This window comes from Ascaphus truei, unplaced genomic scaffold (genome assembly GCF_040206685.1).
Source record: "Ascaphus truei isolate aAscTru1 unplaced genomic scaffold, aAscTru1.hap1 HAP1_SCAFFOLD_676, whole genome shotgun sequence".
Classification (NCBI taxonomy): Eukaryota; Metazoa; Chordata; class Amphibia; order Anura; family Ascaphidae; genus Ascaphus; species Ascaphus truei.
This window is the reverse complement of record NW_027457009.1, coordinates 80,088-205,302: the sequence shown is the minus strand read 5'-3', so window position 1 is coordinate 205,302 and position 125,215 is coordinate 80,088. Positions and strand designations below refer to the sequence as shown.

The 125,215-nt window shown below is 49.9% G+C and overlaps 1 protein-coding gene across 1 annotated transcript; it reads left to right on the top strand.

The window, feature by feature from the left end:
• Positions 1-4,548: 4,548 nt before the first annotated feature.
• On the top strand, positions 4,549-63,581 carry LOC142485947 (reticulon-4 receptor-like 2). Its single transcript, XM_075584610.1, has 2 exons — positions 4,549-5,127; positions 62,853-63,581. Exons 1-2 carry the CDS (start codon positions 4,549-4,551, stop codon positions 63,579-63,581), a joined length of 1,308 nt encoding a protein of 435 aa, XP_075440725.1.
• Positions 63,582-125,215: the final 61,634 nt, after the last annotated feature.

Genomic DNA, 125,215 nt, shown 5'->3' with positions numbered 1-125,215 from the left:
AATCAATTACATAAATCACACCACTAGCCAAAAAATATATTTATACCTAAAAGCAGTAACCAACACAACAATTAATTAATTCAACCACTTGGCAACACTTTAATTAAAACCAGTAGCCACCACAATACATCATTAAATAAAATCGGTAACCAATCCGTAAAAATAAATAAATAAACAAGCCATCACAATTCAAATCAATTTAATCTAAACAGTGCACAGAAATAGAGAATATAACAGTCAGTAGAAGAAATGCATTTTGCCAAAAATTGGCTGCCACTGTATTCATCTGAACCCTAAACAGGCACAGATTAATACATTAGCAGTCAATGGGCAATGAAAAACATAAAAAAAGAAAAATCCAATCAAAAAACCTGTAAAAATAAAAGTACAGTCAATATTTATCTCACCTTTAGAAGCTTTGGCCTCCGAATCCTGGGAAATCAGCGAGCTCTCGTATAGTGACGTCACGAAACACAATCCAACGCCATCCACCGTGAAGATCAGGAACAGGTAACCAAATTCTTCTCTCTTTAATCTTCTCTCATCTTCTTCTTTCTTCATCTGTGATTATTTCTTGATTTTCTTTATCTTCTGTCTTTATCTTCATCTGTAAATCCATAACCCCATGTTAAATCCACGATGTTGACCCGTCGGCTTCTTGAGCTCAAATGAGACGTCACGGCCTTAAATATGTTCTGTGACGTCACATTTGGGCAGCAAATGGTTCACACGCCATCTGATTGGCTATGAAAGCCATGTGTCCTTTTTTTTTTTTTATGTGACGTCATGAAAGGGACTGGAGCCAGCCAATCAGAATGGCTGTGCTTCCTTTCCCTTTAACATGACGTCACCAAATCCAACATGGCGCCGTCACATGGTATTTTAGACAATCAGATTGTGAGAACTATATTTCCAATCTGATTGGTTGTAGTAGACCATGTGACTCCCTTTGGATGATGTCACATCACTTCCCAAGAATTACTCTGTCACATGGTCTACTACAACCAATCAGATTGGGGATATAGTCCTCACAATCTGATTGGCTAAAATACCATGTGACAGCAGCCAGGTTGGATTTGGTGATGTCATGTTAAAGGAAAAGGAAGCACATCCATTCTGATTGGCTGGCTTCAGTCCCTTTCATGACGTCACATATAAAAATAAAAAAAAATAAAAAAAAGGCACATGGTTTTCACAGCCAATCAGATGGCGTGGGAACTATTTGCTACCCAAATGTGACGTCACAGAACATATTTAAGGCCGTGACGTCTCATTTGAGCTCAAGAAGCCGACGGGTCAACATCGTGGATTTAACATGGGGTTATGGATTTACAGATTAAGATAAAGACAGAAGATAAAGAAAAACAAGAAATAATCACAGATGAAGAAAGAAGAAGATGAGAGAAGATTAAAGAGAGAAGAATTTGGTTACCTGTTCCTGATCTTCACGGTGGATGGCGTTGGATTGTGTTTCGTGACGTCACTATACGAGAGCTTGCTGATTCCCCAGGATTCGGAGGGCCAACGCTTCTAAAGGTGAGATAAACATTGACTGTACTTTTATTTTTACAGGTTTTTTGATTGGATTTTTCTTTTTTTATGTTTTTCATTGCCCATTGACTGCTAATGTATTTATCTGTGCCTGTTTGGGGTACAGATAAATACAGTGGCAGCCAATTTTTGACAAAATGAATTTCTTCTACTGACTGTTATATACTCTATTTCTGTGCACTGTTTAGATTCAATTGATTTGAATTATGATGGCTTGTTTATTTATTTATTTTACAGATTGGTTAGCGATTTTATTTAATGATGTATTTTGGTGGCTAATGGTTTTAATGAATGTGTTGCCTAGTGGTTGTATTACTTTATTGTTGTGTTGGTTACTGCTTTTAGGTATTAAATGTATTTTTTGGCTAGTGGTGTGATTTATGTAATTGATTGCATAGTGGTTTTAATTATTTTATTGAATGCCTAGGGGTTTTATTTCTTTAATTTATTGGCTAGTGGTTTTATTTAGGTAATTGGTTGGCTAGTGCTTTTAATGTTTATTTAGTGGTGTTTAGGTGCTTGTTGTATATGTTTGATTATTGTATATTTTGAACATTCATGCTTTTGTATTAGGGTGACCATTGACTGCTATAGTAGCTTATCATGCCCATATTATAGGTGTATGATGTACTACTATGCCACTCAATGGTTACAGGGTGGGTATAGTGGGTCTGGGTTGGGTGGTTATTAATCGCTAAGGTGATAAAGGGGTTAGGGGCCATTAGATGGGTGGGTAGTTAGGCCCCCTGGGAAGATAGTGGGGCAGGGTGGGTTAACCCCTTAATTACTATAGTAGTTATTAACCGCTAAGGTGATTAAGGGGTTAGGGGCCATTAGATTGTATTTTTTATGTATTCTTTCTGGCAATGGAGGACATGGCCCTGCAGTATGCTGACGAGGACGCCCTTCATAATGGCAGGGGGAAGTAGAACGTTTTTTTTTACTTTATTTATGCTGCCTGACTAATGTTTTGTTTAATAATGGGCAAATAATCTATTATCCATATCTGGATAATAGTTATTTTGCACATTACTGTACTGACTGTGTTTGGGGGACGGAGGTGTATTTATTGAAATGTAGGCCCCTGGACACTGACGGGGACCACCCGAGGTCCCCCAGACACCCATGGAAATCACCCAGGGTGCCCTGTCGGGCCCACAGACACCCGCGGGGACCACCCAGGGACCCCCGCCGGCCTGTGGTATTAATCCTTTGTATAAAAACATAAATAATGGTTTTGTGTGGGGGCACAGGGGGAGGGTTGTGTATTGGTGTTTATTACATATTGTAATGGTTATTGGGGGCCTAGGAGTTGCGTAGTAGGGCTGCGGTGTGTATTTTGGTTTATTGTGGGTAGCGGGGATGGTTGAAGGGGGTAGTAGCCCCAAGGATGTATGTTTAGGTAGGTGGTAGTGGGTGGGGTTAACCCCTTCATTACCTTAGTGGTTAAGTCCACCCGCAACCCCCCCGCAAGGCCTGAACACCCACCAAGGGCCAAATACCCCCTTCCCCCACCCCCACAATAAGCAGAGCACTGGTGGTTAACCCCTTCATTGCCTTAGCGGTTAGCTGCTAAGGTAATGAAGTTGCCTGTAAATGCATTTTTCATGCATCTGATTCATGCCGGGGTCTCTGGTGCTGGTATTAATGGGTATCCGCTCCGGAGTCTCCCGGCATCAATCCGGCGCAGGAAAAATGCATTTATTTTTCTAAGTCCCGTCTCGCCGCTTCTACGCAGGTCTCCAACACCCTCACGCCCAATTTTCCAGGCGTGATGATTTTGACATAAATTCGCCATTCTAGAGCCGCGCTAGGCGCCGATAACCTGATTGCTGCTACTAGAATTGCTCACTCTGCGATTTTTTTTTTAACCAAATTTTTTGGGCCGATTCAAGTCTTTTATCGCCCACTTATCGAAGCTTACTGAATCAGAGTAGGCATTTTTGGCGATAAGTGCTCGATAAGTGACTTATGAATGCTTAGTGCATAGCCCCCATAATCTCATCTCAGAAGAACTCCCCAAAAATAATGTAAATTTCCAGGAGTAATAAAGCTACTCGAACATTACACAACATCCCGGCTGTGACATCTCCACCTCCCAGTCTCTTCTTCACTGGAGTGAAAACCAGAATTACTCCGTTTCCCAATGTTTCTCATTTTCACTTAATGTTACTCAATGACACTGCATGTTACCTGTTGGTACTGGAGTTTAGTGTTACTGGATGTTGCTTCATGATACTGGGTGATATTGTATGTTACTCAATGTTACTGGGCGATACTCCATGTTATTGCATGGCACAAGGTGCACTATGCAAACCTCTGTATTACAGATGTAGCAAGTGTTATTACTACCGTTAACGTTCAGTATGCGTTATCGCCGTAACCATTGTTTTGAATAGTTCCACTTTTAAATAATGCGCCAGTTTTAGCACAATGCATTGTGCCAACAGAAGCTACATCTGTATGAGCATGGAATTACCCCAGGGGGGTGGGGTAGGATTAAGGTGAAAGAGTTCAAACGATCACTGGTGGTTCATGAAATTACTATTATATCTGTGGGGTATAGTGAGAGTGTTATTACCCTGGGGAGTGAAGAAGCATTAATACTCGCAGGGACTGACCTAAAAGTAAGAGAAAAAAGAAACTAACAGAACGAGACTAAGAAACAGGAGATGGGACAGACAGAGAGACTGAGACTGAGAGACAGACAGAGACAGAGAGACAGAGACTGAGACAGACAGAGACAGAGAGACAGAGACTGAGACAGACAGAGACAGAGAGATAAACCAAGAGACAGACAGAGACAGAGAGACTGAGACTGAAACAGACAGAGACTGCGACAGACAGAGACTGAGACAGACAGAGACAGAGAGATAAACCAAAAGACAGACAGACCGCTCCAAAATTATATCAGTCAGATAATCATCAGTCTTCTCCTTCCTTTATCTTCCCACCATTCATCCCATCTACTCTCCCACCCCATCTGCTCCTTTCTCCATGTTCTTTCTCCTCATTCTCCCCTTTGTACCCTTCCTCCTCTCTCTGCCTCTTCATCTCCACCCCTCAGGCTCCCTCCAGTACCTCCTTGGTTTCTCCCTTCTTCTACCCCTCTCACTCTCTTACCCCCCTCCGGGCTCTCCCTCCCTCTCCCCCTGCCCCTCTCTGTGCACCTGCTACCCATCACCCCCCACTGCTAGCTGCCAGTCCCACAACCTGTCCCGTGTGCCATCCCCTCTCCCTGCCCTGGCACGCAGGGTCTTTCTGCAGAACAACCACATCTCGGAGCTGGGACCCGGCCTCTTCTCTCCACTCACCTCTGTACTCTGGCTCTTCTCCAACCGTATCTCCCTGCTGCGTCCCGGAGCCTTCCAGGGCCTGGAGCAACTGGAGGAATTGGACCTGGGTAATAACCCCAGCCTCCCCCCCCTGCAGCCGGACACCTTCCACGGCCTCAGCTCCCTGCGCTCCCTGCACCTGTATCGCTGCCACATTCACAGGCTGCCAGCCGGGCTCTTCCGAGGCCTGACGTCCCTGCGCTACCTGTACCTGCAGCACAACCACCTGACACGGCTACCGGTGAGATATATACACACACACCTGTACCTGCAGCACAACCACCTGACACGGCTACCGGTGAGATATATACACACACACCTGTACCTGCAGCACAACCACCTGACACGGCTACCGGTGAGATATATACACACACCTGTACCTGCAGCACAACCACCTGACACGGCTACCGGTGAGATATATATACACACACCTGTACCTGCAGCACAACCACCTGACACGGCTACCGGTGAGATATATACACACACACACCTGTACCTGCAGCACAACCACCTGACACGGCTACCGGTGAGATATATACACACACACCTGTACCTGCAGCACAACCACCTGACACGGCTACCGGTGAGATATATACACACACCTGTACCTGCAGCACAACCACCTGACACGGCTACCGGTGAGATATATATACACACACCTGTACCTGCAGCACAACCACCTGACACGGCTACCGGTGAGATATATACACACACACCTGTACCTGCAGCACAACCACCTGACACGGCTACCGGTGAGATATATACACACACACCTGTACCTGCAGCACAACCACCTGACACGGCTACCGGTGAGATATATATACACACACCTGTACCTGCAGCACAACCACCTGACACGGCTACCGGTGAGATATATACACACACACACCTGTACCTGCAGCACAACCACCTGACACGGCTACCGGTGAGATATATACACACACACCTGTACCTGCAGCACAACCACCTGACACGGCTACCGGTGAGATATATACACACACCTGTACCTGCAGCACAACCACCTGACACGGCTACCGGTGAGATATATATACACACACCTGTACCTGCAGCACAACCACCTGACACGGCTACCGGTGAGATATATATACACACACCTGTACCTGCAGCACAACCACCTGACACGGCTACCGGTGAGATATATACACACACACCTGTACCTGCAGCACAACCACCTGACACGGCTACCGGTGAGATATATACACACACACCTGTACCTGCAGCACAACCACCTGACACGGCTACCGGTGAGATATATATACACACACACCTGTACCTGCAGCACAACCACCTGACATGGCTACCGGTGAGATATATACACACACCTGTACCTGCAGCACAACCACCTGACACGGCTACCGGTGAGATATATATACACACACCTGTACCTGCAGCACAACCACCTGACACGGCTACCGGTGAGATATATACACACACCTGTACCTGCAACACAACCACCTGACACGGCTACCGGTGAGATATATACACACACCTGTACCTGCAGCACAACCACCTGACACGGCTACCGGTGAGATATATACACACACCTGTACCTGCAGCACAACCACCTGACACGGCTACCGGTGAGATATATACACACACCTGTACCTGCAGCACAACCACCTGACACGGCTACCGGTGAGATATATACACACACCTGTACCTGCAACACAACCACCTGACACGGCTACCGGTGAGATATATATACACACACACCTGTACCTGCAGCACAACCACCTGACACGGCTACCGGTGAGATATATATACACACCTGTACCTGCAGCACAACCACCTGACACGGCTACCGGTGAGATATATATACACCTGTACCTGCAGCACAACCACCTGACACGGCTACCAGTGAGATATATATACACACACACCTGTACCTGCAGCACAACCACCTGACACGGCTACCGGTGAGATATATATACACACACACCTGAACCTGCAGCACAACCACCTGACACGGCTACCGGTGAGATATATATACACCTGTACCTGCAGCACAACCACCTGACACGGCTACCGGTGAGATATATACACACACCTGTACCTGCAGCACAACCACCTGACACGGCTACCGGTGAGATATATACACCCCTGTACCTGCAGCACAACCACCTGACACGGCTACCGGTGAGATATATATACACACCTGTACCTGCAGCACAACCACCTGACACGGCTACCGGTGAGATATATACACACACACACCTGTACCTGCAACACAACCACCTGACACGGCTACCGTTGAGATATATACACACACCTGTACCTGCAGCACAACCACCTGACACGGCTACCGGTGAGATATATATACACACACCTGTACCTGCAGCACAACCACCTGACACGGCTACCGGTGAGATATATATACACACACACACCTTTACCTGCAGCACAACCACCTGACACGGCTACCGGTGAGATATATACACACACACACACCTGTACCTGCAGCACAACCACCTGACACGGCTACCGGTGAGATATATATACACACACCTGTACCTGCAGCACAACCACCTGACACGGCTACCGGTGAGATATATATACACACACACACCTGTACCTGCAGCACAACCACCTGACACGGCTACCGGTGAGATATATACACACAAACACACCTGTACCTGCAGCACAACCACCTGACACGGCTACCGGTGAGATATATATACACACACCTGTACCTGCAGCACAACCACCTGACACGGCTACCGGTGAGATATATATACACCTGTACCTGCAGCACAACCACCTGACATGGCTACCGGTGAGATATACACACACACCTGTACCTGCAGCACAACCACCTGACACGGCTACCGGTGAGATATATACACACACCTGTACCTGCAGCACAACTACCTGACAAGGCTACCGGTGAGATATATATACACCTGTACCTGCAGCACAACCACCTGACACGGCTACCGGTGAGATATATACACACACCTGTACCTGCAGCACAACCACCTGACACAGCTACCGGTGAGATATATACACATACACACACCTGTACCTGCAGCACAACCACCTGACACAGCTACCGGTGAGATATACACACACACACCTGTACCTGCAGCACAACCACCTGACACGGCTACCAGTGAGATATATACACACACACACACACACACCTGTACCTGCAGCACAATCACCTGACACAGCTACCGGTGAGATATATACACACCTGTACCTGCAGCACAACCACCTGACATGGCTACCGGTGAGATATATACACACACACCTGTACCTGCAGCACAAACACCTGACACGGCTACCGGTGAGATATATATACACACACCTGTACCTGCAGCACAACCACCTGACACGGCTACCGGTGAGATATATACACACACCTGTACCTGCAGCACAACCACCTGACACGGCTACCGGTGAGATATATATACACACACCTGTACCTGCAGCACAACCACCTGACACAGCTACCGGTGAGATATATACACACACCTGTACCTGCAGCACAACCACCTGTCACGGCTACCGGTGAGATATATATACACACACCTGTACCTGCAGCACAACCACCTGACACAGCTACCGGTGAGATATATACACACACACCCCTGTACCTGCAGCACAACCACCTGACACGGCTACCGGTGAGATATATACACACCCCTGTACCTGCAGCACAACCACCTAACACGGCTACCAGTGAGATATATACACACACACACACATCTGTACCTGCAGCACAACCACCAGACACGGCTACCGGTGAGATATATACACACACACACACACACACACACATCTGTACCTGCAGCACAACCACCTGACACGGCTACCGGTGAGATATATACACACAGTATATACACACACACCTGTACCTGCAGCACAACCACCTGACACGGCTACCGGTGAGATATATATACACACACACACCTGTACCTGCAGCACAACCACCTGACACGGCTACCGGTGAGATATATATACACACACACACCTGTACCTGCAGCACAACCACCTGACACGGCTACCGGTGAGATATATATACACACACACCCCTGTACCTGCAGCACAACCACCTGACACGGCTACCGGTGAGATATATACACAGACACACCTGTACCTGCAGCACAACCACCTGACACGGCTACCGGTGAGATATATACACACCTGTACCTGCAGCACAACCACCTGACACGGCTACCGGTGAGATATATACACAGACACACCTGTACCTGCAGCACAACCACCTGACACGGCTACCGGTGAGATATATACACACCTGTACCTGCAGCACAACCACCTGACACGGCTACCGGTGAGATATATACACACAGTATATAGACACACACCTGTACCTGCAGCACAACCACCAGACACAGCTACCGGTGAGATATATATATACACACACACACACACACACACCTGTACCTGCAGCACAACCACCAGACACGGCTACCGGTGAGCTATATATATATACACACACACACACACACACACACACACACACACACACACACACACACACACACACACACACACACACACACCCCTGTACCTGCAGCATAACCACCTGACACGGCTACCGGTGAGATATATACACACACACACACACCTGTACCTGCAGCACAACCACCAGACACAGCTACCGGTGAGATATATACACACACACCTGTACCTGCAGCACAACCACCTGACACAGCTACCGGTGAGATATATACACACACACACCTGTACCTGCAGCACAACCACCAGACACAGCTACCGGTGAGATATACACACACACACACACACACACACCTGTACCTGGAGCACAACCACCTGACACAGCTACCGGTGAGATATATAGACACAGTATATACACACACACCTGTACCTGCAGCACAACCACCTGACACGGCTACCAGTGAGATATATATATACACACACACACCTGTACCTGCAGTACAACCACCTGACATGGCTACCGGTGAGATATATACACACCTGTACCTGCAGCACAACCACCTGACACGGCTACCGGTGAGATACAGTATATACACACAGTATATACATACACACCTGTACCTGCAGCACAACCACCTGACACAGCTACCTGAGATACAATATATACACACAGTGATTATTTTTTATAGATAGATAGATGAAAGAGAATGCCTGTTACAGACTACAAAGAATAGATAGTACTTAAATCAGTGTAATAAACTATAATATAACGGCCACTGACGGTACTTGGAATATAATATATGAAACCACAAGAGAAAGTGCCGTAGCACAGATACAGATTAGAGGTTATAACCATCTACACAGGCATATATGAAAGGCACCACAAAACAGGAAACCAAGTGCTAAAGCAGCACACAAAAACAGATGGACTAGGATATTTTGAGATATAGTATAGAAAAAACCTGGAGAAAATCTATGCAGTATCAGCTCAGCAACAGATGGGTGGACCTCAGGGAGTACACATGAGCCCAGATGTACATTTCGCCTGTGATGATGGAGGGGTTAATCAGGCCATTAATAAAGGCATTATACCCGGCTGATTAACCCTAACTCGCATCGGGAGTGAGGGGGTTAAATGTATGTGCACCACACTACTGTATTTGCCCCTGTCCAGCCTTTTTGTCCCCATTTTGCAGCCTGTTCCCTGCCTGCAGTAATGAGAATGCATACACACTGTACTATTGGTTTTTAGACACAAGATGGCGTTGTGAGCGATGAACCAAGCGCTGATTGAAGAAGCGTGGCTGTGTATGGGAGGTCTGCTTTGTAGAATGGGTATCCATTTCTAAGCCCTAGACCTCGTAACAGCAAAGTCAATTGAATAAGTGGCTTGTGGTTAAATCTGAAGTGGTTTTCCGATAGACTGTATCCATGCCTTGTTAGCTCGCGAAACTTGAAAGGGGTAAAGTCAATTGATGTGGGAAGTCGGTCAATTGACGTGAGAACTAGGTGAACTTAGAATCCCACAAGAAAGTCTTTCAATTAAGCGGGCTAACTTGTGAACGGAGACAGATAGCACTCTAATTTTTGGAGTGCAAGTAATGAAACCAGACACACACACATAAAATTTACAGTAGTGGCACCCCCAGAACACCGTTTTCATAAAGTGTAAAATACTGTGAGTTTTAAAATGTACAGACAGGAACAGTTTTTTTCTGTAAGCACGGGAAAAATCCTTTGGCATGTAAATATGCCGAGGGTGAATGAGCTGAGGGTATTTTCCTTCCTGCACTTCAAAGAGCCCCTGATAAGTTGTTAAGTGGGAGACTCTGAGTCTATTGAAGTACAGGGATGAAAAGCCTCAGAGATCCAGTGTGAAAATGGCCGGGATGTTGCCGAGTGCCAGATCCCGGTACTCAGCATGAGCCATTCACACCTTGGGGCCAAACCCCAGACTAAGGGTCGCCAGATAAGGGGTGTACATCCAGAATGGTAAACCGCATAGGTGTCAAGCTGACCCATGCGTGTTACAATCCGGAAAGCCTTTTTTACCCGTTTTGCAAACTCCGGGCAAATCAGGGATTGGTGGGTTAAATGTTCCCAAGGAGGGGATTGGGCACCCATGTTAGTGATAGGATTGTGAACCCTATAACTATACCTGCCGAGCTATCCCCGGTGTGATTCATGATTTAACCAAGCTCTACGCAAGATTTCGTTCAAGCACAGCGGTAGCAGTTCCAGGACGCAAGGGGTTAACAACATAGCAACTAAGGATTTACCCCTACTTCAGGAATTCGTTAGCCCTGGTGACTCCCGAACGAATTCTAACGAACCAGAACAAAATTCCATCAGTTGGCAGAGATATTAGGACCTAGCCAAACGGACTTGAAACCAGAGACTTTGTTTCTTGCACTTTCATTCAAAGGACATTTTATTTTGTTTCCCCATCCTAGTAAGTGTTATATTAAGTGTATTCTGAGGCTTTCGTGTATTTGTCCATCAAGGAAATAAATGACAATTTATTTTGCCCTCCTTGTTGTGTTCAATCGAGAATCCCAAAAATATAAAAGTGTTAATAAGTACTGGTCCACCGTGACATCGCCCCATTAGCTTCATCCGGGGGCTTGATGACCGGGCGTCAGTCTTGGATATTTATGGCGCACCGGCCATGATGATAACCAATGAAGATGCGGGCAGCGTTGGATCGGCGCAATGCGGCGGAGTCCCCCAGTGACCAGTATCCAGTCAGCTGTGCTGCTATAATGAGCTGTGTCATCCCCAATAGAGACATTCAGAAATGGAACACTCCCTCTGATGACACACACCAACGGGAGCTCGCACAAGATGTTGCTAGTACTGCAGCGGCTGATGTATACACATTACAGTGAATGAGTGTCTGCATTAACAAAGGCAAATGAAAACCAACTAATAATCATTTGCCTTTGTAATTGCAGACACGCATTCACTCTAATGTGTATACATCACCCTCTGCCCGATCCATGGCGGTTACCCTCTTGGTTGACGCGAGTTTCTTTACCAGTGTTCTATCCAGTTTGAATTGATGCCATCACGTTTTCTATCCCAGCGATCTAAGGTGGCCTATATCGTGTCCCTGCTAGTTGATGACGCCTTGGCGTGGGCTCCACCCATCTGGGAACAAAGGCCGGACCTCACATGCGACATAGGCCGCTTCACCAAAGAGTTCCGCAGAGTTTGACACTCCCGGATGCAAGGTAACCCGCTGCTTCATCTCTCTTTCATATTACCCAAGGCAGTCATCCCGTGGCCCGGTACTCAGTCGAATTTCGGACTGTAGCCGCTGGAACGATGAGGCATTGGCGGCAACATTATGGCAAGGTCTGTCCGAGAGCCTTAAGGACGAACTTGCTGCACAGGAATGCCCCACGGAACTGGAGGTGCTCATGGACCTATGCATCCGACTGGACTTGAGATTACAGGAAAGAAGGGCCGAGAGAAATCGACACAAGCAAGGTATGCAGTCTCCCTGCAGCCACTACACTGAGGTTCTTAACATCCCTCTTCTGGACCTGGCAGAACCCATGCAGCTCGGAGGCAACAATCTATCGCACGGCGAGAAACAACGCAGACGTAATGATGGACTCTGCCTTTATTGCGGTAATGTTGGACACCAGGTAATTGCTTGCCCCCAAAAGTCGTTAAACACCAAGTCCCCAGCGAGAGCTGGGAGGATCACACTGGGAACATTATCTACTTCTCCTCCCAAGATGCCAACCAGGCTTTTGATACCTATCACCCTAACCAGTGACACCTTCAAGGCCACAACTCGGGCCTTTCTGGATTCTGGGTCAGGGGGAAATTTCATGGACCAGGGGTTTGCAGAAAGAAATCAAATCCCTTTGGCATGTAAATGTCACCCGGTAAGGCTACAGGCGATTGACGGTCGACCCTTACAACTCACCTTTATTTGTCTTCAAACTATCCCTTTTCAGTTGCAGACAGGAGAGGTTCATACCGAAAGAATCCAATTTGATGTCATTTATTCTCCGACCATCGACGTCATCCTGGGACTCCCATGGCTTCAACTACATAACCCTCGGATCGACTGGACAAAGAGCAGCCTTTCTAGTGGAGTTCATGCTGCCTATAGAACTGCTCTGTGCCATCCAAAGGCCTATGTGGGGTTTCAGTACCAGAGGAGGTAACTTCTCATCTGCCTCAAATCTACTCTTCGTATCAGGACGTGTTCAACAAGGGTCAATCTGAGGAGCTTCCACCCCACTAGTCATTCGACTGCCCCATCAACCTTCTACCCTGTTCAGTGCCTCCACAAGGATGTTCTTACCCATTCTCACCTCCAGAGACCAAGGCCATGAAGGATTACATCCAAGAGAACCTGCAAAGGGGCTTCATCCGGAAGTCCACGGCTCCTGCCGGGGCGGGGTTCTTCTTTGTCATGAAAAAGGATGGACCTCTCAGACCATGTATTGATTATCGGGGACTTAAAAAAATCACGATCAAGACTACAAGGTTCCACCATTTTTACTAGATTGGACTTACGAAGAGCCTACAATCTTGTAAGAATCCGACAGGGGGATGAGTGGAAAACGACGTTTAACACCCGGGACGGACATTACGAATACCTTTGTCATGCCTTTCAGCCTTTGTAATGCTCCCGCGGTATTCCAGGACTTTGTCAGCGAGGTTTTCAGGGATCTCCTGGACCAGTACATCATTGTCTATCTAGATGACATTCTAATCTTCTCCAAAACCGCACGTGAACATCCGGGTCATGTAAAACAGGTACTCCAACGACTATGGGAAAATCACTTATTCGCGAAATTGGAGAAGTGTCACTTTCATCAAGACTACGACGTCCTTTCTGGGTTATATCATCTCTGATACTAGCCTTGCCATGGATCCAGCCAAAGTGAAAGCAGTTTTGGATTGGCCTGTCCTACGCCCCTGAAGGCCGTACAACAGTTCTTAGGCTTCGTAAATTACTACCGAAGGTTCATACAAAACTTTTCAGTCATAGTAGCACCCATTACGACGTTGACACAGAAAGGAGTTGATCCGGCACTTGGTCTCCTGCAGCCCTTCAAGCATTCGAGAAGCTAAAAACAGCCTTTGTGTCAGCCTCTGTTCTCGTGCATCCTCCACGCTCGAGGTGGACGCTTCAGATGTTGGGGCCAGGGCAATTTTGTCCCAAAGGAAAACTCCACAAGCCAAACTACACCCGTGTGTTGTTTTTAAAAAAAAATCTCGCCTGCCGAAAAGAATTACGACGTGGGCAATTGTGAACTGTTGGCCATCAAGATGGCCTTGGAGGAATGGAGGCATTTGCTCGAGGGCACTGAAAATCCTGTAACTATACTGGCGGATCATAAAAACCTTTTATATATCGAAGACGCTCGTCGCATGGGGTCGCGATAAGCCCGATGGTCACTTTTTTTCCCTCAATTTAATTTAATAATTTCTTATCTACCAGGTTCTAAAAACGTAAAGGCAGACACCCTCTCCCATCAATTTCTCGTAGAAGAACAGGGCTGAGGACCGACAGGAAACCATACTTCCCCCATCATGTATCATCTCTGCTAATACATTTGATTCTATGGAGGACATCGCAAGAGGTCAGTCTGATATTCCGGAGGGTCTCAAAGTTCCAGAGGACGTCTCTTCACCGCACTAGCCTATCGTCAAAAGGTATTGGAATGGGGTCATTTATCTAAAAGCTCCAGTCATCCAGGTACAAGGAGAACTGTTGATCTTCTGGAACTGACCTTTTGGTGGCCAGGGATGCGTAAGGACCTAAAGGAATTTGTCACCTCATGTTCTACTTGTGCTCAAAACAAAACTCCCCTGTATCGGGCCATATGGGTTGCTGCAGCCTCTCCCAATTCTGGATCACCCATGGACTCATCTTTCCATGGATTTCATCATGGAACTACCCATATCCAAAGGATGGAATACCATTCTGGTGGTGGTCGACCGGTTTTCCAAGCAGGCCCATTTCATCCCCCTCAAGAGCCTACCCAAAGCTCTCAAACTATCGGAAATATTTATTAAGGAAGTATTTCGTCTTCATGGGGTTCCCCAAGTTATTGTGGCGGACTGAGGCTCCCAATTTATCTCTAAATTTTGGCAGGCCTTTTGCAAACAACTGGGAATCTCTCTTCACTTTTCTTCCGGCTATCACCCTCAGACTAATGGTCAGACGGAGTGGACGAATCAATCACTTGAACAGTTCATCCGCTGGTTCATTTCTGATACCCAGGACAGCTGGGTAGATCTCTTGCCGTGGGCCGAATTTTGTCATAATCTACGTATTGAATCGACTCCGGACTCACCATTTTTTTCCAACTTTGGCTTCCATCCCTCAACTCTTCCTACTGCAGACCCTGGATCTGGGCTACCAGCAGCGGATAATAGGATCCTGCGTCTTCAAGAGTCATGGAGAAAGATTCAAGAGAATCTCAGAAAGACAAATCTCTATGCAGAAGAAGCATGCTGACCCGCATCACTGAGAAGCACCTACTTACAATCTGGAGCAAAAGGTATGGCTGTCCACTAAGAATATCCGGCTGAAGGTTCCCACAGCAAAATTGGCACCTACAGTACCGACCAAGTTTATTCTAAAACGGCTAGAGCCGCAAGCCGCGAGGTTTCCCGGCTTTGATGGCGAATCCCCTCGGCGTGCGCGCAGTCACGCTTCATCGGGAGCGTGCGCGCACGGCATGCGTGCGGGGAGCCCTGGTGTCCCGCGATGTGGGGGATGCGGTGGGGGGCTCCGGGGGACCCGGTGGACCCGGAGAGGGGAGGGGGGTGCCTCGATCGGAGGACCGATCCTCCGAGGCTCCAGCGCGCGCACGGGACACCTCGGCGCGCGCCCGGTATCTGTCGCGGACGAGACCGGGTAAATGTTAGAATAAACTCAGCCGCGACAGTAGATATATTGGCCCATTTTCTGTCATCGAGAAGGTCCATCCGGTGGCCAACCTGCTACGGTTGCCAGCTTCCATGAAAATTCCTTCAGTATTCCACACCTCATTATTCAAACCTTCTGTACAGAACTCTCAGTCTCCTGCTTTGTGTCTCCCCCTGAACCCCTATTGGTTTAAGAACAATCGGAATTCGAAGTCCAGACCATTCTGGATTCCAGAATTTCCAGAGGGAAGATACAATAACTGGTCCATTGGAGGGGCTTCGGTCCCGAGGAGCGTTCATGGATTCCCATGGACCAACTACACGCTCCTAGGCTCTTTAAGGCCTTTCATCAAAGGTTTCCCTCCAATCCCTCCCTGGGACGACCGCAGGTCTCCCCTGAAGGGGGGGTACTGTGATGATTTGACCTCAACCCGCCCCTGTGATGTGTCCCATGACGGGTGATGCACCTCACTCTGAGGTTCTGCACAGGAGTTGTGCTGTCAGTCGAGGGGACACCTCATGGATCGGACTTAGGCCCCGACACGGGACATACGAGGGGTTAACTCCACATCTGTGGTGCACTCCGCCCCTGCCTATCACTGGACAACCTATCTGTAATTATTCATGACTCATTGCCTGCAAGCCTTTCCATTGGCTCCCTGCTCCATATATGCTCAGCCAGCCCTGAGGCAAATTGGCTGAGCATAAACTTCTGTTTATGTTTCAAAGTGCTTGCCTCAAGCATCCTGCTGCCCTGCTGTTGCTCTTGCATTCTGCCTTGATTTCTGTTACCTTTGACCTCAGCTTGTACCCGGAATGCTGCCTTCTCTGACCCCTGACCTTGACTTGTATTTGGACTCCCACCTTCTCTACTCCTGGACCCCGGCTACGCACAACGACCACCCGACTTCTCCAATCCTAGACCACGGCAAGTATCACGACTATTCTGACCTCTCCTACCTTGACCCGGCTACACGACCTTTACTCTGCACTCCGGATGTGGTTACGCAGTTGTGGATCGGTGTATATCACTATCACCACCTCCCGTCCTGTTTGTGGTGAGCACTCGTTACAGGTGCCCTCTCAAACCATCACAATATATATATATATATTTAATTGCTTCCACCACAAAAAAAGTATGTCAAGATTCACTCGCAGGGTTTTTCGTCCCTGTTTACTAAGAAAAATATGCACTTAGCACACAAACATCTTTTGTAGCAAAATGTGTCCGAAAATGTAACCACTCTCTCTAAACGTGTGTAGCCCTTGTACCCCCTGGGTACTGAAACTACCTGTGCTGCTGTCACCTGTTCGGCTCACAAGAGGCCTGAGCCTCCACTACTGGGAGCCTGTGGTATACTTATCTTATGCAGCGCCTCCACCGGCGAGAAATCCCAGCGTAGTGGGAGGAGCTCCTCACCGGAACTGATATACACAATAATTACACACGATGGTATAAGAACAGTATTTACTAAACATATAATTTGCATGTGCCATATCATAACACAGCCACAGAATATGACCCAATAGTTTCTCTACAGTGTAAGAGTTCCTATGCACTATTGCCTTTCCCTACAGCGTACACATAGAGTTTCTCTACAGTGAGTCAGGGAACAATCTGGGACCTTGCGGCAATTCTGGCCTAGCCCACCGAAGCACTGCTCCGGGGCCCTGCCTGCGCGCTCTCTGTCCCAACCTTGACTGCCCCTTCCTGTCCCAGCATGCAATCCTCTTTCCTTTCCTTCCCAGAGGTATCAGCCTTTTCATTGGCTCCCTGGCGTCAGGTGGTACTCAGCCCCTAAGCACTATGGGACCTATAGTCCCCACGGGGCCTATACTGCATTGGGGCCACGTGCGCATAGTATTCTGCGCCTGCGCGACTATGATGGCCGACTGTCCCCTGCGCATGCGCGACCTTTCGGGAGTGCGCGCGCAACAATGGCGGCACCCAGCAAAGGGAGCCGCCGGCATGCCTGTCGCCCCGCCTGCAATACTCCCTACAACAGCGGAGGTAAGGGGGTGACACCGGGGAACCAGAGGGGACACCTGGCTGCACGTGCAAAGTTCAATCAGAGCCCCAAGTTTTTATCCTAAAACTTATTTAATTGAAAACAAGATAGACCCGCCTTCCGGGAGCCCCCCCTTCCGGGAGCCCCCCCCTTCCGGGAGCCCCCCCCCCCGGGAGCCCCCCCTTCCGGGAGCCCCCCCCTTCCGGGAGCCCCCCCTTCCGGGAGCCCCCCCTTCCGGGAGCCCCCCCCTTCCGGGAGCCCCCCCCCCGGGAGCCTCCCCTTCCGGGAGCCCCGCCTTCCGGGAGCCCCCCCCTTCCGGGAGCCCCCCCTTCCGGGAGCCCCCCCCTTCCATCAATCTCTAGCCAGTGACATTTTTATGACTCAAGGAAAAAAATAACTTTTAAAAAGCTGCATTGACGTTTGGGACATTTTATATCTTTATCCCTATAATTCTTGGGACATTCTATATCTTTATCCCTATAATTCTTGGGACATTCTATATCTTTATCCCTATAATTCTTGGGACATTCTATATCTTTATCCCTATAATTCTTGGGACATTCTATATCTTTATCCCTATAATTCTTGGGACATTCTATATCTTTATCCCTATAATTCTTGGGACATTCTATATCTTTATCCCTATAATTCTTGGGACATTCTATATCTTTATCCCTATAATTCTTGGGACATTCTATATCTTTATCCCTATAATTCTTGGGACATTCTATATCTTTATCCCTATAATTCTTGGGACATTCTATATCTTTATCCCTATAATTCTTGGGACATTCTATATCTTTATCCCTATAATTCTTGGGACATTCTATATCTTTATCCCTATAATTCTTGGGACATTCTATATCTTTATCCCTATAATTCTTGGGACATTCTATATCTTTATCCCTATAATTCTTGGGACATTCTATATCTTTATCCCTATAATTCTTGGGACATTCTATATCTTTATCCCTATAATTCTTGGGACATTCTATATCTTTATCCCTATAATTCTTGGGACATTCTATATCTTTATCCCTATAATTCTTGGGACATTTTATATCTTTATCCCTATAATTCTTGGGACATTCTATATCTTTATCCCTATAATTCTTGGGACATTCTATATCTTTATCCCTATAATTCTTGGGACATTCTATATCTTTATCCCTATAATTCTTGGGACATTCTATATCTTTATCCCTATAATTCTTGGGACATTCTATATCTTTATCCCTATAATTCTTGGGACATTCTATATCTTTATCCCTATAATTCTTGGGACATTCTATATCTTTATCCCTATAATTCTTGGGACATTCTATATCTTTATCCCTATAATTCTTGGGACATTCTATATCTTTATCCCTATAATTCTTGGGACATTCTATATCTTTATCCCTATAATTCTTGGGACATTCTATATCTTTATCCCTATAATTCTTGGGACATTCTATATCTTTATCCCTATAATTCTTGGGACATTCTATATCTTTATCCCTATAATTCTTGGGACATTCTATATCTTTATCCCTATAATTCTTGGGACATTCTATATCTTTATCCCTATAATTCTTGGGACATTCTATATCTTTATCCCTATAATTCTTGGGACATTCTATATCTTTATCCCTATAATTCTTGGGACATTCTATATCTTTATCCCTATAATTCTTGGGACATTCTATATCTTTATCCCTATAATTCTTGGGACATTCTATATCTTTATCCCTATAATTCTTGGGACATTCTATATCTTTATCCCTATAATTCTTGGGACATTCTATATCTTTATCCCTATAATTCTTGGGACATTCTATATCTTTATCCCTATAATTCTTGGGACATTCTATATCTTTATCCCTATAATTCTTGGGACATTCTATATCTTTATCCCTATAATTCTTGGGACATTCTATATCTTTATCCCTATAATTCTTGGGACATTCTATATCTTTATCCCTATAATTCTTGGGACATTCTATATCTTTATCCCTATAATTCTTGGGACATTCTATATCTTTATCCCTATAATTCTTGGGACATTCTATATCTTTATCCCTATAATTCTTGGGACATTCTATATCTTTATCCCTATAATTCTTGGGACATTCTATATCTTTATCCCTATAATTCTTGGGACATTTTATATCTTTATCCCTATAATTCTTGGGACATTCTATATCTTTATCCCTATAATTCTTGGGACATTCTATATCTTTATCCCTATAATTCTTGGGACATTCTATATCTTTATCCCTATAATTCTTGGGACATTCTATATCTTTATCCCTATAATTCTTGGGACATTCTATATCTTTATCCCTATAATTCTTGGGACATTCTATATCTTTATCCCTATAATTCTTGGGACATTCTATATCTTTATCCCTATAATTCTTGGGACATTCTATATCTTTATCCCTATAATTCTTGGGACATTCTATATCTTTATCCCTATAATTCTTGGGACATTCTATATCTTTATCCCTATAATTCTTGGGACATTCTATATCTTTATCCCTATAATTCTTGGGACATTCTATATCTTTATCCCTATAATTCTTGGGACATTTTATATCTTTATCCCTATAATTCTTGGGACATTCTATATCTTTATCCCTATAATTCTTGGGACATTCTATATCTTTATCCCTATAATTCTTGGGACATTCTATATCTTTATCCCTATAATTCTTGGGACATTCTATATCTTTATCCCTATAATTCTTGGGACATTCTATATCTTTATCCCTATAATTCTTGGGACACCATCGTCACTGTTGTGTCTGTATAATTAACATACACGCGGACATTTCAGTTTTGCCAACACAACTTTTACATGCAGATATCTGCGATATAACATAGACCGACTCCTCACTCTTGGTATCAATTTCATCAGCTGAGTTCCCTGGTGATAAATACACATTCCACGTCCGTGGGAACAGGAAGCGTACGCCGGATATCTCATATTTAGGGAACTTGGTCATATCTGGTTGGTGGATATTTCTAGAATGTGAGGTCTTCTTTGAAGCTGAACCCCAGAACCTCTGGTAAAGTCACCAGACTTCTAATATAGACATGTGATGTAAGTGGGCGGTCCCTGATAACCCAGGCTAGGCTCACTTCTAGATGCACAGAACACCAGGGCAGGTGGGTGATTCCCACCCAGAACACCAGGGCAGGTGGGTGATTCCCACCCAGAACACCAGGGCAGGTGGGTGATTCCCACCCAGAACACCAGGGCAGGTGGGTGATTCCCACACAGAACACTAAGGCAGGTGGGTGATTCCCACACAGAACACTAAGGCAGGTGGGTGATTCCCACACAGAACACTAAGGCAGGTGGGTGATTCCCACCCAGAACACCAGGGCAGGTGGGTGATTCCCACACAGAACACTAAGGCAGGTGGGTGATTCCCACACAGAACACTAAGGCAGGTGGGTGATTCCCACACAGAACACTAAGGCAGGTGGGTGATTCCCACACAGAACACTAAGGCAGGTGGGTGATTCCCACACAGGACACCAGGGCAGGTGGCTGATTCCCACCCAGAACTCCAAGGCAGGTGGCTGATTCCCACCCAGAACACCAGGGCAGGTGGGTGATTCCCACCCAGAACACCAGGGCAGGTGGGTGATTCCCACACAGAACACTAAGGCAGGTGGGTGATTCCCACACAGAACACTAAGGCAGGTGGGTGATTCCCACACAGAACACTAAGGCAGGTGGGTGATTCCCACACAGAACACTAAGGCAGGTGGGTGATTCCCACACAGGACACCAGGGCAGGTGGCTGATTCCCACCCAGAACTCCAAGGCAGGTGGCTGATTCCCACACAGAACACCAGGCCAGGTGGCTGATTCCCACACAGAACACTAAGGCAGGTGGGTGATTCCCACACAGAACACCAGGCCAGGTGGCTGATTCCCACCCAGAACACCAGGGCAGGTGGGTGATTCCCACCCAGAACACCAGGGCAGGTGGCTGATTCCCACCCAGAACACCAGGGCAGGTGGCTGATTCCCACCCAGAACACCAAGGCAGGTGGCTGATTCCCACCCAGAACACCAGGCCAGGTGGCTGATTCCCACCCAGAACACCAGGCCAGGTGGCTGATTCCCACACAGAACACCAGGCCAGGTGGCTGATTCCCACACAGAACACCAAGGCAGGTGGGTGATTCCCACACAGACACCAGGGCAGGTGGGTGAATCCCACCCAGAACACCAGGGCAGGTGGGTGATTCCCACCCAGAACACCAGGGCAGGTGGGTGATTCCCACCCAGAACACCAGGGCAGGTGGCTGATTCCCACACAGAACACTAAGGCAGGTAGGTGATTCCCACACAGAACACCAGGCCAGGTGGCTGATTCCCACCCAGAACACCAGGGCAGGTGGGTGATTCCCACACAGAACACAAAGGCAGGTGGCTGATTCCCACCCAGAACACCAGGCCAGGTGGGTGATTCCCACACAGAACACCAGGCCAGGTGGCTGATTCCCACCCAGAACACCAGGCCAGGTGGCTGATTCCCACCCAGAACACCAGGGCAGGTGGGTGATTCCCACACAGACACCAGGGCAGGTGGGTGATTCCCACACAGACACCAGGGCAGGTGGCTGATTCCCACCCAGAACACCAGGGCAGGTGGCTGATTCCCACACAGAACACCAGGGCAGGCGGCTGATTCCCACACAGAACACCAAGGCAGGTGGCTGATTCCCACACAGAACACCAGGGCAGGTGGCTGATTCCCACCCAGAACACCAGGGCAGATGGGTGATTCCCACCCAGAACACCAGGGCAGGTGGGTGATTCCCATCCAGAACACCAGGGCAGGTGGCTGATTCCCACCCAGAACACCAGGGCAGGTGGCTGATTCCCACACAGAACACCAGGGCAGGTGGGTGATTCCCACCCAGAACACCAGGGCAGGTGGCTGATTCCCACCCAGAACACCAGGGCAGGTGGCTGATTCCCACACAGAACACCAGGGCAGGTGGGTAATTCCCACACAGAACACCAAGGCAGGTGGCTGATACCCACACAGAACACCAGGGCAGGTGGCTGATTCCCACCCAGAACACCAGGGCAGGTGGGTGATTCCCACTCAGAACACCAGGGCAGGTGGGTGATTCCCACCCAGAACACCAGGGCAGGTGGCTGATTCCCACACAGAACACCAGGGCAGGTGGCTGATTCCCACACAGAACACCAGGGCAGGTGGCTGATTCCCACACAGAACACCAGGGCAGGTGGCTGATTCCCACCCAGAACACCAGGCCAGGTGGGTGATTCCCACACAGAACGCCAGGTGGCTGATTCCCACACAGAACACCAGGCCAGGTGGGTGATTCCCACACAGAACACCAGGCCAGGTGGCTGATTCCCACACAGAACACCAGGGCAGGTGGCTGATTCCCACACAGAACACCAGGGCAGGTGGGTGATTCCCACACAGAACACCAGGCCAGGTGGCTGATTCCCACACAGAACACCAGGCCAGGTGGGTGATTCCCACACAGAACACCAGGGCAGGTGGCTGATTCCCACACAGAACACCAGGCCAGGTGGCTGATTCCCACCCAGAACACCAGGGCAGGTGGGTGATTCCCACACAGAACACCAGGGCAGGTGGCTGATTCCCACACAGAACACCAGGGCAGGTGGGTGATTCCCATAAAGACAATACATATATTTTTAAGGCCTACAACTAAAATTAACCCCTGGTGTGCCATGTTTATTAAAATAGTGAATATGTTATGCCATTTTCTTTACAATATATATAAGATAAAAGCCGGCACACAAAGACTGAGGGACATAGTGGCCTTGAAGCGCGCTGAGCCGCGCTCCTGCTCTGCCTCGCCTGCTGAAAATGATGCTTTTCCTGTCCTTGCAGGCGAGGCAGTGAGCGCGCTCAAGGGGCGGGGCGGAGGCGTGCCAGGAGGCGGAGTGGGAGGCGGGGCTAGTCCCCCGCTCCCATTGGACGGGAGCGGTCATGTGACCGCTCCTCCGCTTCCCCGAGCGGCAAATTTCAAACTTGGGTGTCTGTTCCAAGTTTCTCAGCCTCCGCACGCATCACCGCGCATGCGGAGGGAGAAACTATAGCCGCGCTGATTACAGATGCAGGGGCTTTGTGCATCTGTTCAGCGCGGCTCAGCCCGCCTCAGCGATGCTGAGTGCACTATGTCCTGGGCCTTAAGCCAAATATGCAATTATTTATGAAAATAAAACTCAAGAGCCGAAATATTGACCAGTTTTTTAATTAAATAGTGATTATTTTGCTTAGGTCCTGGTGTGCGCACACGCACGAATTCACATACGAGAGGAGAGAAGCTGAGGGGTACCACCATGTATATAGATCTGTATATAGTTACGGTATGAGCTCTCCCCCAGTGCTCGCGCGCCACACCCCTTACCTTTTGTGCCGGTCAATTGAAGCCACAGGGTTATGGGATGTCACGTGACCCTGTTGCCATGGTGACGGGCATCAAATGATGCCACAGGGTCATGTGACGTCACATGACTCGCGGTGTCTTTAAGCCGGCTGAAGCAAGGTAAGAAAGTTACATTTAATTTAAATGCCTTGGTGAAGAGCACGGGGCCTCTGTAACTGCCACACCCCCCAAAAAAAATCTCGCACCCCTTAGCTTGTGCACCCCTGCCCTAGGGGTTAGTCCAGCCTGTAGCCCTGAAACTATAGTGAAAGAGCAGTAACCAGAAGCCATAGGCACATCCCTGTAGTGAGCACCCCAAGGGAATAACGTGGGTGAGTTGGAGTGGAAGATTATCTGTGTCACCCCAGCCAGGACACAGCAGAGAGGGGATAACACACCACAGAGCACAAAGTGACTGCTGCCTTCAGAAGGAAGAGGTAGGGCAGCCCGAGCAGGGACCCGGGACGAAACCTTCATAAAGTACCCAAGGAGCGTTATCATTAATGTATATTCATGCAACTATTGAACAAGGGATGCGCCGCCCCGGGATGCTGGACTGTTTGAAAGAACAATGGCGCTTCTTTAACAAGGAGCATTGTGCGTCATTGTGACGATAGCCTGTCACAGGTATTAAGGTTACACAAATCACTGGGTTGAACTGAACGAGGCTTAGATATAATAAAGTATAGTTATTCCTTTGGATAGGTGAACACACGAATAATACAGTAACAGACAAGAAGTACACTTACTTTGGGGTTGGGGAATGAGAAGTATGAAGCATAACAATTATCTCGCAATCAGGTAACAATCAGATGATATCAGAAGACAAAGGATAAAGGGTGGACAACAGTTTATAAACCTTTTGTGCCCTATCCTTAACATTGACTACAGTGGATTGGTCTTCAATTAACTCTAGCCACTCATTAACGTGGGAACACATTTTGACACATGCCCCCCTGCTAGTTGGTACATGCGCAGTAGAGCTCTTGGGTCTCATTTCTGTAACCCCTCCTCTGCATCAGGAATGCCAGCTAGTCTACCAGATTGGATTCCTGGCAGGATATTCTTTGTTGTGAGGTGTGAAATGGAACACTTGAAGACTGCTCTGGTTTGAGTAATCTCCGCCCTCATGCAAACAGTGGAGGTGACAAAATCCTTTGAACCATACTTAAGTTCTAGACATTGGGTCGCCTTTCTGGCCATATGCTACCCTGGTATGCAAAGGAATTTCCTCTGGGTTTTACCCATATCTTGGAACACAGTATGAAAGATAAAACATGAACATATTAAAATATCCGGTTCCGTTGGGTCCAGCAGGTCCAAACTTCCCAGTTCTCAATGCCGGAACTGGGACACCCTATGGTCCAATTTGAGACTTGCTACGACCTTCGGTACCGGAGATACACAAATACACTTAAAACCGTTTCACATTTTAATACAAAAATCTCCGCTGTAAATTAAATCACGGTTTTTCACTAAATCCCCATTGAAAACAACGGGCTTTGCCGCCATAGACTTTCAATGGCAAACCGCCGCCATTGGCGGCTATGGGAATCCCCGCCATAGACTTTCAACGGGGCGACGCCGCCGTTGAAGTCAATGGGGTTTTTCCGCCGTAGCCGGTCAATGGAGATTGGCCGCCATTGGAGTCTATGGGAAAAGTCCCGAACTTTCAAGGGGGTCCATACTCCGTCGGGTTGGTCCAAGAGGGTCAAGGATGGTTCTGCAGCGATGCTGGAGCAGTGGCTACAGATACCCCAAACCCTGATCCTCTGGACCCTCCGGAACCGGAGCTATGGATTATCAAATTTCAGCGTTTGACACTTAGCCGTTTTCCTGGGCCGTTTCTGCCGCCGCCATTGGAACCTATGGCGCGACCCGCTCTTCTCGGTTCGACCCTTATCGGGGGTCCAGGATACGGGGACCCGGTTGTGGTCGAGTGGGGGGGAGGTTTAGGAACTAGGGGCAGAAACAATTTTATTTCTACACTGGCGACACACTTTATTCGAGCTCGGCTAGTCCCACGAATTCGGGTATACCCGGGTGTATTGAGGTTTGTGACTGTTTTCTGCCCGAGTGCATTGAGGTATTTTCCAAGCAGGGATTGAAGCATTTTATTCCCGCTGGCTGCAATACTGCACAGTATATATATATATACTGCATTACAATTCATGAATTTATGCCATCTGGTAGACACGCGAAGTATTGCAGCCTATTAAATCCTAATCATTATCATTTAACAGATCAGCCGCCCGTCAGCCAGGCATGAACCCAGGCTGGGAAGGCAAACGCAACGGGGCTTGCCAGAGGTGAGGAGCGGCGCATTCCAGGTATCTGCCAGGTACATACTGGGTATTTGCTCGAATAAAGTGTGTCGGTGCAGTAGGTGCTCTAGAACTGTTTATTCCCACGCCACTTGTCGTTGAACTTGTTAAGTGATCAAAGCTCTCCTATTGAAAATGTATCCGCTTCGCGGTTAAGCGGTTTGGACGGCAGTCAACTCGTTCCTGGAAAGCTCTTTCGAGGATTCTCCATTGAAGTCAATGGGCCCATTGACTTACAATGGGAAACCGCCGCTCTTCCTCTCGGACGCCATCTGCTGGTCTTCTCAGGAAACAGGACCCAGCAGCAAGATTCACCATTGAAAACCATGGAGCTCCAATGGCGGCCTATGGGAGCCTGCAAAATGGTGCCTGAAAAGGTGGGAAAATTACACAAAGGGCTATAATCACTAAACAACTATTAACCCTTGTGCTCCCGGATGGATCCTAGTGTGTGTGTGATGCAGACACTGATTAAACCAGATGTTACAATGAAACGGGAACAGGGGAATACACATTTACATGTCACAACAGGGGTTAAATCACAGTTCTGGACCTCAGCCCAGTTAACCCCTTGTCTCCCTGGTGAGGTCAGGGGATGGCCAAATGAGGTGCAAGCCTTTTAATACCAGGCCACCCTTTTCTCCCTCTACAGTCATTGCAAGTGATTTAACTGTCTAGAGTCTGGCGAGAAAGAGCTGAAGTGCAGACATTTTACAGCGCAGAAAATGAAAAATGTAAATCTTTAAAGAATCAAGTGGGCGAGTATTCTGTGAAAACCCGGCTAAATTAGTTATATTTGGGGCACCAGGACTGTGAGTCCCGGACATTGTGCGCCCAGCCTATGAAAGACTATAGCGTGTGTAACAGGGGCACGCCTGTTATCAAAAGATACAGCTGTCGGGTGTCGGCCAGGTAGTTAATGCCTGTGTGAGGAAGGCCGGGCTGCTAACAAGCAATGGTATAAAGGGCAGGAAAAGGAAGTGTTTGTCTCTCTCCCCTGCGGTAACGGACGTGCTCGCCACAAACTGGAACCGGACCGCGGGGCTGAGGTGGGGATGTGAATACACCGACCTTTAGACCACGAAGCCGGTTCTGGATTGCGCAGTACGTAGTCAATCGTAGCCGGTCCGGGGTTGGAGAAGGCAGGGTAATCCATGGACAAGCCGGGGTCAGAGTTGGAGACAGAGTAGTCGATATCCAGGTTGGGGTTCGGCAACGGGTAGGCTGAAATGAAGTGCTTCAGCGCAGCAGATGAAGGGTGGGAATGGCCTCTGCGCGAGGAGCGGGAGTGGCCCATGATAAAGGACTCTGCAAGGGGAGAATGCAGGCTGGGCACCACAGGGTAGTACTGGGAGACCAGCGCTTCAGCACAGGAACCAGACCTCTGCATGGAGGGAATGCAGCAGGTCTCAGGAACAAGGCAAGGTTAGCACTGGGAGACCAGCGCTTCAGCACAGGAACCAGGAAGCAGACCTCTGCGTGGAGGGAATGCAGCAGGTCTCAGGAACAAGGCAAGGCAAGGTAGCTTGTGGCAAACACAGTTACATCCAAGTCAAACTTGGTTTATGCTCAGCAATGAGGGAAAAGGAGAGCCCAGAATAAGAAGGAAAGGGAGCCAATCCAAAGACAGGGGTGTGTGGGAATTCCTCAAATGACAGAGCAGAGAGACAGAGCTGCAGTGATTGCACGCACAGGTGATAGTGCTTGCAATTCCAAGGGGGGGTCTGTCTGAGAGATCACCAACTCTGCAAGAGTGAGCTCCAGCCAAACCCAGGAATGGATTCCTCACACCTGCTCTGCGTACAGTCCGCCTGCAACTGCAAGAAAAGCATGGGGGGTGCAGTAAAACTGCGGAAATTTCAAGCAAAGAATGGGACATCAGTATCCCTGATGCGCCCGAGTCTTCCAAAGTAAAGAGAAAGAAAAGAGGTTCTCAGCTTACCGTAGAAGTTACAGACACATCCGCTGAAGACCCAGCGACATCAGAAGGGGGCCCGAGATGCCCTGCAGCCTAAAGTGACTGGCAGGTTTGTCCAGAGGTCCCAAGGCAGAAATCAAATACCCCGAAGAAATGTCTGTCCGGTTCTGACAGTGAGAACCCCTCAACAAGCAATACCAGGGGAGCGGAGCCTGCGTGTCCTGATCTGTGTGACTGGTTGTATTAAGTGCGGACCTAGAAACAGAAGGGAAGTGTTGTGTATACTAGCCCGGGTGGCTGAATTTGGGGAATGTACTGCCTGATTGAGCCAGTAGTGGGTGTGGTTAGTTGATTGCTAACCTAACACACCTGGTTGCTGTGTGTGTCCCTAAGTTCAATGGGAGATGCAGGCACTCATAAAAAGGTAATAAGAAGATACTTGGCTGCCGCTGCACTGTACCATAGAGGGAGTCCAAGGATCCCAGAAATAGCAATAGGTAAACAGGGAGATACGGGCACACGAGCTTAATCAAAAGATATTTATTGTGCCATCAAACCAATATTTCGGCAGAATTGTACTGCCTTTGTCAAGGTGTGGACTACATAGTGATAACAAACACATTTATACCCTAATGCACTTACCTCATCACGCTCCGCCCGCAATCCCCAGCGATGACAGTAGGCGTCAGCACACCTGCGTCATCAGGAGGCGGCGTTGGCTGGGGATGGCGGGTTTCTTGGCACAATAAATATCTTTTGATTAAGCCTGTGTGCCTGCATCTCCCTGTTTACTTATTGTGTGTCCCTAGAAGCTTCTAACTAACAACACATAAATAATCAGATGATTACATAAAGCTCCCTATAATTGCACTCTGGATAGGTGACATTGATAGTACAACGTCATCTGTCAAGGGGCCACTGAATGGCCTATTCCCTTATTAGGGTAAGCCGCAAAGGTCACACTCAAATGAAAATAAAAAACTTTTAATCCGTAATGTTTAAAAACAACGAGACACCATAAAAATGCATACACAATGCATATTAAAATCCCCAAATGTGTGTGGGCACAGAAGCAGGCAAAGGACTCTCAATGTCCAGAGCCTAAGGATAGGCTGACACAATACTGCATAGATCCACACAGTAAGTATGTGTGGTTGCGTGACCAAAGTTAAATAAAGCAATGGTATGCTGCAGTAGATAATGGAGTATCAAACACTCCTCGGTTAGGTGAAATACAACCTGATTGTAAGCGTGTCAGCGGCTGCAGTTCCAGGAAGTGATCGGGACTGATCGTGCCTTCTCCACAAGCCGCGTGGACGTCAGCGTGATGACGTCACGCGTACCCCGACGTACGTTTCGCGCGTCACAGCGCGCTTTCTCAAGGGGGAGGAGTAACAAACATGATATGGTTAGACCTTATATACACCTCCCTGAAGGGGAGGGGCGGGCAGTGGATGCGAGACAAACGTATACGCGCATCATAGGGAACGCATAGACCCTAACAGAACATAAAAGAATCAATGGGAAGGGGGAAATAAGGGGGGATGGAATCCTTAGTAACAAATAGAGTGATTCAAGGGGTAATAAGAGGCTCAGAGGGTACAGGGGCCAGTGTATGTGTGTTAGATGTAGAATTGTACTACTTTGGGCGAAACCGCCTATAAAGTCAAAACGGTTCCTATTAAGCTGATGTTAATTAATACTGTATACCTGGATCCCTCTAACCCCTTATGATGCATCAGGTTGGGCACAATGCTGGATAATAATAATGGTAGTAGACACTTGATGGCATGTTGGCACGAAGGCAGATATGTGTGCTAATGTAGGAATGAACGAAGCCGCCTTAAGAGTCAAAACGGCTCCTGCTAAGCTGATGTAAATATATCCTATATACCTGGATCCCTCTAACCCCTTTTACAGAAACGAAGAGAAGATAAAACCTTCATTGAGGCCATGTGGTGCCAGTGTCTTTAATGCATGTATCCATCGACATTCGCATTGGCGTAGCTTCATGTCCCAGTTGCCCTTGCGTGGGCCCCAGGGCACATGAGCTATCCCAATGAACCCAAGATTGGAGGAGTCTCCCTGATGTTCTTCATTTATGTGCCTGGCAACAGGTGTGTCAAGTTTGTTCCTGATGGAGCCAAGGTGTTCTAAAATGCGTACCTTGAATGCTCTGTGAGTTTCGCCCACGTATTGTTTGCCACAGGAGCATTGGATGAGATATACAACTCCTGTGGTAAGGCAATTTATGAAGTCTTTAATGATGTAAGATTGGTGTAATGTTGAGTCCATAAATGTTTTTGTAACTTTAATCGATGGACAGGCCTTACATCGCCCACAGGTGTATGTCCCCTTAGGTTTGTTACCCAACCATGTACGTGAGGGTCTGGTCTGAAAGTGACTTCTCACTAAGCGATCGCGAAGATTACGCGCTCTGCGGCTTGTCATATTAGGTGTTGATTTTAATATTTTTGCCAAATCCTCATCTTGAAGCAAGATGTGCCAATGTTTGGTTAGGATTTGGCGGATGGTATGCCATTGGTTACAGTAAGTGCCAATGTTTGGTTAGGATTTGGCGGATGGTTACAGCCATTGGTTACAGTAAGTGCCAATGTTTGGTTAGGATTTGGCGGATGGTTACAGCCATTGGTTACAGTAAGTACCAATGAAGCGTATGGTTTGTAATCTGTTGTCTGTTGGTTTGATACGATCAGTCAGTAGGCCGGTCGGGGTGTACGTGTCAGTAGGCTGGGTCGGGGTGTATTGACTGCTCTGTGGTGTGTGGCCTGTGTGGCCTGTGTGGCCTTTTTTACAATTGTTTTGGAATACCCTCTATCTGTAAATCGCTTCATAAGATCTTTTGACTGAATCTTAAACTCACTCAGAGCAGTTGCGTTTAAGGCGTAAAAATTGTCCTGTAGGGATATTGTTAATAAGTAATTTTGGATGGTGACTATCTGCTTTTAGGAGACTATTTGTAGCCGTAGGTTTACGGTAAATGGTTGTCTCTAGTCGCCCATCTTGTTTTTTCGAGATTGTAATATCCAGAAAATTGATACTAGCCTTTTGTATGTCATAAGTGAGTTTTAGATTATGTGTGTTGTGTTTCAGATTGTCTATGAACTCGACCAGGAGTTTCTCCGTGCCGTTCCACAGTACCAGCACGTCATCAATGTACCGCGACCAAAGCTCTATGTGGTCGGTATACATAGAATAATCCTCCATGAACACCACGGTTTCCTCCCACCAGCCTAGGTAGAGATTGGCGTAGGTGGGGGCACACGCGGTGCCCATGGCGGTACCTTGAATTTGATGGTAGATCTTAGAGTTAAACAGGAAGAAATTCCTGGTCAGGACAAAGTTCAACAACCGCATAACAAAATCATTGTGTGCCCGTGCATGGGTGTCTCTGGCCCGGAGAAAATGTTCCACAGCTTTAAGTCCAGATGAATGGGGTATGCTTGTGTAAAGGCTTTCTACGTCAATCCCTACTAGTAGTGTGTCCTTGTCTACAGTGACATCCTCTAGTCGTAGCAGAGCTGCCTTAGTGTCCCTAAGGTGTGATGGAAGGGTTTCCACAAAGGGGCGTCGGAAGGTGTCAAGATAGATACTCGCGTTGGAGGTGAGATTTCCAACGCCAGACACTATAGGTCTGCCCGGTGGGGGTAGGGAGCCCTTGTGTACACTGGCGACACACTTTATTCGAGCTCGGCTAGTCCCAGGAATTCGGGTATACCCGGGTGTATTGAGGTTTGTGACTGTTTTCTGCCCGAGTGCATTGAGTTATTTTCCAGGCAGGGATTGAAGCATTTTATTCCCTCTGGCTGCAATACTGCACAGTATATATATATATACTGCATTACAATTCATGAATTTATGCCATCTGGTAGACACGCGAAGCATTGCAGCCTATTAAATCCTAATCATTATCATTTAACAGATCAGCCGCCCATCAGCCAGGCATGAACCCAGGCTGGGAAGGCAAACGCAACGGGGCTTGTCAGAGGTGAGGAGCGGCGCATTCCAGGTATCTGCCAGGTACATACCGGGTATTTGCTCGAATAAAGTGTGTCGGTGCAGTACCTTTGGAAGATGATAAAAGGTTGCTAGTGGAGGGTGTTTAATGTAAACAAATTCAGATTCTGATTTTGTTATCACCTTATTTTCCAAGCCAGATTGAAGAATTACTGATAATTCAGTGAGAAACATGTCAGTTGGATCTGAATTAAGTACTTTGTAGCAGTGTTTATCAGAGAGTAGCCTGATACATTCCTTGACATACTGCACCGACACACTTTATTCGAGCAAATACCCAGTATGTACCTGGCAGATACCTGGAATGCGCCGCTCCTTACCTCTGACAAGCCCCGTTGCGTTTGCCTTTCCAGCCTGGGTTCATGCCTGGCTGACGGGTGGCTGATCTGTTAAATGATAATGATTAGGATTTAATAGGCTGCAATGCTTCGCGTGTCTACCAGATGGCATAAATTCATGAATTGTAATGCAGTATATATATATATACTGTGCAGTATTGCAGCCAGTGGGAATAAAATGCTTCAATCCCTGCCTAGAAAATAACCCAATGCACTCGGGCAGAAAACAGTCACAAACCTCAATACACCCGGGTATACCCGAATTCGTGGGACTAGCCGTGCTCGAATAAAGTGTGTCGCCAGTGTAAGAGGAAGTATCCAAGATTACCACATTTCCACCCTTGTCTGATGGTTTTATTGTGATAGTATCATCATTCTCAAGATCTTTGAGAGCTTGGTACTCCTTATAGTTAAGATTGAATTTCTTGGAGTTGTTTGTCAAGTTCATGAAATCATTGGCTACTAACTGAGTAAAGACATCCACATTTGTGCATGTTTGTAAAGATGGTGTAAATCTTGATTTGTTATGCAGTTGTGTGAATGGTCCCTCGCCAGGGTTTCTACTGTTATCCTGTTCAAGTTCTTCTAGTACTTCTAGACAAGCAAGGTCTTGTGTGTCAAAGTTCTCTAACGGTGTGTTCATGCTTGCAAGTCTTTGTCTCCGTTTAAAGAAAACGTGAAGGGACAGTTTTCTAGCAAAAAGGTTGAGATCCTTTATGTTCTCAAAAATGTCAACCTGATTGGAGGGGCAAAAGGTTAATCCTCTGGAGAGGACCCCAATGTGTTCAGCAGTGAGAGATTTGGCCGAAAGATTTATTACCTGTGACGGTGGTATCGGCTGCGTTTGTAAGGTCTCCTTATCCCCTGATCCTTGTAAACCCAGACTGTCCGGTCCCTTAGTTTTAGTGCCTGCCCCCCTCCTGGTCTTTCGTATCCTGGGGGGATGTAGTCTGGTCCAGAAAGGCCTAAAAAAGTTTGGCTAACTGGAGCATTAGATGTAGATGGAAGGGGGGGTAGTAGGAGAGGGGTAAACCCTTGGTGGGTTTGTTCCCTATTTTGTGCAGAATCTGATTCAGCCTCACTAGCTGATGTCTCACAATCAGTGGTTGATTCAGTCCCTTTTTTGTCTTTTCTTAGTTTTTCACGTTTCTTTTTATAGGAGAAAATTGTGTTAGTTTCATAATCTGTGGTGTCCCTGGCAAACTTGCGTGGTTTTCTCGCTTTAATGTCAGAGGTCAGTTTGTCTATCTGGCCTTTTAAACGTTTTTCATAGTCTACAAAGTCAGAGTGCTCTCGCCATGTATCAACGTTTGTCAATAGTGAATTAATCTCAGTGTTGATCTTGTCAAGTCGTTTGGTCTCATATGAAATGAGTAGAGAGATCAGTTCACTTGAGCATTTAAGGAGAGTGTTTTCCCACTCCTTAATGAATTGTGTGTCACTTATGAGATGTGAAGGGGAGAGATATACCCTTAAGCCTCTTGGAACAAGTCCTGCCAATGTATAATTATTGAGGCTAGTAACCTCCCACCAGATCCTTGCTTGAATACTCATGTGATGTTCTAAGTCAGTGAAATATTTTTTAATACCGTCTGGCTCAGTGGTTGGTATAGGTAAATCAACAGCTGTTCTAGAGAATAGGCTTGCCGCTTCATCTATCCATGCCCCAAAGTCTTGTTTTGTGGAGAGAAAGCCTGACATGTCTGTGTTGATATACTGTTAAGTCGTAGCAAGGATAAGGTGGAGGGGTAGGGGAGGGCAAGGGGGGGGAAAGAACAAGGGGTTAATTGATTCCCTGGGAGCTGACGTGTGAGAAGGGAGGTGACAAACACCTCCAAATAACACTAATTTACACAGGGGGCACGTCGCATCACCATACAAACACAAAAGATATATTGAAGGTAAACTACCTGGTGCAAGGGAGTTTACCTTCAATATATCTTTTGTGTTTGTATGGTGATGCGACGTGCCCCCTGTGTAAATTAAGCTTCTAACTAATCCTGAGCTTGCGTGTCCTGATTTGTGGGGCTGGTTGCATTAAGTATAGAGTTAGAACCAGAAGCAGTTTGAACAAGGTATAGTATATTGAAGTACAGTTAATTGTTAGAAGTTATAAACTTCATAGTTGCTAGGATGAGCAGGATTGAAAATGCTACTCAATGCACATCTTGCCACATGTATGTGCACTTGGAGCAGCTGTTCCAAGGAGCATACCGCTGTGAGAGGTGTGAGCGTGTGGTCCCTTTAGAATCAGAGATTGCTGATCTTAAGAGGCAACTTGCAATATTGAGGGACATTGGCAATCTTGAAAGGGGTTTAGAGCTCACTGAGCAGGCCCTTGCTTCGACTAGTGGTGCAGATGGTGGCGCTGTTAGTGAGGAGCAGGTAGGTAGCTTGGTTGCTGTTAGTGAGGAGCAGGTAGGTAGCTGGGTGACTGTTAGAAGGGGAAGCAGGGGCAAGAGGAAGAGGTAGGTCGTTTCTGAGCTGACACATCCCAATAGATTTGCCATGTTTAGTGAGTATAATGGGAATGTCGGGGCAGAAATGGCAAGGCTGGGGGAGACTAATTCCTCTAGCAGCCAGGGGAATAGTTCCTGCCGCACGGAGGGTACTCAGGATGCTCAGATACAAAGAAAGATTGTGGTGGTAGGGGACTCCATTATTAGGAAGGTAGATAGGTCAATCCTGTTGCCATGACCGCAAGAACCGAACAGTTTGTTGTCTCCCGGGTGCTCAGGTTCGGCACATTGCGGATCAGGTAGACAGATTGTTGGGGGGGGCTGGGATTGACACGGTGGTCTTGGTACACGTTGGCACCAATGACAAAGTTAGAGAAAGATGGAGGGTCCTAAAGAATGATTTCAGGGATCTAGGCCAAAAGCTTAAGGCAAGGTCCTCCAAGGTAGTATTTTCTGAAATACTACCAGTGCCATGCGCTACCGCAGGGAGACAGTCAGAGATCAGGGAGGTTAATGCATGGCTAAGAAAGTGGTGCAGGAAGGAGGGGTTTGGGTTTTTAGAGCACTGGGACTCCTTTTCTGAGAGGTGCATCTATATTCTAGGGACAAATTGCACCTCAATGAAGAGGGATCTTCTGTGCTAGGGGGGAAAATGCTAAAAAGGTTGGAGGATATTTTAAACTAGTATAACACGGTTCCCCCCCCCCCCCGCCCTCACTTAGGGACCAGTGTTTGTGAGTAGGCGTATTACCAGGGGTGTGTGGTGCTCTACCTGTAGGCTTGCAGGAGTTCTGAGTGGTCTGCCAGATGGTAAGGAGACAGGAACAGGACTGGTTCGAACAGGGTTCTGGGTTCTTCTGGGTCGGTGTCAGCGCCTCCAGGGGTGATGGAACCCATGGAGTGTGGCTGTCAGCACCCATCACTACACAATCATATCCCTCCTGCCCAGGAACGGACACCAGAGGCAGGGGTATCTTTGAACATACTTTGTTGCAGGGAATGCTGCAGCAGCTCTTCTTTACAGCACATCTCATTCTCCATTCGCCCCAGGCTTTCTAGACGGTGCATACCTGTCAGTAGGGCTCTGATCCTAATGGTCTCTAGGCCAACCGGTCTAAAGTGAGCATGCTTGCCCCGCCATGGGGAAGGCTGACAGCTCCGTCCTCTCTCACTGAGGAGCAGAGGACAAGGACCTTCTCTCCCTCCTCACTCCCTGAGGAACAGGGAGCAGAGTCAACCACACTCCCTGAGGAGCAGGGAGCAAAACCCTTCACCCTCCTCACTCTTGGAGGTGCAGGGGGCAAAGGACTCTGACTAACTTTTGGCTACCCCCCTAGAAACCTCTGGAAGGGGCGTGCTCATGGACTGTGCCAACCCACAAGGGCTGCACACTGGCCATGAGTCACCACCTACCTTCCTTCACTTTCAAGGGAAGCAGAAGGGGGGTCACTAGCCCATAGATTAACCTGCTAATGCCTGGATCTTAACAGGACTTACATAGCAGATACACTTTGTGGAGAGAAACAGATACTAATGGAACATACCCTGTTATACTAGGATGGAGGGGGGAGGGGAATGAAACAGATAACAAACTAAATAGAATAGATGGGGAAATAGCCAGGGAGAATGGGGGAATGTGCAAGTGTGACAAGCAGCGAGACACCCATAGTAAATACAGATAATAGTAGAAAACTTCTAAAGACTAAACCCAATTGACGCAGAAAGGAAGGAGCAGATAAGATAATGGTACAGACGGATAAACAAAAACTGAAATGCATGCTTGCTAATGCAAGAAGCCTGACAGATAAAATGGGGGAGCTTGAATTAATAGCTGCAAGGGAGCAGTATGATATTATAGGCATTACTGAAACATGGTGGGATGAAACTCATGACTGGACAGTTAATTTAGAGGGTTATTCCCTTTTTCGGAAGGATCGAACAAATAGAAAGGGAGGTAGAGTATGTCTATATGTTAAACCGGATCTAAAACCTATTATAAGGGTTGATGTCTATGAAGGGAATGATGAAAATGTAGAGACCTTGTGGATAGAAATTAGCAGTGGAGGTAAAAGTATAAAGAAAATGTTTGTGGGAATATGCTATAAACCACCAAATATCTGTGAGATTGAGGAAGCTAAAATACTTTTGCAAATGGAGAAGGCATCAAAACTGGGTCATGTTTGCATAATGGGGGATTTTAATTATCCAGACATAGACTGGGGCAATGAGATTAGCGTTACAACAAAAGGGAACAGGGTTTTGGGGTTGCTTAAAGACAATTATATGACCCAAATTATTGAGGAACCAACCAGGAGAGGGGCAATACTGGATTTGGTCATATCAAATAATGTAAAAGTAATAACAAATATTCAAGTCCTGGAACATTTGGGTAACAGTGATCATAACATGGTCTCATTTGAAATACATTATTAAAAAACAAATGTATTGGGTTCAACAAAGACCTTAAACTTTAGAAAGGTAGATTTTGATAAACTGAGGTCTAATCTACAAGTAATACAATGGGATGATGCTTTTGCAGGGAAAAATGTAGAAGATAAATGGGCAGTGTTTAAAACATTGTTAGAAAAGCACACTTATCCGTGTATACCCTTGTGTAATAAGTATAAAAGAAATAAGTCAAAACCAATGTGGCTAAATAAACAGGTAGGGGAGAAAATGGAGAAGAAGAGGAAGGCGTTTAGATTCTTTAAGTCAGAAGGGACGGAGACATCGTATCAGAATTATAAGGAATGTAACAAAAATTGCAAAAGGGCAATCAAATGAGCAAAAATGGATAATGAAAAAAGGATTGCTATAGAAAGTAATATCATCCCTAAAAAATTCTTTAAGTACCTTTATAACAAAAAAAACCAGAAAAGAAAATATAGGCCCCTTTCAGTGTGAGATGGGCAGGCAGATTATTGGAGATAAGGAAAAAGCTGAGGTATTAAACAAATTCTTTGCCTCTGTGTTTACCAGGGAAGAATCAATTTCAATAGTAGTGCTGTAGGAGGAAGCCACAACCTCCATATTAATGAACAATTGGTTAACTGAGGAAGAAGTTCATAGGCGGCTTGATAAAATTAAAGTAAATAAGGCACCTGGCCCCGATGGCATACATCCAAGAGTTCTCAAGGAATTAAGTTCAGTAATAGCGAAACCATTATATTTAATATTCAAGGACTCCATTTCCACAGGCTCAGTACCACAATATTGGCGTAAAGCAGATGTGGTGCCTATATTTAAAAAGGGAGCTAGATCACAACCGGGGAATTACAGACCTGTAAGCCTGACTTCAATAGTGGGGAAGCTACTTGAAGGTTTAATATGGGATAATATTCAGGAATACTTAATGGAAACAAAATTATTAGTAATAGTCAGCATGGATTTATGAAGGATAGATCATGCCAAACTAACCTTATTTGTTTCTTTGAGGAGGTAAGTAGGAATTTAGATCAGGGTAATGCAGTTGATGTGGTCTACTTAGATTTTGCAAAGGCTTTTGATACGGTTTCACACAAGAGGTTGATGTACAAAATAAAGCAAATATATGCACCTGGATTGAAAACTGGTTAAAGGACAGACAGCAGACAGTTGTCATAAATTGAACTTTTTCAGGTTGGGCTAAAGTTGTGAGTGGAGTACCTCAGGGATCGGTACTGGGACCCCTGCTTTTTAACTTGTTTATTAATGACCTTGAGGTTGGGATCGAGAGCAAAGTCTCCATCTTTGCTGCTGATGATACTAAATTGTGTAAGGTAGTAGAATCAGAGCAGGATGTAATTTCTCTTCAGAAGGACTTGGAGAGGCTGGAAACGTGGGCAGGTAAATGGCAGATGAGGTTTAATACAGATAAATGTAAGGTTATGCATTTGGGAAGCAAGAATAAAAAGGCGACTTACAAATGAAATGGCAATACATTAGGGGAATCCTTGACTCTCCAAGTCAGTGAAGGAAAGGAAAGCTTCACAAAAGAAAAAAAAAGGTGAAGAACCAAATCCAATCAGAAAAGTTTGAAGTGCAGTTAGCACTGGAAGAAGCAGAGGGCGCTCTTCAGCAGGAAACAAGCAAATCCCTACAATTAAAACTCTCTCAGATCAGAGCAGACTCTGAAAGAAGAGAAGCCTTCTAACACATGAAAAATATTATCCCAAGAAGAGAAGCCTTCTAACACATGAAAAATATTATCCCAAGAAGAGAAGCCTTCTAACACATGAAAAATATTATCCCAAGAAGAGAAGCCTTCTAACACATGGAAAATATTATCCCAAGAAGAGAAGCCTTCTAACACATGAAAAATATTATCCCAAGAAGAGAAGCCTTCTAACACATGGAAAATATTATCCCAAGAAGAGAAGCCTTCTAACACATGGAAAATATTATCCCAAGAAGAGAAGCCTTCTAACACATGAAAAATATTATCCCAAGAAGAGAAGCCTTCTAACACATGGAAAATATTATCCCAAGAAGAGAAGCCTTCTAACACATGGAAAATATTATCCCAAGAAGAGAAGCCTTCTAACACATGGAAAATATTATCCCAAGAAGAGAAGCCTTCTAACACATGGAAAATATTATCCCAAGAAGAGAAGCCTTCTAACACATGAACAATATTATCCCAAGAAGAGAAGCCTTCTAACACATGGAAAATATTATCCCAAGAAGAGAAGCCTTCTAACACATGGAAAATATTATCCCAAGAAGAGAAGCCTTCTAACACATGGGAAATATTATCCCAAGAAGAGAAGCCTTCTAACACATGGAAAATATTATCCCAAGAAGAGAAGCCTTCTAACACATGGAAAATATTATCCCAAGGAGAGAAGCCTTCTAACACATGGAAAATATTATCCCAAGGAGAGAAGCCTTCTAACACATGAACAATATTATCCCAAGAAGAGAAGCCTTCTAACACATGGGAAATATTATCCCAAGAAGAGAATCCTTCTAACACATGGAAAATATTATCCCAAGAGAAGCCTTCTAACACATGGAAAATATTATCCCAAGGAGAGAAACCTTCTAACACATGGAAAATATTATCCCAAGGAGAGAAGCCTTCTAACACATGAACAATATTATCCCAAGAAGAGAAGCCTTCTAACACATGGAAAATATTATCCCAAGGAGAGAAGCCTTCTAACACATGGAAAATATTATCCCAAGAAGAGAAGCCTTCTAACACATGGATAATATTATCCCAAGAAGAGAAGCCTTCTAACACATGGAAAATATTATCCCAAGAAGAGAAGCCTTCTAACACATGGGAAATATTATCCCAAGAAGAGAAGCCTTCTAACACATGGAAAATATTATCCCAAGGAGAGAAGCCTTCTAACACATGGAAAATATTATCCCAAGAAGAGAAGCCTTCTAACACATGGAAAATATTATCCCAAGGAGAGAAGCCTTCTAACACATGAACAATATTATCCCAAGAAGAGAAGCCTTCTAACACATGGAAAATATTATCCCAAGAAGAGAAGCCTTCTAACACATGGAAAATATTATCCCCAGAGAAGCCTTCTAACACATGAACAATATTATCCCAAGGAGAGAAGCCTTCTAACACATGGATAATATTATCCCAAGAAGAGAAGCCTTCTAACACATGGAAAATATTATCCCAAGAAGAGAAGCCTTCTAACACATGGAAAATATTATCCCAAGAGAAGCCTTCTAACACATGGAAAATATTATCCAAAGAAGAGAAGCCTTCTAACACATGGAAAATATTATCCCAAGAAGAGAAGCCTTCTAACACATGGAAAATATTATCCAAAGAAGAGAAGCCTTCTAACACATGGAAAATATTATCCCAAGAAGAGAAGCCTTCTAACACATGGAAAATATTATCCCAAGGAGAGAAGCCTTCTAACACATGGAAAATATTATCCCAAGAAGAGAAGCCTTCTAACACATGAAAAATATTATCCCAAGAAGAGAAGCCTTCTAACACATGGAAAATATTATCCCAAGAAGAGAAGCCTTCTAACACATGGAAAATATTATCCCAAGAAGAGAAGCCTTCTAACACATGAACAATATTATCCCAAGGAGAGAAGCCTTCTAACACATGGAAAATATTATCCCAAGGAGAGAAGCCTTCTAACACATGGAAAATATTATCCCAAGAAGAGAAGCCTTCTAACACATGGAAAATATTATCCCAAGAAGAGAAGCCTTCTAACACATGAAAAATATTATCCCAAGAAGAGAAGCCTTCTAACACATGGAAAATATTATCCCAAGAAGAGAAGCCTTCTAACACATGGAAAATATTATCCCAAGAGAAGCCTTCTAACACATGGAAAATATTATCCCAAGAAGAGAAGCCTTCTAACACATGGAAAATATTATCCCAAGAAGAGAAGCCTTCTAACACATGAAAAATATTATCCCAAGAAGAGAAGCCTTCTAACACATGGAAAATATTATCCCAAGGAGAGAAGACTTCTAACACATGGAAAATATTATCCCAAGAAGAGAAGCCTTCTAACACATGGAAAATATTATCCCAAGGAGAGAAGCCTTCTAACACATGAAAATATTATCCCAAGGAGAGAAGCCTTCTAACACATGGAAAATATTATCCCAAGAAGAGAAGCCTTCTAACACATGGAAAATATTATCCCAAGAGAAGCCTTCTAACACATGGAAAATATTATCCCAAGAAGAGAAGCCTTCTAACACATGGAAAATATTATCCCAAGAAGAGAAGCCTTCTAACACATGAACAATATTATCCCAAGAAGAGAAGCCTTCTAACACATGGAAAATATTATCCCAAGAAGAGAAGCCTTCTAACACATGGAAAATATTATCCCAAGAAGAGAAGCCTTCTAACACATGAACAATATTATCCCAAGGAGAGAAGCCTTCTAACACATGGATAATATTATCCCAAGAAGAGAAGCCTTCTAACACATGGAAAATATTATCCCAAGAAGAGAAGCCTTCTAACACATGGAAAATATTATCCCAAGAAGAGAAGCCTTCTAACACATGGAAAATATTATCCCAAGAAGAGAAGCCTTCTAACACATGGAAAATATTATCCCAAGAAGAGAAGCTTTCTAACACATGGAAAATATTATCCCAAGAAGAGAAGCCCTCTAACACATGGAAAATATTATCCCAAGAAGAGAAGCCTTCTAACACATGAACAATATTATCCCAAGAAGAGAAGCCTTCTAACACATGGAAAATATTATCCCAAGAGAAGCCTTCTAACACATGGAAAATATTATCCCAAGAAGAGAAGCCTTCTAACACATGGAAAATATTATCCCAAGGAGAGAAGCCTTCTAACACATGGAAAATATTATCCCAAGAAGAGAAGCCTTCTAACACACGAACAATATTATCTCAAGAAGAGAAGCCTTCTAACACATGGAAAATATTATCCCAAGAAGAGAAGCCTTCTAACACATGGAAAATATTATCCCAAGAAGAGAAGCCTTCTAACACATGGAAAATATTATCCCAAGAGAAGCCTTCTAACACATGGAAAATATTATCCCAAGAAGAGAAGCCTTCTAACACATGGAAAATATTATCCCAAGGAGAGAAGCCTTCTAACACATGGAAAATATTATCCCAAGAAGAGAAGCCTTCTAACACATGAACAATATTATCCCAAGAAGAGAAGCCTTCTAACACATGAAAAATATTATCCCAAGAAGAGAAGCCTTCTAACACATGGAAAATATTATCCCAAGAAGAGAAGCCTTCTAACACATGGAAAATATTATCCCAAGAAGAGAAGCCTTCTAACACATGGAAAATATTATCCCAAGAAGAGAAGCCTTCTAACACATGAACAATATTATCCCAAGGAGAGAAGCCTTCTAACACATGGAAAATATTATCCCAAGAAGAGAAGCCTTCTAACACATGGAAAATATTATCCCAAGAAGAGAAGCCTTCTAACACATGGAAAATATTATCCCAAGAAGAGAAGCCTTCTAACACATGAAAAATATTATCCCAAGAAGAGAAGCCTTCTAACACATGGAAAATATTATCCCAAGAAGAGATGCCTTCTAACACATGGAAAATATTATCCCAAGAAGAGAAGCCTTCTAACACATGAACAATATTATCCCAAGGAGAGAAGCCTTCTAACACATGGAAAATATTATCCCAAGAAGAGAAGCCTTCTAACACATGAACAATATTATCCCAAGGAGAGAAGCCTTCTAACACATGGAAAATATTATCCCAAGAAGAGAAGCCTTCTAACACATGAACAATATTATCCCAAGAAGAGAAGCCTTCTAACACATGGAAAATATTATCCCAAGAGAAGCCTTCTAACACATGGAAAATATTATCCCAAGAAGAGAAGCCTTCTAACACATGGATAATATTATCCCAAGAAGAGAAGCCTTCTAACACATGGATAATATTATCCCAAGAAGAGAAGCCTTCTAACACATGGAAAATATTATCCCAAGAAGAGAAGCCTTCTAACACATGAAAAATATTATCCCAAGAAGAGAAGCCTTCTAACACATGGAAAATATTATCCCAAGAAGAGAAGCCTTCTAACACATGGAAAATAATATCCCAAGAAGAGAAGCCTTCTAACACATGGAAAATATTATCCCAAGAAGAGAAGCCTTCTAACACATGGAAAATATTATCCCAAGAAGAGAAGCCTTCTAACACATGGAAAATATTATCCAAAGAAGAGAAGCCTTCTAACACATGGAAAATATTATCCCAAGAAGAGAAGCCCTCTAACACATGGAAAATATTATCCCAAGAAGAGAAGCCTTCTAACACATGGAAAATATTATCCCAAGAAGAGAAGCCTTCTAACACATGGAAAATATTATCCCAAGAAGAGAAGCCTTCTAACACATGGATAATATTATCCCAAGAAGAGAAGCCTTCTAACACATGGAAAATATTATCCCAAGAAGAGAAGCCTTCTAACACATGAACAATATTATCCCAAGGAGAGAAGCCTTCTAACACATGGAAAATATTATCCCAAGAAGAGAAGCCTTCTAACACATGGATAATATTATCCCAAGAAGAGAAGCCTTCTAACACATGGAAAATATTATCCCAAGAAGAGAAGCCTTCTAACACATGGAAAATATTATCCCAAGAAGAGAAGCCTTCTAACACATGGAAAATATTATCCCAAGAGAAGCCTTCTAACACATGGAAAATATTATCCCAAGAGAAGCCTTCTAACACATGGAAAATATTATCCCAAGAAGAGAAGCCTTCTAACACATGGAAAATATTATCCCAAGAAGAGAAGCCTTCTAACACATGGATAATATTATCCCAAGAAGAGAAGCCTTCTAACACATGGAAAATATTATCCCAAGAAGAGAAGCCTTCTAACACATGAACAATATTATCCCAAGAAGAGAAGCCTTCTAACACATGGAAAATATTATCCCAAGAAGAGAAGCCTTCTAACACATGGAAAATATTATCCCAAGAAGAGAAGCCTTCTAACACATGGAAAATATTATCCCAAGAAGAGAAGCCTTCTAACACATGGAAAATATTATCCCAAGAAGAGAAGCCTTCTAACACATGGAAAATATTATCCCAAGAAGAGAAGCCTTCTAACACATGGAAAATATTATCCCAAGGAGAGAAGCCTTCTAACACATGGAAAATATTATCCCAAGAGAAGCCTTCTAACACATGGCTAATATTATCCCAAGAAGAGAAGCCTTCTAACACATGGAAAATATTATCCCAAGGAGAGAAGCCTTCTAACACATGGAAAATATTATCCCAAGGAGAGAAGCCTTCTAACACATGGCTAATATTATCCCAAGAAGAGAAGCCTTCTAACACATGGAAAATATTATCCCAAGAGAAGCCTTCTAACACATGGAAAATATTATCCCAAGAAGAGAAGCCTTCTAACACATGGAAAATATTATCCCAAGAAGAGAAGCCTTCTAACACATGAACAATATTATCCCAAGAAGAGAAGCCTTCTAACACATGGAAAATATTATCCCAAGAAGAGAAGCCTTCTAACACATGGAAAATATTATCCCAAGAAGAGAAGCCTTCTAACACATGAACAATATTATCCCAAGGAGAGAAGCCTTCTAACACATGGATAATATTATCCCAAGAAGAGAAGCCTTCTAACACATGGAAAATATTATCCCAAGAAGAGAAGCCTTCTAACACATGGAAAATATTATCCCAAGAAGAGAAGCCTTCTAACACATGGAAAATATTATCCCAAGAAGAGAAGCCTTCTAACACATGGAAAATATTATCCCAAGAAGAGAAGCTTTCTAACACATGGAAAATATTATCCCAAGAAGAGAAGCCCTCTAACACATGGAAAATATTATCCCAAGAAGAGAAGCCTTCTAACACATGAACAATATTATCCCAAGAAGAGAAGCCTTCTAACACATGGAAAATATTATCCCAAGAGAAGCCTTCTAACACATGGAAAATATTATCCCAAGAAGAGAAGCCTTCTAACACATGGAAAATATTATCCCAAGGAGAGAAGCCTTCTAACACATGGAAAATATTATCCCAAGAAGAGAAGCCTTCTAACACACGAACAATATTATCTCAAGAAGAGAAGCCTTCTAACACATGGAAAATATTATCCCAAGAAGAGAAGCCTTCTAACACATGGAAAATATTATCCCAAGAAGAGAAGCCTTCTAACACATGGAAAATATTATCCCAAGAGAAGCCTTCTAACACATGGAAAATATTATCCCAAGAAGAGAAGCCTTCTAACACATGGAAAATATTATCCCAAGGAGAGAAGCCTTCTAACACATGGAAAATATTATCCCAAGAAGAGAAGCCTTCTAACACATGAACAATATTATCCCAAGAAGAGAAGCCTTCTAACACATGAAAAATATTATCCCAAGAAGAGAAGCCTTCTAACACATGGAAAATATTATCCCAAGAAGAGAAGCCTTCTAACACATGGAAAATATTATCCCAAGAAGAGAAGCCTTCTAACACATGGAAAATATTATCCCAAGAAGAGAAGCCTTCTAACACATGAACAATATTATCCCAAGGAGAGAAGCCTTCTAACACATGGAAAATATTATCCCAAGAAGAGAAGCCTTCTAACACATGGAAAATATTATCCCAAGAAGAGAAGCCTTCTAACACATGGAAAATATTATCCCAAGAAGAGAAGCCTTCTAACACATGAAAAATATTATCCCAAGAAGAGAAGCCTTCTAACACATGGAAAATATTATCCCAAGAAGAGATGCCTTCTAACACATGGAAAATATTATCCCAAGAAGAGAAGCCTTCTAACACATGAACAATATTATCCCAAGGAGAGAAGCCTTCTAACACATGGAAAATATTATCCCAAGAAGAGAAGCCTTCTAACACATGAACAATATTATCCCAAGGAGAGAAGCCTTCTAACACATGGAAAATATTATCCCAAGAAGAGAAGCCTTCTAACACATGAACAATATTATCCCAAGAAGAGAAGCCTTCTAACACATGGAAAATATTATCCCAAGAGAAGCCTTCTAACACATGGAAAATATTATCCCAAGAAGAGAAGCCTTCTAACACATGGATAATATTATCCCAAGAAGAGAAGCCTTCTAACACATGGATAATATTATCCCAAGAAGAGAAGCCTTCTAACACATGGAAAATATTATCCCAAGAAGAGAAGCCTTCTAACACATGAAAAATATTATCCCAAGAAGAGAAGCCTTCTAACACATGGAAAATATTATCCCAAGAAGAGAAGCCTTCTAACACATGGAAAATAATATCCCAAGAAGAGAAGCCTTCTAACACATGGAAAATATTATCCCAAGAAGAGAAGCCTTCTAACACATGGAAAATATTATCCCAAGAAGAGAAGCCTTCTAACACATGGAAAATATTATCCAAAGAAGAGAAGCCTTCTAACACATGGAAAATATTATCCCAAGAAGAGAAGCCCTCTAACACATGGAAAATATTATCCCAAGAAGAGAAGCCTTCTAACACATGGAAAATATTATCCCAAGAAGAGAAGCCTTCTAACACATGGAAAATATTATCCCAAGAAGAGAAGCCTTCTAACACATGGATAATATTATCCCAAGAAGAGAAGCCTTCTAACACATGGAAAATATTATCCCAAGAAGAGAAGCCTTCTAACACATGAACAATATTATCCCAAGGAGAGAAGCCTTCTAACACATGGAAAATATTATCCCAAGAAGAGAAGCCTTCTAACACATGGATAATATTATCCCAAGAAGAGAAGCCTTCTAACACATGGAAAATATTATCCCAAGAAGAGAAGCCTTCTAACACATGGAAAATATTATCCCAAGAAGAGAAGCCTTCTAACACATGGAAAATATTATCCCAAGAGAAGCCTTCTAACACATGGAAAATATTATCCCAAGAGAAGCCTTCTAACACATGGAAAATATTATCCCAAGAAGAGAAGCCTTCTAACACATGGAAAATATTATCCCAAGAAGAGAAGCCTTCTAACACATGGATAATATTATCCCAAGAAGAGAAGCCTTCTAACACATGGAAAATATTATCCCAAGAAGAGAAGCCTTCTAACACATGAACAATATTATCCCAAGAAGAGAAGCCTTCTAACACATGGAAAATATTATCCCAAGAAGAGAAGCCTTCTAACACATGGAAAATATTATCCCAAGAAGAGAAGCCTTCTAACACATGGAAAATATTATCCCAAGAAGAGAAGCCTTCTAACACATGGAAAATATTATCCCAAGAAGAGAAGCCTTCTAACACATGGAAAATATTATCCCAAGAAGAGAAGCCTTCTAACACATGGAAAATATTATCCCAAGGAGAGAAGCCTTCTAACACATGGAAAATATTATCCCAAGAGAAGCCTTCTAACACATGGCTAATATTATCCCAAGAAGAGAAGCCTTCTAACACATGGAAAATATTATCCCAAGGAGAGAAGCCTTCTAACACATGGAAAATATTATCCCAAGGAGAGAAGCCTTCTAACACATGGCTAATATTATCCCAAGAAGAGAAGCCTTCTAACACATGGAAAATATTATCCCAAGAAGAGAAGCCTTCTAACACATGGAAAATATTATCCCAAGGAGAGAAGCCTTCTAACACATGAACAATATTATCCCAAGAAGAGAAGCCTTCTAACACATGGAAAATATTATCCCAAGAAGAGAAGCCTTCTAACACATTGCTAATATTATCCCAATAAGAGAAGCCTTCTAACACATGGAAAATATTATCCCAAGAAGAGAAGCCTTCTAACACATGAACAATATTATCCCAAGAAGAGAAACCTTCTAACACATGGAAAATATTATCCCAAGAAGAGAAGCCTTCTAACACATGGAAAATATTATCCCAAGGAGAGAAGCCTTCTAACACATGGAAAATATTATCCCAAGGAGAGAAGCCTTCTAACACATGGAAAATATTATCCCAAGAAGAGAAGCCTTCTAACACATGGAAAATATTATCCCAAGAAGAGAAGCCTTCTAACACATGGAAAATATTATCCCAAGAAGAGAAGCCTTCTAACACATGAACAATATTATCCCAAGAAGAGAAGCCTTCTAACACATGGAAAATATTATCCCAAGAAGAGAAGCCTTCTAACACATGGAAAATATTATCCCAAGAAGAGAAGCCTTCTAACACATGGAAAATATTATCCCAAGAGAAGCCTTCTAACACATGGAAAATATTATCCCAAGAGAAGCCTTCTAACACATGGAAAATATTATCCCAAGAAGAGAAGCCTTCTAACACATGGAAAATATTATCCCAAGAAGAGAAGCCTTCTAACACATGGATAATATTATCCCAAGAAGAGAAGCCTTCTAACACATGGAAAATATTATCCCAAGAAGAGAAGCCTTCTAACACATGAACAATATTATCCCAAGAAGAGAAGCCTTCTAACACATGGAAAATATTATCCCAAGAAGAGAAGCCTTCTAACACATGGAAAATATTATCCCAAGAAGAGAAGCCTTCTAACACATGGAAAATATTATCCCAAGAAGAGAAGCCTTCTAACACATGGAAAATATTATCCCAAGAAGAGAAGCCTTCTAACACATGGAAAATATTATCCCAAGAAGAGAAGCCTTCTAACACATGGAAAATATTATCCCAAGGAGAGAAGCCTTCTAACACATGGAAAATATTATCCCAAGAGAAGCCTTCTAACACATGGCTAATATTATCCCAAGAAGAGAAGCCTTCTAACACATGGAAAATATTATCCCAAGGAGAGAAGCCTTCTAACACATGGAAAATATTATCCCAAGGAGAGAAGCCTTCTAACACATGGCTAATATTATCCCAAGAAGAGAAGCCTTCTAACACATGGAAAATATTATCCCAAGAAGAGAAGCCTTCTAACACATGGAAAATATTATCCCAAGAAGAGAAGCCTTCTAACACATGAACAATATTATCCCAAGAAGAGAAGCCTTCTAACACATGGAAAATATTATCCCAAGAAGAGAAGCCTTCTAACACATTGCTAATATTATCCCAATAAGAGAAGCCTTCTAACACATGAACAATATTATCCCAAGAAGAGAAGCCTTCTAACACATGAACAATATTTTCCCAAGAAGAGAAGCCTTCTAACACATGGAAAATATTATCCCAAGAAGAGAAGCCTTCTAACACATGGAAAATATTATCCCAAGGAGGGAAGCCTTCTAACACATGGAAAATATTATCCCAAGAAGAGAAGCCTTCTAACACATGGAAAATATTATCCCAAGAAGAGAAGCCTTCTAACACATGGAAAATATTATCCCAAGAAGAGAAGCCTTCTAACACATGGAAAATATTATCTCAAGAAGAGAAGCCTTCTAACACATGAACAATATTATCCCAAGAAGAGAAGCCTTCTAACACATGGAAAATATTATCCCAAGAAGAGAAGCCTTCTAACACATGAAAAATATTATCCCAAGGAGAGAAGCCTTCTAACACATGGAAAATATTATCCCAAGGAGAGAAGCCTTCTAACACATGGATAATATTATCCCAAGGAGAGAAGCCTTCTAACACATGGAAAATATTATCCCAAGGAGAGAAGCCTTCTTACACATGGAAAATATTATCCCAAGGAGAGAAGCCTTCTAACACATGGAAAATATTATCCCAAGAAGAGAAGCCTTCTAACACATGGAAAATATTATCCAAAGAAGAGAAGCCTTCTAACACATGAACAATATTATCCCAAGGAGAGAAGCCTTCTAACACATGGAAAATATTATCCCAAGAAGAGAAGCCTTCTAACACATGAAAAATATTATCCCAAGAAGAGAAGCCTTCTAACACATGGAAAATATTATCCCAATAAGAGAAGCCTTCTAACACATGAAAAATATTATCCCAAGAAGAGAAGCCTTCTAACACATGGAAAATATTATCCCAAGGAGAGAAGCCTTCTAACACATGGAAAATATTATCCCAAGAAGAGAAGCCTTCTAACACATGGACAATATTATCCCAAGAAGAGAAGCCTTCTAACACATGGAAAATATTATCCCAAGAAGAGAAGCCTTCTAACACATGGAAAATATTATCCCAAGAAGAGAAGCCTTCTAACACATGGAAAATATTATCCCAAGAAGAGAAGCCTTCTAACACATGGAAAATATTATCCCAAGAAGAGAAGCCTTCTAACACATGGAAAATATTATCCCAAGAAGAGAAGCCTTCTAACACATGGAAAATATTATCCCAAGGAGAGAAGCCTTCTAACACATGGAAAATATTATCCCAAGGAGAGAAGCCTTCTAACACATGGGAAATATTATCCCAAGAAGAGAAGCCTTCTAACACATGGAAAATATTATCCCAAGAATTTTGGCGAAAGAAAATAATATCCGCAAATGCTAAGCACCAATCACCATACTGGCTGCTTACAGAGTAACGAAAGCTTGTTGGCTTTATCACCAGAATAAAGCGGCCTGCCTTCCCCAGTCAATATGGAGAATGTACCGACAAATAGAGAACTATGAACATTTGAAGTAATGCGACATTATGCTCCAGTCACATGCTAGGGAGTATCTGCAGCAACGATGCTACAGGAAAATGAAGGAAGTTGTTTGTGTGATTCAGTCCAGATACTGTATAGGTCCTACATCACAACCAAGCAAGCTGTGCGTTGCTATTAGCGCCTCCGCAATACAGTCTAAGTGCTACAATCTGCTTTCCACACGAGGCAGGAAAGAAGAACCGAATTATGACCAAGAAGTGCAATACAAATCCAGTTTTATTACCGCGCCCACATGTCCTGAACCAGATTCCTCACGATGAAAGCAGCCGCTATAAAGATTTAGTCTTTGGCTAGAATGAGACAAACGGTAACTGTGATCACGACCCTAAATGTATTTATTCATTTATAAAATGTGTTACCTCTCGTTTTCTAGTATGTCCTGGGCACAGAGTTATGATAACAAATACGTGGTTATATTAAATGAGCGGGGGTTATAAAGTCAATTTACAGACATTTCATTGACAGATAGAGTTGGAAAATTGGGTACAAGTGATAAAAGGGCTGGTGAGTTTCAGATTGAAATAGAGCAGAATTTACACGGTTAAATTGCCCCCCAAGCCCACCCTCTTTTGAAATCCTAGTTAGCAGATTCTGTCTCCCCTTCTCTAAGCCCGTCCTGATTGCTGGCATCTACCGCCCCCCTAAAGCCCCTCTACAATCCCTGACTGATATTATCCAATTTCTTGGCTCCATTTCCTCTCTGAATGAGAAGAGTGAGCTGCTAGTTCTTGGGGATTTTAACTTCAACTGGCTTGACCCTAAAAACCACAAAACCCAGATACAACTCAAGTCACTTAACCTATCGCAACTCATTTCCCAACCCACACGGATAAACCTGAAATCGCATAACCATTCCTTGCTAGACTGGATTCTCTCCTCAAACCCCAGCAGAATCCAATCCTCTGGCACCTTCCTGATATTTTCAGTGACCATGCAATAGTGTACTGTGTAAGGAAAATTAAACCGCCCCATTCAAGCCCTAAAGTTCTCCTCACTAAAACATTTAGAAACTTTAACCCACAACAGTTTCTGGCTGACCTTACCAACTGCCCTTGACACAGAATCGACTTAATTCCCGACCCTGATTCTGCGCTCGACTATTTCCAATCCGAGTTCTTAAAACTCTGCGATACCCATGCTCCACTACGCAAAATAAGGGTACGGGGGGCCTACCTTCTGTGGGTTACAACTGACCTTATTGCACTCTACCAGTTCAGGGATGCCTTGTGGAAAAGCTACAAAGTAACTGGCACTACCAAGGATCTCAATCACTACAGATGCCTGCGGAACGTGTGCACAAGGCAAACAAGGCATGCAAAAGCACAATATTATTCTGATAATCTCCTCCAGAATACATCAAACCCAGCTAATTTCTGGAAGGTTATCAACAACATATTCCAGCCTTCTAGCCATCAACAGCCAAGTAATATCACTAAGGGGGATATTACTCTGACAAACCCCACCGACATTGCAAATGCATTCAATAATTACTTTGTGGGGTGTGCTACTAACTTACAAGCGAAACGCAACCCAAACCACAAACATGAATCTCATCCTGGGAGTATCCCTACAGTCCCACCCCCTCCCAACACTGCCCACAATTTTCAATTTGGCCCAGTAACCGAAGAGGAGATTACACAAGCGCTCCTCAAACTAAAACTAAGCAGCCAATGTGGGCCTGACTTACTACAATCTAGGTTCCTACGACTTGGTGCCCCAGCCATTGCCAAACCAATTGCGTCCATAGTCAACTCTATCCTGTCTGCAGGCCATATCCCCAAGACCTGGAAAACTGCCAGAGTTGTCCCAATCTTCAAAAGTGGGGACAAAAACACTGTCTCAAACTACAGGCCAATCTCACTTCTCACAATTCTATCCAAAGTTATGGAAAAATGTGTCCACTCCCAATTAAGCGATTACTATACAAGACAAATTTCCCTAGCCAATTCCAATCTGGCTTTCGTCCCAAACACTCCACCGTAACTACCCTGCTAAAAGTTTGCAATGAAATCCAGTGTGGAATGGAACGGGGACAACTCACTGGTGCAGTATTCCTAGATTTTGCAAAGGCTTTTGACACAGTTGATCATGCTATCCTGCTTAACAAACCCCAGAGCTCTGGAATAGGGAAGCGTGCTTTAAACTGGTTTCAGTCCTACCTATCAGGTAGATCCCAATATGTGTCCATCTCAGGCTCTAACTCCAACCCCCTGGATATGACCTGTGGTGTCCCGCAAAGCTCTGTTATGGGGCCCCTACTCTTCTCAGTGTTCATTAATGATCTTCCCACAGCTTGTAAGGAAGCCTCAATACACATGTATGCAGACGACACAATCCTATATGCACACAGCCAAAGCCTCTCTGACCTTCAACACATACTTCAGTCTGACTTTTTGATACTCAAAAGCTGGATTCCCCAAAACAAACTATTTTTAAACACTGACAAGACTGTAACAATGGTATTTGGGACCAAGATTACATTTTTAAAGCTTCCAGTGACTGCGCTCCAGATCAGAACCAATGCTAACACCACCCTAACACCTGTCACTAGTTTTAAATACCTGGGCTTATGGTTTGACTCCCACTTAACATTCGGGATGCACATTGATACCTTGACATCCAAATCCTATGCCAAACTAGGTGTACTTTACAGGAACAAATCCTCCCAAAGCCTGCTGGTCAGAAAGCGTATCGCACAGCAGATGCTAATGCCAATTATTGACTATGGAGACATAGTATATGGCTCGGCACCTCAAACCCAACTTGGCAAACTTGACACCCGTAACAATTCAATATGCCGTTTTGTTCTCCAATGCAACTACAACACACATTACTGCGAAATGCTCAAAGAACTAGATTGTCCATCACTTGAGTCTAAGCGCAAAGTTCATCTTTCCTGTCTTGCCTTCAAATACTTTCTGGGCAAGCTACCCAGCTACCTGAACAAGCTCCTCACCCCTACCACATGCAGCACTTATCTGAGATCTGACTCCAAAAGGCTGTTCATGGTCTCAAGGCTCAACAAAGTATCCGGCCGTTCCTCCTTCTCTTACCGTGCACCCCAAAACTGGAACAACCTACCAGAGACTCTCACATCCACCACCAGTCTAAGTTCTTTCAAAACTAAGGCTGTCTCACATTTTAATCTGGTCTGTAACTGTTTCATGCGCCCATAATATATATTATCTCTAACTGTGCATGCAACGTCTTGTATATAATGTATAACCTGTTCACTTATGTAACCATGTATTATTTGTCATCTTAACTCTGTGCCCAGGACATACTTGAAAACGGGAGGTAACTCTCAATGTATTACCTCCTGGTAAAACATTTTAATAAATAAGGGAAAAGGGCAATTACAGGTTTGCCAACTGCAAAAAAGAGAGACCACGGGTAACGGTTAGGTGTGAGGAGAACTGGAATTTAAGGATCCTGAACCAAACGCAAAGAGCCTCTCTGCTGATGAGGGTGTGGTGATTTTTGTGGAGAAGCCCATGATAGATGAGGAGCTGTAGGCCGGGTCCCCTGGTACTGTAGCAGAGATGCCCGCCGCTCATCACTTGGGATTTCCCCCACATGGGAAAGGGAGACAGGCTGGATAAATGAATGCATCGAGAAAGAGAGGTTCAAGACTATAAGTCTGCCGACTGTCAAAGAAAGATGTCACGGGGACGATCAGAGGTGATAAACTGTGATCACTCCGATTGTGTTAGAAAGCTAGTGTAACTATATAACCAAAGTGTTAGCCTAGTGTAACTATATAACCAAAGTGTTAGAAAGCTAGTGTAACTATATAACCAAAGTGTTAGAAAGCTAGTGTAACTATATAACCAAAGTGTTAGCCTAGTGTAACTATATAACCAAAGTGTTAGAAAGCTAGTGTAACTATATAACCAAAGTGTTAGAAAGCTAGTGTAACTATATAACCAAAGTGTTAGAAAGCTAGTGTAACTATATAACCAAAGTGTTAGAAAGCTTGTGTAACTATATAACCAAAGTGTTAGAAAGCTAGTGTAACTATATAACCAAAGTGTTAGCCTAGTGTAACTATATAACCAAAGTATTAGCCTAGTGTAACTATATAACCAAAGTGTTAGAAAGCCTAGTGTAACTATATAACCAAAGTGTTAGCCTAGTGTAACTATATAACCAAAGTGTTAGCCTAGTGTAACTATATAACCAAAGTGTTAGCCTAGTGTAACTATATAACCAAAGTATTAGCCTAGTGTAACTATATAACCAAAGTGTTAGAAAGCCTAGTGTAACTATATAACCAAAGTGTTAGAAAGCCTAGTGTAACTATATAACCAAAGTGTTAGCCTAGTGTAACTATATAACCAAAGTGTTAGCCTAGTGTAACTATATAACCAAAGTATTAGCCTAGTGTAACTATATAACCAAAGTATTAGCCTAGTGTAACTATATAACCAAAGTGTTAGCCTAGTGTAACTATATAACCAAAGTATTAGCCTAGTGTAACTATATAACCAAAGTATTAGAAAGCCTATTGTAACTATATAACCAAAGTATTAGAAAGCCTAGTGTAACTATATAACCAAAGTGTTAGCCTAGTGTAACTATATAACCAAAGTGTTAGCCTAGTGTAACTATATAACCAAAGTGTTAGCCTAGTGTAACTATATAACCAAAGTGTTAGCCTAGTGTAACTATATAACCAAAGTGTTAGCCTAGTGTAACTATATAACCAAAGTATTAGCCTAGTGTAACTATATAACCAAAGTGTTAGCCTAGTGTAACTATATAACCAAAGTGTTAGCCTAGTGTAACTATATAACCAAAGTATTAGCCTAGTGTAACTATATAACCAAAGTGTTAGCCTAGTGTAACTATATAACCAAAGTGTAGTGTAACTATATAACCAAAGTGTTAGAAAGCCTAGTGTAACTATATAACCAAAGTGTTAGAAAGCCTAGTGTAACTATATAACCAAAGTGTTAGCCTAGTGTAACTATATAACCAAAGTGTTAGCCTAGTGTAACTATATAACCAAAGTGTTAGCCTAGTGTAACTATATAACCAAAGTATTAGCCTAGTGTAACTATATAACCAAAGTGTTAGCCTAGTGTAACTATATAACCAAAGTGTTAGCCTAGTGTAACTATATAACCAAAGTATTAGCCTAGTGTAACTATATAACCAAAGGTTAGCCTAGTGTAACTATATAACCAAAGTGTAGTGTAACTATATAACCAAAGTGTTAGAAAGCCTAGTGTAACTATATAACCAAAGTGTTAGAAAGCCTAGTGTAACTATATAACCAAAGTGTTAGCCTAGTGTAACTATATAACCAAAGTGTTAGCCTAGTGTAACTATATAACCAAAGTGTTAGAAAGCCTAGTGTAACTATATAACCAAAGTGTTAGAAAGCCTAGTGTAACTATATAACCAAAGTTTTAGCCTAGTGTAACTATATAACCAACGCGTTAGCCTAGTGTAACTATATAACCAAAGTGTTAGCCTAGTGTAACTATATAACCAAAGTGTTAGCCTAGTGTAACTATATAACCAAAGTGTTAGCCTAGTGTAACTATATAACCAAAGTGTTAGCCTAGTGTAACTATATAACCAAAGTGTTAGCCTAGTGTAACTATATAACCAAAGTGTTAGAAAGCCTAGTGTAACTATATAACCAAAGTGTTAGAAAGCTAGTGTAACTATATAACCAAAGTGTTAGAAAGCTAGTGTAACTATATAACCAAAGTGTTAGAAAGCTAGTGTAACTATATAACCAAAGTGTTAGAAAGCTAGTGTAACTATATAACCAAAGTGTTAGAAAGCTAGTGTAACTATATAACCAAAGTGTTAGAAAGCTAGTGTAACTATATAACCAAAGTGTAGTGTAACTATATAACCAAAGTGTTAGCCTAGTGTAACTATATAACCAAAGTGTTAGCCTAGTGTAACTATATAACCAAAGTATTAGCCTAATGTAACTATATAACCAAAGTGTTAGCCTAGTGTAACTATATAACCAAAGTGCTAGGAAGCTAGTGTAACTATATAACCAAAGTGTTAGAAAGCTTGTTTAACTATATAACCAAAGTGTTCGAAAGCTAGTGTAACTATATAACCAAAGTGTTAGAAAGCTAGTGTAACTATATAACCAAAGTGTTAGAAAGCTTGTGTAACTATATAACCAAAGTGTTAGAAAGCTAGTGTAACTATATAACCAAAGTGTTAGCCTAGTGTAACTATATAACCAAAGTATTAGCCTAGTGTAACTATATAACCAAAGTGTTAGAAAGCCTAGTGTAACTATATAACCAAAGTGTTAGCCTAGTGTAACTATATAACCAAAGTGTTAGCCTAGTGTAACTATATAACCAAAGTGTTAGCCTAGTGTAACTATATAACCAAAGTATTAGCCTAGTGTAACTATATAACCAAAGTGTTAGAAAGCCTAGTGTAACTATATAACCAAAGTGTTAGAAAGCCTAGTGTAACTATATAACCAAAGTGTTAGCCTAGTGTAACTATATAACCAAAGTATTAGCCTAGTGTAACTATATAACCAAAGTATTAGCCTAGTGTAACTATATAACCAAAGTATTAGCCTAGTGTAACTATATAACCAAAGTGTTAGCCTAGTGTAACTATATAACCAAAGTATTAGCCTAGTGTAACTATATAACCAAAGTATTAGAAAGCCTATTGTAACTATATAACCAAAGTATTAGAAAGCCTAGTGTAACTATATAACCAAAGTGTTAGCCTAGTGTAACTATATAACCAAAGTGTTAGCCTAGTGTAACTATATAACCAAAGTGTTAGCCTAGTGTAACTATATAACCAAAGTGTTAGCCTAGTGTAACTATATAACCAAAGTGTTAGCCTAGTGTAACTATATAACCAAAGTGTTAGCCTAGTGTAACTATATAACCAAAGTGTTAGCCTAGTGTAACTATATAACCAAAGTATTAGCCTAGTGTAACTATATAACCAAAGTGTTAGCCTAGTGTAACTATATAACCAAAGTGTTAGCCTAGTGTAACTATATAACCAAAGTGTAGTGTAACTATATAACCAAAGTGTTAGAAAGCCTAGTGTAACTATATAACCAAAGTGTTAGAAAGCCTAGTGTAACTATATAACCAAAGTGTTAGCCTAGTGTAACTATATAACCAAAGTGTTAGCCTAGTGTAAATATATAACCAAAGTGTTAGCCTAGTGTAACTATATAACCAAAGTGTTAGCCTAGTGTAACTATATAACCAAAGTGTTAGCCTAGTGTAACTATATAACCAAAGTGTTAGAAAGCCTAGTGTAACTATATAACCAAAGTGTTAGAAAGCCTAGTGTAACTATATAACCAAAGTTTTAGCCTAGTGTAACTATATAACCAACGCGTTAGCCCAGTGTAACTATATAACCAAAGTGTTAGCCTAGTTTAACTATATAACCAAAGTGTTAGCCTAGTGTAACTATATAACCAAAGTGTTAGCCTAGTGTAACTATATAACCAAAGTGTTAGCCTAGTGTAACTATATAACCAAAGTGTTAGCCTAGTGTAACTATATAACCAAAGTGTTAGCCTAGTGTAACTATATAACCAAAGTGTTAGCCTAGTGTAACTATATAACCAAAGTGTTAGCCTAGTGTAACTATATAACCAAAGTGTTAGCCTAGTGTAACTATATAACCAAAGTGTTAGAAAGCTAGTGTAACTATATAACCAACGCGTTAGCCTAGTGTAACTATATAACAAAAGTGTTAGCCTAGTGTAACTATATAACCAAAGTGTTAGCCTAGTGTAACTATATAACCAAAGTGTTAGCCTAGTGTAACTATATAACCAAAGTGTTAGAAAGCCTAGTGTAACTATATAACCAACGCGTTAGCCTAGTGTAACTATATAACCAAAGTGTTAGCCTAGTGTAACTATATAACCAAAGTGTTAGCCTAGTGTAACTATATAACCAAAGTGTTAGCCTAGTGTAACTATATAACCAAAGTGTTAGCCTAGTGTAACTATATAACCAAAGTGTTAGCCTAGTGTAACTATATAACCAAAGTGTTAGAAAGCCTAGTGTAACTATATAACCAAAGTGTTAGAAAGCTTGTGTAACTGTATAACCAAAGTGTTAGAAAGCCTAGTGTAACTATATAACCAAAGTGTTAGCCTAGTGTAACTATATAACCAAAGTGTTAGCCTAGTGTAACTATATAACCAAAGTGTTAGCCTAGTGTAACTATATAACCAAAGTGTTAGAAAGCCTAGTGTAACTATATAACCAAAGTGTTAGAAAGCTAGTGTAACTATATAACCAAAGTGTTAGCCTAGTGTAACTATATAACCAAAGTGTTAGCCTAGTGTAACTATATAACCAAAGTGTTAGAAAGCCTAGTGTAACTATATAACCAAAGTGTTAGCCTAGTACAGGGGTCTGCAACTTATCAAGGAAGAAGAGCCATGTTATAAAAAATGTCATTGTCCAAAATATTCCGAGAGCCGCAACACATGCATGAATATACACCCCCACAAACACACACATACACATACTGTACACTCTACAAGGTATATACTGTATAAGCATTAACATACAGCACATGCATGAATATACACCCCCACAAACACACACATACACATACTGTACACTCTACAAGGTATATACTGTATAAGCATTAACATATGTCAAAATATGTAGAGGGAAAATTAATATGTCCCTTTATTTTATTTTATTTCCATGCAAAACAGTTTGAAAATTACAAATACACAATACATACATGCACATACACTACCCACCCAAATACACACACACGCTACCCCCCGAAATACACACACACAGACTACTGTCCCCCCAAATATATGCACATACACTACCCACCCAAATACACACACACACGCTACCCCCCGAAATACACACACACACACACACACTACTGTCCCCCCAAATATATGCACATACACTACCCACCAAAATACACACACACGCTACCCCCTGAAATACACACACACACTACCGTCCCCTCAAATATATGCACATACACTACCCACCCAAATACACACACACACGCTACCCCCCGAAATACACACACACTCACACTACCGTCTCCCCAAATATATGCACATACACTACCCACCCAAATACACACACACACACGCTACCCCCCTAAATACACACACACACACACACACACACTACCGTCCCCCCAAATATATGCACATACACTACCCACCCAAATACACACACACACGCTACCCCCCGAAATACACACACACACACACACACACTACCGTCCCCCCAAATATATGAACATACACTACCCACCCAAATACACACACACACGCTACCCCCCGAAATACACACACACACACACACTACCGTCCCCCCCAAATATATGCACATACACTACCCACCCAAATACACACACACGCTACCCCCCGAAATACACACACACGCACGCTACCCCCCAAATACACACACACACACACTACCGTCCCCCCAAATATATGCACATACACTACCCACCCAAATACACACACACACACACACTACCCCCAAAATACATGCACACACACTACCACCCCCCCCCAAATATATGCACATACACTACCCACCCAAATACACACACACTACCCACCCAAATACACACACACACTACCCCCAAAATACATGCACACACACTACCACCCCCCCCCCCCCCCCCAAATATACCCCATAAATATAATAGGACTTTTATAGGAAATGTGTCTCAGGTTATTTGTGACCCAATGTACAGATGTATCATATGTTATTACCACAGTTAGCTCGAATTAACACACAAAATAACACGTGTTATCTCCTTGACATTATTTGCAATGGCATTACTAGCGCATAGTGGCGCTAATGTCTGCTACATAATAATAATAACAATAATAGCATGTTCTTGTATAGCGCTGCTAGTTTTACGTACTGCTGCGCTTTACAGAGACATTTTACAGACACAGTCCCTTCCCCGTGGAGCTTACAATCTATGTTTTTGGTGTCTGAAGAGATAAAGTGACTTTCCCAAGGTGAGTCAGTGTCTTGACTCACTGAGCCGCTCCTTCTCTACATCTGTATAGTTATAAATACTATAGATTTTATAGGGTCTGAGTCTCAGTTTATAGGGCAGGGCCCCAATTGTATATCCAATACACATATAATAGCAGATGTACAGTATAGGGCCTGCGACTCAGTTCCCATTGTCTGTCAAGCTCACACCAGTTGTCAAACTAGTAGACAGGACAGTGGCACGAATAGAGAGGGGCTGAAGTAGATAAAAGGGGGTTGGCCTGAGCGATGAAGGGGTTAGGTCTGAAAAATGGTTCTTACTAGGAGGTTATAACATAGAAAGATGGAGGCCCACAGCTGCTCCCACAATTACAGCTCTACAGCCTTACAATATGTCTGTAATATATACTGCCACCACTTCTCCGCTCATCTTTCCCTCTCCTATCCCCCTCATCTGTATCTTCTCCACTCAACTCTCTCCATTTCCTCTTCTCCACTCATCTCTCCCTCTGTCCTCCTCTCACTCCCTGCCCTTCTCTACTCGTCTCTCCCTGTGTCCTCCTCTCACTCCCTGCCCTTCTCTACTCGTCTCTCCCTGTGTCCTCCCCTCACTCCCTGCCCTTCTCTACTCGTCTCTCCCTGTGTCCTCCCCTCACTCCCTACCCTTCTCCACTCATCTCTCCCTGTCCTCCCCTCACTCCCTCCCCTTCTCCACTCATCTCTCCCTCTGTCCTCCTCTCACTCCCTGCCCTTCTCCACTCATCTCTCCCTCTCTCACTCCCTCCCCTTCTCCATTCATCTCTCCCTCTGTCCCCCTCTCACTCCCTCCCCTTCTCCACTCATCTCTCCCTCTGTCCTCCTCTCACTCCCTGCCCTTCTCTACTCGTCTCTCCCTGTGTCCTCCTCTCACTCCCTGCCCTTCTCCACTCATCTCTCCCTCTCTCACTCCCTCCCCTTCTCCACTCATGTTTCGCTCTCTTCTCCACTCATGTATCCCTCTCTCTCTCCCTCTCTCCCTCCCTCCAGGAAGGTCTCTTCGGTGACCTGTCTAACCTCACCCAGCTGTTCCTCCATGGGAATCTCTTACAGGCTCTCCCTGCCGGTTCCTTCCTGGGCCTCCCAAGCTTGGACCGTCTCTTGCTGCACAGTAACCGCCTGGTGTCTGTCTCCCCCGGAGCCTTCAGGGGGCTGAGCAGCCTCACAATCCTCTTCCTCTTTAACAACAGCCTGCCCTCCCTCCCAGGCGAGTCCCTGCGCGGCCTGCCCTCCCTGCAGTTCCTGCGTCTGAACGGAAACCCGTGGCACTGTGACTGCAGCTGCCGCTCCCTGTGGAGCTGGTTCCGCGCCTCCCCGGGGGTGTCCAGCTCCCAGGTGCCCTGCGCCTCCCCCGCACCCCTGCGCGGGAGGGACCTGCGCTCCCTGGGAGAACGCGACTTGCGGCACTGCACCTCCCACTCTCTGCCTCCTGCTGGGAACCTCTCGGGTCTCTCCTTCCCTCCCAAACCCTCCTCCTTCTACAGGGGGCTGCTTCCCGGGCCAGGGGAGGAGCAGGGGCCAGGGGAGCCGGAGGAAGGGGAGGAGGAGGGGAGAGAGTGGCAGGATGGGGTGGGGGAGGGAGGGGACGGTGGTGATAGTGCAAGTGGGGCGAGTGACCGGGGGGGAGTGGGGCTGGCAGGGTCACTACTGCTTGCTCTGTTCACATCCTCAATATTAACCTCTGACCTTTCCAGATTGGGGAAGGGGGTTGGGGGGTAAAAGACGGCAGAATACCCCTTTCCCAACCTCTGCCCCCCAAGTGCTGTGCAAACTTTGAGATAAATAAATTTTAAATATATATATTTACACCTGTGTTTGTGATAACTATAAAAGTAACACACTCACCCAGAGATAGGGTAACACACTGACCCAGAGATAGGATAACACACTGACCCAGAGATAGGGTGACACACTGACACAGAGATAGGGTAACACACTCACCCAGAGATAGGGTAACACACTCACCCAGAGATAGGGTAACACACTGACCCAGAGATAGGGTAACACACTCACCCAGAGATAGGGTAACACACTGACCCAGAGATAGGGTAACACACTGACCCAGAGATAGGGTAACACACTGACCCAGAGATAGGGTAACACACTCACCCAGAGATAGGATAACACTCTGACCCAGAGATAGGGTAACACACTGACCCAGAGATAGGGTAACACACTCACCCAGAGATAGGGTAACACACTCACCCAGAGATAGGGTGACACACTGACCCAGAGATAGGGTAACACACTGACCCAGAGATAGGGTAACACACTGACCCAGAGATAGGGTAACACACTGACCCAGAGATAGGGTAACACACTGACCCAGAGATAGGGTAACACTCTGACCCAGAGATAGGGTAACACACTGACCCAGAGATAGGGTAACACACTGACCCAGAGATAGGGTAACACACTGACCCAGAGATAGTGTAACACACTGACCCAGAGATAGGTTAACACACTCACCCAGAGATAGGATAACACTCTGACCCAGAGATAGGGTAACACACTGACCCAGAGATAGGGTAACACACTCACCCAGAGATAGGGTAACACACTCACCCAGAGATAGGGTGACACACTGACCCAGAGATAGGGTAACACACTGACCCAGAGATAGGGTAACACACTGACCCAGAGATAGGGTAACACACTGACCCAGAGATAGGGTAACACACTGACCCAGAGATAGGGTAACACTCTGACCCAGAGATAGGGTAACACACTGACCCAGAGATAGGGTAACACACTGACCCAGAGATAGGGTAACACACTGACCCAGAGATAGGGTAACACACTGACCCAGAGATAGGGTAACACACTGACCCAGAGATAGGGTAACACACTGACCCAGAGATAGGGTAACACACTGACCCAGAGATAGGGTAACACACTGACCCAGAGATAGGGTAACACACTGACCCAGAGATAGGGTGACACACTCACCCAGAGATAGGGTGACACACTGACCCAGAGATAGGGTGACACACTCACCCAGAGATAGGGTGACACACTGACCCAGAGATAGGGTAACACACTGACCCAGAGATAGGGTGACACACTGACCCAGAGATAGGGTGACACACTCACCCAGAGATAGGGTAACACACTGACCCAGAGATAGGGTAACACACTGACCCAGAGATAGGGTAACACACTGACCCAGAGATAGGGTAACACACTGACCCAGAGATAGGGTAACACACTCACCCAGAGATAGGATAACACTCTGACCCAGAGATAGGGTAACACACTGACCCAGAGATAGGGTAACACACTCACCCAGAGATAGGGTAACACACTCACCCAGAGATAGGGTGACACACTGACCCAGAGATAGGGTAACACACTGACCCAGAGATAGGGTAACACACTGACCCAGAGATAGGGTAACACACTGACCCAGAGATAGGGTAACACACTGACCCAGAGATAGGGTAACACTCTGACCCAGAGATAGGGTAACACACTGACCCAGAGATAGGGTAACACACTGACCCAGAGATAGGGTAACACACTGACCCAGAGATAGTGTAACACACTGACCCAGAGATAGGGTAACACACTCACCCAGAGATAGGATAACACTCTGACCCAGAGATAGGGTAACACACTGACCCAGAGATAGGGTAACACACTCACCCAGAGATAGGGTAACACACTCACCCAGAGATAGGGTAACACACTGACCCAGAGATAGGGTAACACACTGACCCAGAGATAGGGTAACACACTGACCCAGAGATAGGGTAACACACTGACCCAGAGATAGGGTAACACACTGACCCAGAGATAGGGTGACACACTCACCCAGAGATAGGGTAACACACTGACCCAGAGATAGGGTGACACACTCACCCAGAGATAGGGTGACACACTGACCCAGAGATAGGGTGACACACTGACCCAGAGATAGGGTGACACACTGACCCAGAGATAGGGTGACAAACTGACCCAGAGATAGGGTGACACACTGACCCAGAGATAGGGTGACAAACTGACCCAGAGATAGGGTGACACACTGACCCAGAGATAGGGTAACACACTGACCCAGAGATAGGGTAACACACTGACCCAGAGATAGGGTAACACACTGACCCAGAGATAGGGTAACACACTCACCCAGAGATAGGGTAACACTCTGACCCAGAGATAGGGTAACACACTCACCCAGAGATAGGGTAACACACTGACCCAGAGATAGGGTAACACACTGACCCAGAGATAGGGTAACACACTCACCCAGAGATAGGGTAACACACTGACCCAGAGATAGGGTAACACACTGACCCAGAGATAGGGTAACACACTGACCCAGAGATAGGGTAACACACTGACCCAGAGATAGGGTGACACACTGACCCAGAGATAGGGTAACACACTGACCCAGAGATAGGGTAACACTCTGACCCAGAGATAGGGTAACACTCTGACCCAGAGATAGGGTAACACACTGACCCAGAGATAGGGTAACACACTGACCCAGAGATAGGGTAACACACTGACCCAGAGATAGGGTAACACTCTGACCCAGAGATAGGGTGACACACTCACCCAGAGATAGGGTGACACACTGACCCAGTGATAGGGTGACACACTGACCCAGAGATAGGGTAACACACTGACCCAGAGATAGGGTAACACACTGTCCCAGAGATAGGGTAACACACTGACCCAGAGATAGGGTAACACACTGACCCAGAGATAGGGTAACACACTGACCCAGAGATAGGGTAACACACTGACCCAGAGATAGGGTAACACACTGACCCAGAGATAGGGTAACACACTGACCCAGAGATAGGGTAACACACTCACCCAGAGATAGGGTAACACACTGACCCAGAGATAGGGTAACACACTGACCCAGAGATAGGGTAACACACTGACCCAGAGATAGGGTAACACACTGACCCAGAGATAGGGTAACACACTGACCCAGAGATAGCGTAACACACTGACCCAGAGATAGGGTAACACACTGACCCAGAGATAGGGTGACACACTGACCCAGAGATAGGGTAACACACTCACCCAGAGATAGGGTAACACACTGACCCAGAGATAGGGTAACACACTTACCCAGAGATAGGGTAACACACTGACCCAGAGATAGGGTAACACTCTGACCCAGAGATAGGGTAACACACTGACCCAGAGATAGGGTAACACACTGACCCAGAGAGAGGGTAACACACTGACCCAGAGATAGGGTAACACACTCACCCAGAGATAGGGTAACACACTGACCCAGAGATAGGGTAACACTCTGACCCAGAGATAGGGTGACACACTGACCCAGAGATAGGGTAACACACTGACCCAGAGATAGGGTAACACACTGACCCAGAGATAGGGTAAAACACTGACCCAGAGATAGGGTAACACACTCACCCAGAGATAGGGTAACACACTGATCCAGAGATAGGGTAACACACTCACCCAGAGATAGGATAACACACTGACCCAGAGATAGGGTGACACACTCACCCAGAGATAGGGTAACACACTGACCCAGAGATAGGGTAACACTCTGACCCAGAGATAGGGTGACACACTGACCCAGAGAGAGGGTAACACACTGACCCAGAGATAGGGTGACACACTGACCCAGAGATAGGGTAACACACTGACCCAGAGATAGGGTAACACACTGACCCAGAGATAGGGTAACACACTTACCCAGAGATAGGGTAACACACTGACCCAGAGATAGGGTAACACACTGACCCAGAGATAGGGTAACACACTGACCCAGAGATAGGGTGACACACTGACCCAGAGATAGGGTAACACACTGACCCAGAGATAGGGTAACACACTGACCCAGAGATAGGGTAACACACTGACCCAGAGATAGGGTGACACACTGACCCAGAGATAGGGTGACACACTGACCCAGAGATAGGGTAACACACTGACCCAGAGATAGGGTAACACACTGACCCAGAGAGAGGGTAACACACTGACCCAGATATAGGGTAACACACTGACCCAGAGATAGGGTAACACTCTGACCCAGAGATAGGGTAACACACTGACCCAGAGATAGGGTAACACACTGACCCAGAGATAGGGTAACACTCTGACCCAGAGATAGGGTAACACTCTGAGCCAGAGATAGGGTAACACTCTGACCCAGAGATAGGGTAACACACTGACCCAGAGATAGGGTAACACACTGACCCAGAGATAGGGTAACACACTGACCCAGAGATAGGGTGACACACTGACCCAGAGATAGGGTAACACTCACCCAGAGATAGGGTAACACACTCACCCAGAGATAGGGTAACACTCTGAGCCAGAGATAGGGTAACACTCTGACCCAGAGATAGGGTGACACACTGACCCAGAGATAGGGTAACACTCTGACCCAGAGATAGGGTAACACACTCACCCAGAGATAGGGTAACACTCTGACCCAGAGATAGGGTAACACACTGACCCAGAGATAGGGTAACACACTGACCCAGAGATAGGGTGACACACTGACCCAGAGATAGGGTGACACACTGACCCAGAGATAGGGTAACACACTGACCCAGAGATAGGGTAACACTCTGACCCAGAGATAGGGTAACACACTGACCCAGAGATAGGGTAACACACTGACCCAGAGATAGGGTAACACACTTACCCAGAGATAGGGTAACACTCTGACCCAGAGATAGGGTGACACACTGACCCAGAGATAGGGTAACACACTGACCCAGAGATAGGGTAACACTCTGACCCAGAGATAGGGTAACACACTGACCCAGATATAGGGTAACACACTGACCCAGAGATAGGGTAACACTCTGACCCAGAGATAGGGTAACACACTGACCCAGAGATAGGGTAACACACTGACCCAGAGATAGGGTGACACACTGACCCAGAGATAGGGTGACACACTGACCCAGAGATAGGGTAACACACTGACCCAGAGATAGGGTAACACTCTGACCCAGAGATAGGGTAACACACTGACCCAGAGATAGGGTAACACACTGACCCAGAGATAGGGTGACACACTGACCCAGAGATAGGGTAACACACTGACCCAGAGATAGGGTAACACACTGACCCAGAGATAGGGTAACACACTGACCCAGAGATAGGGTAACACACTTACCCAGAGATAGGGTAACACTCTGACCCAGAGATAGGGTGACACACTGACCCAGAGATAGGGTAACACACTGACCCAGAGATAGGGTAACACTCTGACCCAGAGATAGGGTAACACACTGACCCAGATATAGGGTAACACACTGACCCAGAGATAGGGTAACACTCTGACCCAGAGATAGGGTAACACACTGACCCAGAGATAGGGTAACACACTGACCCAGAGATAGGGTGACACACTGACCCAGAGATAGGGTGACACACTGACCCAGAGATAGGGTAACACACTGACCCAGAGATAGGGTAACACTCTGACCCAGAGATAGGGTAACACACTGACCCAGAGATAGGGTAACACACTGACCCAGAGATAGGGTGACACACTGACCCAGAGATAGGGTAACACACTGACCCAGAGATAGGGTAACACACTGACCCAGAGATAGGGTAACACACTGACCCAGAGATAGGGTAACACACTGACCCAGAGATACTGTAGGGTAACACACTCACCCAGAGATAGGGTAACACACTGACCCAGAGATAGGGTGACACACTGACCCAGAGATAGGGTAACACACTGACCCAGAGATAGGGTAACACACTGACCCAGAGATAGGGTGACACACTGACCCAGAGATAGGGTAACACACTCACCCAGAGATAGGGTAACACTCTGACCCAGAGATAGGGTAACACACTGACCCAGAGATAGGGTGACACACTGACCCAGAGATAGGGTAACACTGACCCAGAGATAGGGTAACACACTGACCCAGAGATAGGGTGACACACTGACCCAGAGATAGGGTAACACACTGACCCAGAGATAGGGTAACACACTGACCCAGAGATAGGGTAACACTCTGACCCAGAGATAGGGTGACACACTGACCCAGAGATAGGGTGACACACTGACCCAGAGATAGGGTAACACACTGACCCAGAGATAGGGTAACACACTGACCCAGAGATAGGGTAACACACTTACCCAGAGATAGGGTAACACACTGACCCAGAGATAGGGTAACACACTGACCCAGAGATAGGGTAACACACTGACCCAGAGATAGGGTGACACACTGACCCAGAGATAGGGTAACACACTGACCCAGAGATAGGGTAACACACTGACCCAGAGATAGGGTAACACACTGACCCAGAGATAGGGTGACACACTCACCCAGAGATAGGGTGACACACTGACCCAGAGATAGGGTAACAAACTCACCCAGAGATAGGGTAACACACTGACCCAGAGAGAGGGTAACACACTGACCCAGATATAGGGTAACACACTGACCCAGAGATAGGGTAACACTCTGACCCAGAGATAGGGTAACACTCTGACCCAGAGATAGGGTAACACACTGACCCAGAGATAGGGTAACACACTCACCCAGAGATAGGGTAACACTCTGACCCAGAGATAGGGTAACACTCTGAGCCAGAGATAGGGTAACACTCTGACCCAGAGATAGGGTAACACACTGACCCAGAGATAGGGTAACACACTGACCCAGAGATAGGGTAACACACTGACCCAGAGATAGGGTGACACACTGACCCAGAGATAGGGTAACACTCACCCAGAGATAGGGTAACACACTGACCCAGAGATAGGGTAACACTCTGACCCAGAGATAGGGTAACACACTGACCCAGATATAGGGTAACACACTGACCCAGAGATAGGGTAACACTCTGACCCAGAGATAGGGTAACACACTGACCCAGAGATAGGGTAACACACTGACCCAGAGATAGGGTGACACACTGACCCAGAGATAGGGTGACACACTGACCCAGAGATAGGGTAACACACTGACCCAGAGATAGGGTAACACTCTGACCCAGAGATAGGGTAACACACTGACCCAGAGATAGGGTGACACACTGACCCAGAGATAGGGTAACACTGACCCAGAGATAGGGTAACACACTGACCCAGAGATAGGGTGACACACTGACCCAGAGATAGGGTAACACACTGACCCAGAGATAGGGTAACACACTGACCCAGAGATAGGGTAACACACTGACCCAGAGATAGGGTAACACACTGACCCAGAGATACTGTAGGGTAACACACTCACCCAGAGATAGGGTAACACACTGACCCAGAGATAGGGTAACACACTGACCCAGAGATAGGGTAACACACTGACCCAGAGATAGGGTGACACACTGACCCAGAGATAGGGTAACACACTGACCCAGAGATAGGGTAACACACTGACCCAGAGATAGGGTAACACACTGACCCAGAGATAGGGTGACACACTGACCCAGAGATAGGGTGACACACTGACCCAGAGATAGGGTAACACACTGACCCAGAGATAGGGTAACACACTGACCCAGAGAGAGGGTAACACACTGACCCAGATATAGGGTAACACACTGACCCAGAGATAGGGTAACACTCTGACCCAGAGATAGGGTAACACACTGACCCAGAGATAGGGTAACACACTGACCCAGAGATAGGGTAACACTCTGACCCAGAGATAGGGTAACACTCTGAGCCAGAGATAGGGTAACACTCTGACCCAGAGATAGGGTAACACACTGACCCAGAGATAGGGTAACACACTGACCCAGAGATAGGGTAACACACTGACCCAGAGATAGGGTGACACACTGACCCAGAGATAGGGTAACACTCACCCAGAGATAGGGTAACACACTCACCCAGAGATAGGGTAACACTCACCCAGAGATAGGGTAACACACTCACCCAGAGATAGGGTAACACTCTGAGCCAGAGATAGGGTAACACTCTGACCCAGAGATAGGGTGACACACTCACCCAGAGATAGGGTAACACTCTGACCCAGAGATAGGGTAACACACTGACCCAGAGATAGGGTAACACACTGACCCAGAGATAGGGTGACACACTGACCCAGAGATAGGGTGACACACTGACCCAGAGATAGGGTAACACACTGACCCAGAGATAGGGTAACACTCTGACCCAGAGATAGGGTAACACACTGACCCAGAGATAGGGTAACACACTGACCCAGAGATAGGGTAACACACTTACCCAGAGATAGGGTAACACTCTGACCCAGAGATAGGGTGACACACTGACCCAGAGATAGGGTAACACACTGACCCAGAGATAGGGTAACACTCTGACCCAGAGATAGGGTAACACACTGACCCAGATATAGGGTAACACACTGACCCAGAGATAGGGTAACACTCTGACCCAGAGATAGGGTAACACACTGACCCAGAGATAGGGTAACACACTGACCCAGAGATAGGGTGACACACTGACCCAGAGATAGGGTGACACACTGACCCAGAGATAGGGTAACACACTGACCCAGAGATAGGGTAACACTCTGACCCAGAGATAGGGTAACACACTGACCCAGAGATAGGGTAACACACTGACCCAGAGATAGGGTGACACACTGACCCAGAGATAGGGTAACACACTGACCCAGAGATAGGGTAACACACTGACCCAGAGATAGGGTAACACACTGACCCAGAGATAGGGTAACACACTGACCCAGAGATACTGTAGGGTAACACACTCACCCAGAGATAGGGTAACACACTGACCCAGAGATAGGGTGACACACTGACCCAGAGATAGGGTAACACACTGACCCAGAGATAGGGTAACACACTGACCCAGAGATAGGGTGACACACTGACCCAGAGATAGGGTAACACACTCACCCAGAGATAGGGTAACACTCTGACCCAGAGATAGGGTAACACACTGACCCAGAGATAGGGTGACACACTGACCCAGAGATAGGGTAACACTGACCCAGAGATAGGGTAACACACTGACCCAGAGATAGGGTGACACACTGACCCAGAGATAGGGTAACACACTGACCCAGAGATAGGGTAACACACTGACCCAGAGATAGGGTAACACTCTGACCCAGAGATAGGGTGACACACTGACCCAGAGATAGGGTGACACACTGACCCAGAGATAGGGTAACACACTGACCCAGAGATAGGGTAACACACTGACCCAGAGATAGGGTAACACACTTACCCAGAGATAGGGTAACACACTGACCCAGAGATAGGGTAACACACTGACCCAGAGATAGGGTAACACACTGACCCAGAGATAGGGTGACACACTGACCCAGAGATAGGGTAACACACTGACCCAGAGATAGGGTAACACACTGACCCAGAGATAGGGTAACACACTGACCCAGAGATAGGGTGACACACTGACCCAGAGATAGGGTGACACACTGACCCAGAGATAGGGTAACAAACTCACCCAGAGATAGGGTAACACACTGACCCAGAGAGAGGGTAACACACTGACCCAGATATAGGGTAACACACTGACCCAGAGATAGGGTAACACTCTGACCCAGAGATAGGGTAACACTCTGACCCAGAGATAGGGTAACACACTGACCCAGAGATAGGGTAACACACTGACCCAGAGATAGGGTAACACTCTGACCCAGAGATAGGGTAACACTCTGAGCCAGAGATAGGGTAACACTCTGACCCAGAGATAGGGTAACACACTGACCCAGAGATAGGGTAACACACTGACCCAGAGATAGGGTAACACACTGACCCAGAGATAGGGTGACACACTGACCCAGAGATAGGGTAACACTCACCCAGAGATAGGGTAACACACTGACCCAGAGATAGGGTAACACTCTGACCCAGAGATAGGGTAACACACTGACCCAGATATAGGGTAACACACTGACCCAGAGATAGGGTAACACTCTGACCCAGAGATAGGGTAACACACTGACCCAGAGATAGGGTAACACACTGACCCAGAGATAGGGTGACACACTGACCCAGAGATAGGGTGACACACTGACCCAGAGATAGGGTAACACACTGACCCAGAGATAGGGTAACACTCTGACCCAGAGATAGGGTAACACACTGACCCAGAGATAGGGTGACACACTGACCCAGAGATAGGGTAACACTGACCCAGAGATAGGGTAACACACTGACCCAGAGATAGGGTGACACACTGACCCAGAGATAGGGTAACACACTGACCCAGAGATAGGGTAACACACTGACCCAGAGATAGGGTAACACACTGACCCAGAGATAGGGTAACACACTGACCCAGAGATACTGTAGGGTAACACACTCACCCAGAGATAGGGTAACACACTGACCCAGAGATAGGGTAACACACTGACCCAGAGATAGGGTAACACACTGACCCAGAGATAGGGTGACACACTGACCCAGAGATAGGGTAACACACTGACCCAGAGATAGGGTAACACACTGACCCAGAGATAGGGTAACACACTGACCCAGAGATAGGGTGACACACTGACCCAGAGATAGGGTGACACACTGACCCAGAGATAGGGTAACACACTGACCCAGAGATAGGGTAACACACTGACCCAGAGAGAGGGTAACACACTGACCCAGATATAGGGTAACACACTGACCCAGAGATAGGGTAACACTCTGACCCAGAGATAGGGTAACACACTGACCCAGAGATAGGGTAACACACTGACCCAGAGATAGGGTAACACTCTGACCCAGAGATAGGGTAACACTCTGAGCCAGAGATAGGGTAACACTCTGACCCAGAGATAGGGTAACACACTGACCCAGAGATAGGGTAACACACTGACCCAGAGATAGGGTAACACACTGACCCAGAGATAGGGTGACACACTGACCCAGAGATAGGGTAACACTCACCCAGAGATAGGGTAACACACTCACCCAGAGATAGGGTAACACTCTGAGCCAGAGATAGGGTAACACTCTGACCCAGAGATAGGGTGACACACTGACCCAGAGATAGGGTAACACTCTGACCCAGAGATAGGGTAACACACTCACCCAGAGATAGGGTAACACTCTGACCCAGAGATAGGGTAACACACTGACCCAGAGATAGGGTAACACACTGACCCAGAGATAGGGTGACACACTGACCCAGAGATAGGGTGACACACTGACCCAGAGATAGGGTAACACACTGACCCAGAGATAGGGTAACACTCTGACCCAGAGATAGGGTAACACACTGACCCAGAGATAGGGTAACACACTGACCCAGAGATAGGGTAACACACTTACCCAGAGATAGGGTAACACTCTGACCCAGAGATAGGGTGACACACTGACCCAGAGATAGGGTAACACACTGACCCAGAGATAGGGTAACACTCTGACCCAGAGATAGGGTAACACACTGACCCAGATATAGGGTAACACACTGACCCAGAGATAGGGTAACACTCTGACCCAGAGATAGGGTAACACACTGACCCAGAGATAGGGTAACACACTGACCCAGAGATAGGGTGACACACTGACCCAGAGATAGGGTGACACACTGACCCAGAGATAGGGTAACACACTGACCCAGAGATAGGGTAACACTCTGACCCAGAGATAGGTTAACACACTGACCCAGAGATAGGGTAACACACTGACCCAGAGATAGGGTGACACACTGACCCAGAGATAGGGTAACACACTGACCCAGAGATAGGGTAACACACTGACCCAGAGATAGGGTAACACACTGACCCAGAGATAGGGTAACACACTGACCCAGAGATACTGTAGGGTAACACACTCACCCAGAGATAGGGTAACACACTGACCCAGAGATAGGGTGACACACTGACCCAGAGATAGGGTAACACACTGACCCAGAGATAGGGTAACACACTGACCCAGAGATAGGGTGACACACTGACCCAGAGATAGGGTAACACACTCACCCAGAGATAGGGTAACACTCTGACCCAGAGATAGGGTAACACACTGACCCAGAGATAGGGTGACACACTGACCCAGAGATAGGGTGACACTGACCCAGAGATAGGGTAACACACTGACCCAGAGATAGGGTGACACACTGACCCAGAGATAGGGTAACACACTGACCCAGAGATAGGGTAACACACTGACCCAGAGATAGGGTAACACTCTGACCCAGAGATAGGGTGACACACTGACCCAGAGATAGGGTGACACACTGACCCAGAGATAGGGTAACACACTGACCCAGAGATAGGGTAACACACTGACCCAGAGATAGGGTGACACACTGACCCAGAGATAGGGTGACACACTGACCCAGAGATAGGGTAACACACTGACCCAGAGATAGGGTAACACTCTGACCCAGAGATAGGGTAACACACTGACCCAGAGATAGGGTAACACACTGACCCAGAGATAGGGTAACACACTTACCCAGAGATAGGGTAACACTCTGACCCAGAGATAGGGTGACACACTGACCCAGAGATAGGGTAACACACTGACCCAGAGATAGGGTAACACTCTGACCCAGAGATAGGGTAACACACTGACCCAGATATAGGGTAACACACTGACCCAGAGATAGGGTAACACTCTGACCCAGAGATAGGGTAACACACTGACCCAGAGATAGGGTAACACACTGACCCAGAGATAGGGTGACACACTGACCCAGAGATAGGGTGACACACTGACCCAGAGATAGGGTAACACACTGACCCAGAGATAGGGTAACACTCTGACCCAGAGATAGGGTAACACACTGACCCAGAGATAGGGTAACACACTGACCCAGAGATAGGGTGACACACTGACCCAGAGATAGGGTAACACACTGACCCAGAGATAGGGTAACACACTGACCCAGAGATAGGGTAACACACTGACCCAGAGATAGGGTAACACACTGACCCAGAGATACTGTAGGGTAACACACTCACCCAGAGATAGGGTAACACACTGACCCAGAGATAGGGTGACACACTGACCCAGAGATAGGGTAACACACTGACCCAGAGATAGGGTAACACACTGACCCAGAGATAGGGTGACACACTGACCCAGAGATAGGGTAACACACTCACCCAGAGATAGGGTAACACTCTGACCCAGAGATAGGGTAACACACTGACCCAGAGATAGGGTGACACACTGACCCAGAGATAGGGTAACACTGACCCAGAGATAGGGTAACACACTGACCCAGAGATAGGGTGACACACTGACCCAGAGATAGGGTAACACACTGACCCAGAGATAGGGTAACACACTGACCCAGAGATAGGGTAACACTCTGACCCAGAGATAGGGTGACACACTGACCCAGAGATAGGGTGACACACTGACCCAGAGATAGGGTAACACACTGACCCAGAGATAGGGTAACACACTGACCCAGAGATAGGGTAACACACTTACCCAGAGATAGGGTAACACACTGACCCAGAGATAGGGTAACACACTGACCCAGAGATAGGGTAACACACTGACCCAGAGATAGGGTGACACACTGACCCAGAGATAGGGTAACACACTGACCCAGAGATAGGGTAACACACTGACCCAGAGATAGGGTAACACACTGACCCAGAGATAGGGTGACACACTGACCCAGAGATAGGGTGACACACTGACCCAGAGATAGGGTAACAAACTCACCCAGAGATAGGGTAACACACTGACCCAGAGAGAGGGTAACACACTGACCCAGATATAGGGTAACACACTGACCCAGAGATAGGGTAACACTCTGACCCAGAGATAGGGTAACACTCTGACCCAGAGATAGGGTAACACACTGACCCAGAGATAGGGTAACACACTGACCCAGAGATAGGGTAACACTCTGACCCAGAGATAGGGTAACACTCTGAGCCAGAGATAGGGTAACACTCTGACCCAGAGATAGGGTAACACACTGACCCAGAGATAGGGTAACACACTGACCCAGAGATAGGGTAACACACTGACCCAGAGATAGGGTGACACACTGACCCAGAGATAGGGTAACACTCACCCAGAGATAGGGTAACACACTGACCCAGAGATAGGGTAACACTCTGACCCAGAGATAGGGTAACACACTGACCCAGATATAGGGTAACACACTGACCCAGAGATAGGGTAACACTCTGACCCAGAGATAGGGTAACACACTGACCCAGAGATAGGGTAACACACTGACCCAGAGATAGGGTGACACACTGACCCAGAGATAGGGTGACACACTGACCCAGAGATAGGGTAACACACTGACCCAGAGATAGGGTAACACTCTGACCCAGAGATAGGGTAACACACTGACCCAGAGATAGGGTGACACACTGACCCAGAGATAGGGTAACACTGACCCAGAGATAGGGTAACACACTGACCCAGAGATAGGGTGACACACTGACCCAGAGATAGGGTAACACACTGACCCAGAGATAGGGTAACACACTGACCCAGAGATAGGGTAACACACTGACCCAGAGATAGGGTAACACACTGACCCAGAGATACTGTAGGGTAACACACTCACCCAGAGATAGGGTAACACACTGACCCAGAGATAGGGTAACACACTGACCCAGAGATAGGGTAACACACTGACCCAGAGATAGGGTGACACACTGACCCAGAGATAGGGTAACACACTGACCCAGAGATAGGGTAACACACTGACCCAGAGATAGGGTAACACACTGACCCAGAGATAGGGTGACACACTGACCCAGAGATAGGGTGACACACTGACCCAGAGATAGGGTAACACACTGACCCAGAGATAGGGTAACACACTGACCCAGAGAGAGGGTAACACACTGACCCAGATATAGGGTAACACACTGACCCAGAGATAGGGTAACACTCTGACCCAGAGATAGGGTAACACACTGACCCAGAGATAGGGTAACACACTGACCCAGAGATAGGGTAACACTCTGACCCAGAGATAGGGTAACACTCTGAGCCAGAGATAGGGTAACACTCTGACCCAGAGATAGGGTAACACACTGACCCAGAGATAGGGTAACACACTGACCCAGAGATAGGGTAACACACTGACCCAGAGATAGGGTGACACACTGACCCAGAGATAGGGTAACACTCACCCAGAGATAGGGTAACACACTCACCCAGAGATAGGGTAACACTCTGAGCCAGAGATAGGGTAACACTCTGACCCAGAGATAGGGTGACACACTGACCCAGAGATAGGGTAACACTCTGACCCAGAGATAGGGTAACACACTCACCCAGAGATAGGGTAACACTCTGACCCAGAGATAGGGTAACACACTGACCCAGAGATAGGGTAACACACTGACCCAGAGATAGGGTGACACACTGACCCAGAGATAGGGTGACACACTGACCCAGAGATAGGGTAACACACTGACCCAGAGATAGGGTAACACTCTGACCCAGAGATAGGGTAACACACTGACCCAGAGATAGGGTAACACACTGACCCAGAGATAGGGTAACACACTTACCCAGAGATAGGGTAACACTCTGACCCAGAGATAGGGTGACACACTGACCCAGAGATAGGGTAACACACTGACCCAGAGATAGGGTAACACTCTGACCCAGAGATAGGGTAACACACTGACCCAGATATAGGGTAACACACTGACCCAGAGATAGGGTAACACTCTGACCCAGAGATAGGGTAACACACTGACCCAGAGATAGGGTAACACACTGACCCAGAGATAGGGTGACACACTGACCCAGAGATAGGGTGACACACTGACCCAGAGATAGGGTAACACACTGACCCAGAGATAGGGTAACACTCTGACCCAGAGATAGGTTAACACACTGACCCAGAGATAGGGTAACACACTGACCCAGAGATAGGGTGACACACTGACCCAGAGATAGGGTAACACACTGACCCAGAGATAGGGTAACACACTGACCCAGAGATAGGGTAACACACTGACCCAGAGATAGGGTAACACACTGACCCAGAGATACTGTAGGGTAACACTCTCACCCAGAGATAGGGTAACACACTGACCCAGAGATAGGGTGACACACTGACCCAGAGATAGGGTAACACACTGACCCAGAGATAGGGTAACACACTGACCCAGAGATAGGGTGACACACTGACCCAGAGATAGGGTAACACACTCACCCAGAGATAGGGTAACACTCTGACCCAGAGATAGGGTAACACACTGACCCAGAGATAGGGTGACACACTGACCCAGAGATAGGGTGACACTGACCCAGAGATAGGGTAACACACTGACCCAGAGATAGGGTGACACACTGACCCAGAGATAGGGTAACACACTGACCCAGAGATAGGGTAACACACTGACCCAGAGATAGGGTAACACTCTGACCCAGAGATAGGGTGACACACTGACCCAGAGATAGGGTGACACACTGACCCAGAGATAGGGTGACACACTGACCCAGAGATAGGGTAACACACTGACCCAGAGATAGGGTAACACACTTACCCAGAGATAGGGTAACACACTGACCCAGAGATAGGGTAACACACTGACCCAGAGATAGGGTAACACACTGACCCAGAGATAGGGTGACACACTGACCCAGAGATAGGGTAACACACTGACCCAGAGATAGGGTAACACACTGACCCAGAGATAGGGTAACACACTGACCCAGAGATAGGGTGACACACTGACCCAGAGATAGGGTGACACACTGACCCAGAGATAGGGTAACAAACTCACCCAGAGATAGGGTAACACACTGACCCAGAGAGAGGGTAACACACTGACCCAGATATAGGGTAACACACTGACCCAGAGATAGGGTAACACTCTGACCCAGAGATAGGGTAACACTCTGACCCAGAGATAGGGTAACACACTGACCCAGAGATAGGGTAACACACTGACCCAGAGATAGGGTAACACTCTGACCCAGAGATAGGGTAACACTCTGAGCCAGAGATAGGGTAACACTCTGACCCAGAGATAGGGTAACACACTGACCCAGAGATAGGGTAACACACTGACCCAGAGATAGGGTAACACACTGACCCAGAGATAGGGTGACACACTGACCCAGAGATAGGGTAACACTCACCCAGAGATAGGGTAACACACTGACCCAGAGATAGGGTAACACTCTGACCCAGAGATAGGGTAACACACTGACCCAGATATAGGGTAACACACTGACCCAGAGATAGGGTAACACTCTGACCCAGAGATAGGGTAACACACTGACCCAGAGATAGGGTAACACACTGACCCAGAGATAGGGTGACACACTGACCCAGAGATAGGGTGACACACTGACCCAGAGATAGGGTAACACACTGACCCAGAGATAGGGTAACACTCTGACCCAGAGATAGGGTAACACACTGACCCAGAGATAGGGTGACACACTGACCCAGAGATAGGGTAACACTGACCCAGAGATAGGGTAACACACTGACCCAGAGATAGGGTGACACACTGACCCAGAGATAGGGTAACACACTGACCCAGAGATAGGGTAACACACTGACCCAGAGATAGGGTAACACACTGACCCAGAGATAGGGTAACACACTGACCCAGAGATACTGTAGGGTAACACACTCACCCAGAGATAGGGTAACACACTGACCCAGAGATAGGGTGACACACTGACCCAGAGATAGGGTAACACACTGACCCAGAGATAGGGTAACACACTGACCCAGAGATAGGGTGACACACTGACCCAGAGATAGGGTAACACTGACCCAGAGATAGGGTAACACACTGACCCAGAGATAGGGTGACACACTGACCCAGAGATAGGGTAACACACTCACCCAGAGATAGGGTAACACACTGACCCAGAGATAGGGTAACACACTGACCCAGAGATAGGGTAACACACTGACCCAGAGATAGGGTGACACACTGACCCAGAGATAGGGTAACACACTCACCCAGAGATAGGGTAACACACTGACCCAGAGATAGGGTAACACACTGACCCAGAGATAGGGTAACACACTGACCCAGAGATAGGGTAACACACTGACCCAGAGATAGGGTGACACACTGACCCAGAGATAGGGTAACACACTGACCCAGAGATAGGGTAACACACTGACCCAGAGAGAGGGTAACACACTGACCCAGAGATAGGGTAACACACTGACCCAGAGATACTGTAGGGTAACACACTCACCCAGAGATAGGGTAACACACTGACCCAGAGATAGGGTAACACACTCACTCAGAGATAGGGTAACACACTGACCCAGAGATAGGGTAACACACTGACCCAGAGATAGGGTAACACACTCACCCAGAGATAGGGTAACACACTGACCCAGAGATAGGGTAACACACTGACCCAGAGATAGGGTAACACACTGACCCAGAGATAGGGTAACACACTGACCCAGAGATAGGGTAACACACTCACCCAGAGATAGGGTAACACACTGACCCAGAGATAGGGTAACACACTGACCCAGAGATAGGGTAACACACTGACCCAGAGATAGGGTAACACTGACCCAGAGATAGGGTGACACACTGACCCAGAGATAGGGTAACACACTCACCCAGAGATAGGGTAACACACTGACCCAGAGATAGGGTAACACACTGACCCAGAGATAGGGTAACACACTGACCCAGAGATAGGGTAACACACTGACCCAGAGATAGGGTAACACACTGACCCAGAGATAGGGTAACACACTGACCCAGAGATAGGGTAACACACTGACCCAGAGATAGGGTAACACACTGACCCAGAGATAGGGTAACACACTGACCCAGAGATAGGGTAACACACTGACCCAGAGATAGGGTAACACACTGACCCAGAGATAGGGTAACACACTGACCCAGAGATAGGGTAACACACTGACCCAGAGATAGGGTAACACACTGACCCAGAGATACTGTAGGGTAACACACTGACCCAGAGATAGGGTGACACACTGACCCAGAGATAGGGTGACACACTCACCCAGAGATAGGGTGACACACTCACCCAGAGATAGGGTGACACACTGACCCAGAGATAGGGTAACACTCACCCAGAGATAGGGTAACACACTCACCCAGAGATAGGATAACACACTGACCCAGAGATAGGGTAACACACTGACCCAGAGATAGGGTAACACACTGACCCAGAGATAGGGTAACACACTGACCCAGAGATAGGGTGACACACTGACCCAGAGATAGGGTAACACTCTGACCCAGAGATAGGGTGACACACTGACCCAGAGATAGGGTGACACACTCACCCAGAGATAGGGTAACACACTGACCCAGAGATAGGGTAACACACTGACCCAGAGATAGGGTAACACACTGACCCAGAGATAGGGTAACACACTGACCCAGAGATAGGGTGACACACTGACCCAGAGATAGGGTAACACTCTGACCCAGAGATAGGGTGACACACTGACCCAGAGATAGGGTAACACACTGACCCAGAGATAGGGTGACACACTGACCCAGAGATAGGGTGACACACTGACCCAGAGATAGGGTAGCACTCTGACCCAGAGATAGGGTGACACACTGACCCAGAGATAGGGTGACACACTCACCCAGAGATAGGGTAACACTCTGACCCAGAGATAGGGTAACACTCTGACCTAGGAGGAAACACTGAGTGGGCACTGCTGGGGGAGGGGAGGTAGCACTAAGTGGGCACTGCTGGGGGAGGGGAGGTAGCACTGAGTGGGCACTGCTGGGGGAGGGGAGGTAGCACTGAGTGGGCACTGCTGGGGGAGGGGAGGTAGCACTGAGTGGGCACTGCTGGAGGAGGGGAGGTAACACTGAGTGGGCACTGCTGGGGAGGGGAGGTAGCACTGAGTGGGCACTGCTGGAGGAGGGGAGGTAGCACTGAGTGGGCACTGCTGGAGGAGGGGAGGTAGCACTGAGTGGGCACTGCTGGGGGAGGGGAGGTAGCACTGAGTGGGCACTGCTGGGGGAGGGGAGGTAGCACTAAGTGGGCACTGCTGGGAGAAGGGAGGTAGCACTGAGTGGGTACTGCTGGGGGAGGGGAGGTAGCACTGAGTGGGCACTGCTGGAGGAGGGGAGGTAGCACTGAGTGGGCACTGCTGGGGAGGGGAGGTAACACTGAGTGGGCACTGCTGGGGAGGGGAGGCAGCACTGAGTGGGCACTGCAGGGGGAGGGGTGGTAGCACTGAGTGGGCACTGCAGGGGCAGGGGAGGTAGCACTGAGTGGGCACTGCTGGGGAGGGGAGGTAGCACTGAGTGGGCACTGCTGGGGGAGGGGAGGTAGCACTAAGTGGGCACTGCTGGGGGAAGGGAGGTAGCACTGAGTGGGCACTGCTGGGGGAGGGGAGGTAGCACTGAAAGGGCACTGCAGGGGGAGGGGAGGTAGCACTGAGTGGGCACTGCTGGGGAGGGGAGGTAGCACTAAGTGGGCACTGCTGGGGGAGGGGAGGTAGCACTGAGTGGGCACTGCTGGGGGAGGGGGAGGTAGCACTGAGTGGGCACTGCTGGAGGAGAGGAGGTAACACTAAGTGGGCACTGCTGGGGGAGGGGAGGTAGCACTGAGTGGGCACAGCTGGGGGAGGGGAGGTAGCACTGAGTGGGCACTGCTGGGGGAAGGGAGGTAGCACTGAGTGGGCACTGCTGGGGGAGGGGAGGTAGCACTGAGTGGGCACTGCTGGGGGAAGGGAGGTAGCACTGAGTGGGCACTGCTGGGGGAGGGGAGGTAGCACTGAGTGGGCACTGCTGGGGGAGGGGAGGTAGCACTGAGTGGGCACTGCTGGGGGAGGGGAGGTAGCACTGAGTGGGCACTGCAGGGGGAGGGGAGGTAGCACTGGGTGGGCACTGCTGGGGAGGGGAGGTAGCACTAAGTGGGCACTGCTGGGGGAGGGGAGGTAGCACTGAGTGGGCACTGCTGGGGGAGGGGAGGTAGCACTGAGTGGGCACTGCTGGGGGAGGGGAGGTAGCACTGAGTGGGCACTGCTGGAGGAGGGGAGGTAACACTGAGTGGGCACTGCTGGGGAGGGGAGGTAGCACTAAGTGGGCACTGCTGGGGGAGGGGAGGTAGCACTGAGTGGGCACTGCTGGGGGAGGGGAGGTAGCACTGAGTGGGCACTGCTGGAGGAGGGGAGGTAACACTGAGTGGGCACTGCTGGGGAGGGGAGGTAGCACTAAGTGGGCACTGTGGGGGAGGGGAGGTAGCACTGAGTGGGCACTGCAGGGGGAGGGGAGGTAGCACTGAGTGGGCACTGCTGGGGGAGTGGAGGTAGCACTGAGTGGGCACTGCTGGGGAGGGGAGGTAGCACTGAGTGGGCACTGCTGGGGAGGGGAGGTAGCACTGAGTGGGCACTGCAGGGAGAGGGGAGGTTGCACTGAGTGGGCACTGCTGGAGGAAGGGAGGTAGCACTGAGTGGGCACTGCTGGGGGAGGGGAGGTAGCACTGAGTGGGCACTGCTGGGGGAGGGGAGGTAGCACTGAGTGGGCACTGCTGGGGGAAGGGAGGTAGCACTGAGTGGGCACTGCTGGGGAGGGGAGGTAGCACTGAGTGGGCACTGCTGGGGGAGGGGAGGTAGCACTGAGTGGGCACTGCTGGGGAGGTGAGGTAGCACTGAGTGGGCACTGCTGGGGGAGGGGAGGTAGCACTGAGTGGGCACTGCAGGGGGAGGGGAGGTAGTACTGAGTGGGCACTGCTGGGGAGGGGAGGTAGCACTGAGTGGGCACTGCTGGGGGAGGGGAGGTAGCACTGAGTGGGCACTGCTGGGGGAGGGGAGGTAGCACTGAGTGGGCACTGCAGGGGGAGGGGAGGTAGCACTGAGTGGGCACTGCACGGGGAGGGGAGGTAGCACTGAGTGGGCACTGCTGGGGGAAGGGAGGTAGCACTGAGTGGGCACTGCAGGGGGAGGGGAGGTAGCACTGAGTGGGCACTGCTGGGGAGGGGAGGTAGCACTGAGTGGGCACTGCTGGGGAGGGGAGGTAGCACTAAGTGGGCACTGCTGGGGGAGGGGGGTAGCACTAAGTGGGCACTGCTGGGGGAGGGGAGGTAGCACTGAGTGGGCACTGCTGGGGGAGGGGAGGTAGCACTGAGTGGGCACTGCTGGGGGAGGGGAGGTAGCACTGAGTGGGCACTGCTGGGGGAGGGGAGGTAGCACTGAGTGGGCACTGCTGGGGGAGGGGAGGTAGCACTGAGTGGGCACTGCGGGGGGAGGGGAGGTAGCACTGATTGGGCACTGCAGGGGGAAGGGAGGTAGCACTGAGTGGGCACTGCTGGGGGAGGGGATGTAGCACTGAGTGGGCACTGCTGGGGGAGGGGAGGTAGCACTGAGTGGGCACTGCTGGGGAAGGGGGGTAGCACTGAGTGGGCACTGCTGGGGGAGGGGAGGTAGCACTGAGTGGGCCCTGCAGGGGGAGGGGAGGTAGCACTGAGTGGGCCCTGCAGGGGGAGGGGAGATAGTACTGAGTGGGCACTGCTGGGGGAGGGGAGGTAGCACTGAGTGGGCACTACAGGGGGAGGGGAGGTAGCACTGAGTGGGCACTGCTGGGGGAGGTGAGGTAGCACTGAGTGGGCACTGCTGGGGGGGAGGTAGCACTGAGTGGGCACTGCAGGGGGAGGGGAGGTAGCACTGAGTGGGCACTGCTGGGGGAGGTGAGGTAGCACTGAGTGGGCACTGCTGGGGGAGGGGAGGTAGCACTGAGTGGGCACTGCTGGGGGAGGGGAGGTAGCACTGAGTGGGCCCTGCAGGGGGAGGGGAGATAGCACTGAGTGGGCACTGCTGGGGGAGGGGAGGTAGCACTGAGTGGGCACTGCAGGGGGAGGTGAGGTAGCACTGAGTGGGCACTGCTGGGGGAGGGGAGGTTGCACTGAGTGGGCACTGCAGGGGGAGGGGAGGTAGCACTGAGTGGGCACTGCTGGGGGAGGTGAGGTAGCACTGAGTGGGCACTGCTGGGGGAGGGGAGGTAGCACTGAGTGGGCACTGCTGGGGGAGGGGAGGTAGCACTGAGTGGGCCCTGCAGGGGGAGGGGAGATAGCACTGAGTGGGCACTGCAGGGGGAGGGGAGGTAGCACTGAGTGGGCACTGCAGGGGGAGGGGAGGTAGCACTGAGTGGGCACTGCTGGGGGAAGGGAGGTAGCACTGTGTGGGCACTGCTGGGGGGGGAGGTAGCATTGAGTGGGCACTGCTGGGGGAGGGGAGGTAGCACTGAGTGGGCACTGCTGGAGGAAGGGAGGTAGCACTGAGTGGGCACTGCTGGGGGAGGGGAGGTAGCACTGAGTGGGCACTGCTGGGGGAGGGGAGGTAACACTGAGTGGGCACTGCTGGGGGAGGTAGCACTGAGTGGGCACTGCATCGGGAGGGGAGGTAGCACTGAGTGGGCACTGCTGGGGGAGGGGAGGTAGCACTGAGTGGGCACTGCAGGGGGAGGGGAGGTAGCACTGAGTGGGCACTGCTGGGGGAGGGGAGGTAACACTGAGTGGGCACTGCTGGAGCAGGGGAGGTAGCACTGAGTGGGCACTGCTGGGGAGGGGAGGTAGCACTGAGTGGGCACTGCTGGGGGAGGGGAGGTAGCACTGAGTGGGCACTGCTGGGGAGGGGAGGTAGCACTGAGTGGGCACTGCTGGAGGAGGGGAGGTAGCACTGAGTGGGCACTGCTGGAGGAGGGGAGGTAGCACTGAGTGGGCACTGCTGGGGGAGGGGAGGTAGCACTAAGTGGGCACTGCTGGGGAGGGGAGGTAGCACTGAGTGGGCACTGCTGGGGGAGGGGAGGTAGCACTGAGTGGGCACTGCTGGGGGGGGGGTAGCACTGAGTGGGCACTGCTGGGGGAGGGGAGGTAGCACTGAGTGGGCACTGCTGGGGGAGGGGAGGTAGCACTGAGTGGGCACTGCTGGGGGAGGGGAGGTAGCACTGAGTGGGCACTGCTGGGGAGGGGAGGTAGCACTGAGTGGGCACTGCTGGGGGAGGGGAGGTAGCACTGAGTGGGCACTGCAGGGGGAGGGGAGGTAGCACTGAGTGGGCACTGCTGGGGGAAGGGAGGTAGCACTGAGTGGGCACTGCTGGGGGAGGGGAGGTAACACTGAGTGGGTACTGCTGGGGGAGGGGGTAGCACTGAGTGGGCACTGCTGGGGGAGGGGAGGTAGCACTGAGTGGGCACTGCTGGGGGAGGGGAGGTAACACTGAGTGGGTACTGCTGGGGAGGGGAGGTAGCACTGTGTGGGCACTGCTGGGGGAGGGGAGGTAGCACTGAGTGGGCACTGCTGGGGAGGGGAGGTAGCACTGAGTGGGCACTGCTGGGGGAGGGGAGGTAGCACTAAGTGGACACTGCTGGGGGAGGGGAGGTAGCACTGAGTGGGCACTGCTGGGTGAAGGGAGGTAGCACTGAGTGGGCACTGCTGGGGGAGGGGAGGTAGCACTGAGTGGGCACTGCTGGGGGAGGGGAGGTAGCACTGAGTGGACACTGCTGGGGGAGGGGAGGTAGCACTGAGTGGGCACTGCTGGGGGAGGGGAGGTAGCACTGAGTGGGCACTGCTGGGGGAGGGGAGGTAGCACTGAGTGGGCACTGCAGGGGGAGGAGAGGTAGCACTGAGTGGGCACTGCAGGGGGAGGGGAGGTAGCACTGAGTGGGCACTGCAGTGGGAGGGGAGGTAGCACTGAGTGGGCACTGCAGGGGGAGGGGAGGTAGCACTGAGTGGGCACTGCTGGGGGAGGGGAGGTAGCACTGAGTGGGCACTGCTGGAGGAGGGGAGGTAGCACTGAGTGGGCAACGCAGGGGGAGGGGAGGTAGCACTGAGTGGGCACTGCTGGGGGAAGGGAGGTAGCACTGAGTGGGCACTGCTGGGGGAGGGGAGGTAGCACTGAGTGGGCACTTCTGGGGAGGGGGGTAGCACTGAGTGGGCACTGCTGGGGAGGGGAGGTAGCACTGAGTGGGCACTGCTGGGGGAGGGGAGGTAGCACTGAGTGGGCACTGCTGGAGGAGGGGAGGTAGCACTGAGTGGGCAACGCAGGGGGAGGGGAGGTAGCACTGAGTGGGCACTGCTGGGGGAAGGGAGGTAGCACTGAGTGGGCACTGCTGGGGAGGGGAGGTAGCACTGAGTGGGCACTTCTGGGGAGGGGGGTAGCACTGAGTGGGCACTGCTGGGGAGGGGAGATAGCACTGAGTGGGCATTGCTGTGAGAAGGGAGGTAGCACTGAGTGGGCACTGCAGGGGGAGGGGAGGTAGCACTGAGTGGGCACTGCTGGGGAGGGGAGGTAGCACTGAGTGGGCACTGCTGGGGGAGGGGAGGTAGCACTGAGTGGGCACTGCTGGGGGAGGGGAGGTAGCACTGAGTGGGCACTGCTGGGGGAGGGGAGGTAGCACTGAGTGGGCACTGCTGGGGGAGGGGAGGTAGCACTGAGTGGGCACTGCTGGGGGAGGGGAGGTAGCACTGAGTGGGCACTGCTGGGGGAGGGGAGGTAGCACTGAGTGGGCACTGCTGGGGGAGGGGATGTAGCACTGAGTGGGCACTGCTGGGGGAGGGGAGGTAGCACTGAGTGGGCACTGCTGGGGGAGGGGAGGTAGCACTGAGTGGGCACTCCCCTGGGGGAGGTAGGACAGGCTGTTAATATAACCCTCACTAATGATGTGTGTTTTTCATGCTCACGTCACACACGCTCTCATCTTTCACACGTATGATTCACTCTTGGTCACCAATCTCCTGAACAGCACAACTGAGATAAGAGCTCCAGTAGCTATGTGCCTCTATACACAGAGAAGATACAGGGGCCGCTATATACAGAGAGAACATACAGATGTTATATACAGATAAAAGTGGACCCTTCTGTGTTATATACAGATAGGAGAGGTCCCCTCCGTGCTATATACAAATAGGAGAAGTCACAGTGCTATATACAGATATCAGAGGTCCCCTCAGTGCTATATACAAATAGGAGAGGTCCCCTCAGTGTTAATTACAGGTAGAAGAGGTCCCCTCAGTGTTATATACAGGTAGAAGAGGTCCCCTCAGCGTATATGTATGATATATATATATATATATATATATATATATATATATATATATATATATATATATATATATATATATATATATATATATTGTGACAGAAACCAGGGGATGGTAATAAATTCCGTATATAGGGCTCCCAGGATACTAGACAGTTTCTATCCTGTTTGGCCTGGGAGTGCAGCCTTATAATACATACACTCCATCCCACAGTTTGGCAAGCGCTGGAACTGAGGGATGAGAGATCCAGACCAGAGTTTGTCTGCTGCCTGATTTCTGTCACCTGTCATGCCAATTAGGAATCAGGTATGAAAGACTGATTTCCTGTTTGCTCTGGTCTCCCCACAAGAGCCAGGAGGCTGGAAGGCTGCTGAACTACAGAGGGGAGAAGCCTCTTCCCCAAACAGGTTCAATCTTTCTGTTCATTTGTGTAAGACTGCAAAAGTACCGTGTTTTGATGTTGGAAGTGGAAAAGCCACTTCCAACCCTGAGTCAGGGATATCTAAGTTAAGTTATCGCTCAGGTGAGCAGCTTTTGTTTTGATCTGTTTTCTGTTGTATGCACTGTGGCAGTCTCAGTGCCTGGGACTGAATAAACCAGGCATAGCCTGTTTAAAGGAACAGTACGTGACGCCTCATCATTTAACCTACCCTAAAAGACCGTGTTCTAAACAGTCCCGGACAAACGACGGAGCCCCGGAGTAAGCCGTTTGTCACATATGGTGGAGAATGCGGGCAGAGCACTAGGGGGTCTGCGGGTTGAAGAACTTTGAAAAAAAAAAAAAAAAAAAGTTTTTTTCATCCTCTGCAAACAAGATGGAAGACGTGGTGGGTGCGCTGGTACGCAATGTCGCTGCCCAGAAAGACGCGAATGAAACCCAGCAACAGCTGTTAATAGCCCAGCAAGAAACTAATGCAAACCAGCAGCAGACGAATGCAGCCCAGCAACAGCTGCTAATAGCCCAGCAAGAGATTAATGCCAACCAGCAACAGGCGAATGCCAACCAGCAACAGGCGAATGCAAACCAGCAACAGACGAATGAAGCCCTGCAAAACGCGAATGCAAACCAGCAAGAGACAAACCGCTTGCTGAGAGAGGAGCAACAGCGGTTCGCTCAGGGCTTACAGCAGGAACTCGAGATCCTGAGGGGGACTATCAGTAACCTTCCACTGGCAGCGGCAGCCCCAGTACCGAAAATGACCAGGGCAAGCCACTACCTTCAGAAGATGGGACCCTCGGATGATGTGGAAGCCTATCTTCTCACGTTTGAACGCACGGCACAGAGAGAGGGATGGCCAGAAGCTGAGTGGGCTGGTCTAATCGCACCCTTCCTAAGCGGCGAACCCCAGAAGGCTTACTTTGATCTAGAGCCAGCCGAAGCTAACGTCTATGCAAAATTGAAGTTCGAGATCCTCGCCCGCCTCGGCGTAACCACGGCTGTTCGCGCCCAAAGGTTTCACGCATGGTCCTTCACGATGGATAAAGCCACCCGAAGCCAGATGTATGACCTCATCCACCTCGCCCGGAAGTGGCTACAACCCGAGATCAACTCAGCCAGCCACATCGTGGAACGGTTGGTCATGGACCAGTTCTTGAGGAAACTTCCCTCTGCCTTACGCCGTTGGGTCAGTCGGAGTGACCCCCACAATGCGGATGAGCTTGTGGCCCTCGTAGAAAGGTACAATGCAGCAGAAGAGCACCCGCAACCCACAGTCGTGGAGCAACCCCACTACCCGAGGTTCCAGGACTCTTCCAGAGACGGTAAAAGGGTACCGGGGTTAAGGGGCGCTGAAGAGCGGCGACCACCTTCACGCAGCACCAGCAACAGTGGTTCGCACACTAAGGGCAATAGCCAACATGGGGAGCCGGGAAAAGGCTCTAAGTGGGACACAGACTATGTACCTAAATGTGTAAATTGTCATGAGAGGGGCCACACAGCAAAAATCTGCCCACTAAATGATGAGCCCATGCAATGCAACAGCGTGGAACCTTATTCGCTGTTGTCCCAATGTATGGGCCCTAGCCCAGAGGACCCCTTGAATAACCATCTGTGGGCATTTGTAAAGGTTAATGGTAAGAGGGTTCGGGCACTTCTTGACTCTGGGAGCATGGTCACACTAGTGTCCGAATACCTCTTGCCCATTAAGAAGAAACAGGGAAACAGTTCACAAAGAGTGGCAATTTGTTGTATACATGGGGATAATCATGAATATTCCACTGTTGATGTTTTTTTTGAAACAGAATTTGGTTCTTTAGATTTCAAGGTGGGTATTGTACCCAAACTGGCACATGATGTGTTAATAGGGACCGACTTTCCCCATTTTCTAAAAATGTGGTCCCCCGCTCAGAATAGCGCCCAGAGTTCAATAGCGGACCATAACGAAGTATTAGAAGAAACAAATCCTTTCCCTTTTTCAGAAATGGAGGTTGACGAGGGCCCAAATAAGAAGGGGGAAAAGGAGGAGTGCTGTAAAATTCCCTTCCCCATCACTACTTTGGTAGGGAATACCCCAAATCAAGATGTTGAGCAGACACTTACCACCCCAGAACCGGATAAGACCCTCGCTGACCTAGAGGTCAGTCCTGGGAGTTTTAAGAAGGCCCAGTGGGAGGACCCCACATTAGCGGTAGCAAGGGGAAATATACGGGACCAGAATAGTACTCCTGGCCAACCAGATAGGTCACTTGCTTACCCCTACTTCGAGGTAGAGAACGACCTAGTATATCGGGTTGATAAAAGGAAATCAGTTACAACTAAACAATTGTTGGTACCACGGACATTCCGTAACGTAGTATTACACCTCGCACATAGTCATCCATTGGGGGGACACCTAGGGGTGGAAAAGACAAAAGAAAAGGTTCTCCGAAGCTTCTATTGGCCTGGGGTTCTGGCAGAAATTACGAATGATTGTTCCTCATGCCCAGAATGTCAGATCACCGCCCCGTTCAAGGCGTACCGCAGCCCATTGGTACCCCTTCCCATAATAGAGGTACCATTTGACCGGATTGCTATGGATCTAGTAGGACCCCTAATAAAGTCTGCTAGGGGACATCAGCATATATTGGTAATATTAGATTATGCCACCCGATATCCGGAGGCAGTTCCCCTACGTAGCACCTCAGCTAAAAACATAGCAAAAGAATTAGTAGTTCTGTTTTCCCGGGTCGGGATTCCTAAAGAGATTCTATCTGACCAGGGAACACCATTTATGTCCCAAGTAACGAAAGAGCTATGTAAACTCCTAAAAATCAAGCATCTCAGAACCTCAGTCTATCATCCACAAACAGATGGTTTAGTGGAAAGGTTCAATAAAACCTTAAAGAGCATGTTACGGCGGGCGGTTGATAAAGATGGGAAAAACTGGGATTGTTTGTTACCGTACCTGTTATTTGCCATTAGGGAAGTTCCCCAATCATCCACAGGCTTCTCCCCGTTTGAACTATTGTATGGCCGACACCCAAGGGGCTTACTGGATATAGCCAAAGAGACTTGGGAACACGAGGTTACCCCTTACAGAAGTGTAATAGAGCATGTTGCCCAGATGCAGGACCGCATTGCTGCAGTCCTACCCATAGTGAGGGAACACATGGAGAAAGCTCAAGAAGCACAGAGGAATACATATAATAAGGGTGCTAGGGTCAGAATTTTTTCTCCAGGTGATAGGGTACTAGTTCTGGTTCCCACCGTGGAGAGTAAATTCCTTGCTAAATGGCATGGGCCATATGAGGTCTTGGAAAGAGTGGGAGAAGTAAATTATAAGGTAAGACAGCCAGGTAGGAGGAAACCTGAGCAAATTTACCATATAAACCTACTCAAGCCCTGGAAAGATAGAGAAGTCTTGTTAACCCTAGTACCCCCAGGTCCGTCAGAGAATCAAGAAACTGACCCAGAGGTTAGCATAGCTGAAACCCTGTCTGTTCATCAGAAACGAGAGGTTCAGAATTTAGTGAAAAGAAACAAAGAAATCTTCTCTATACGGCCAGGTAGAACTAGCGTAATTGAACATGACCTAGTCTCTGAACCGGGGGTCCGAGTTAACCTTAAACCGTACCGAATCCCAGAGGCCAAAAGAAAGGCTATAAGTTTAGAGGTTAAAAAAATGCTAAAACTAGGTGTAATTGAGGAATCCCAAAGTGGGTGGAACAGCCCTATAGTCTTAGTCCCAAAGCCAGATGGTACAACAAGGTTTTGTAATGACTACCGGAAACTAAACGCGGTGTCAAAATTTGATACTTATCCTATGCCCAGGGTAGATGAACTTGTAGAGAGACTGGGCAAAGCCCGATATCTCACAACCCTAGACCTAACAAAAGGGTACTGGCAGGTTCCCCTCACAGAAAGGGCAAAAGAAAAGACAGCCTTCTCAACCCCAGACGGCCTCTTTCAGTATAAGGTGTTGCCTTTTGGCTTACATGGAGCTCCCGCCACATTCCAAAGAATGATGGATAAAATTTTAAAACCACATGCTCGGTATGCTGCCGCCTACCTGGATGATGTGGTAATCCATAGTGAAGATTGGCAATCCCACCTTCCAAAGGTCCAAGCTGTGCTTGACGCAGTCCGGTCTGCTGGACTAACTGCTAACCCCGCTAAATGCACTATTGGTCTGGAGGAGGCCAAGTATCTGGGATATTCTATTGGCAGAGGTTTACTCAAACCCCAAACACTCAAAGTGGAGGCGATACAAAATTGGCCAAGGCCAGTTACAAAAAAACAAGTAAGGACCTTTTTGGGGTTAATTGGGTACTATAGAAGGTTTATTCCCAATTTTGCAACTAAGGCAACCCCACTAACTGACCTCACAAAAGCAAGAGGACCGCTAATGGTAAAGTGGTCCCCCGAAACCGAACAGGCCTTTAGAAGCCTGAAAGAAGCTCTCTGTGCCCAACCAGTGTTGGTCACACCTGACTTCTCCAAAGAGTTCGTAGTCCAAACCGACGCATCTGAGGTAGGGCTGGGGGCGGTACTCTCCCAGGAATCTCAAGGTGAGGAGCACCCCATCCTTTATTTAAGTAGGAAACTAAATCCCCAGGAGAAAAATTACTCCATAGTAGAGAAAGAGTGTCTCGCAATAAAGTGGGCTGTAGAGACGCTCAAATACTACCTGTTGGGGAGAAAATTCCGGTTGGTCACAGATCATGCACCCCTTACCTGGATGTGTCAAAACAGGGAAAAGAATGCTAGAGTGACCAGGTGGTTCCTAAGCCTACAACCCTTTAAATTTTCTGTGGAACACAGGTCAGGGCACAAACATGGCAATGCTGACGGGTTGTCAAGGATGCACTCCCTAATATCCATGGTCGCTCATCCCTCGAGGTCTGAGCTGGGGGGGAGGATATGTGACAGAAACCAGGGGATGGTAATAAATTCCGTATATAGGGCTCCCAGGATACTAGACAGTTTCTATCCTGTTTGGCCTGGGAGTGCAGCCTTATAATACATACACTCCATCCCACAGTTTGGCAAGCGCTGGAACTGAGGGATGAGAGATCCAGACCAGAGTTTGTCTGCTGCCTGATTTCTGTCACCTGTCATGCTAATTAGGAATCAGGTATGAAAGACTGATTTCCTGTTTGCTCTGGTCTCCCCACAAGAGCCAGGAGGCTGGAAGGCTGCTGAACTACAGAGGGGAGAAGCCTCTTCCCCAAACAGGTTCAATCTTTCTGTTCATTTGTGTAAGACTGCAAAAGTACCGTGTTTTGATGTTGGAAGTGGAAAAGCCACTTCCAACCCTGAGTCAGGGATATCTAAGTTAAGTTATCGCTCAGGTGAGCAGCTTTTGTTTTGATCTGTTTTCTGTTGTATGCACTGTGGCAGTCTCAGTGCCTGGGACTGAATAAACCAGGCATAGCCTGTTTAAAGGAACAGTACGTGACGCCTCATCATTTAACCTACCCTAAAAGACCGTGTTCTAAACAGTCCCGGACAAACGACGGAGCCCCGGAGTAAGCCGTTTGTCACAATATACATACATACACACACACACATATACATATACACATGTGCCATGTGCACATGTGACCATCAACCTCAAACTCACCCATTCCCCGGACGAAGTACATTTCCTAGACACCACCATTACTATAAAGAACAACCAACTACAGACCTCTGTATACCGCAAACCTACAGACAGAGCCAGCTATTTGAGGGACAACAGCTTCCACCCGACACACACCAAACATGCAACCATCTACAGTCAAGCCATACGATACAACCGGATATGCTCCGACACAGCAGACAGAGACCAGCGGATTAAAGCCTTGAGATCAGACTTTATAAACCGTGGATATAACCACAGAATTGTAGACCAGCAAATTCACAAAGCCACCAGAATACCAAGAAGTCATCTCCTTGAATACAGACAGAAGGAGACAAGCGACAGGGACCTTTGGTGGTCACATATAACCCACACCTAGGAGCCCTACGCAAGATCGCCAGGAAACTACAACCCATCCTCCAGGAAGATACAAGACTGCAACAGGTCTTCCCTGAAGCCCCCTTATTATCATACAGACAACCCCATAATCTCAAGAATATTATGGTGAGGACTAAAGTATTCAGCAGTACAACTGAATGCGGGACAAAACCATGCCAGGACCCAAGATGCAAAACCTGCGCAATGCTCCACACAGCAGGCACAATACAAATACCACACAGGAATCGGGAATACAAAATCAGAGGAAGGTTCACCTGTTCCTCCAGCAATGTCGTGTACCTCATCATGTGCATGAAATGCCCAGGGGGCTGCTACTACATAGGTGAGACAGGGCAGGGGCTAAACAAGAGAATGAACCTGCATCACCACAGCATCACACGCGGAACAAGAGACAGTCCTGTTGGCGAACATTTCTCTGACTCTGGCCACAAGATGAACGATCTGAGGGTTGCCATACTCAAAGGTAATCTTAAAACACCGAAAGAGAGACGGTTGCATGAATACAAATTTATGCAACTGTTCGGGACACTTAGCAGTGGCCTAAACAGAGATCGAAATTTTATGAGTCATTACTGACACTAGTGAACTCTCGTCCCATGAGCGCTATAGGCCATGTCTGTACATACTGTGCTATATGTCTGCACACACAGCTGCCTCTCACACATACTTATACTCCTTGTTTTTCCATCCCTATACACCAATAGGGACCACATAGTATCCACACACACTTTTAGTTATGCTACTAACTCTCACATTTCCACACCCACCCACACCATTTATATCCGCTCCCACTCCACACACACCTTGTGTAAAGCACTGTATATACTGTGGGCTCTCCATTCATGTTAATTCACACTGATACACACACACGCTTACATCACTTGCTCTCAGGAACCTTTTGACACCTCCAGCCATTAAACACATCCACACTGGGGGAAGGACCAGCACAGATAACATTCCAATAGACACTGTTTATAGTATAGCTTTTGTTTGCTTCATTCATTGTAACATCGCCGGAAGAAGAGATCAGTGTATCTCGAAAGCTCGCACAAATAAAAGCATTTCGTTAGCCACAGAACGGTATCATCTATTTATTTTTTGATTATTGAAGCTCGGCTAACACAGTACTGATACCTCTACATGTATATATATATATACACACAGATAGAAGAGGTCCTCTCAGCTTTATATACAGATAGACGAGGTCCCCTCTGTTATATACAGGTAGAAGAGCAGCAGCAGAACTCCTATGTGAATAAGAGGGGGGTGGAGGATTTGGCAGCAGGGGGGACGCAGAATCTCTGGGAGAAGAAGCTGATCTCTCTCCTAACAAGCGACAGATTGTGTGAAGGATGAGGGGGGGGGGGGAGAGAGCGGGGGATGAGGAACACAGGAAAACAAGGCCAGATTTAAAGGGGTCTGTCAGAGACAGGTTGGGGGGGGGGGGGAGAGAGACAAGAGGATGAGAGAGGGAGAGACATACGGAGTGAGAGGGACGAGAACAAGAGGGAGGGAGGAGAACAGATGGAAAGAGATATGGGAGAAAACAAAGGAATAGAGAGGGAGGAGGAGGAGGATTAGAGAGGGGGGAGGAAGAGGATTAGAGAGACAGGTGTGAGGGACGGGCAGGGTGAGGGCAGGGTGAGGGGCGGGCAGGGTGAGGGACGGGCAGGCAGGGTGAGGGACGGCAGGCAGGGTGAGGAACGGGCGGGCAGGGTGAGGGACGGCAGGCAGGGTGAGGGACGGGCGGGCCGGGTGAGGGACGGGCAGGGTAGGCAGGGTGAGGAGCGGGCAGGGTGAGCAGCGGGCAGGGTGAGGGGCGGGCAGGATGAGGTGAGGGCAGGGTGGGCGGCGGGCAGGGTAGGCAGGGTGAGGAGTGGGCAGGGTGAGGGACGGGCGGGCAGGGTGAGGGACGGGCAGGGTAGGCAGGGTGAGGAGCGGGCAGGGTGAGCAGCGGGCAGGGTGAGGGGCGGGCAGGATGAGGTGTGGGCAGGGTGGGCGGTGGGCAGGGTAGGCAGGGTGAGGAGTGGGCAGGGTGAGGGACGGGCAGGCAGGGTGAGGGACGGGCAGGGTAGGCAGGGTGAGGAGCGGGCAGGGTGAGGGGCGGGCAGGATGAGGGGTGGGCAGGGTAGGCAGGGTGAGGAGCGGGCAGGGTGAGGGGCGGGCAGGATGAGGGGCGGGCAGGGTGAGGGACGGGCTGGCAGGGTGAGGGACGGGCAGGGTAGGCAGGGTGAGGAGTGGGCAGGATGAGGGGCGGGCAGGGTAGGCAGGGTGAGGAGTGGGCATGGTGAGGGACAGGCAGGCAGGGTGAGGGACAGGCAGGGTAGGCAGGGTGAGGAGCGGGCAGGGTGAGGGACGGGCAGGCAGGGTGAGGGGCGGGCAGGGTAGGCAGGGTGAGGAGCGGGCAGGGTGAGGGACGGGCAGGCAGGGTGAGGGACGGGCAGGGTAGGCAGGGTGAGGAGCGGGCAGGATGAGGTGTGGGCAGGGTGGGCGGCGGGCAGGGTAGGCAGGGTGAGGAGTGGGCAGGGTGAGGGATGGGCAGGCAGGGTGAGGGACGGGCAGGGTAGGCAGGGTGAGGAGCGGGCAGGGTGAGGGGCGGGCAGGATGAGGGGTGGGCAGGGTAGGCAGGGTGAGGAGCGGGCAGGGTGAGGGGCGGGCAGGATGAGGGGCGGGCAGGGTGAGGGACGGGCTGGCAGGGTGAGGGGCGGGCAGGGTAGGCAGGGTGAGGAGCGGGCAGGGTGAGGGACGGGCAGGCAGGGTGAGGGACGGGCAGGGTAGGCTGGGTGAGGAGCGGGCAGGATGAGGTGTGGGCAGGGTGGGCGGCGGGCACGGTAGGCAGGGTGAGGAGTGGGCAGGGTGAGGGACGGGCAGGCAGGGTGAGGGACGGGCAGGGTAGGCAGGGTGAGGAGCGGGCAGGATGAGGGGTGGGCAGGGTGAGGGGCGGGCAGGGTAGGCAGGGTGAGGAGCGGGAAGGATGAGGGGCGGGCAGGGTAGGCAAGGTGAGGAGCGGGCAGGGTGAGGGACGGGCAGGCAGGGTGAGGGGCGGGCAGGGTAGGCAGGGTGAGGAGCGGGCAGGGTGAGGGACGGGCAGGCAGGGTGAGGGACGGGCAGGGTAGGCAGGGTAAGGAGCGGGCAGGATGAGGTGTGGGCAGGGTGGGCGGCGGGCACGGTAGGCAGGGTGAGGAGTGGGCAGGGTGAGGGACGGGCAGGCAGGGTGAGGGACGGGCAGGGTAGGCAGGGTGAGGAGCGGGCAGGATGAGGGGCGGGCAGGGTGAGGGGCGGGCAGGGTAGGCAGGGTGAGGAGCGGGCAGGATGAGGGGCGGGCAGGGTGAGGGGCGGGCAGGGTGAGGGGCGGGTAGGGTAGGCAGGGTGAAGGGCGGGCAGGGTGAGGGGCGGGCAGGGTGAGGGACGGGCAGGGTAGGCATGGTGAGGAGCGGGCAGGGTGAGGGACGGGCAGGCAGGGTGAGGGACGGGCAGGGTAGGCAGGGTGAGGAGCGGGCAGGATGAGGGGCGGGCAGGGTGAGGGGCGGGCAGGGTGAGGGGCGGGCAGGGTTGCCACCTTTTATTAAAGGCTAACCCAGAGACTTTTTGTAATGAAATGTAAGTTTTTGAATGAATTTATTTTATTAATATATTTACTTCTCTTACCTTCTCTGGTGGCGGCATCTCCCCCTGCAGGGCCCCGTCAGCATGACGTGACATCGCGGCACCACATTGCCATGACAATGCCTTATGGCGCCACGGCATCACGTGACACGAGGCATGTTGACGGGACCCTGCCGGGGGAGATGCCGCCGGATGATATCACAGCCGCCCAGAGATTTCCCAGGTAACCCCATAGCCCGGAGATACGTGGCGTGTGGCGTGGCCCCGTGGCCTGTTCTGTATCCCCCTTACATTATTACATTTTAATCAAAGTTACTTTCTCAATATTAACAAAACAAAATGGATTCCTTTTCTTTTCATCAGGAAAGTGCTGCTAACTCCAGTAGCAAAATAACGTCCAGTGTAACGTAACCCTCTCGCTCCCACCTTAGTGAGCGCTCAGCGCCAGCGCTGGCCGGGGAAATCTGCCCTCTAATGGCACATCCAGAATAGATCGGTGCTAGGCCCTTTCCTGCCTCATTAGCCATCTTTTATTTATATACGGCGATTAGTCTCCTTCCTGCTCGCTCGCTCTGAGTTTTCCAATAAACTAACCCCCTATTCTGAAGCCAGGTCACGTGTGATGTGTGAATGGCCCCGATAGCATTAACTCAGCCCCCTTTCCAAATCACGCCAAGTCCTATAATATTTCCTTCACTTTATTGGAAAAGCAGCAGTAAATACAGGCTCTTGTGGATGGTGTGTAGCAGTGATTTGTAGTTAGAGACAGGTAGAAAGAGATGGCCTTGCCATGGGAGTGTAACAGAGATGGGTGCTGTACTCGCTGTGTCCAGGGTGGAAAAGGTGCAGGGCAGGGTGAGGGACGGGCTGGCAGGGTGAGGGACGGGCAGGGTAGGCAGGGTGAGGAGTGGGCAGGATGAGGGGCGGGCAGGGTAGGCAGGGTGAGGAGTGGGCATGGTGAGGGACAGGCAGGCAGGGTGAGGGACAGGCAGGGTAGGCAGGGTGAGGAGCGGGCAGGGTGAGGGACGGGCAGGCAGGGTGAGGGGCGGGCAGGGTAGGCAGGGTGAGGAGCGGGCAGGGTGAGGGACGGGCAGGCAGGGTGAGGGACGGGCAGGGTAGGCAGGGTGAGGAGCGGGCAGGATGAGGTGTGGGCAGGGTGGGCGGCGGGCAGGGTAGGCAGGGTGAGGAGTGGGCAGGGTGAGGGATGGGCAGGCAGGGTGAGGGACGGGCAGGGTAGGCAGGGTGAGGAGCGGGCAGGGTGAAGTGCTGCTAACTCCAGTAGCAAAATAACGTCCAGTGTAACGTAACCCTCTCGCTCCCACCTTAGTGAGCGCTCAGCGCCAGCGCTGGCCGGGGAAATCTGCCCTCTAATGGCACATCCAGAATAGATCGGTGCTAGGCCCTTTCCTGCCTCATTAGCCATCTTTTATTTATATACGGCGATTAGTCTCCTTCCTGCTCGCTCGCTCTGAGTTTTCCAATAAACTAACCCCCTATTCTGAAGCCAGGTCACGTGTGATGTGTGAATGGCCCCGATAGCATTAACTCAGCCCCCTTTCCAAATCACGCCAAGTCCTATAATATTTCCTTCACTTTATTGGAAAAGCAGCAGTAAATACAGGCTCTTGTGGATGGTGTGTAGCAGTGATTTGTAGTTAGAGACAGGTAGAAAGAGATGGCCTTGCCATGGGAGTGTAACAGAGATGGGTGCTGTACTCGCTGTGTCCAGGGTGGAAAAGGAAGTGAGGAGAAAGGGTCACACTAGAAGTGAGATGGGACAAACTACTGTCAGCAAAGACAGGGGGGAGGGTAGAATAGCCCATTCTGAGAAGAAACTCAGAGGTTGCTGTAGCAACTCACTGGTTACATGCGCACAGGTGTGTGTGTGTGTGTGTGTGTGTGTGTGTGTGTGTGTGTGTGTGTGTCAAGCAGAAGGGGGGTCAAACAGAAATATGATTCTTGTTCCATGACACCACGCCGCCCCCCCCCCCCATTCAGACAGGGAGGATTAGAGAGAGGGGGGGAGGAGGATTAGAAAGGGGGAGAAGATGATGATTAGAGAGAGGGGAGGTGGAGGGTTAGTGAGGGGGAAGGAGGAGGATTAGCGAGGGGGAAGGAGGAGGATTAGCGAGGGGAAGGAGGAGGGTTAGCGAGGGGGGAGGAGGAGGATTAGCGAGGAGGAGGATTAGCGAGGGGGAAGGAGGATTAGCGAGGGGAAGGAGGAGGGTTAGCGAGGGGGAAGGAGGAGGATTAGCGAGGGGGAAGGAGGATTAGCGAGGGGGGAGGAGGAGGATTAGCGAGGGGGAAGGAGGATTAGCGAGGGGGGAGGAGGAGGATTAGCGAGGGGGAGGAGGAGGATTAGCGAGGGGGAAGGAGGAGGGTTAGTGAGGGGGAAGGAGGAGGATTAGCGAGGGGGAAGGAGGATTAGCGAGGGGGAGGAGGAGGATTAGCGAGGGGGAAGGAGGAGGGTTAGCGAGGGGGAAGGAGGAGGATTAGCGAGGGGGAAGGAGGATTAGCGAGGGGGGAGGAGGATTAGCGAGGGGGAAGGAGGAGGATTAGCGAGGGGGAAGGAGGAGGGTTAGCGAGGGGGGAGGAGGAGGATTAGCGAGGAGGAGGAGGATTAGCGAGGGGGAAGGAGGATTAGCGAGGGGGAAGGAGGATTAGCGAGGGGGGAGGAGGAGGATTAGCGAGGGGGAGGAGGAGGATTAGCGAGGTGGAAAGAGGATTAGCGAGGGGGAAGGAGGAGGATTAGCGAGGGGGAAGGAGGAGGGTTAGCGAGGGGGAAGGAGGATTAGCGAGGGGGAGGAGGATTAGCGAGGGGGAAGGAGGAGGGTTAGCGAGGGGGAAGGAGGATTAGCGAGGGGGAGGAGGAGGATTAGCGATGGGGGAGGAGGAGGATTAGCGAGGGGGGAGGAGGAGGCTTAGCAAAGGGGGAAGGAGGAGGATTAGCGAGGGGGAGGAGGAGGGTTAGCGAGGGGGAAGGAGGAGGGTTAGCGAGGGAGAAGGAGGAGGGTTAGCGAGGGGGAGGAGGAGGATTAGCGAAAGGGGAAGGAGGAGGATTAGCGAGGGGGGAGGAGGATTAGCGAGGGGGAAGGAGGAGGATTAGCGAGGGGGAAGGAGGAGGGTTAGCGAGGGAGAAGGAGGAGGGTTAGCGAGGGAGAAGGAGGAGGATTAGCGATGGGGAGGAGGAGGATTAGCGAGGGGGGAAGGAGGAGGATTAGCGAGGGGGAAGGAGGGTTAGCGAGGGGGAAGGAAGAGGATTAGCGAGGGGGAAGGAGGAGGATTAGCGAGGGGGAAGGAGGGTTAGCGAGGGGAAAGGAGGAGGATTAGCGAGGGGGAGGAGGAGGATTAAAGAGGGGAAAGGAGGAGGGTTAGCCAGGGGGAAGGAGGAGGGTTAGCGAGGGGGAAGGAGGAGGATTAGCGAGGGGGAAGGAGGAGGGTTAGCGAGGGGGAAGGAGGAGGATTAAAGAGGGGGAGGAGGAGGGTTAGCGAGGGGGAGGAGGAGGATTAAAGAGGGGGGAGGAGGAGGATTAGCAAGGGGGAAGGAGGAGGTTTAGCGAGGGGGGAGGAGGAGGGTTAGCGAGGGGAAGGAGGAGAGTTAGCGAGGAGGAAGGAGGAGGATTAGCGAGGGGGAAGGAGGATTAGCGAGGGGGAAGGAGGAGGGTTAGCGAGGGGGAAGGAGGAGGATTAGCGAGGGGGAAGTAGGAGGGTTAGCGAGGGGGAAGGAGGATTAGCGAGGGGGAAGGAGGAGGATTAGCGAGGGGGAAGGAGGAGGATTAGCGAGGGGGAAGGAGGAGGGTTAGCGAGGGGGGAAGGAGGAGGATTAGCGAGGGGGAAGGAGGAGGGTTAGTGAGGGGGAAGGAGGAGGATTAGCGAGGGGGAAGGAGGATTAGCGAGGGGGAGGAGGAGGATTAGCGAGGGGGAAGGAGGAGGGTTAGCGAGGGGGAAGGAGGAGGATTAGCGAGGGGGAAGGAGGATTAGCGAGGGGGGAGGAGGATTAGCGAGGGGGAAGGAGGAGGGTTAGCGAGGGGGAAGGAGGAGGGTTAGCGAGGGGGGAGGAGGAGGATTAGCGAGGAGGAGGAGGATTAGCGAGGGGGAAGGAGGATTAGCGAGGGGGAAGGAGGATTAGCGAGGGGGGAGGAGGAGGATTAGCGAGGGGGAGGAGGAGGATTAGCGAGGTGGAAGGAGGATTAGCGAGGGGGAAGGAGGAGGATTAGCGAGGGGGAAGGAGGAGGGTTAGCGAGGGGGAAGGAGGATTAGCGAGGGGGAGGAGGATTAGCGAGGGGGAAGGAGGAGGGTTAGCGAGGGGGAAGGAGGATTAGCGAGGGGGAGGAGGAGGATTAGCGATGGGGGAGGAGGAGGATTAGCGAGGGGGGAGGAGGAGGCTTAGCAAAGGGGGAAGGAGGAGGATTAGCGAGGGGGAGGAGGAGGGTTAGCAAGGGGGAAGGAGGAGGATTAGCGAGGGGGAAGGAGGAGGGTTAGCGAGGGAGAAGGAGGAGGGTTAGCGAGGGGGAGGAGGAGGATTAGCGAAAGGGGAAGGAGGAGGATTAGCGAGGGGGGAGGAGGATTAGCGAGGGGGAAGGAGGAGGATTAGCGAGGGGGAAGGAGGAGGGTTAGCGAGGGAGAAGGAGGAGGGTTAGCGAGGGAGAAGGAGGAGGATTAGCGATGGGGAGGAGGAGGATTAGCGAGGGGGGAAGGAGGAGGATTAGCGAGGGGGAAGGAGGGTTAGCGAGGGGGAAGGAAGAGGATTAGCGAGGGGGAAGGAGGAGGATTAGCGAGGGGGAAGGAGGGTTAGCGAGGGGAAAGGAGGAGGATTAGCGAGGGGGAGGAGGAGGATTAAAGAGGGGAAAGGAGGAGGGTTAGCCAGGGGGAAGGAGGAGGGTTAGCGAGGGGGAAGGAGGAGGATTAGCGAGGGGGAAGGAGGAGGGTTAGCGAGGGGGAAGGAAGAGGATTAAAGAGGGGGAGGAGGAGGGTTAGCGAGGGGGAGGAGGAGGATTAAAGAGGGGGGAGGAGGCGGATTAGCAAGGGGGAAGGAGGAGGTTTAGCGAGGGGGGAGGAGGAGGGTTAGCGAGGGGGAAGGAGGAGGGTTAGCGAGGAGGAAGGAGGAGGATTAGCGAGGGGGAAGGAGGATTAGCGAGGGGGAAGGAGGAGGGTTAGCGAGGGGGAAGGAGGAGGATTAGCGTGGGGGAAGTAGGAGGGTTAGCGAGGGGGAAGGAGGATTAGCGAGGGGGAAGGAGGAGGATTAGCGAGGGGGAAGGAGGAGGATTAGCGAGGGGGAAGGAGGAGGGTTAGCGAGAGGGGAAGGAGGAGGATTAGCGAGGGGGAAGGAGGAGGGTTAGCGAGGGGGAAGGAGGATTAGCGAGGGGGGAGGAGGAGGATTAGCGAGGGGGAAGGAGGAGGGTTAGCGAGGGGGAAGGAGGATTAGCGAGGGGGAAGGAGGAGGATTAGCGAGGGGGGAAGGAGGAGGATTAGCGAGGGGGAAGGAGGAGGGTTGGCGAGGGGGAAGGAGGATTAGCGAGGGGGGAGGAGGAGGATTAGCGAGGGGGAAGGAGGAGGTTTAGCGAGGGGGAAGGAGGAGGGTTAGCGAGGGGGAAGGAGGATTAGCGAGGGGGAAGAGGGTTAGCGAGGGGGAGGAGGAGGATTAGCGAGGGGGGAGGAGGATTAGCGAGGGGGAGGAGGAGGATTAGCGAGGGGGAGGAGGAGGATTAGCGAGGGGGAAGGAGGAGGATTAGCGAGGGGGAAGGAGGAGGGTTAGCGAGGGGGAAGGAGGATTAGCGAGGGGGGAGGAGGAGGATTAGCGAGGGGGAAGGAGGAGGATTAGCGAGGGGGAAGGAGGATTAGTGAGGGGGAAGGAGGAGGGTTAGCGAGGGGGAAGGAGGAGGATTAGCGAGGGGGAAGGAGGAGGATTAGCGAGGGGGAAGGAGGAGGATTAGACAGGGGGAAGGAGGAGGATTAGCGAGGGGGAAGGAGGAGGATTAGCGAGGGGGAAGGAGGAGGATTAGCAAGGGAGAAGGAGGAGGATTAGCGAGGGGGAAGGAGGAGGATTAGCGAGGGGGGAGGAGGAGGATTAACGAGGGGGAAGGAAGAGGATTAGCGAGGGGGAAGGAGGATTAGCGAGGGGGAAGGAGGAGGATTAGCGAGGGGGGGAAGGAGGATTAGCGAGGGGGAAGGAGGAGGATTAGCGAGGGGGAAGGAGGAGGATTAAAGAGGGGGAGGAGGAGGATTAGCGAGGGGGAAGGAGGAGGATTAGCGAGGGGGAAGGAGGAGGATTAGCGAGAGGGAAGGAGGAGGATTAGCGAGGGGGAAGGAGGAGGATTAGCGAGGGGGAAGGAGGAGGATTAGCGAGGGGGGAGGAGGAGGATTAGCGAGGGGGAAGGAGGAGGATTAGCGAGGGGGAAGGAGGAGGGTTAGCGAGGGGGAAGGAGGATTAGCGAGGGGGAAGAGGGTTAGCGAGGGGGAGGAGGAGGATTAGCGAGGGGGAAGGAGGAGGATTAGCGAGGGGGGAGAAGCATTAGCGAGGGGGGAGGAGGAGGATTAGCGAGGGGGAAGGAGGAGGATTAGCGAGGGGGAAGGAGGATTAGCGAGGGGGAAGGAGGAGGATTAGCGAGGGGGGGAAGGAGGATTAGCGAGGGGGAAGGAGGAGGATTAGCGAGGGGGGGAAGGAGGATTAGCGAGGGGGAAGGAGGAGGATTAGCGAGGGGGAAGGAGGAGGATTAAAGAGGGGGAGGAGGAGGATTAGCGAGGGGGAAGGAGGAGGATTAGCGAGGGGGAAGGAGGAGGGTTAGCGAGGGGGAAGGAGGATTAGCGAGGGGGAAGAGGGTTTGCGAGGGGGAGGAGGAGGATTAGCGAGGGGGAAGGAGGAGGATTAGCGAGGGGGAGAAGCATTAGCGAGGGGGGAGGAGGAGGATTAGCGAGGGGGAAGGAGGAGGATTAGCGAGGGGGAAGGAGGATTAGCGAGGGGGAAGGAGGAGGATTAGCGAGGGGGGGAAGGAGGATTAGCGAGGGGGAAGGAGGAGGATTAGCGAGGGGGAAGGAGGAGGATTAAAGAGGGGGAGGAGGAGGATTAGCGAGGGGGAAGGAGGAGGATTAGCGAGGGGGAAGGAGGAGGATTAGCGAGGGGGGAGGAGGAGGATTTGCGAGGGGGAAGGAGGAGGATTAGCGAGGGGGAAGGAGGAGGATTAGCGAGGGGGGAGGAGGAGGATTAGCGAGGGGGAAGGAGGAGGATTAGCGAGGGGGAAGGAGGAGGGTTAGCGAGGGGGAAGGAGGATTAGCGAGGGGGAAGAGGGTTAGCGAGGGGGAGGAGGAGGATTAGCGAGGGGGAAGGAGGAGGATTAGCGAGGGGGAAGGAGGAGGATTAGACAGGGGGAAGGAGGAGGATTAGCGAGGGGGAAGGAGGAGGATTAGCGAGGGGGGAGGAGGAGGATTAGCGAGGGGGGAGGAGGAGGATTAGCGAGGGGGAAGGAGGAGGATTAGCGAGGGGGAAGGAGGATTAGCGAGGGGGAAGGAGGATTAGCGAGGGGGAAGGAGGAGGATTAGCGAGGGGGGGAAGGAGGATTAGCGAGGGGGAAGGAGGAGGATTAGCGAGGGGAAAGGAGGAGGATTAAAGAGGGGGAGGAGGAGGATTAGCGAGGGGGAAGGAGGAGGATTAGCGAGGGGGAAGGAGGAGGATTAGCGAGGGGGAAGGAGGAGGATTAGCGAGGGGGAAGGAGGAGGATTAGCGAGGGGGAAGGAGGAGGATTAAAGAGGGGGAAGGAGGATTAGCGAGGGGGAAGGAGGAGGATTAGCGAGGGGGAGAAGCATTAGCGAGGGGGGAGGAGGAGGATTAGCGAGGGGGAAGGAGGAGGATTAGCGAGGGGGAAGGAGGAGGATTAGCGAGGGGGAAGGAGGAGGATTAGCGAGGGGGAAGGAGGAGGATTAAAGAGGGGGAAGGAGGAGGATTAGCGAGGGGGAAGGAGGAGGATTAGCGAGGGGGAGAACCATTAGCGAGGGGGGAGGAGGAGGATTAGCGAGGGGGAATGAGGAGGATTAGCGAGGTGGAGGAGGAAGGTTAGCGAGGGGGAAGGAGGAGGATTAGTGAGGGGGAAGGAGGAGGATTAGCGAGGGGAAAGGAGGAGGATTAAAGAGGGGGAGGAGGAGGATTAGCGAGGGGGAAGGAGGAGGATTAGCGAGGGGGAAGGAGGAGGATTAGCGAGGGGGAAGGAGGAGGATTAGCGAGGGGGAAGGAGGAGGATTAGCGAGGGGGAAGGAGGAGGATTAAAGAGGGGGAAGGAGGAGGATTAGCGAGGGGGAAGGAGGAGGATTAGCGAGGGGGAGAAGCATTAGCGAGGGGGGAGGAGGAGGATTAGCGAGGGGGAAGGAGGAGGATTAGCGAGGGGGAAGGAGGAGGATTAGCGAGGGGGAAGGAGGAGGATTAGCGAGGGGGAAGGAGGAGGATTAGCGAGGGGGAAGGAGGAGGATTAGCGAGGGGGAAGGAGGAGGATTAAAGAAGGGGAAGGAGGAGGATTAGCGAGGGGGAAGGAGGAGGATTAGCGAGGGGGAGAAGCATTAGCGAGGGGGGAGGAGGAGGATAAGCGAGGGGGAAGGAGGAGGATTAGCGAGGGGGAGGAGGAGGGTTAGCGAGGGGGAAGGAGGAGGATTGGCGAGGGGGAGGAGGAGGGTTAGCGAGGGGGAAGGAGGAGGATTAGCGAGGGGGAGGAGGAGGGTTAGCGAGGGGGAAGGAGGAGGATTAGCGAGGGGGAAGGAGGAGGATTAGCGAGGGGGGAGGAGGAGGATTAGCGAGGGGGGAGGAGGAGGATTAGCGAGGTGGAGGAGGAAGGTTAGCGAGGGGGAAGGAGGAGGATTAGTGAGGGGGAAGGAGGAGGGTTAGCGAGGGGGGAGGAGGAGGATAAGCGAGGGGGGAGGAGGAGGGTTAGCGAGGGGGAAGGAGGAGGGTTAGCGAGGGGGAAGGAGGAGGATTAGCGAGGGGGAAGGAGAAGGATTAGCGACAGGGAAGGAGGATTAGCGTGGGGGAAGGAGGATTAGCGAGGGGGAAGGAGGAGGGTTACCGAGGGGGAAGGAGGAGGGTTAGCGAGGGGGAAGGAGGATTAGCGAGGGGGGAGGAGGAGGATTAGCGAGGGGGAAGGAGGAGGATTAGCGAGGGGGAAGGAGGATTAGTGAGGGGGAAGGAGGAGGGTTAGCGGGGGGGAATGAGGAGGATTAGTGAGGGGGAAGGAGGAGGATTAGACAGGGGGAAGGAGGAGGATTAGCGAGGGGGAAGGAGGAGGATTAGCGAGGGGGAGGAGGAGGATTAGCGAGGGGGAAGGAGGAGGATTAGCGAGGGGGAAGGAGGAGGATTAGTGAGGGGGAAGGAGGAGGATTAGACAGGGGGAAGGAGGAGGATTAGCGAGGGGGAAGGAGGAGGATTAGCGAGGGGGAGGAGGAGGATTAGCGAGGGGGGAGGAGGAGGATTAGCGAGGGGGAAGGAGGAGGATTAGCGAAGGGGAAGGAGGAGGATTAGCGAGGGGGAAGGAGGATTAGCGAGGGGGAAGGAGGATTAGCGAGGGGGGGAAGGAGGAGGATTAGCGAGGGGGAAGGAGGAGGATTAAAGAGGGGGAGGAGGAGGATTAGCGAGGGGGAAGGAGGAGGATTAGCGAGGGGGAAGGAGGAGGATTAGCGAGGAGGAAGGAGGAGGATTAGCGAGGGGGAAGGAGGAGGATTAAAGAGGGGGAAGGAGGAGGATTAGCGAGGGGGAAGGAGGAGGATTAGCGAGGGGGAGGAGGAGGGTTAGCGAGGGGGAAGGAGGAGGATTAGCGAGGGGGAAGGAGGAGGATTAGCGAGGGGGAAGGAGGAGGATTAGCGAGGGGGAGAAGCATTAGCGAGGGGGGAGGAGGAGGATTAGCGAGGGGGAATGAGGAGGATTAGCGAGGTGGAGGAGGAAGGTTAGCGAGGGGGAAGGAGGAGGATTAGTGAGGGGGAAGGTGGAGGGTTAGCGAGGGGGGAGGAGGAGGATAAGCGAGGGGGGAGGAGGAGGGTTAGCGAGGGGGAAGGAGGAGGGTTAGCGAGGGGGAAGGAGGAGGATTAGCGAGGGGGAAGGAGGAGGGTTAGCGAGGGGGAAGGAGGATTAGCGTGGGGGAAGGAGGATTAGCGAGGGGGAAGGAGTAGGGTTAGCGAGGGGGAAGGAGGAGGATTAGTGAGGGGGAAGGAGGAGGGTTAGCGAGGGGGAAGGAGGATTAGCGAGGGGGGAGGAGGAGGATTAGCGAGGGGGAAGGAGGAGGATTAGCGAGGGGAAAGGAGGATTAGTGAGGGGGAAGGAGGAGGGTTAGCGGGGGGAAGGAGGAGGATTAGTGAGGGGGAAGGAGGAGGATTAGACAGGGGGAAGGAGGAGGATTAGCGAGGGGGAAGGAGGAGGATTAGCGAGGGGGAGGAGGAGGATTAGCGAGGGGGAAGGAGGAGGATTAGCGAGGGGGAAGGAGGAGGATTAGTGAGGGGGAAGGAGGAGGATTAGACAGGGGGAAGGAGGAGGATTAGCGAGGGGGAAGGAGGAGGATTAGCGAGGGGGAGGAGGAGGATTAGCGAGGGGGGAGGAGGAGGATTAGCGAGGGGGAAGGAGGAGGATTAGCGAGGGGGAAGGAGGAGGTTTAGCGAGGGGGAAGGAGGATTAGCGAGGGGGAAGGAGGATTAGCGAGGGGGGGAAGAAGGATTAGCGAGGGGGAAGGAGGAGGATTAGCGAGGGGGAAGGAGGAGGATTAAAGAGGGGGAGGAGGAGGATTAGCGAGGGGGAAGGAGGAGGATTAGCGAGGGGGAAGGAGGAGGATTAGCGAGGAGGAAGGAGGAGGATTAGCGAGGGGGAAGGAGGAGGATTAAAGAGGGGGAAGGAGGAGGATTAGCGAGGGGGAAGGAGGAGGATTAGCGAGGGGGAGAAGCATTAGCGAGGGGGGAGGAGGAGGATTAGCGAGGGGGAAGGAGGAGGATTAGCAAGGGGGAGGAGGAGGGTTAGCGAGGGGGAAGGAGAAGGATTAGCGAGGGGGAGGAGGAGGGTTAGCGAGGGGGAAGGAGGAGGATTAGCGAGGGGGAGAAGCATTAGCGAGGGGGGAGGAGGAGGATTAGCGAGGGGGAAGGAGGAGGATTAGCGAGGTGGAGGAGGAGGGTTAGCGAGGGGGAAGGAGGAGGATTAGCGAGGGGGAGGAGGAGGATTAGCGAGGGGGGAGGAGGAGGATTAGCAAAGGGGGAAGGAGGAGGGTTAGCGAGGGGGAAGGAGAAGGATTAGCGAGGGGGAGGAGGAGGGTTAGCGAGGGGGAAGGAGGAGGATTAGCGAGGGGGAGAAGCATTAGCGAGGGGGGAGGAGGAGTATTAGCGAGGGGGAAGGAGGAGGATTAGCGAGGTGGAGGAGGAGGGTTAGCGAGGGGGAAAGAGGAGGATTAGCGAGGGGGGAGGAGGAGGATTAGCGAGGGGGAAGGAGGAGGATTAGCGAGGGGGAAGGAGGAGGGTTAGCGAGGGGGAAGGAGGATTAGCGAGGGGAAGGAGGAGGATTAGCGAGGGGGAGGAGGAGGATTAGCGAGGGGGAAGGAGTAGGATTAGTGAGGGGGAAGGAGGAGGATTAGCGAGGGGGGAGGAGGAGGATTAGCGAGGGGGAAGGAGGAGGATTAGCGAGGGGGAAGGAGGATTAGCGAGGGGGAAGGAGGATTAGCGAGGGGGAAGGAGGAGGATTAGCGAGGGGGAAGGAGGAGGATTAGCAAGGGAGAAGGAGGAGGATTAGCAAGGGGGAAGGAGGAGGATTAGCGAGGGGGGAGGAGGAGGATTAGCGAGGGGGAAGGAAGAGGATTAGCGAGGGGAAGGAGGATTAGCGAGGGGGAAGGAGGAGGATTAGCGAGGGGGGGAAGGAGGATTAGCGAGGGGGAAGGAGGAGGATTAGCGAGGGGGAAGGAGGAGGATTAAAGAGGGGGAGGAGGAGGATTAGCGAGGGGGAAGGAGGAGGATTAGCGAGGGGGAAGGAGGAGGATTAGCGAGGGGGAAGGAGGAGGATTAGCGAGGGGGAAGGAGGAGGATTAGCGAGGGGGAAGGAGGAGGATTAGCGAGGGAGGAGGAGGAGGATTAGCGAGGGGGAAGGAGGAGGATTAGCGAGGGGGAAGGAGGAGGGTTAGCGAGGGGGGAGGAGGATTAGCGAGGGGGAAGAGGGTTAGCGAGGGGGAGGAGGAGGATTAGCGAGGGGGAAGGAGGAGGATTAGCGAGGGGGAGAAGCATTAGCGAGGGGGGAGGAGGAGGATTAGCGAGGGGGAAGGAGGAGGATTAGCGAGGGGGAAGGAGGATTAGCGAGGGGGAAGGAGGAGGATTAGCGAGGGGGGGAAGGAGGATTAGCGAGGGGGAAGGAGGAGGATTAGCGAGGGGGAAGGAGGAGGATTAAAGAGGGGGAGGAGGAGGATTAGCGAGGGTGAAGGAGGAGGATTAGCGAGGGGGAAGGAGGAGGGTTAGCGAGGGGGAAGGAGGATTAGCGAGGGGGAAGAGGGTTAGCGAGGGGGAGGAGGAGGATTAGCGAGGGGGAAGGAGGAGGATTAGCGAGGGGGAGAAGCATTAGCGAGGGGGGAGGAGGAGGATTAGCGAGGGGGAAGGAGGAGGATTAGCGAGGGGGAAGGAGGATTAGCGAGGGGGAAGGAGGAGGATTAGCGAGGGGGGGAAGGAGGATTAGCGAGGGGGAAGGAGGAGGATTAGCGAGGGGGAAGGAGGAGGATTAAAGAGGGGGAGGAGGAGGATTAGCGAGGGGGAAGGAGGAGGATTAGCGAGGGGGAAGGAGGAGTATTAGCGAGGGGGGAGGAGGAGGATTAGCGAGGGGGAAGGAGGAGGATTAGCGAGGGGGAAGGAGGAGGATTAGCGAGGGGGGAGGAGGAGGATTAGCGAGGGGGAAGGAGGAGGATTAGCGAGGGGGAAGGAGGAGGGTTAGCGAGGGGGAAGGAGGATTAGCGAGGGGGAAGAGGGTTAGCGAGGGGGAGGAGGAGGATTAGCGAGTGGGAAGGAGGAGGATTAGCGAGGGGGAGGAGGAGGATTAGCGAGGGGGAAGGAGGAGGATAAGCGAGGGGGGAGGAGGAGGATTAGCGAGGGGGAAGGAGGAGGATTAGCGAGGGGGAAGGAGGAGGATTAGCGAGAGGGAAGGAGGAGGGTTAGCGAGGGGGAAGGAGGAGGATTAGCGAGGGGGAAGGAGGAGGATTAGCAAGGGAGAAGGAGGAGGATTAGCGAGGGGGAAGGAGGAGGATTAGCGAGGGGGGAGGAGGAGGATTAGCGAGGGGGAAGGAAGAGGATTAGCGAGGGGGAAGGAGGATTAGCGAGGGGGAAGGAGGAGGATTAGCGAGGGGGGGAAGGAGGATTAGTGAGGGGGAAGGAGGAGGATTAGCGAGGGGGAAGGAGGAGGATTAAAGAGGGGGAGGAGGAGGATTAGCGAGGGGGAAGGAGGAGGATTAGCGAGGGGGAAGGAGGAGGATTAGCGAGGGGGAAGGAGGAGGATTAGCGAGGGGGAAGGAGGAGGATTAGCGAGGGGGAAGGAGGAGGATTAGCGAGGGGGGAGGAGGAGGATTAGCGAGGGGGAAGGAGGAGGATTAGCGAGGGGGAAGGAGGAGGGTTAGCGAGGGGGAAGGAGGATTAGCGAGGGGGAAGAGGGTTAGCGAGGGGGAGGAGGAGGATTAGCGAGGGGGAAGGAGGAGGATTAGCGAGGGGGAGAAGCATTAGCGAGGGGGGAGGAGGAGGATTAGCGAGGGGGAAGGAGGAGGATTAGCGAGGGGGAAGGAGGATTAGCGAGGGGGAAGGAGGAGGATTAGCGAGGGGGGGAAGGAGGATTAGCGAGGGGGAAGGAGGAGATTAGCGAGGGGGAAGGAGGAGGATTAAAGAGGGGGAGGAGGAGGATTAGCGAGGGGGAAGGAGGAGGATTAGCGAGGGGGAAGGAGGAGGATTAGCGAGGGGGGAGGAGGAGGATTAGCGAGGGGGAAGGAGGAGGATTAGCGAGGGGGAAGGAGGAGGATTAGCGAGGGGGGAGGAGGAGGATTAGCGAGGGGGAAGGAGGATTAGCGAGGGGGAAGAGGGTTAGCGAGGGGGAGGAGGAGGATTAGCGAGGGGGAAGGAGGAGGATTAGCGAGGGGGAGAAGCATTAGCGAGGGGGGAGGAGGAGGATTAGCGAGGGGGAAGGAGGATTAGCGAGGGGGAAGGAGGAGGATTAGCGAGGGGGGGAAGGAGGATTAGCGAGGGGGAAGGAGGAGGATTAGCGAGGGAGAAGGAGGTTTATTAGCGAGGGGGAAGGAGGAGGATTAGCGAGGGGGAAGGAGGAGGATTAGCGAGGGGGAGGAGGAGGATTAGCGAGGGGGAAGGAGGAGGATTAGTGAGGGGGAAGGAGGAGGGTTAGCGAGGGGGAAGGAGGATTAGCGAGGGGGAAGAGGGTTAGCGAGGGGGAGGAGGAGGATTAGCGAGGGGGAAGGAGGAGGATTAGCGAGGGGGAGAAGCATTAGCGAGGGGGGAGGAGGAGGATTAGCGAGGGGGAAGGAGGAGGATTAGCGAGGGGGAGGAGGAGGGTTAGCGAGGGGGAAGGAGGAGGATTAGCGAGGGGGAGGAGGAGGATTAGCGAGGGGGAAGGAGGAGGATTAGCGAGGGGGAAGGAGGAGGATTAGCGAGGGGGGAGGAGGAGGATTAGCGAGGGGGAAGGAGGAGGATTAGCGAGGGGGAAGGAGGATTAGCGAGGGGGAAGGAGGATTAGCGAGGGGGAAGGAGGAGGATTAGCGAGGGGGAAGGAGGAGGATTAGCGAGGGGGAAGGAGGAGGATTAGCGAGGGGGAAGGAGGAGGATTAAAGAGGGGGAGGAGGAGGATTAGCGAGGGGGAAGGAGGAGGATTAGCGAGGGGAAGGAGGAGGATTAGCGAGGGGGAAGGAGGAGGATTAGCGAGGGGGAAGGAGGAGGATTAGCGAGGGGGAAGGAGGAGGATTAGCGAGGGGGAAGGAGGAGGATTAGCGAGGGGGAAGGAGGAGGATTAGCGAGGGGGAAGGAGGAGGATTAGCGAGGGGGAGAAGCATTAGCGAGGGGGGAGGAGGAGGATTAGCGAGGGGGAAGGAGGAGGATTAGCGAGGGGGAGGAGGAGGGTTAGCGAGGGGGAAGGAGGAGGATTAGCGAGGGGGAGGAGGAGGGTTAGCGAGGGGGAAGGAGGAGGATTAGCGAGGGGGAGGAGGAGGGTTAGCGAGGGGGAAGGAGGAGGATTAGCACGGATGAAGGAGGAGGATTAGCGAGGGGGAAGGAGGAGGATTAGCGAGGGGGAGAAGCATTAGCGAGGGGGGAGGAGGAGGATTAGCGAGGGGGAATGAGGAGGATTAGCGAGGTGGAGGAGGAGGGTTAGCGAGGGGAAGGAGGAGGATTAGTGAGGGGGAAGGAGGAGGGTTAGCGAGGGGGGAGGAGGAGGATAAGCGAGGGGGGAGGAGGAGGGTTAGCGAGGGGGAAGGAGGAGGGTTAGCGAGGGGGAAGGAGGAGGATTAGCGAGGGGGAAGGAGGAGGGTTAGCGAGGGGGAAGGAGGATTAGCGAGGGGGAAGGAGGATTAGCGAGGGGGAAGGAGGAGGGTTAGCGAGGGGGAAGGAGGAGGATTAGCGAGGGGGAAGGAGGAGGGTTAGCGAGGGGGAAGGAGGATTAGCGAGGGGGGAGGAGGAGGATTAGCGAGGGGAAGGAGGAGGATTAGCGAGGGGGAAGGAGGATTAGTGAGGGGGAAGAAGGAGGGTTAGCGAGGGGGAAGGAGGAGGATTAGCGAGGGGGAAGGAGGAGGATTAGTGAGGGGGAAGGAGGAGGATTAGACAGGGGGAAGGAGGAGGATTAGCGAGGGTTAAGGAGGAGGATTAGCGAGGGGGAGGAGGAGGATTAGCGAGGGGGGAGGAGGAGGATTAGCGAGGGGGAAGGAGGAGGATTAGCGAGGGGGAGGAGGAGGATTAGCGAGGGGGAAGGAGGAGGATTAGCGAGGGGGAAGGAGGAGGATTAGCGAGGGGGGAGGAGGAGGATTAGCGAGGGGGAAGGAGGAGGATTAGCGAGGGGGAAGGAGGATTAGCGAGGGGGAAGGAGGATTAGCGAGGGGGAAGGAGGAGGATTAGCGAGGGGGAAGGAGGAGGATTAGCGAGGGGGAAGGAGGAGGATTAGCGAGGGGAAGGAGGAGGATTAAAGAGGGGGAGGAGGAGGATTAGCGAGGGGGAAGGAGGAGGATTAGCGAGGGGGAAGGAGGAGGATTAGCGAGGGGGAAGGAGGAGGATTAGCGAGGGGGAAGGAGGAGGATTAGCGAGGGGGAAGGAGGAGGATTAGCGAGGGGGAAGGAGGAGGATTAGCGAGGGGGAGAAGCATTAGCGAGGGGGGAGGAGGAGGATTAGCGAGGGGGAATGAGGAGGATTAGCGAGGGGGAAGGAGGAGGATTAGCGAGGAGGAAGGAGGAGGATTAGCGAGGGGGAAGGAGGAGGATTAAAGAGGGGGAAGGAGGAGGATTAGCGAGGGGGAAGGAGGAGGATTAAAGAGGGGGAAGGAGGAGGATTAGCGAGGGGGAAGGAGGAGGATTAGCGAGGGGGAGGAGGAGGGTTAGCGAGGGGGAAGGAGAAGGATTAGTGAGGGGGAGGAGGGGTTAGCGAGGGGGAAGGAGGAGGATTAGCGAGGGGGAGAAGCATTAGCGAGGGGGGAGGAGGAGGATTAGCGAGGGGGAAGGAGGAGGATTAGCGAGGTGGAGGAGGAGGGTTAGCGAGGGGGAAGGAGGAGGATTAGCGAGGGGGAGGAGGAGGATTAGCGAGGGGGGAGGAGGAGGATTAGCGAGGGGGAAGGAGGAGGGTTAGCGAGGGGGATGGAGAAGGATTAGCGAGGGGGAGGAGGAGGGTTAGCGAGGGGGAAGGAGGAGGATTAGCGAGGGGGAGAAGCATTAGTGAGGGGGGAGGAGGAGGATTAGCGAGGGGGAAGGAGGAGGATTAGCGAGGTGGAGGAGGAGGGTTAGCGAGGGGGAAAGAGGAGGATTAGCGAGGGGGGAGGAGGAGGATTAGCGAGGGGGAAGGAGGAGGATTAGCGAGGGGGAAGGAGGAGGGTTAGCGAGGGGGAAGGAGGATTAGCGAGGGGGAAGGAGGAGGATTAGCGAGGGGGAGGAGGAGGATTAGCGAGGGGAAGGAGTAGGATTAGTGAGGGGGAAGGAGGAGGATTAGCGAGGGGGGAGGAGGAGGATTAGCGAGGGGGAAGGAGGAGGATTAGCGAGGGGGAAGGAGGATTAGCGAAGGGGAAGGAGGATTAGCGAGGGGGAAGGAGGAGGATTAGCGAGGGGGGGAAGGAGGATTAGCAAGGGGGAAGGAGGAGGATTAGCGAGGGGAAAGGAGGAGGATTAAAGAGGGGGAGGAGGAGGATTAGCGAGGGGGAAGGAGGAGGATTAGCGAGGGGGAAGGAGGAGGATTAGCGAGGGGGAAGGAGGAGTATTAGCGAGGGGGAAGGAGGAGGATTAGCGAGGGGGAAGGAGGAGGATTAAAGAGGGGGAAGGAGGAGGATTAGCGAGGGGGAAGGAGGAGGATTAGCGAGGGGGAGAAGCATTAGCGAAGGGGGAGGAGGAGGATTAGCGAGGGGGAAGGAGGAGGATTAGCGAGGGGGAGGAGGAGGGTTAGCGAGGGGGAAGGAGGAGGATTAGCGAGGGGGAGGAGGAGGGTTAGCGAGGGGGAAGGAGGAGGATTAGCGAGGGGGAAGGAGGAGGATTAGCGAGGGGGAGAAGCATTAGCGAGGGGGGAGGAGGAGGATTAGCGAGGGGGAATGAGGAGGATTAGCGAGGTGGAGGAGGAGGGTTAGCGAGGGGGAAGGAGGAGGATTAGTGAGGGGGAAGGAGGAGGGTTAGCGAGGGGGGAGGAGGAGGATAAGCGAGGGGGGAGGAGGAGGGTTAGCGAGGGGGAAGGAGGAGGGTTAGCGAGGGGGAAGGAGGATTAGCGAGGGGGGAGGAGAAGGATTAGCGAGGGGGAAGGAGGAGGATTAGCGAGGGGGAAGGAGGATTAGTGAGGGGGAAGGAGGAGGGTTAGCGAGGGGGAAGGAGGAGGATTAGCGAGGGGGAAGGAGGAGGATTAGTGAGGGGGAAGGAGGAGGATTAGACAGGGGGAAGGAGGAGGATTAGCGAGGGGGAAGGAGGAGGATTAGCGAGGGGGAGGAGGAGGATTAGCGAGGGGGGAGGAGGAGGACTAGCGAGGGGGAAGGAGGAGGATTAGCGAGGGGGAAGGAGGAGGATTAGCGAGGGGGAAGGAGGATTAGCGAGGGGGAAGGAGGAGGATTAGCGAGGGGGGGAAGGAGGATTAGCGAGGGGGAAGGAGGAGGATTAGCGAGGGGGAAGGAGGAGGATTAAAGAGGGGGAGGAGGAGGATTAGCGAGGGGGAAGGAGGAGGATTAGCGAGGGGGAAGGAGGAGGGTTAGCGAGGGGGAAGGAGGATTAGCGAGGGGGAAGGAGGATTAGCGAGGGGGAAGGAGGAGGGTTAGCGAGGGGGAAGGAAGAGGATTAGCGAGGGGGAAGGAGGAGGGTTAGCGAGGGGGAAGGAGGATTAGCGAGGGGGGAGGAGGAGGATTAGCGAGGGGGAAGGAGGAGGATTAGCGAGGGGGGAGGAGGATTAGCGAGGGGGAAGGAGGAGGGTTAGCGAGGGGGAAGGAGGAGGATTAGCGAGGGGGAAGGAGGAGCATTAGCGAGGGGGAGGAGGAGGATTAGCGAGGGGGAAGGAGGAGGATTAGCGAGGGGAAGGAGGAGGATTAGCGAGAGGGAAGGAGGAGGATTAGCGAGGGGGAAGGAGGAGGGTTAGCGAGGGGGAAGGAGAAGGGTTAGCGAGGGGGAAGGAGGAGGATTAGCGAGGGGGAAGGAGGAGGATTAAAGAGGGGGAAGGAGGAGGATTAGCGAGGGGGAAGGAGGAGGATTAGCGAGGGGGAGAAGCATTAGCGAGGGGGGAGGAGGAGGATTAGCGAGGGGGAAGGAGGAGGATTAGCGAGGGGGAGGAGGAGGGTTAGCGAGGGGGAAGGAGGAGGATTAGCGAGGGGGAGAAGCATTAGCGAGGGGGAGGAGGAGGATTAGCGAGGGGGAAGGAGGAGGATTAGCGAGGGGGAGGAGGAGGGTTAGCGAGGGGGAAGGAGGAGGATTAGTGAGGGGGAAGGAGGAGGGTTAGCGAGGGGGGAGGAGGAGGATAAGCGAGGGGGGAGGAGGAAGGTTAGCGAGGGGGAAGGAGGAGGGTTAGCGAGGGGGAAGGTGGAGGATTAGCGAGGGGGAAGGAGGAGGGTTAGCGAAGGGGAAGGAGGAGGATTAGCGAGGGGGAAGGAGGAGGATTAGCGAGGGGGAAGTAGGAGAATTAGCGAGGGGGAAGGAGGATTAGCGAGGGGGAAGGAGGAGGATTAAAGAGGGGGAAGGAGGAGGATTAGCGAGGGGGAAGGAGGATTAGCGAGGGGGAGAAGCATTAGCGAGGGGGGAGGAGGAGGATTAGCGAGGGGCAAGGAGGTGGATTAGCGAGGGGGAGGAGGAGGGTTAGCGAGGGGGAAGGAGGAGGATTAGCGAGGGGGAGGAGGAGGGTTAGCGAGGGGGAAGGAGGAGGATTAGCGAGGGGAAGGAGGATTAGCGAGGGGGAAGGAGGAGGATTAGCGAGGGGGAAGGAGGAGGATTAAAGAGGGGGAGGAGGAGGATTAGCGAAGGGGAGGAGGAGGATTAGCGAGGGGGAAGGAGGAGGATTAGCGAGGGGGAAGGAGGAGGATTAGCGAGGGGGAAGGAGGAGGATTAGCGAGGGGGAAGGAGGAGGATTAGCGAGGGGGAAGGAGGAGGATTAGAGAGGGAGAAGGAGGAGGATTAAAGAGGGGGAAGGAGGAGGGTTAGCGAGGGGGAAGGAGGAGGGTTAGCGAGGGGGAAGGAGGAGGATTAGCGAGGGGGAAGGAGGAGGATTAGCGAGGGGGAGGAGGAGGATTAGCGAGGGGGAAGGAGGAGGATTAGCGAGGGGGAAGGAGGAGGATTAGCGAGGGGGAAGGAGGAGGATTAGCGAGGGGGAAGGAGGAGGGTTAGCGAGGGGGAAGGAGGAGGGTTAGCGAGGGGGAAGGAGGAGGATTAGCGAGGGGGAGGAGGAGGGTTAGCAAGGGGGAAGGAGGAGGATTAGCGAGGGGGAGGAGGAGGATTAGCGAGGGGGAAGGAGGAGGATTAGCGAGGGGGAAGGAGGAGGGTTAGCGAGGGGGAAGGAGGAGGATTAGCGAGGGGGAAGGAGGAGGGTTAGCGAGGGGGAAGGAGGAGGATTAGCGAGGGGGAGGAGGAGGATTAGCGAAGGGGGAAGGAGGATTAAAGAGGGGGGAGGAGGAGGATTAGGGAGGGGGAGGAGAAGGATTAGCGAGGGGGGAGGAGGAGGGTTAGCGAGGGGGAAGGAGGAGGATTAGCGAGGGGGGAGGAGGATTAGCGAGGGGGAGGAGGAGGATTACCGAGGGGGAAGGAGGAGGTTTCGCGAGGGGGAAGGAGGAGGATTCGCGAGAGGGGAGGAGGGTTAGCGAGGGGGAGGAGGAGGATTAGCGAGGGGGAAGGAGGAGGATTAGCGAGGGGGGAGGAGGATTAGCGAGGGGGAAGCAGGAGGATTAGCGAGGGGGAAGGAGGAGGATTAGCGAGGGGGGAGGAGGAGGGTTAGTGAGGGGGAGGAAGAGGATTATCGAGGGGGAAGGAGGAGGATTAGTGAGTGGGGAGGAGGAGGGTTAGCGAGGGGGAGGAAGAGGGTTAGCGATGGGGAAGGAGGAGGATTAGCGAGGGGAAGGAGGAGGATTAGCGAGGGGGAAGGAGGAGGATTAGCGAGGGGAAGGAGGAGGGTTAGCGAGGGGGAGGAAGAGGGTTAGCGAGGGGGAAGGAGGAGGGTTAGCGAGCGGGAGGAGGAGGATTAGCGAGGGGGAAGGAGGAGGATTAGCGAGGGGGGAGGAGGATTAGCGAGGGGGAAGGAGGAGGATTAGCGAGGGGGAAGGAGGAGGATTAGCGAGGGGGGGGAGGAGGGTTAGCGAGCGGGAGGAGGAGGATTAGCGAGGGGAAGGAGGAGGATTAGCGAGGGGGGAGGAGGATTAGCGATGGGGAAGGAGGAGGATTAGCGAGGGGGAAGGAGGAGGATTAGCGAGGGGGGAGGAGGAGGGTTAGCGAGGGGGAGGAAGAGGGTTGGCGAGGGGGAAGGAGGTGGATTAAAGAGGGGGAGAAGGAGGGATAGCGAGGGGGAAGGAGGAGGATTAGCGAGGGGGAAGGAGGATTAGCAGAGGGGGAAGGAGGATTAGCGAAGGGGGAAGGAGGAGGTTTCGCGAGGGGGAAGGAGGAGGATTAGCGAGGGGAAGGAGGAGGTTTCGCGAGGGGGAAGGAGGAGGATTAAAGAGGGGGAAGGAGGAGGATTAAAGAGGGGGAAGGAGGATTAGGGAAGGGGGAAGGAGGAGGATTAGCCAGGGGGAGGAGGAGGATTAGCGAGGGGGGAAGGAGGATTAGCGAAGGGGGAAGGAGGATTCGCGAGGGGGGAGGAGGATTAGCGAGGGGGAAGGAGGAGGATTAGCGAGGGGGGAGGAGGATTAGCGAAGGGGGAAGGAGGAGGATTCGCGAGGGGGGAGGAGGATTAGCGAGGGGGGAAGGAGGAGGATTAGCGAGGGGGAGGAGGAGGATTAGCCAGGGGGAAGGAGGAGGATTAGCGAGGGGGAAGGAGGAGGATTAGCGAGGGGGAAGGAGGAGGATTAGCGAGGGGGAAGGAGGAGGATTAGCGAGGGGGAAGGAGGAGGATTAGCGAGGGGGAAGGAGGATTAGCGAGGGGGAAGGAGGAGGGTTAGCGAGGGGGAAGGAGGATTAGCGAGGGGGAGGAGGAGGATTAGCCATGGGGAATGAGGAGGATTAGCGAGAGGAGAGGAGGAGGGTTAGCAAGGGAGGAGGATTAGAGAGGGGGAGGAGGATTATTAGAGAGAGGAGAGGAGGGTTAGCAAGGGAGGAGGATTACAGAGGGGGGAGGAGGAGGATTAGCCAGGGGGAAGGAGGAGGATTAGCGAGGGGGAAGGAGGAGGATTAGCGAGGGGGGAGGATTAGCGAGGGGGAAGGAGGAGGATTAGCGAGGGGGAAGGAGGAGGATTAGCGAGGGGGGAGGAGGATTAGCGAGGGGGAAGGAGGAGGATTAGCGAGGGGGAAGGAGGAGGATTCGCGAGGGGGAAGGAGGATTAGCGAGGGGGAAGGAGGAGGGTTAGCGAGGGGGGAGGAGGAGGATTAGCGAGGGGGAGGAGGATTAGCGAGGGGGAAGGAGGAGGAGTAGCGAGGGGGAAGAGGATTATTAGAGAGAGGAGAGGAGGAGGGTTAGCAAGGGAGGAGGATTAGAGAGGGGGGAGGAGGAGGATTAGAGAGGGGGAGGAGGAGGATTAGAGAGGGGGAGGAGGAGGATTAGAGAGGGGGAGGATTATTAGAGAGAAGAAAGGAGGAGGGTTAGAACGGAGGAGGATTAGAGAGCGGGGAGGAGGAGGATTAGAGAGGGGGAGGAGGAGGATTAGAGAGGGGGAGGAGGAGGATTAGAGAGGGGGAGAAGGAGGATTAGAGAGGGGGAGAAGGAGGATTAGAGAGGGGGAGGAGGAGGATTAGAGAGGTGGAGGAGGAGGATTAGAGAGGGGGAGGAGGATTAGAGAGGGGGAGAAGGAGGATTAGAGAGGGGGAGGAGGATTAGAGAGGGGGGAGGAGGAGGATTAGAGAGGGGGGAGGAGGAGGATTAGAGAGGGGAGGAGGAGGATTAGAGAGGGGGAGGAGGAGGATTAGAGAGGGGGAGAAGGAGGATTAGAGAGGGGGAGGAGGAGGATTAGAGAGGGGGAGGAGGAGGGTTAGCGAGGGGGGGAGGAGGGTTAGAGAGGGGGGATTAGAGAGAGAGGCAGAATTAGAGGGGTGTAACCCCCTTGTAAGTGCAGGCAGGTGACACACTGTCCCATGGCTTCAGTAGGAAATGACAATTCCTCTTGCTGCAGCACAGAGTCACTTCCAGGGCCGCAGGATGTGACGTGATGGACAGGGCCGCAGGATGTGACGTGATGGACAGGGCCGCAGGATGTGACGTGATGGACAGGGCCGCAGGATGTGACGTGATGGACAGGGCCGCAGGATGTGACGTGATGGACAGGGCCGCAGGATGTGACGTGATGGACAGGGCCGCAGAATGTGACGTGATGGACAGGGCCGCAGGATGTGACGTGATGGACAGGGCCGCAGGATGTGACGTGATGGACAGGGCCGCAGGATGTGACGTGATGGACAGGGCCGCAGGATGTGACGTGATGGACAGGGCCGCAGGATGTGACGTGATGGACAGGGCCGCAGGATGTGACGTGATGGACAGGGCCGCAGGATGTGACGTGATGGACAGGGCCGCAGGATGTGACGTGATGGACAGGGCCGCAGGATGTGACGTGATGGACAGGGCCGCAGGATGTGACGTGATTGACAGGGCCGCAGGATGTGACGTGTTGGACAGGGCCGCAGAATGTGACGTGTTGGACAGGGCCGCAGGATGTGACGTGATGGACAGGGCCGCAGGATGTGACGTGATGGACAGTGCCCCAGGATGTGACGTGATGGACAGGGCCGCAGGATGTGACGTGATGGACAGGGCCGCAGGATGTGACGTGATGGACAGGGCCGCAGGATGTGACGTGATGGACAGGGCCGCAGGATGTGACGTGATGGACAGGGCCGCAGGATGTGACGTGATGGACAGGGCCGCAGGATGTGACGTGATGGACAGGGCCGCAGGATGTGACGTGATGGACAGGGCCGCAGGATGTGACGTGATGGACAGGGCCGCAGGATGTGACGTGATGGACAGAGCCTCAGCCAATGACATTGGCTTTTAGGAGCCCCTGGCAGGAGCTGCAAGGGGATCATTGTCATGGGAGAGGGAGTTTGGCCCGGTATTAAAGGGGTTACACCCCATTTGGCCACCCCCTGCTCTCACCTGGGAGGCGAGGGGTTAACTGGAATGATGTCCAGTACTGTAGTTATGCCCCTGCTTCAGCATCAACTGTGTATCCCCCTGTGAATATGTATTTTTCCCGTTCCAGTGTCTGCACCAACACATTCACTGGGATCTATGCGGGAGGGAAAGGGTTAACGTTAATTTTGTGTTTATAGCCCTTTGTTCCTTTTCCCGCCTTTGCAGGCTCCATTTTGCAGTCTCTCCATAGGTCGCCATTACAGCCCCATGTAACCCTATGGAGATTCCGGCGATTTGGGCCTGAAATCGGAGAAGACCTGCAGGTGGCGCTCGAGAGGAGGAGCGGCGGTTCCCATTGAAAGTGAATGGAGTAATGCAGTTCAATGGGGATTCCTGGAAGCCGACCTCCGGAGACGAGCTGGCAGCCATCCAGACCGTGAAACCGCAAGAGCGGCAACATTGTCACAAAAGAGCTTTGATCGCGCAATTGGCGTGAGAACTAGGGCCTCGGTCAAATTCACGGCCAATTGGTGTGGGAACTTTTGTTCTAGGGCACCCAGAAATAAAATTCTTTTTGCCCCTAGATGTTAGGAACCCCCTCACTTGACCCCAACAGGGTCCGACAATTAATGGCGACGAGAAAGGGTCACGCCGGTCAGGAGGGTCCTACCATTGACCGTAATGGCGGAGAAAGTCACGTGGCTTTCAAACACTAAGTGTGAAACAGGTGTAACGGGTATTCCCCCCCCCCCCAATCGCAGATCTGATGTGGGTGCAAGGAACATACCACGTTACTGTGGTGTGGTGCATTACCTGTTGGCTCGCAGGAGGGCTGAGCTTCCGCCACGGGGAACCTGGGGCAATTATACTAGGGGTAACCACTTACTCCATTCAGCGCCTCCACCTGCGATAGCTCCCACCAGAGGGGGAGTGGTTCCTCGCAGGACAATCACAACAATCAATACTCATACACAGATATATAATAACTAATACTATTTACTTAGGTTAGAACAGAATATAACACATCATGACAGGTATCACATAACCGGTTTCTCTCTCACGAGGAGACACTAACTGCGACGTCCAGCAGGACGCTTCCCCAACACCAGGTGATCCCACCCAATGTCCCGCACTCTTGCAGAGAGAGGCAATGGGTGACTGCGCAGTCACTATTTATACTAAGGGCCCGTTGGTGCACTTGTGTGTTAGATAGTACCTGCCAAGCACTCCCGTGCTCGGATCTCCAACTGGCTTCACAAAGGATATTAAATAATAATAAATATTAAAAGGATATTAAAGAATGTATTGTATTTTGGGTCTGGTATAAAAGCCCAGAGCCCATATGGTATGTTAATGCTCAGGGGGGAGACAAGTGGTCTACAATAAACCCCCTGATCAAAGGCTCCCCCACCCTGCTTGTGTATGCTGGAACAAAGCAGAGCAGGACGTGGGTACTTGGGATAAGTGTTGTGTTTCACACCTTGGAACAAAGGGTTTCCTATCCCAAGCAGACTGGGCGACGCCAGTCTTGTTGGAGGGGGGCTAGGGAAATAAGC

Coding starts and splice junctions, on each gene's coding strand:
- LOC142485947 (XM_075584610.1), top strand. CDS start 4,549: ATGTTCTTTCTCCTCATTCTCCCCTTTGTACCCTTCCTCCTCTCTCTG. Junction 5,128..62,852: donor ACCACCTGACACGGCTACCG/GTGAGATATATA, acceptor CCCTCCCTCCAG/GAAGGTCTCTTCGGTGACCT.